A 144,179-nucleotide genomic window follows, 5' to 3' on the forward strand; every position below is an offset into this window, starting at 1 on the left:
GTCACAGCAACCACCATTGCCACATCATTTTCAAGAGTATCCGGCTGGAACACAACACCATCCACCAATTCATGCCCCTGAGTATCCTGCTTATACAGCACGCCCTCCATCCAATCCTCCCCATGCCCCTGAGTATCCTGCTTGTACAGCACGCCCTTCATCCAATCCTCTGAGTATCCTGCTGGTACAGCTCATCCAGCCAATCCTCGCCAGGCCCCTGAGTATTCTGCTGGTACAGCTCATCCAGCCAATCCTCGCCAGGCCCCTGAGTATTCTGCTGGTACAGCTCATCCAACCAATCCTCGCCAGTCCCCTGAGTATTCTGCTGGTACAGCTCATCCAGCCAATCCTCGCCAGGCCCCTGAGTATTCTGCTGGTACAGCTCATCCAGCCAATCCTCGCCAGGCCCCTGAGTATTCTGCTGGTACAGCTCATCCAACCAATCCTCGCCAGTCCCCTGAGTATTCTGCTGGTACAGCTCATCCAGCCAATCCTCGACGTGCACCTGAGTTTGCAGCTGCTCCACATACTAAACCGCAGCCTGCATCTGGCCAAAGCCTTTACTACCCCTATTACCAAGAGTTGTAAAACTGTTTAAGCTGGTTACAGATTTTTCTTTATATGTTTATTCAGCTGGTCTGTTCAGATGTAGGCATTATTTAAATGTCATATAGTTTTTTATTATTTACATATAGTTTGACATACCAATTGTTTATCTATGTACAACAGGGGTGGGGAACCTCAGGCCCGGGGGCCGTATGCGGCCCCCATAGCTGGTCTGAGTGGCCCTCCCGCCCACCCGGCGGCATTGCCGGAAGTCAAGTACAGGGGAATTCTCATGAGAGGTCATTAGTTCTTGCGAGATTCCTCAATCAACAGCAGCCGGAGACTGTCAGTCCTATTCAGCAGCAGCCGCCAGAGTGTTAGACGGCTGCAGCAGGACAATTTGTAAGAGAAATTTTTACATATGGCCCCCAAAGGAATTTTTCCCCATACAAATGGTCCTTGGCACAAAAAAGGTTCCCCACCCCTGATGTACAAGAACGTATATAGTCAAAACCATTAATGTACATATGAATAAATTATGTACATAAAAACATAAATGTGTTGGAGTTTTGATTCATATTTTTAATTTTTTTAGAATAGCCATGATAAAATGTATGCAGTGTGCTGGTGAAAATAGTCCTATTTAAAATGACATCATCTTTAGCCAGCAAATTATAGCATTTTAAAAAACAGCCAATCACAGCAATTTGTACAAATGTCCCAACAGCCAATCAAAGCTGCTATTACATTCCACACACTTGTTGGAAGGCAGAGCATGGAAAGTAGTGTGAAAGGGGCAGACCCGGGAAATTCCAGGGTCTGAGGTGCAGTGTGAAGGGGGTCTTTTGAGCTAAGAAGCTCAGTGCCCCCCCAAAAATCCGCAAGAAAAACCCAGGAATTTGCAGGGGCTGCAATGAGAACATGGTATAAGTAGATTTATGATGCACGGGGCCACGCAACGCTATCGTTATGGCCTACACACACTGAGTGATATAGGGGCATTTTCTTAAATGATCTAGTCAGATCGCTTAGAAAATGCCCTAAAAATTCCCCGTGTGTAGGCCCCATCGGACTCCATTAGAAAGTAAATCTCTTGGGCAGAAGCACAGTATAGTATATTGTAGTTTTAGGCTGATCTTATTTTTTGCGGTCATTTATTAAATGCCCTGAAGATTCCATTATGTAGCCCTGGAAAGCCGTGTCTGCTACATCACAGTCTTCATTCAAATGCTTTATTAACAATTCTTCACAACCATAAAATGTGACTGGGAAATGCAGTGAAATGACAAGCTATGTTTAGTCATATTATTAGGAAAAGTCATATTTTCATTGACAGCCCTGATGACAAAATGTATAGTTTAATTTGACCAGACAAGTTAAAATAATAGCCTGACAGATTCAATTAGGAGATGCAGCCAAATATAGAGGCTGATTTCATTCTACCCTCAGAGACAATAGCAGGGCTAATTGTACTGTTGTCTAAATGTTCCGTGCAATGGTAAAAGTGCTTTAAAGGCTGCAATATTTTCCCTTTAGCTGTACAACCCTTTGTTAAACATTGACACATTCATAAGAGCTAGAAAGTTACACTGTCCATTAGTGTCTAGGATTTTTCTAATCACGTCACCTCATAGGGTACTCCCTGAGGGCAGGTGCGTGCGTACGTGGCTGCTCAGCGTGACCTCTAACATGAGGCCACATAACCTGGTTCCTTGGCAGCATCTGAGCGAGCTCTGTTGATGCTCAGCACTGCCCGGCATAAATAATTCAAAGGCGCATGTGCAAAGTGACCCGGGATTCTCTGTAATTTTGTGGCCCTACACTAGGGCAATTTATCTGAGGCTTGAAATTGCATGAGATTTCCCTTGAACTCCCCGGCAGCTTCCCGGGAGACCTGCATGGCAGATTTTGGAATTGAGGGCTTATTTCACATCAGATAGATTGCATGCAATTTATCTTACTGCATACTCTTGTGCCATACAATTTATCTGATGGGCCTGTACTACAGGGTGCTAGGGGGGCAGGCCTAAATAGTGATATTTAAAGCTATGTAAAAGAGGCTAATAGCTACCCCTATGAGGCCCATTCAGACCTGGTCTGAAAATTCACAGTCAGACCAATTATCGGTCAGCTGCGCTTGCGCTGTCCGTCCGCACAAAGTCAGCGAAGACACAGGCATTGCCCGGGTGTTGAGGGGGGGATGCTGACGTCAGGGCCATCACAGCCCCCATAAATACGAACCTGGAGAATACAGCAGTTTAGTAAATATGCTGTATTCTCCATTTGTGGGCATGGCGAACTGCTTGGTCATCATCCCGTTCGTACCTGGCAGTGTGGGTGGAGGGCGGCGGTGAGGGGCTGCACCCATGGTAATGCCCAGCATTTCATGGACGTCTCCATGAAAACGGAAAAGGAAAAGAAGTTGACGGTGCTAGTATCCAATATTTAGCAAAATTAATACTTAGACATGTCAAGTACCACTAAAATGGTTTTTAATCTTTAAAAATTTCAATTATAAACAATATAAACTTCACAACATTATCGGTCAGATATTGGCCATTGAAAAACCTTAAAAATAAGGGGAAGGGGGCGGGGAGAGAAAATTTCAAGTTTCTGACTGAACTGACTGAACTGATGAATATTGTAAGTCCATTTTTGGTGAAACTGATGGATTTTTAGAGCTCTGTATGTGCAGATCTGGTGTCCTTGTTCTTGGATATCCTCACTTAATATTGTCGTGACTGGGACATAAGCAATAGAACCCCGCTGGCAGTTCCGTGTTGGGGATCCAAGTTCCTCCTATGTGTGTTTGCCAGGAAAGAATTAGGGGTTGCCTCTGGGTGATGGTGCGGCCCAGGATGGTGTCCACAATGGTGTAGATCTTCAGAGGATCGAGATAGGAGCACTCTGCTGTGTTTCAGGACTTTCTTTGAATTCAGTCAGTCAGTAGAACCACCAACGCGTTTCACTCCACTAGGGAGCTTTTTCAAGGTGCACACCATCCTGGAGGCAACCCCTAATTCTTTCCTGGCAAACACACATAGGAGGAACTTGGATCCCCAACACGGAACTGCCAGCGGGGTTCTATTGCTTATGTCCCAGTCACGACAATATTAAGTGAGGATATCCAAGAACAAGGACACCAGATCTGCACATACAGAGCTCTAAAAATCCACCTGTTTCACCAAAAATACGGTACCGTATGGACTTACAATATTCATCAGTTCAGTCAGAAACTTGAAATTTTCTCTCCCCGCCCCCTTCCCCCTCCCCTTATTTTTAAGATTTTCAATGGCCAATATCTGAGCTATAATGTTGTGAAGTTTATATTGTTTATAATTTTAATTTTTAAAGATTAAAAAAAACATTTTAGTGGTACTTGAAATGTCTAAGTATTAATTTTGCTAAATATTGGATACTAGCGCAGTCAACTTATTTTCCTTTTCCATATATATTTTGGGGATTGACATTCCCCACCATTGTACTGCAGCTTGACAAAGCCACCCACACCTCTGTGCCTCCCACAGGTAACGGAGTTACCTACATCTTTCTTTTGTCTCCATGAAAACGCTGTAAATTCGCCCATGATGCGGGTGCAGGGGGTGGGCAGCTGACTTCAGCAGATAAAAGCTACCCGCCCCCTTCCCATACAGGGTGCCCGCAGATGTATGACACCAGCAAATGATTTTGTTCCCGCACACAAGTATGAGAATGAATGTTTATGCTAAACATACATTTGCATGCGTTTGGGGATATTTGGCGTGAGGGGGGGCGTTCGTGTTGGCGACAGTAAAATGACACAAAAAGCTGCAAATTTCGTAGCTTTGCATGTCAACCAGAATGACCTCCCTGGTACGCTTAGGCTTTAGCATGTATCCTATGTGCACTAGGCTGATGTGGAGCCTGATTGAGTCCTACTGTAGTTTTTTTTTTATTTAGAAAAAAGCAACTCCGTGTGGTAGGCTGCCCAACTCACCGGATTCTGCTCGCATAAATTTCTGAACACAGTGAAGTGCTCCCATATTACCCGCTGCCCTCTTGATGCACAGCCTAGCTGCAAAGCCAGGCGCAGGCATGCCATCTTCTTGGTTCTAGAGCATGTTTTAGAGCATCACAGTGATAGCAATATATATAATAGAAAGCATTTTTGATCCTCATACAATAAAATGACCTCACATCAGTTAACCCCTTCTAAAAAATCAGTAACTACTCAACATAACAGGGGGGCACCATGGGAAAGGGGAGAGGGACAGGGGTGTTAGTGGTGGGAATGGGATTAAAAATAGGCCCTGGTGTTTAAAGTACAGAAGCCCACCTTGGCGAAGAAAGTGAAGGATGTAGTTGTGCGCGCGCCTAAGGCGCGCTCTGGAAAAGGGGGTGTGGCTACTCAAAAGACCCCATTATACTTGCCCCTTATTGAGCCAAAATTCACATAATGCTACACGGATTGAGCCAAAATGAACAGATTGCTACATGGATAGAGCATAAAAATTCACAATATGCTTATTAAACAGGGACATTGTGCGCAAAGGCGCGCATTACACCATAATGCCCATTACATGTTAAGCCACACTTCATAATGTCCATCACGTATTATGCCAAACACCATAATGCCTATTAAAAATATTGCTACATAAGTGCAGATTACCTACATGCTCATTGCCATGGGTTCCATGCTCATTGTCAGGGGTTCCATGCTCGTTGCCATGTGGGAATACATGCTCATTGCCAAGGGGGAATACTTGCTCACTTAATTGGGGGACAACCGCTGCCGGGCAAAAGTGACTGCCATTGACAGCCGGGCAGAGGGCAGGGGGCTGTCTGGCTGTATTCAGAGCACTGCAGGTCCCGGCTATTTGAAATAATACCCCTTTCACACCACAAAGGATCATGCAGGACATTCCTATTCCAGCCTAGTCCCTACATTTACTAGTGTGAGGAAGAGAGAAACCCCCCCCCCCCCCCCCCCTTAACCAGCTATATCGTTTAACCAACTAAATCTTCGGAACCAATTGACCTATAAGCTATGTCAGAAATTACAGGGGAGGCACGTGCCCGGGTGCCCCCCCCGTGCGAATCCACCCATGCTTCATAATATTGCTTGCCCTCAACTTTTAAGATTATTTCCTATAGCTTACTTACCTGATGAAAATCTAATTCATGTTGAATCCACACAGCAGCCCCTGCATCCTGAATCCCACCCAGGACCACAGCTAATCATGGCTCCAAGCAGGGATGAATTGTGCCTGTGATCCACTAAAACCATGCCTGAACCTCACTATTACAATGTCTTTGCTATGGCATCAGCCCTTGCCCATTGTACATTGTAAAAATACTTTTAGAAGTTATGCCATTTACCAAACACACATTATGTATGGTTACTGTATATATGGTATAGCCACATTCAGTACAATCATTGGGTTCCAACGCATCTTTCTCTGTGCTCAAGCTCAATCTGACATTATTGGTCAGCATCCCCATCTTCTCTCTCTAGCAATAAGATTCTGGGACTGAAAAGTTCATCTTTCCAAGGAGATAAGTCACAGACGATTCCCCTTGAGCTGCCCGAAAAGGTCCCGGACAGCAGATCACATGCAAAAGGACTGCATGCAATATATCCCATGTGAATCCCATTACCCGCTGTGGGATCGGATGGATCCTTGGTGCAACTCTGGCTACATTCCCATGCGCATGGGACCGCCGATCGGAATCCGAGGTACACATGTGATTTGGGCTTTGTGCATTTTATTCCTCAGCCTGATGCCTCAGAAACAAATGAAAAGGGCCTGAATTGCACTATTGGATGGGCGCCTTAAAGGGGCTTACTAGCAGGAGAACTTATACTGCTTTCAGACCGCAAATGCAGGGTCGAACAGGGACATTTAAACGGTTCAGTCCTGGTGCGACCCTGCATGTGTGGTCTGTTCAGATTGCATCTGTGAACCGACAATATTACAGGTTCATCACGTGGGGTCGCGTCAGCGCATCATCAGTGGCGGGGGGAGGAGGTAGTGCTTAGAGCTAGCGCTGCTCCAAGTGCTGCCTCCTTCAGGTGTGTAAACGGGAAACGGGTTGCTCGACCCGATTAACCACTTCACACTGCACAGCAACATGGCAACAATCTGGTAAGAACCCTTCTTCTTACCAGGTTTGAATTGCCATGTTGCTACCAGTTAGCTGGAAACGGTAACCCCTTTCACATCGCACCAATTACCGGGTCGAACCGGCAAGAAACCAGCATGAGCCGGATAATTTTGTGCGATGTGAAAGAGTCTCCGGCCCTGGAGGAGTCTTTCATAAATATAAAAGACCCCTCCAAAATTCCAAGGAAGCCATTTGCAAGGACAGTGGTTAACACTACTGCTATCCCTTTGAGCTATCTTTAGTACATAGCGAAGATATTCCATTCCAACTCTCCATTGTGATATTGATAATAATGGCGGCAGTTTCGCAGTTGCTAACACATATCTGGATTTTTTTAAAAATTTTGGGAAATATAAATTAAGTACAGACAAGAATTTAGGGAACTAAAATAATAAGACAGATACCTCCCAACATGACCCTCTCCTGGAGGGACACATTTCTCTGCTCCTGCACTTTCCTCTTAATGTATGATTGCCATCACCTGTGTTGCAGCACCTTTCTTACCAATTAACCTGTTCAACACAGGTGATGGCAATCATACATTTAAGGAGCCCATACAGGGTTCGTTGTGTATGGCTCCGTTCGGTACAAAAAGTATGTGCTGCACATACTTTTTGTACTAGGTACACATCGGATCGGATCGCAGTGCACGCACACTGCATGCACTAGGGATCCGATCCGATGTGTGCTAATTAAGTCCCAAACGGATCCGTTAAACGGACCGTGTATGGGCTGCTTAAGAGGGATGTGCAGAGCATTGTGTCCCTCCTGGAGAGGGTAATGTTGGGAGGTATGAAGACATACTAAAAATTCTGTGTACTTCTAGTTAACAAGTCGATAAGTAAATCTTCTTTTCTAATTGAACTGATCTCTAAATTGCATTGACGTGTCCCTAAACTGTTCTTAATAAATGAATGTAAAGGTACTTTATTCTTAAGGAGTGATCTTCTTACTCAGAGAAGACATTAGCCTTGTCATTAAGATTAAAGTTGGCCATTATTAAGCGATTCTAAGGTTTATTATCTTGTGATAATTATCAGGTTTTCAGAAGGCTGTGTGACTGCTTTGCTTAATTTAATCATAAATGCCTGTGAGTGGTTACAGCATCGGAATACTTTTGTCTTTTGTGTAGTTCTGTCACTACTAATTATAAGTTCCTTTGAAACGCAGATCACAAAAAAAGGTGACAGCTGAAGACAGTAATGACATAGTAAGCAAGTGTGTGGTGATTTGCCGATGTTACAAACCAGAGCTGCAGCATATGAATTTAGTTCTGTGGTACCCGATGAAAATAAATGTTAAGATACAAAGTAGAAAAAACCGACAGGTCATCAATGGCCATTGAATGTGTTTGTGGTATAAGTGTTGCTTAGCTGGGTGTGCCATGTTAATAGTGTGTGACAAGTATACAAACATCTATTTAGTCATTGGACCTTATTCTGGTCCATGCGCACCATTGCAAATTCGCAACGGTGCGCAGTGTTTTTGTACTGCGCACGTGCATACGCAGGGTGCGAGCAGCCATGGCGAACAGAGTGTTCCCCAGGCATTAGCACCCACCATTGCAGCCGGGGGGTGTGAAAACATTGGACGTTCCCATGGAAATCACCCTGTCACATAGGTGCCGGGGGCGGTCAGCTGACATCACTGGATGTCAGCTGGCAGCCATATTCCCCCTTGGAGTGTCTTAGTTTTGTGTGTCCCCTCCAAATCATTCCACGTGCTTTATTCCTACGTAATATACAAACCTATACATGTTGTAATCCTACGTTATATACACAACTATACCACCTGCTGTAATCCAACGTTACTGTATATATATAAAGCTATACCACCTTCTGTATTCCTATATAATATCACCTCTTTTCAATGCTTTAATTAATGTACCCCTATAGTTTTTAACAGATATTAGTACATTGTAGGCAAAAGATACTACAGGTACAGTATGTATTACTATGTTTCACTGACATTTAAATAATGTCTTAGCTCTCTATAGTCATTGCTTGCCCATTTTTAGCCTGACACTAGTGAATTAAGATTCTGCACCACAATGGATCTTATTCAGAAGGCAGAAACTAATGTGCCCCTGCAGCACTTTGCCCCAGTATTTACAGTAAGTGGCTAGTTGACCGGCTTACATACACATAAAGGCCTGTATTCAATGCAGCCGGCGTGGGGGTTAAACAGCAGGGATCGCCGAAAACAAGCGATCCTCGCTGTTTAACCCCCGCGCTGGCAGCTCACCCTATTCTACATTCCGGGGAGATCCTCGCTGTTAGAGGACAGAGAGGTTTCCCCCAAACAGCGAGGTTTGCGGCTAATGCAGGGAGCCCACTGCATTTAGCTGAGAGTCTCACTGTTTTAGCGGCCGCATATGCCGATTCCCCCTTGCTCCAAAAATGGAGCAAGGGGGAATCGGCGTATGCAGGGGGTCAGTTGAATACTGACCCTGCTCGCTGTCACAGCTCGCCCAAAGCATTGAATACTGGCCAATGTACTGTAGCTGCATCCCACACTATGGTTTTTAAATGGCCAATAGAAAATCTTTGCACTAGAGCTCCAAGTGTCTGTCAGATCAGTCAGAAATATGGGATCTGGGTGTACCTGTGGTCTCCTGTGAACTTTCCTCTACGGATGGGTTGAGATTTATAATGATCAGATTGGGTGTTGTAAGAAATGTCTGTTGGGGGCATGGGGCAATGGTACTGAGGACCCCCCCCCCCCCATGTGTGCGCCACTACATGGTGACACAGGTGATTCAATACGGTGTCCTAGGACTAAGCTCGGACCGGTAATGCAGCAGGTGGTGTTACCATAGTAGAGCTATCGCTGCTGCCTACAGCATCGGCTGTAATAACTCCAAGGTTCTAAATGTGGTGACTATTGTAACTTCGAAGAATAATATTGGTTCTTTCATGGACATTTCCAAAGTCTTGACAATAAAGATAATTCACTATTACAAAAAACAGGGAAAGTTATATTTGTAGCCAAAACAATTACATAATAATGTGTCATATATAGAAGAGAGAATAGTGATGGCTATTAACAAATGCCAGTCACAATGTCCACACAAAAGTAATGAAACACAAATGCCTCTACTTTCTTGTTTTCTCCCTTTAAAAATTCATTGTCGAGCCTCTTTCTTGCAGTAGCCTGAATGGAAATGACAAATAAGTAATGCAAACAGACGACTATGACCGGTATTATGTAGCAGTGATGCTAAAGAATGAGGTGCAATTAGCAAGCAAGGAATAAGACATACGCCTCCTCATATGCTTATCTGGGATTCTTCCAAGTCTAACATTGCATGCGTCTGACCAAACACTAACTGTATTTAGCATTTACGTACTTGCCTGTCCAATTACATTGCTCTAGGTTTAAGATAACTTTACAATACCCAAAAACTACATAAGGGATGCACAGAGCAGAGAGTATCTTACCAGAGGGGGAGGGGAACCCAGTGGGGACCCAGATCCACCTGCTCCCTCCATGGTCCCCCATCCACCAAATTTCCCCATAGCTGAGGGGAGCATGGCTATTACTTTTGGCCTTGGGCTTTCTGCCAATGAGCCCAATTCAGACCTGATCACGAGGCCACGAATTTGTAGCGGACAATGTTTAGTCGCCCGGCTCCATTGAAATCCCACCTTGCCAATTAATGTGCTCTCTGTGCAAATGGATGTTTACGGTTTCAGAACCATTCGCACCCATGTGAATATGTCCAAAATCCTTGGTAACAGGCTTACCATCAAATGATTTTACACTGGCCACAAGTCATCGCAGATGCCACGTACCGCAGAACTTATTAGGCGCTGTGAGGAAAAACAGGCACATCCGGGTTGCTGATGATGTCACAAACCCTCCCCTACCAGGCTTAGGCACATCTGCATTTTCCCTGTCACTCCTCGCGTTCTTTAGGCCCACCCAGCATTTTTCTTGGCACTCCCATGAAACTTCCGGTTCCCACCCATACACGCTCAATGTGTGTCCATCACTATGCGTACTGCCAGGGCTGCCGGGAGGTATGCTGGGCCCCGGTAAAAAAAATTGGGTGTGGTCTAATTGCGGGAGGCGTGGCCACCTCCTGCGATTAGGCCACGCTCTCAAAGTGTTTAGGGGGTGAAAACACACTTCAAAGTCAAGGGGGGTGTTATTGTCACACCCCCCTCAGCAGCACATGCTGTAGGTGTGTGTGCTGCCCGGGAGGGATAAAAGCGGTAGGGGAGTGGTCGGACCAGGGCCTCTGCTGGGCCCCTCCAGCAAGCCTGGGTAATTAGTACCTGCTCCCCCCCCCCCCTCTCAGCTGCCCTGCGTACAGCCAGCAAACAGAAAATATTGTAGGACTTGGTCGCAGCCAGGCGTCATGCAGGGCATTGCTGCCAATGCTCAGTTCATTGATAATCGGCCTCTTTGCGAATTGTCAATGTAAAAGGTCATCAACCTGTAGGTCTGTTGTACAAAGTGATGATGCTCTAGGGCACTGTGATTCATAAAGAACCATTGCTATAGAGCAGTGGTCCTCAGAGCACAAAGCACACTAGCTAAATGTATTCATCATTTAAAAAATATATATTTTATTCACAGTAAGCCAAGTAAAAGACTCTTACAAACTATGACCTGAATTTAGACTTCATTTCAGACTGTCAATGATATAAGACAATTAAACTTGTTGACTTGATTGAATGTAGTGAAATGTACCAATACCTACTTTAGATTATACAACATGTAATGTGCGTCTTTTGGCAGATTAGGCAAAAATCTGTAATACGATTGGGTATGGTTTTCACCCTTTTGCACTTTTCACTATCTTATATCTCATTTTTATTTCATTTCAAATAATTTGCAGTGAAGTTTTAGGTTACCCACTGGGAACCTAGGTCAGAAGTCATGGTAAAGTGAAGTTATTGTCAAATAGAAGTGGTGTTGTTCTGCTATAGCAGGGGGTTCTTAAACTCGGTCCTCAGGACTCCACACAGTTCCTGTTTTCCAGGTCACTCGGCAGGAGCTGCACAGGTGGATTCATTACTCATTGACACATTTTAAAAGATTCACAGGTGGAGCTAATTATTCACTTGTGATTCTGTGAGACCTGCAAAATAACGCGGGAACGTCCCAGTTTTTGGGGACGTTCCCGTGTCACTCCTGTGGCCGGCAGTGTCCCGCTGCGGGGGGGGCAGTTGGGAGTCCCCCCCCCTGTCACTCAGTGAAAACACATGCGCACAGCGTCTATTCCCGCAAGCACAAGGCTATTCCTTCGCTAGCACATCTATTCCTCCAGCGCACGAGGATGGCCCTCCCTCGCTGCACAAAAAGTTGGGAGGAATGGAAAAGGGATGGCGGGGCCGAGACTTTGGGACTGCGACCTTCACCGCTTCCTGAGTCTAGCAGAATCAAGCTCTGTGTTTGTTCTATACTAGATATGCATATGTTACATTTATACTGATGAGAGGACTAGACCTTTTAGGTATAATACATTTACTAAGCATTTATACTGCATTGTAGTTGGCACTGTTAAGAACAGCAAACAGATCATGTTCAGCAATAGTATATGCCTCCTGTTCACCTCTCCATAATATAATGCTGCCATCACAAATAATGGTTTCTACGCGATAACGACAGATTTGGTGAGACTGTGTAGTGATGACATAAAACAGCTGACGCGCCTAGTGTTTATTGCACACGACAGATGTTACTGTTGCAAGGTGTTAGCTTCCAACTACTCCCAACACTTCTCTTTGCAGCTAAACATTTCGCGGCTCATTTTATATAATGGTGCTCAACTCTTGTATACTGCAGCTGAAAATATATTTCCGACCACAGGATCACAATTTCCATAAACTTTTAAGCTTGCACATTGTAACAGCCTAAACATGGACACATTCATGTGTATTAAGGGATGTGAAAGACTTCTGGCAGAGGAAGATAAGACAGTCAATCTAAGCATTTTATGTCAGCCAGTTACATAAGTAGAAGCCATTTCAAATGTAGATTCAAATTAACCTCAAAGTGTTGAATTCACAGATTACGTTTCTTATACCGTACTAATTTCTCTGTCATCACAATAATGGATTTCTTATCTTCAGTTTATTTAAACACAATCCGTAATAGTCCTGAGAGCTAAAGATGGTATTTTCGGTTGTGACTGCAAAAGAATGGCTATCACGTGTAATTGATCTGTTTGTGAGGGCTGACGGAAATGGGCCTTTGTCTAAAGACATGGTTGAATATTTATAGGAGTAATGGTATCTGAGTAGTGCAAGCTGAATCAGTTGTTACCTGTAAATGGGCCACGCCTGTCCTTGTTCCTTAAGTTCTAAGGAAATATTCATGTGAAAATATTGCACATGACACTTAATATGGGGATCACCCTCCAGAACTGTGACCACTGAAGCCCATCAGCATAACAGCTATATATTATTAATATACCATAATAATGAGAATAGTGTCTATGGTTTAGTGATGGATGCAGGGCCGGATTATGGACATAATGGGACTAGAACTGGAAATCTTTGAAGGGGCCTAATATTATAATGGGATGAGCTGAGGCCAATGCCACTTGGCCATGCAGATCCCATACAGTATGGACCTTATTCAGATCCATTCGCAAAAGCCGCTCCTTCGCACGGCGACCAATGTTTTTTGATTGCGGATGCACATTTCTGCGCATGTGAATTCGCTTGTTGCGTGCGGCCACTGGAACTGATTGTTCGCCGGGCACACGCAAGCAGGGGCTGGCAAAGTTTAGCCTGGGGGGCATGCACAAAGGACAGGCCTATTCGTGGCAGTCCATCCGCAAAAGAAAAAACCTTGGGCAAAACCTAATTTGGTACTTCTGTACTTTCACGGCGCCACTAGAAATCGCGGGCATCGCGGCCATTGAATGCACTAAAAATCGGGTGCGACGCGATGCCCGCGATGCCCCATAGGGACCAATGTTAAATTTCTCAATTGACCCGATTTTACTGTTCAATGCCTCAATTGACACGATTTTTCCATAGGAAACAATGTTAAATGGCCCACAGAGGCCAAATAGCCACCCTGAAGTGTGAAATGGCCCCACAATTGTTAACGCCACCCCACGATCAACGTGAACCCGAAGCGTGGCGAGCGCAGCGAGCCCGCGAGGGGCGGCGGTACGCGTCCTCCGACCTTTTCATACCCCCAATATCCACGTCGGCGTGGAGTTGAGAATAGAATAGTGTGGCGAGCGCAGCGAGCCACCGAGCCCGAAGCATGGCGAGCGCAGCGAGCCCCGCGAGGGGACGCGGATACCTTCACAGGTAAACGCGTCCCTTCGCGGGCTTCACAGGTATCCTCGTCCCCTCGCAGGGCTCGCTGCGCTCGCCACGCTTCGGGCTCGGTGGCTCGCTGCGCTCGCCACACTATTCTATTCTCAACTCCACGCCGACGTGGATAGTGGGGGTATGAAAAGGTCGTAGGACGCGTACCGCCGCCCCTCGCGGGCTCGCTGCGCTCGCCACGCTTCGGGTTCACGTTGATCGTGGGGTGGCGTTAACAATTGTGGGGGCCATTTCACACTTCAGGGTGTCTATTTGGCCTCTGTGGGCCATTTAACATTGATTCCTATGGAAAAATCGTGTCAATTGAGCATTTAACAGAAAAATCGTGTCAATTGAGAAATTTAACATTGGTCCCTATGGGAAATCGCGGGCATCGCGTCGCACCCGATTTTTTAGTGCATTCAATGCCCGCGATGACCGCGATATCCTATCTGTCCTAATCTAGTGGCGCCGTGAAAGTAAAGAAGTACCCCTAATTTTAAACGACCAAGATGGTATTCTGTTTTCTGGTAATACCATCCCCAGATATATAATCAGAATTTAACATATAATAACACATATATAAACAATTATTTAAAATATTTCTTGAAAGAAAGCATTTGTTTAATGCAAAACCATTACTCCCAACATGATTATTCCGCTATTTACTAAATGTAACTTACAGAGATAAGAAAAATAAGGTCTTTGGCGCTAGGGGTCAGGTGCTGTATCTTGCTCCCCTGCAGCCACCGCAAAAGAGGATTGCCACCCTCTAAAAACAAAATACACAAGAAAAGAATTGCAGGGCGCTCAAGGGTGAACAAGAATTATACAATTTATTAAAAAAACAAAACACAATATTAAAACAATGAATACACAATCATACAATGCATTTAAAATCTCATAAATGGTGCACCATTATATCTAGCTCTGGGGATTATTCGTAGCCAGAGATTGGGGATTGATTCCTCAAATTAGAGGTGTTTGAGTCCCAGTATAATAACTGAATTTAGTGGCAAATGTCCAGATTTGCTTAAGGTTCTCAAATGAGGGCTAAAGAAACAATAAAGGACCAATGTCAAATGGCGCTGTTCTGTTAGTGCCCGTGCATGCGGAGGGCAAGGACTTCTGTCTGGTGACTGGGTGACAGTGTCCGTCCTGCCTCCACTTGGTGTTGGTTGCACGGCACAATATGATAAGCACAGTCAATACTGAAAGTTTAGTGCGCCGCAGCGCTATCTCACCCCTATCGTCCCGCTCGGCTGTCTCCACTGTGTTCGCACAGATAATGTTAGGGGATTACCCCGGCAGCAGCTGCTTCCTTTTGTTTGTAAGCGTCAGGTTAAATACCTTCCACGGCGCTCTGTCACTGCGTCCTTGCAGGTGATACAGGTCTGCGGCTGGTGAATCTGAAGAAGTCGGCTCTGCAGGAAGACATAAGCCGGCAGCAGGGGTGTGCTTCTTTAGTGTCCTTTGGGGTCCTTTGTGGAACGCGTTTCTCCGCTCACAGGGCGGCTTTCTCAACCAGAGTATGGAGGCATCCTCCCTGACCTGCCTTAAATGCTGGTCTCATTAGTTCACTTCAGGTGTTCCTCATTAATTGGACACCTGTATAGCCCTGTAGATCTCGCTTGTAATTTCTCCTTTAATAGGGATGTGAACCACTCTTATACTTCAGTTTATATTTCTTTGGGCATTGTATGTTTTAAAGATATAATAAGGAACAAAATGATGCATATGTTCAATTTTTTAAAAAGCACATAAATACTAAAAGAAAAAAATATATAAATAAATAATATATAATTAAATAATATTGCTATAGCGGATAGACTCACACAATAATTATCCATTAATTCATTAATAACCGATAAATAATAAATAATCAATAAATAATAAACATCCAAAAGAATTTTGGTAGTTAAATAAATAATCCAAATCAATAGATAAATACACATAACTAAGCTTGACCGATATTTATTTGTATGGTAGTAGGGCCATTTGGACCTCTATAAATCGGTAATAGGTTAACAGTAGTATCCTAAGTTCCCAACCAACAATTATTTCGCTGCAATATGTATATACTCAATCATTGATCTATAGTGGATGCTGGATAATATCCTTGCCTGAAATTAGGATCTTTAGTCGTGTCGCTGTACATCTATTCAAACATCGCATTGAACATTTGAGGATAGGTGGAACCTTCAGGAAAGGAAATTTTCTATTTTACTATAAATATGTATGCATATCTGCACATGAGGAACCTTACTTATAATCCCACATATAAGGAGATATTTGTGTCACACTGGGAATAAGGGTATAGTGGGGTTTTTTTATCATAGGAACATATCACATATATTGAAAGCTTCATTCGGTCTATTTTAGCCTAATGTTCACATGGGGATTTCCCCCATTAGAATCATACAATGAGGTAATGGGATAAAAAGCAAAATGAGAGAGAAAAAAAGAAAAAAGAAGAGAAAAGAAAAAAGAAAAAGAAGAAAAAAAAGAAAAAAGAAGAAGAGAGGAGAGGAGGGAAAAGAACTAAAGGGATACATCTAGACTGGACCAGCCCAGCTCCGAGTATACTCTGCAGTGTAGGGTGTGCAGCTGGGGGAAGGAAAAAGGGTTACTTTTACCTATTTCCTATCTTAAATAAATTCTAGGTCTATATTATCGTTCAGGCCCTGAGGTTTGAGTGACTGCAATTTGAGGATCCATGCTGCCTCTTGTCTGCACAGAGTCCTAAACCGGTCCCCACCCCGATTAGTTACTTTGACCTGCTCGAGTCCAATCACCTGCATTCCTTTAGGGTTACTATTATGCATTTCTAGGTAGTGTCTGGGCACACTATGGTTCATTTGTTTGTTAAGGATATTTCTCCTATGCTCTGTTACCCTATTTTTTAGTTGGCGTGTAGTCCGTCCAACGTAATACTTTTGGCATGGGCATATAAGAAGATACACCACATAGCTTGTAGCGCAGTTGATAAATGATTCTATAGAAAAAGATTTTCTTGAAACTGAGGCCTCAACAGTCTGTCTTTTGTTACAAACAAATTCACACGTGAGGCATCTGGCATGATTGCATCTAAAAGTACCCACCACTTCTGGTCCCACTAAAGTTCTTTGTTTGGATTTACCTTTATCCTGTTCCCTATTCTTAAGCATGCTTGGAGCTAGGATGTTTTTAAGGCTCCGAGCTTTTTTAAAAATAATCGGGGGTTGTATTTCAAGATTGGTTTTCAATATGGGATCAGTGCTGAGTAGTTTGTAATTCCTTTTGAGGATTGATGCAATTTTACCTGCTGCTACATTGTGTGTAGACACAAAAAAGGGGGTTTTATTTTCAAAGCTAGTTGGTACCTTCTTATTTTTATTTTTGGTCTTATTTTTATCCTTTTTGAGCATTTCTTCTCTTTTGAGGTTTCTAGAATAGACGGAGGCTTCTTCTAAAATTTCCTTTGGGTACCCTCGGTTTTTAAATTCACCCAGTAGAGTCGTAGCTTGCTCTACAAACTGAACATCTGAGGTACAATTCCTACGAATTCTGTGCAGTTGACTCTTTGGCACGTTGTTGAGCCAGCTTTTCTTGTGGTTGCTGGAGTAAGGAATAAAACTGCACACGTCTACAGGTTTTTTATAGCTGGCAACCGTAACTTCACCCTCCACCACCTCCACCAGAATATCAAGAAAATTAATTTGTGTTGGATGGTGTGTGCATGTGAAGGATAGGCCAAAATCATTAGTGTTTAAGTAGGAAACAAAATTAGAAATGGTTAAAGGGTCACCGTGCCAAATAAAGAACAGGTCGTCGATATAGCGACCATAGAGGACCAGGTTCGCCGCATAGTCACCCTCCCACACGAATTTTTCTTCAAATGCCCCCATGTATAAATTTGCAAAACTAGGGGCGAACCTGGTCCCCATCGCTGTACCGAGGACCTGTAGGTAGTGACAGTGCTCAAACAAAAAATAATTGTGAGTGAGAATAAAACTTATAGAATCTAGTATAAATTTACGCCTCTCCTCTGAGATATCCCTATCTGTAACAAGGAATTTAGACACTACCTCTACACCTTTTTGGTGTGGGATGTTGGTGTAAAGTGCCTGGACGTCACAGGTCACAAAATGATATCCAGGATCCCATTGGAGGCCTTCAACCAACTGGATAAATCCAGTGGTATCCCGTATATGGGATCTCAGAGAAGAGGCGTGTGACTGAAGAAAACTATCTACAAACTGTGACAAATTAGATGTTAACCCCCCAATCCCCGAAATAATAGGTCTCCCTGGTGGATCGTGCAGTGTTTTATGAATCTTGGGGAGGTGATAAAAAATAGGGGTGACTGGGTAAGGTGTGTGCAAAAAATCAAACTCATTTTTGTTTATAGCGTTTGCCTCTAGTGCTCCCTGTAAGAGCTCCAATAGTTCCCCTTTAAACATGGGTGTGGGGTCTTTTAGAAGGGTTTTATAGAAGGCCTCATCAGCCAACTGCCGCTTAGCCTCTTTAACATAATCCTCAAAGTCCTGAACTACAACTCCCCCACCCTTGTCAGCCGGCTTGATGACAAGGGTGGGGTCGCTGGATAATCTCTTGAGAGCTTGTCTCTCCTCTGTGCCCAGATTGAATTGCCGTGGATGTGTTTTAGTATCACATAAGTTTTTAAATTCATCCAGGGTGGTTTGGTAAAAAGTGTCTATAGCACTGGATTTATATTGGGTAGGAAAAAATTGAGATTTTTTCTTAAATATTTTCCTATTTGGATTATAAATTTGTGTCTCAGACATGACGTCTGCAGGGGTATTACCCAAACTCTCAGATAGTAGGTCTTTTAACATTTGGACCCCTATTTCGTCATTAATATCTAACTCAATTTCCCCCTCAGTGCTCTGATTATTCGGATTTGTATTTTTGTTAATGGCAAAATACCGAGTTCGGCAAAGTGCCCTCACAAAACGATTGAGTTCAATAAAAAGCTCAAAGTAGTTGGGTGCTGACGTTGGGGCAAATTTTATGCCTTTAGAAAGGATCCCCAGTTCTACATCTGACAGATCTTTTGAGGAGAGATTGAATACTCCTGTGGGTTCTACCGGAACCTTTGGTTTTTGCTGAGATTTCCTTTTTCCTCCCCGTTTGCCTCTTGGTCTAAATCCCTTGCCCTTTTTGGTGTTCTTGCAAGGGTTTCGTACCTGTTGGGGTGATGGTACTGATTGTACTGGGCATCTGGGGGTCTCTCTGTCATCCTCCCTCGTTCTAAAAAATGTCTATGTTGTTTGGGCTCATTATGATGATTATATCTGTTAGGACTCACTCTCCTATTTTTCTTATATGTAACTTGTTTCCAATTAGGGGGGGTCTCCTCCTGATTTCTCCTTGGGGAGTAGACTGAATCCTCCCTATTCCTATTCCTCTCATTGTAATGGTTCCTATTTCTAGAGGCAATGCAGGGTCTAGAGTGACCTCGCCTTGCATCTCGTGTGTCCCTCGAATTCCTCCATGGGACTCGAATTTGATCTCCCTCCCTTCTTTTTTTATTATTATAGTCTCTCACCTGATTGGTGCTATAATCATTAAGATCCCTATTGAATTTCCTCTCCTTTCTGTCCACTATCTCTTTTTCATATTGTTCTAACCTGTTATTAACAATCATCTCTTTTTCTTTAAAGTATGCTTCATCCTTAAATTTGGATATAACTTCCTGAGTGATTTTAATCTCCCTTTCAATTTCCTTTAGTTTAGTCTCTCTATAATCAACCAACAATTGCATTAGCGACAAAGAACAGTTGTCTAAAATCTCCTCCCATTTTTCCAGGAGTTTAGGGTCTTCCTGAAAAGATAATGTCTTGGAGATCCTCAGGCCGCGTGGAATTTTCCTATTTTCAATATACTTGGTTAGTGACATTTTGTCCCACCAATGTCTACATTCAGATTTTAGTAATTCTTCCAGGCGGCCTGAGTTCTCCAAAAATTCATCATGGGGAGTGTTTGCAGCGGTTTTACCGCTCTCATAATTCCGCAAAATATCCTGTCTCCTCTGTAGTCTATCCGCATAGCATGAAAAATTCATTTCTACAGCACAATGATCCCAGCTGCCAAGACCAAGGCAAAATCAAATATAGAAACAAGAAAAATAAGGTCTTTGGCGCTAGGGGTCAGGTGCTGTATCTTGCTCCCCTGCAGCCACCGCAAAAGAGGATTGCCACCCTCTAAAAACAAAATACACAAGAAAAGAATTGCAGGGCGCTCAAGGGTGAACAAGAATTATACAATTTATTAAAAAAACAAAACACAATATTAAAACAATGAATACACAATCATACAATGCATTTAAAATCTCATAAATGGTGCACCATTATATCTAGCTCTGGGGATTATTCGTAGCCAGAGATTGGGGATTGATTCCTCAAATTAGAGGTGTTTGAGTCCCAGTATAATAACTGAATTTAGTGGCAAATGTCCAGATTTGCTTAAGGTTCTCAAATGAGGGCTAAAGAAACAATAAAGGACCAATGTCAAATGGCGCTGTTCTGTTAGTGCCCGTGCATGCGGAGGGCAAGGACTTCTGTCTGGTGACTGGGTGACAGTGTCCGTCCTGCCTCCACTTGGTGTTGGTTGCACGGCACAATATGATAAGCACAGTCAATACTGAAAGTTTAGTGCGCCGCAGCGCTATCTCACCCCTATCGTCCCGCTCGGCTGTCTCCACTGTGTTCGCACAGATAATGTTAGGGGATTACCCCGGCAGCAGCTGCTTCCTTTTGTTTGTAAGCGTCAGGTTAAATACCTTCCACGGCGCTCTGTCACTGCGTCCTTGCAGGTGATACAGGTCTGCGGCTGGTGAATCTGAAGAAGTCGGCTCTGCAGGAAGACATAAGCCGGCAGCAGGGGTGTGCTTCTTTAGTGTCCTTTGGGGTCCTTTGTGGAACGCGTTTCTCCGCTCACAGGGCGGCTTTCTCAACCAGAGTATGGAGGCATCCTCCCTGACCTGCCTTAAATGCTGGTCTCATTAGTTCACTTCAGGTGTTCCTCATTAATTGGACACCTGTATAGCCCTGTAGATCTCGCTTGTAATTTCTCCTTTAATAGGGATGTGAACCACTCTTATACTTCAGTTTATATTTCTTTGGGCATTGTATGTTTTAAAGATATAATAAGGAACAAAATGATGCATATGTTCAATTTTTTAAAAAGCACATAAATACTAAAAGAAAAAAATATATAAATAAATAATATATAATTAAATAATATTGCTATAGCGGATAGACTCACACAATAATTATCCATTAATTCATTAATAACCGATAAATAATAAATAATCAATAAATAATAAACATCCAAAAGAATTTTGGTAGTTAAATAAATAATCCAAATCAATAGATAAATACACATAACTAAGCTTGACCGATATTTATTTGTATGGTAGTAGGGCCATTTGGACCTCTATAAATCGGTAATAGGTTAACAGTAGTATCCTAAGTTCCCAACCAACAATTATTTCGCTGCAAAATGTATATACTCAATCATTGATCTATAGTGGATGCTGGATAATATCCTTGCCTGAAATTAGGATCTTTAGTCGTGTCGCTGTACATCTATTCAAACATCGCATTGAACATTTGAGGATAGGTGGAACCTTCAGGAAAGGAAATTTTCTATTTTACTATAAATATGTATGCATATCTGCACATGAGGAACCTTACTTATAATCCCACATATAAGGAGATATTTGTGTCACACTGGGAATAAGGGTATAGTGGGGTTTTTTTATCATAGGAACATATCACATATATTGAAAGCTTCATTCGGTCTATTTTAGCCTAATGTTCACATGGGGATTTCCCCCATTAGAATCATACAATGAGGTAATGGGATAAAAAGCAAAATGAGAGAGAAAAAAAGAAAAAAGAAGAGAAAAGAAAAAAGAAAAAGAAGAAAAAAAAGAAAAAAGAAGAAGAGAGGAGAGGAGGGAAAAGAACTAAAGGGATACATCTAGACTGGACCAGCCCAGCTCCGAGTATACTCTGCAGTGTAGGGTGTGCAGCTGGGGGAAGGAAAAAGGGTTACTTTTACCTATTTCCTATCTTAAATAAATTCTAGGTCTATATTATCGTTCAGGCCCTGAGGTTTGAGTGACTGCAATTTGAGGATCCATGCTGCCTCTTGTCTGCACAGAGTCCTAAACCGGTCCCCACCCCGATTAGTTACTTTGACCTGCTCGAGTCCAATCACCTGCATTCCTTTAGGGTTACTATTATGCATTTCTAGGTAGTGTCTGGGCACACTATGGTTCATTTGTTTGTTAAGGATATTTCTCCTATGCTCTGTTACCCTATTTTTTAGTTGGCGTGTAGTCCGTCCAACGTAATACTTTTGGCATGGGCATATAAGAAGATACACCACATAGCTTGTAGCGCAGTTGATAAATGATTCTATAGAAAAAGATTTTCTTGAAACTGAGGCCTCAACAGTCTGTCTTTTGTTACAAACAAATTCACACGTGAGGCATCTGGCATGATTGCATCTAAAAGTACCCACCACTTCTGGTCCCACTAAAGTTCTTTGTTTGGATTTACCTTTATCCTGTTCCCTATTCTTAAGCATGCTTGGAGCTAGGATGTTTTTAAGGCTCCGAGCTTTTTTAAAAATAATCGGGGGTTGTATTTCAAGATTGGTTTTCAATATGGGATCAGTGCTGAGTAGTTTGTAATTCCTTTTGAGGATTGATGCAATTTTACCTGCTGCTACATTGTGTGTAGACACAAAAAAGGGGGTTTTATTTTCAAAGCTAGTTGGTACCTTCTTATTTTTATTTTTGGTCTTATTTTTATCCTTTTTGAGCATTTCTTCTCTTTTGAGGTTTCTAGAATAGACGGAGGCTTCTTCTAAAATTTCCTTTGGGTACCCTCGGTTTTTAAATTCACCCAGTAGAGTCGTAGCTTGCTCTACAAACTGAACATCTGAGGTACAATTCCTACGAATTCTGTGCAGTTGACTCTTTGGCACGTTGTTGAGCCAGCTTTTCTTGTGGTTGCTGGAGTAAGGAATAAAACTGCACACGTTTACAGGTTTTTTATAGCTGGCAACCGTAACTTCACCCTCCACCACCTCCACCAGAATATCAAGAAAATTAATTTGTGTTGGATGGTGTGTGCATGTGAAGGATAGGCCAAAATCATTAGTGTTTAAGTAGGAAACAAAATTAGAAATGGTTAAAGGGTCACCATGCCAAATAAAGAACAGGTCGTCGATATAGCGACCATAGAGGACCAGGTTCGCCGCATAGTCACCCTCCCACACGAATTTTTCTTCAAATGCCCCCATGTATAAATTTGCAAAACTAGGGGCGAACCTGGTCCCCATCGCTGTACCGAGGACCTGTAGGTAGTGACAGTGCTCAAACAAAAAATAATTGTGAGTGAGAATAAAACTTATAGAATCTAGTATAAATTTACGCCTCTCCTCTGAGATATCCCTATCTGTAACAAGGAATTTAGACACTACCTCTACACCTTTTTGGTGTGGGATGTTGGTGTAAAGTGCCTGGACGTCACAGGTCACAAAATGATATCCAGGATCCCATTGGAGGCCTTCAACCAACTGGATAAATCCAGTGGTATCCCGTATATGGGATCTCAGAGAAGAGGCGTGTGACTGAAGAAAACTATCTACAAACTGTGACAAATTAGATGTTAACCCCCCAATCCCCGAAATAATAGGTCTCCCTGGTGGATCGTGCAGTGTTTTATGAATCTTGGGGAGGTGATAAAAAATAGGGGTGACTGGGTAAGGTGTGTGCAAAAAATCAAACTCATTTTTGTTTATAGCGTTTGCCTCTAGTGCTCCCTGTAAGAGCTCCAATAGTTCCCCTTTAAACATGGGTGTGGGGTCTTTTAGAAGGGTTTTATAGAAGGCCTCATCAGCCAACTGCCGCTTAGCCTCTTTAACATAATCCTCAAAGTCCTGAACTACAACTCCCCCACCCTTGTCAGCCGGCTTGATGACAAGGGTGGGGTCGCTGGATAATCTCTTGAGAGCTTGTCTCTCCTCTGTGCCCAGATTGAATTGCCGTGGATGTGTTTTAGTATCACATAAGTTTTTAAATTCATCCAGGGTGGTTTGGTAAAAAGTGTCTATAGCACTGGATTTATATTGGGTAGGAAAAAATTGAGATTTTTTCTTAAATATTTTCCTATTTGGATTATAAATTTGTGTCTCAGACATGACGTCTGCAGGGGTATTACCCAAACTCTCAGATAGTAGGTCTTTTAACATTTGGACCCCTATTTCGTCATTAATATCTAACTCAATTTCCCCCTCAGTGCTCTGATTATTCGGATTTGTATTTTTGTTAATGGCAAAATACCGAGTTCGGCAAAGTGCCCTCACAAAACGATTGAGTTCAATAAAAAGCTCAAAGTAGTTGGGTGCTGACGTTGGGGCAAATTTCATGCCTTTAGAAAGGATCCCCAGTTCTACATCTGACAGATCTTTTGAGGAGAGATTGAATACTCCTGTGGGTTCTACCGGAACCTTTGGTTTTTGCTGAGATTTCCTTTTTCCTCCCCGTTTGCCTCTTGGTCTAAATCCCTTGCCCTTTTTGGTGTTCTTGCAAGGGTTTCGTACCTGTTGGGGTGATGGTACTGATTGTACTGGGCATCTGGGGGTCTCTCTGTCATCCTCCCTCGTTCTAAAAAATGTCTATGTTGTTTGGGCTCATTATGATGATTATATCTGTTAGGACTCACTCTCCTATTTTTCTTATATGTAACTTGTTTCCAATTAGGGGGGGTCCCCAATCTCTGGCTACGAATAATCCCCAGAGCTAGATATAATGGTGCACCATTTATGAGATTTTAAATGCATTGTATGATTGTGTATTCATTGTTTTAATATTGTGTTTTGTTTTTTTAATAAATTGTATAATTCTTGTTCACCCTTGAGCGCCCTGCAATTCTTTTCTTGTGTAACTTACAGAGATGGCAGTAATGATATCTGAATTACTTCCAAGGAACCTTTCGCATTTTTCCGCAAGTGGGATGGGCCAAACAACATGGCACTTTGTCCTGTCCCCTATCTACAATCTGCATCTATCTATCTATCTATCTATCTATCATATACAGTGCTCAAACTGGGGCTGTATAAACCAGTGAGCCATACCGCCATTTTATTCCCATTCTGCAGTCACATATACAGTAGGAGAGAGAGAACCACCCAGACCTGAGCAGGATAGGATAGGGAACCCAAGGGGAAATTCCACCTCTCCTCTGCTCTCATACATACATACATACATACATATATACATACATACAGTCCATACACTACTGCTCTCATTCATACATACATACATACAGATGGGTCTGTTCCCATCCTTGCAGGGGATGGCGCTGGCGTCGCCAGCCGCCATCCCCCGCCAGCGCCATGGCGATCGTGAGAAGGGGACGCGCGCGCACGAGAGGCGCGCGCGCCCCCTTCCGACGGCGCTTCCAAACGTTTCCCCGGGTCCCCGCCGGCTTGCCGGCGGTAACCCGGGGTCCCCCCTGCCTGCCCGCATCCCCCCTAACCCCCCCCTAACCCCGTCCGTCTCCCTGAGGCGGAGACGGACAGGGTTTCCGCCACGCTAGCGACGGAGACTGAGACGCGCGTGCGCGTGAGACGCACGCGCGTCTCAGTCTCCTCGCTGGCGAGGCTGCTGGCGGGTCGCCAGCGCATACGTTCTGGCGACCCGCCAGCAAGGATGGGACCTGCCCCATCTGTACATACATACAGTCCATACACTACTGCTCTCATTCATACATACATACATACATACAGTACATACACTACTGCTCTCATTCATACATACATACATACATACATACATACATACATATATACACTGCTGCTCTCATACATACATACGTACACTGCTGCTCTCATATTTACATACATGCACCCACCGCAACATATACATATACTGCCTCGCTTATATACATCCAATCATACTGTAAATAAATCAGCACACCTTCTGCAGCTCCATACACATATACAATACCCCCTCCCAAACAATACAACAAATGGCTCCCCATACACATTTACAAACACCCGCTCCCCCCATTACAAGCTTAGTGCCGCTCCATATTATACAACCGCCCTCCGCATTGTCACTTTCCCGCCCACTACTCTGGGGCCACTACTCAGATGCAAAAAAGGGCAGAGTCCTACTCCTTACCGCTGCCAGCCGGCCTGCTTATGGTGCCACCGCAGCTGCTGCATCTGCCGACGGAGCACTGCTCCGCAATCCTGACTGCAGCTGCTTCCGGCTCCATAATCCCGCTGGGCTGTTCGGTGGTCCTGCTGCAGGGGTAGGGCGGCAGCGGCACCTGGTAATTTTGCTGTACTGCAAACAGGAGGAACCCACGGCGCGGCCTGGTGTGCACTGTAACAGTATTCACAGTCCCAGGGCCGCGGGCGGCCGGAGAGAGGGGAGAGGCGGCGGGCGGACAGGGAGCCGGCGGGCAGGATGAGAGGCAGCGAGCGGGCGGGCGGGCGGAGAAAAGTATATAAAAACTGTGTTCAGAACACCTCCGTCGCCCAGCAAAGCTGCTGCCTGGCCGCGGTTACCTCAACCTCCGTCCTCCGACCACCGGCTCTTCCTCCCACGTGACGTCAGACACAGTGAGTGACAGTCACTGGAGCAGAACTTCATTTATAATGCGCAGCCCTCCCCTAGTTATGGCCCTGGACATGTCCTCAGTTAGGGAGGCCGACAGCCATGTTACTGTGGCCGCGGCCATGTTCTGACTAAAAGCCACAGCCGCTGCTGCAGCACTAACTGGACATAGACAATACACTGGATCACAGGCGGCCCCGCAGCAGTAACTTATACAGCGGCCCGGGGGGCACATGGCACCCTGCCCCCCGGCCCAGCCCGCCCCTGCACGCAAGCAACCTTGCGGGTGGAGGGGCGGAGAGGGGCAGCGGGCTGCCCCATTACCATATGGGAATGACCAGCGTTTTCTGGACATTACCATGAAAACGCTGGGCATTCTCATGGTAATGAGGTATGACGGACAAGCAGGGGGTGGGCAGCTAACATCAACGGATGTCAGCTGCCCCCCTACTTTCCCCCGGAGCAGACGCGCATCTGTAAGTTTGCTCAGAGGCAACCTTACATATACGTGAGCCTTCGCCATCATTCGATGGCCGGTGACCATCGAATGATGGGGGGCGGCTCCCAACAGGCTGCGAATGGATGTTACTGTATGACAGTGCCCCTGTAACGGTGTGGTGCAAGATGACATACCTGGATCTGGATCTGAAGACGGCAGCAGCTTCTGGATTCTTCACTGCTTCTTGGAGAACCTGTGGCAGGGAATGGCACCACCCAAGGAGACCCACAAAGGATAACTCTACCACAGTTAGCAGCAATGAATATTTGGTACTTGTGTAGTATCACGGCGCCCATCGCATCGCAGACCATAAGGCATGCGATGGTATGCGATGCGATATCACGCGATGTTCCCCAATGTCATACAATTTTAAATTGTATGGCATTGTATATGGCATACAATGCCATACAATGCGATGGGATGCGAATATAACTTGTATAAGCACCCTAATGGGTGCTTACAATGTTAAATGCACCCCCACGCCACCCCCCAGTATAAATGTGAACCCGAAGCGTGGCGAGCGCAGCGGTACGCATTCTCCGACCTTTTCATACCCCCACTATCCACGTCGGCGTGGAGTTGAATTTATAAAGTGTGGCAAGCGCAGCGAGCCACCGAGCCCGAAGCGTGGCGAGTGCAGCCCGCCCCGCGAGGGGACGCGCATAGCTTCACAGGTATACGCGTCCCCTCGCGGGGCACGCTGCGCTCGCCACGCTTCGGGCTCGGTGGCTCGCTGCGCTCGCCACACTTTATAAAATCAACTTCACACTGACATGGATAGTGGGGGTATGAAAAGGTCGGAGGACGCATACCGCCGCCTCTCGCGGGCTCGCTGCGCTCGCCACGCTTCGGGTTCACATTTGTACTGGGGGGTGGCGTGGGGGTGCATTTAACATTGTAAGCACCCATTAGGGTGCTTATACAATTTATCATCGCATAGGGGGCTAAAATCGCATCGCAGTGCATTGGGTGTATGGCATGCGATGCGGTATTATTCAAATATATGTGCAAACATCAAATAACAAAGTGACGTGTAAACATTCCTGAGAGAAATATATAGTCAATGACCACGTCAGTATGATTCAGTGGCCAGGCTGCAGCGGTCATTACCAACTCTAAAGACAATCAAAGACACCGTTTGCATACAAAATGACATCACAATAATGACAACCAAAAAGACATTGAATGATAACGCTATTAAAGAGAATGACTTCAAAGAAGATGATATTAATTCGAATATGATTGTCACTTAAATACTTCACTGCACCTGTAACGCTATGACACAGAATGTCCGCCGGGTGGCGCTACACACCCTATATACAAATGCGAAACTGTAGTCCCAGATGCAAAGACAGTTCTTGAGTTTGAATAAAGGTCCCACGACGGAAAATCCTCACAAGCAAAGAATTAGGCCCTAACTTAGTGTGCACACTGCTTTAAGGGATATCAATAAAACGGTCCTCAGGAGAGGGACAATCAGGTTCCCATACCTTAGGGTAACCTCCTGTTTTAAACGCAACACAGGCTGTAGAAGTAGCCTCAATAGATGGATGGCTTTGCAGGTATGTAAAAAAGGAAAGGGTCTTTTTCTGGCAGCATTGGCTGCAATTGTAAAATCCCTTTTGGGGGCACAGGGGCACCCCAGGGGCACCCCGGAGTGGGTTGCCACAACTGTGTAACAGCCATTTGCATGCCCTGTGTGCGAATTTGCCTTGCAAATGGGTGGAGCCCAGCCACCATTCACAAGGCGGGGTGTTGTGGACCTGAATAAGGTCCTATATGCCCCAATTTCTCCCTAAATATTGAAAAGTACAACATTTTTTATAATTGTGTGGAAGATAGGAATGAAGTTTTTATACTTATGATTTATGACCAACCATGTGGTCAGCATGCTGTCATGTAATGGGACTATTTTTATATGGAGGCCTGGACCTGCAGCTCCTATTGCCCCATTGTTAATCTGGCCCTAGATGGATGTCCTACACATCATCTGTCATGCTAAAGTGTCTGCATGCTAACATCTTCAAATAACCTATAGGAACACTTTGCTGTTAGATAATTTTGTCACGACAGAAGGGCTGGATGGAGTCGTGTGGTGCACAGAAGTTGGAGACGGACCAGGGCGAGGAGGATTGAAACGTGCAGGTTTAATAACTGATTTCATAAATAATAAGTTCACTTAAATACTTCTTTAAGTGGCAAAGAATAAATCAATAAGTCCAGCACAATATACTGCCAGTGGTAATTCTGGAACCAGTCTTTAGGTGAGCCAGAGTACATAGGAGAAGATGCAGGAAGAGGTTGATTTGGTGAGGGAAGAAATGGATCCGGAAGACTGGAAGAGGATGGAATGGATGGATGATGAAAAAAGGGAATTCTGGAACAAGCAGGGACCAGCACTAGATAGTGCTTGCAGCATTGGTGTCAGGAGAAAACCTTCCTTGGATAAGGTGCAGGGAGCAAGGCACCAGAGTCAGGAGAGAGAACCAGGATCCAGGAGTCAGCTCGGAGTTGTGAACGATTCAGAAGACTCATTGCACTGACACGGATCAGCCTGGGCAGCTCCACTAAATCCCCAGGGAGTGGCTGCCATTGGCTGTCCGTGCAGGATGAGGAGGAACTCTCTACTCTGGCCCAATCCGCTGCCTGCCCTTACTCAAGATGGCGCCGCCGGCCTCCCGGCGCCGCAATCGTCAAGGACGCTGCTACCTGATGCTCCGTCGCTGCCGCCTCTACCCAGCGCTGCCCCCACCTGCCCGCCTCAGAGTGGAGCCTGCACACGCTAGCCGGCGGCGGGCGCGGACGGGTGAGTACTGTACCCGCCGCGCTCCGTCGCGGCTGCGTGTGACAGTACCCCCCCTTTTCAGGGTGGCCCCAGGACGCCTATGGGCCTTGTGAGGATTTCGCTGCAAAAATTGCTTAATCAGCTTTGGAGCATGCAAATCAACGGAGTCCACCCAAGAGTTCTCTTCAGGACCAAAACCGACCCACTCCACCAGATACTGAGTACGAGCATTGCGGTGACGAGAGTCTATGATACGTCTTACCTCGAATTCGATCCCACTCTCGGAGTTAATCTTGGGTGGTTTGGGAACCTTCTTCTGATAAGAGTTCAATCTTAAAGGCTTGAGGAGGGACACATGAAAGGAATTCGAGATCCTTAGGGAAGGAGGAAGTTGAAGTCTATAAGCGACTGGATTAATGACTTGGGTGATAGCATATGGCCCAATGTACCGGGGAGCCAGTTTCATAGAAGGCAGACGGAGGCGTATATGACGGGTAGATAGCCATACCCGATCCCCGAGTTTTAATCTGGGTGCTGCTCTTCTTTTCCTGTCCGCCATTCTCTTGTATCGAGCAGAAGATTTAAGGAGAGCGGTGTGGACATCCGACCAAATCTTCGCAAAGCGTTGGAGGGAAGTGGTCGCTGCAGGAACTTCAGAAGAGGGTAATTCTGAGAAGTCTGGAGATCGTGGATGTTTACCAAATACGGTAAAGAAGGGCGTGGTTCCGGAGGAAGAGTGATAGGAGTTATTATGCATAAATTCTGCCCACGGGAGGAGATCTACCCAGTCATCTTGAGAGGACGAGATGAACAATCGAATAAAGGCCTCCAAGTCCTGATTCACCCGTTCCGTCTGGCCGTTGGTCTGGGGATGAAAGGCAGTAGAAAACTTGAGATTAACCTTTACCGTGGCACAGAGAGCTCTCCAGAATTTCGCCACGAACTGTACTCCGCGATCAGACACAATTTCTTTGGGCAGACCATGTAATTTAAAAATGGTGGAAATGAATAGCTGAGCCAGTACTGGAGCAGAGGGAAGACCTTTTAGTGGGACGAAATGGACCATTTTTGAGAATCGGTCAACCACTACCCAGATTGCTGTATGACCTTTGGAAGGAGGTAACTCGCAAATGAAGTCCATAGATAGATGAGTCCAGGGTTCTGTGGGAATGGCCAGAGGACGGAGGGGACCAACAGGAGTTGTTCTGGGCACCTTATGCTGAGCACATTTTACACAAGACGCGATGAAGTTGGTGACGTCGTGACGAATGGTTGGCCACCAATAAGAACGTGACAAGAACATCAAGGTTTTCTGTATTCCCGCGTGACCTGCGAAACGGGAGGAATGTGCCCATGATAATATTTTTTTTCGCAGTTCGAGAGGCACAAACGTCTTGCCTGGAGGAGGAATTGGCTGTACGGACACTTGAGCAAAAACCACTGGATCAAGGATTGGACGAGGAAGGATCTCTATCTCAGAAGTCGTTTCAAAGGAACGGGATAGGGCGTCAGCTTTAATATTAGTGGTGCCAGGTCGAAATTTAATTTGAAAATTAAAACGTTCGAAAAACATAGCCCATCGGGCTTGACGAGCCGTGAGGCATTGAACTTGTTTGAGGAAGGACAAATTCTTGTGATCTGAATACACGGTGATCTTATGCCGCGCACCCTCCAGAAGGTATCGCCACTCCTCTAACGCAGTTTTGACAGCAAGTAACTCTTGTTCCCCAATGGGGTAATTCTTCTCTGCCGGAAGGAATTTTTTGGAGAGGAAAGCACAAGGATGTAATTCTTGATCCTCTCCTTTCTGTGATAAGATGGCCCCAACCCCTTCCGAGGATGCGTCCACCTCGAGGATGAACGGCTTGTCGAGATCTGGTTGGAGGAGAATGGGTGCCGTCATAAACGCCCTCTTTAACTGTTGGAAGGCTGAGAATGCTTCTGGCGGCCATTGACTTGGATCAACTCCTTTGTGGGTAAGAGCTGTGAGGGGAGCAGCGATGGTAGAGAAGTTCCGGATGAATCGCCGGTAATAATTTGAGAATCCTAAAAATCTCTGAATTCCCTTGAGTGTCGTGGGAGGTGCCCAGTCTTGGATCGCTCTCACCTTCTCTGGATCCATCTCGATCCCAGTAGCAGAGAGAATGTGGCCTAAGAATGGAATGGAGGTGACTTCAAAAACGCATTTTTCCAACTTACAGAATAGTTGATTTTGACGAAGACGTCGTAGCACCTCGGACACGGTCTGTCTGTGATGTTGAAGATTGGAGGAGAAGATGAGTATATCGTCTAGATAGACTACAATGGAATGGTACAGCAAGTCCCGGAAGATATCGTTCACGAACTGTTGGAAGACGGCAGGGGCGTTGCAAAGGCCGAAGGGCATCACCAGATATTCATAGTGACCGTCTCTTGTATTAAAAGCCGTCTTCCACTCGTCACCGGAACGGATTCGTATCAAGTTGTAGGCCCCTCGTAGGTCCAATTTGGTGAAGACAGTCGCTCCTCTGATCTTATCAAACAGTTCTGTGATAAGGGGTAAGGGATAGCGATTCTTTATAGTGATGTCGTTCAGACCTCTATAGTCGATACAAGGCCGAAGACCGCCATCTTTCTTTTTCACAAAGAAAAACCCAGCCCCGGCCGGAGAGGTAGAAGGTCGGATGAACCCCTTGTTTAAGTTCTCTTGGATGTACAGGGACATGGCCTCAGTCTCGGGTAGCGACAGAGGATAGATGCGGCCACGAGGAGGAAATTTCCCAGCCATCAATTCTATTGGGCAGTCCCAAGGCCGGTGGGGAGGTAAAGTGTCAGCACCTCCTTTACTGAAGACATCTGTAAATGGACGATACGGTACGGGTATAGACAAGGGTGGAGCTGAAGAAGATGAAGAGCAGTTATCCTCACATTGTGGATAGATCTGGTAGACTGGAAGGATCTGAGGAATGCAAGTAGACTGGCAGACTGTTCCCCAGGCCTTGATCTCCATAGTGGTCCAATCAATTTGTGGATTATGTTTGGAGAGCCAGGGAAGACCCAGGACCATTTGATGAGAAGATTGTGGAAGAATGAAGAATTGAATGGTCTCTTGATGTAAGGCTCCGATGAGCAACTTCAGCGGAATGGTTTGATGAGTGATTGGTCCACTCCGAATTCGACTCCCATCCACAGCCGTGAGGACCAGCGAATGATCCAGAGGTTGCACAGGCAGGGCATGCTGGTTGACTAAAGAAGAAGAAAGGAAGTTCCCCGCTGCTCCAGAATCCAATAAGGCCTGAAGTCTTCTCTCGCCTTGGGGACACACAAGAGTCACTGGTATGGTAGAGTCAGTAGAAGAGGGAGATGAAAACAATACTCCTAATCGGACCTCCCTCGGGGGGATTAGGAGCGGTCGTTTCCCGGCCTCAGTGGGCAGGCAGCCAATAGGTGAGCAGATGAGCCACAGTACATACACAAATTCTCTCGCCGTCTTCGGAACTTCTCCTCGAGGGACAGGCGGGAACGATTGATTTGCATGGGTTCAGCAGCTGGTGCAGCAGGCGAAGGAATTGCCTTGGGGCCCGGAGCAACATTGGGAGAGAAACGAGGACGAAGGCGATCAGAATGATTCCTCTCAAGTTGGCGTTCTTGGAGTCGCAGGTCGACTTTGGTACATAGGGAGATGAGTTCTGCCAGGGTGGAAGGAGGATCGCGAGTTGCTAACTCGTCTTTGATGCGCCCAGCCAGACCGTTCCAGAAGGCAGATACGAGAGCCTCTTCGTTCCATCGAAGTTCGGACGCCATGGTTTGGAACTGTACGACATATTGTCCCACAGGGCGACTGCCTTGACGAATCCTCAGGATCTCCGTGGCTGCAGAGGACACTCTGCCGGGCTCGTCGAATATACGACGGAAGGAGGCCACAAACTCTTCATAATTATTGAGAAGAGGGTCCGCACGCTCCCAGAGGGGGGACACCCACTCCAGGGCTGGACCAGCCAGTAGGGATACGACGTAGGCCACCCGGGTTTTGGGCGAAGGGAAATTGGAAGGCTGGAGGGTAAAATGCACGTCACATTGATTTAGGAATCCTCGACATCCTCTCGGAGACCCGTCATATTTACTGGGTGTCGACAGCTGTAGATGGTGAGGAACAGATGGACTCGCAGGAGCAGGAGGGGCAGAGTCTCCAGCAGGGGGTACGGCCGAAGCTGAGGGAGCCGCCCGAGGTGGTGACAAGGACTGGAGGAAGTGAGCCACTTGACGCTGGGTGGTTTCTACTTGTTCCAGGCGAGCCATGATGCCTTGAAGAACATCCGTCATGGAAGCCTGTGCTTCACCCGATTCCATCGGGTCAGTGCAAACTGTCACGACAGAAGGGCTGGATGGAGTCGTGTGGTGCACAGAAGTTGGAGACGGACCAGGGCGAGGAGGATTGAAACGTGCAGGTTTAATAACTGATTTCATAAATAATAAGTTCACTTAAATACTTCTTTAAGTGGCAAAGAATAAATCAATAAGTCCAGCACAATATACTGCCAGTGGTAATTCTGGAACCAGTCTTTAGGTGAGCCAGAGTACATAGGAGAAGATGCAGGAAGAGGTTGATTTGGTGAGGGAAGAAATGGATCCGGAAGACTGGAAGAGGATGGAATGGATGGATGATGAAAAAAGGGAATTCTGGAACAAGCAGGGACCAGCACTAGATAGTGCTTGCAGCATTGGTGTCAGGAGAAAACCTTCCTTGGATAAGGTGCAGGGAGCAAGGCACCAGAGTCAGGAGAGAGAACCAGGATCCAGGAGTCAGCTCGGAGTTGTGAACGATTCAGAAGACTCATTGCACTGACACGGATCAGCCTGGGCAGCTCCACTAAATCCCCAGGGAGTGGCTGCCATTGGCTGTCCGTGCAGGATGAGGAGGAACTCTCTACTCTGGCCCAATCCGCTGCCTGCCCTTACTCAAGATGGCGCCGCCGGCCTCCCGGCGCCGCAATCGTCAAGGACGCTGCTACCTGATGCTCCGTCGCTGCCGCCTCTACCCAGCGCTGCCCCCACCTGCCCGCCTCAGAGTGGAGCCTGCACACGCTAGCCGGCGGCGGGCGCGGACGGGTGAGTACTGTACCCGCCGCGCTCCGTCGCGGCTGCGTGTGACAAATTTGCATACAGTATCTCACATTCAGTGTATTCTAGGCAGAACTAGCCACACTACAATGTTTTTATGGTACTTTGAACTTCCTTTATCTGGGACAGAGTAACAAAAAAACCCAATGTGTAGCGTATGAAAAGGCAACACTACCAAGAGATCTGTTGGGCCATGGCGTTGATGTGTGGATAGACCTCTGCAGAAAAAGGACTGGGGTTAGGAGTGGCTTGACCATGCCTTCTTATGGATGTGGCCCTTATATGTGTTACGTACAGCCCCCCAATGAGACCTAGGCATTGTCACGGTGTCTAGGAGGACTTGCCAAAAGGCTTGACCTGAGTGTAGAAGTGATGTCACAGTGATTTGTGACCTCTTCAAGTTTTTTTCCATATGTAAGAACAAAGAATTGCTGTGTATAAAGGAGATGTATGCTACGGCCCTTCTATATTGATTTATGGGATGTGTTGGTAAGGTCAAATTTTTGCTGATGATCCTGCACCTACAAATAACAGGAAGCTTTATAGATGGGATGTATCAACATCTCTCCAGAGGTCTCTCTCATATGTAGGACCGATAGCACATTGAGATTCTGCCCTTCATTGGGCTAGAGGGGGTCCTCCTATAAGACCATTAAGCTGTCCCAAACTAGTCAGCCCATTCTGGAATCAGAAAGTCTTTACACCCCAGACATATTACATCATTTTTATCCTCCTATTTTTCGATATACAGCAGGCTCCGAGGTCCTTGGCAGGTTATTGATTTTGGTGGGAGGGAATCACATTTTTTTCATAAATGCCATCATTTTTTCTGGCTCATGGAGATGTCTCAGATACCAGTTCTTAGTAGAAACTAATATGTCTTCCATCAGGTTCATTTTATTATGACTGTCAGCATTTTAGGTTTGTCTACCTTTTGAATGTCAACATTTTACTGTGTCTATATTTTATCTGTAAATATTTTGAGTCTGTCAACCTTATCTTAATGTCAACCTTTTAGTTTTGACCATCAGAGCCGACCCTAGGCATAGGCATACTAGGAAATTGCCTAGAGCAGTAACCTATGCGACCTAGGGGCCGCTGCTTTACTCGCACTGCAGCCGCGATTTTAACTTCCGCCTGGCTAGCCGTGGCGCCAGCCTATAATAGCGCACCTGCACCCACATGTGACATGACACACCAAGACACTGTTCCTCCTCTACCAGCCAATGCATCGCATGCTGGGAGAAGGGAAAGCAGTGTGTCATGTTCCCAGCCCCTCCTGCTCCAGCAATGCAGATGGCATTGCCTTGTGTGAACAGCCTCAACAGGACTAGGTGCAGTTTCTTTCACTGCACTGCAGTTTGCAGCAGCCAGTAAAAAATGGACAGTAACACTGACTGACAGCACCAGCAGGCCTAGCCAGCCAGACCAGGCCATTGCCACCTTGCCGGCCATCACCCGCGGAGGAGCCTGGCCCCTGCACGCACAGACAGTAAGTGAAGCGAGAGGCACATTTCATCTATTTTAACTACATTTCTTTTAATATATATTTCATCCACATATTATGCCTGGTATTCAATGCCCTGGTGCGTGGCCAACAAGGGGGTTTGGACGGCAAGGATAACTTCGCCATCCTCGCCATCCTGCACCCTCGCTGGCTGCTCGCCCTATTCTATGTTCCGGGTGAATCTTCGCCGTCAGAGGTGTGGCAAGGATTCCCCAGAACGGCGAGGCTCAATGAAAATGCAGTGAGCCCACTGCATATAGCGGCAAGCTATATGCAGTGCCGTTTTCACGCATGCACTCACCATTTTCACCTTGCTTGAAAAACCCAGCAAGGTGGAAACGGCGGGGTGGGGGTGGGGGGTGTTCAGTTGAATACTGCGAGCTGTGATGGTGAGCTGTTGGCACTGCTCATCATCACAGCTTGCTAAAAGCATTGGGGTATATTCAATGTTTTTTGCGAGCTGTGACGGCGAGCAGTGCTGACTGCTCGCCGTCACAGCTCGCACAGCCAGTATTCAACTGACCCCCCTGCACACAATGTTAACACCTTGCTCCATTTTTGGCGAGGTGGAAACGGCGTATGTGGTCACAAAAGCAGCGAGGCTCGCGGCTAAATGCAGCAGGCTCCCTGCATTAGCCGTGAGCCTCGCCATTTGGGGGAATTCTCGTCGTCTTTTGACCCCCAGAACATTGAATATGGTGAGCAGCCGGTGCAGGGATTAAACAGCGAGGGTCGCTTGTTTTCAGCGACCCTTGCAGTTTCACCCCCTCGTCGTCCGCAATGAATATGGCCCATTGAAATTTGGTGGTGGTATCATCTGCTAGGGGGCGCCAACAAAAATCTTGCCTAGGCTATCTAATTGGATAAGGCCGGCTCTGTTGACCATGTTGACATTTTGGTGTTGATATTTTTTGTTCGTCTAAGTTTTGACTACATCTCTGTTATGTGGAATAGACCAGGTCACCAGGCCAGGACTACAAAGAGCCTTCCTAAATAAACAAGCAGTGGGTCCAGTGATGAAGATGGTCATCGGCAGCACAGTGTAAGCCATGTGAATGCTTCTCAGAACCGGTTACCTCTCTTCTACCATCTTTATTATCGCTGGAACCTGATAAATGTGATGCAGTAATTTCTCTTATCCAGAAACCAACTCTGCTTTTACAGCAGTGGGTAGATCCTAAATAAAAATAACTGGCCGCTCCATTTTTAAGTGAAATCATAGGTTTAATAGGCCCATAAGATAATAAGCACTGATTTATGTCTTTCTTGTTACCTGCTGTAAATAAGGTAGCAAGAGATATGTTACATGCTGCTGCCCGGCCGCTACGCTGTTAACGTAGCTGTCAATAAGTAGCTTACAGCTAGAGCGGCACGAGCACAGTCAGGCAGAGCTAGAGCGGCACGCGCACAGACAAACAGAGCCTCTGGCAGGCTGCCAAGTTTCTGTAACAGACTGTGCGCGCGGCGGCGCCATGAAACTACACAAGTACCAGTTTATTTTTCCTGCTATACCATGCCGATTGGGTGATTCCACATTAAAAGATACCCTCCGTTACATGAGGGTTAGAAGTCATCTTTAAAGTGGATAAAGAAACTGTTATATGCACGTGAGGGTGAACTAATAAGTAAGTCTGGCTCCTTAAGGGTGCAGCTTGTTAGATCACCTGCTATCAATTCAAGCGCTGGGATTATCCAAAATCTTTTTTGTATACGGTAAACACAGATGGTTTGGACAGATTTAATGCATCCAGTGATCTATCAGAGGGATATTTCAGACTGAGTTAAACATAAGTTGGCTTCTTCCAGTCCCTTTAGGCTTTATTCTGCCCAAACTGTCATATAGGGGTTTATTCTAGTTCATTCTTTCTGACAAAATCCTTCTTAGATGGACAAAACCATGTGCACTGCAGGGGGGCAGATGTAACATGTGCAGAGAGAATTAGATTTAAGTGAGTTTTTTTTGTTTCTGTGCAGGGAAAATACTGACTGCATGATTTTACACTGCAATATAGATCTCACTTTGAAGAAAAACCCCACCCAAATCTAATTCTCTCTGCACAAGTTACATCTGCCCCACCCGCAGTGCACATGGTTTTGTCCATCTAAGAAGGATTTTGACAGAAAGAATGAACTAGAATAACCCCCATAGTCACATAAAACAATATATAAAAGCAATTTTCATTAGTTGACCACAATCTTTCATAAGGCTATGAATGCATGTGCAGTGCTTGGAGGATGCTTCTAGAGCTACTGTATCTGGGGGATCCGCACGCTAATAACAAAGTCCTGATAAACATTTTTGGGGGATTTGGTTTTGTTCATACACAACTACACAACCTTTCTGTATCTTCTCTATTCTCCGCCCCCACTACTGAGTGTACTAGATAGAACTAATTCACTTTGGCATTCCCATTTGCCATGTTGTGTCTTCTGCTGTAAGAAACAGGGAAGGAAAGGCATAGACTTCTGCCTACGGCTACAACTATCCTGTCATGACCTAAAAATACACAGGGCAACTTGTACAGAGGAAGTCAAGAAGGTTGCACTACCTGTCACATCAAGATAGACTGAGTCTGTGCTGGCCATAAAATCGTGACACTACCAGCAAAGAAGACGATCACAGGTAAGAAAGTGGAAATGCAACTAATATGTATTACACAATTTAAACCCCCATAGATAAAAATGCTGACCAAAAGCTACAATAATAAGAGTATTACTCTACTATTAATATATTTGTTATGAGAGAATATATACTGTCTGTAGATGCAATAAAATACAATAACTTAGTACATACAGCATGCTAGTTTGTTGAAATACGTCTCACAGTTCTATGCCAGATCAGTTACACATCATGATACACAGTAGTACCCCTTATACACATCATGCCACTCAGTAGTATCCCTTATACAAATTATGCTATGCAGTAGTACCCCTTATACACATCATGCCACACAGAAGTACCCCTTATACAAATTATGCTATGCAGTAATACCGGTTACACACACATTTTGCACCTTATTAACTATAAAAAATAACTCTAGTCCTGCATAAGGGGCAAAGTGGAGTCATTAGACTTTAAATTATTGTTCTTGAATGGTTAAATTCTAATATCACCCTTCTACCTATGTTTAATCTAACAGCACTGCAGCACTTCTGTTTTTATTGCTCCTTTTATAGCTGAACTATAATGTCAGTTGTCCCCCAGACCTCTGCCATCCCTCCATGGCAGGTTCTTACAGATTTTAGAGACCCATGGTTGGAGCTAGACCTACACAATGAACAGAGGAGAACATTGCTTCCTCCATACCTCACAGTGTGTTTGAAGCTAGAGAATTATGTGGTATAAAGAAAACTGACATAGGTTGTACTACCATAATGGCAACAATTAGAATGTCAACAGCTGAATTTAGGGTTAGGCTGTGGTTAGGTTTAAGGTTAGGGATACTTTCATCGCCATTGAAAACACGTATGTCGACTGTTAACATTCACAGTGTCAATGTAAAACCCCCTGGCATTGGGTGCAAATTGTGTGTAATTTCACAGTGTGTGGTGCACCACAATTACTCTGCTGCAGCTGGTTTGGTTGAAGCACATACCAGAAGGTTCCTGTACAATGTCCCATAAAAGATGGACTCACAGCCTCCACACTTGCTTCCAGGACTTCATAAAGCCCAAACTACATTGTCCATGTAACGACCAACCTCGCTATTGGAAATACTTGCCTACCCTCCCGTAATACCTGGGAGTCTCTTGAAAATTGGGTGGCCCTCCCAACCCCTTGGAAAAGTGGTCAAGCCTCCTGCATGCTCTTGGACCCTTACTCTGCGCTTACCCCTCTTTTGTCGGTCAAATAATGGCAATTGCGGCTCTATGGGGATGGGGTGGGGCTAGAATGACAACAATTGCATAATTTTACATAGTTTTAGCTTGCGAATCATGGCATTTGGGCAGGACATGATGCTACAGTAGGTTCTGTCGCCACCCCCTGAAATACAGATGAGCATATAGAGAAAAAAAGTAGGTAAGTATACTATGGGGGCACTTCTCATTGTGCTTCTACCAATATGAGAACTCCATCATGCTTGTGCTCTCTTAAAGTATGCCATGTTACCTTGAAGCTATTTAGCCATCGCCTCTATCACACCATCTTCTAACACGTCATACTCTTGAATCACTTCTGGCTGAATGTGAAGACCTCCCTACCTTCTATCTCTTTAATATGGTCTTCTTTTGTGGTTTACAACACCACCACCATCTCTCATCCCATGTTCCAGCATAATGGCACGCATTCTCACAGGTGCTGGAAATCTGAGTCATAGCTACAATTTCAGATGACACACGATTGCACCCACCTCCTGGCCATGTTCCCTTACAGCAATGCAGTTAGGGCCTGATTCAGACCTGATCGCTGCTGTGCGAAAATTCAGAGGTCTATGATCAGATATCCGCCACCCAGACAGATTGACATTTCATCCTGTGCAAGTCTGCAAATGTCTTGCGAATGGATCACTGATCTGCAAATCCATTCCCAACTCAGTCACCCACAAATGATTTCCCAGTCTTTGCAAGTGTCTGCAGCGCTGACCCTTCCACAACTCTGCAACAGACACAGGCTGATTGAGGCTGGAACTGAGGTCACACACCCTCCCTGAAAAGGTCTGGGCACGCCTGCATTTTTCCTGACGCTCCCAGAAAATGGCAGGTTACCAGTCAAGTCAAGGGGATTGTAAAAAAAATATATATTTTGTTTTGAGGTTTGGCCTCGCGAATGCATGCTATAATCTGTACGCAGGCGCAGTCTTTTGGAAATTGGTCGGCTTGCAAATTCACACAACATCGATCATATCTGAAAAAACCTTAGTCTGGATTAGCCTCTCCGTCTCCCTTGCCCTTCCCGGTGATTGACAGAGGATGTCACTGCGAGGTGGAGCTTAAGCTTGGTGGCAGGGTTTAAGTCTCGGGCTACCCATGTGGATATTTTGAATATTAACTTACATTACATGTATACATTATGGCAGGGGTCCTCAAACTATTTTGCTCTGGGACCCCATCAGTAAATAAAAATAATGACAGGACCCCAGCAAGTGACTGCAGAAGGCCATCACATCACATGTGTAGTCAGCAGACATCACATACATGGCAGCATTGTGGAGGCACACAATGATGGGAGGAGTCTAAAATAACAGACAACTCAACAGACTTATCAGACTCCTTGAATCACTGACTAAGATTAGAAAAGTCATCAGCCTGATGGTCAGCAACATGGAGTCGCGACCCCGTGCTGAGAAGGTCAGGACCCACTTTGAGGTCAGGACCCACAGTTTGAGAACCGCTGCATTATGGCATCAACATTCTGGATGAATGAAGTGCAAGAAAATAAACAATGCACCTCTACCACTTACGCACAGGTAGACACCCCCTCTTTCCACACTCACACTACATTTTCCATCTTAGAATCACTAAGGTATACAACCCCCCTCCACACCTACAATCTAACACAGAATCGAGAATAAGAACCATGTATCAGTGCTAACATCACATGCATAGCGTGTGTCTGCAGATGTTATACTCTTCAGCCAAAATAAACCTGCTTTCCACAGCCAACGCTCTGCTGCCCCCTTGCATATTGATGGATTATGACATCTGCCACCAGCAGCCAAGCTTGGACTGGTAAATGAATTTGAAAAGTAGGAAGGTGGTTCATTAAGTAAGGTAGCAACACCTCTCACATATGTAATGTTCTATATTTAATTCCCACCAAGCCGGAGCAGGTTGCCCACTGCTTCCCCTCACCACCATGGCCATTAGACTGTACCTCATATTAATCATACTGTCCCATCATTGGCTGTAAGGTGGTGGGGCTGACGGAGACATGGTCACACATTAATGTGTGTAGTGCAATCAGATTTCTATGTCTAAAGGGCATATCAGCAGCTGAAACTGAGGTGAGCAATGACTATGATACATGCAGGATCTGTCAATATTTACCCTGCATGCAATAGAGCAATAACAATAATAATTTGCACCACTTGCATTGTAACATGGTTTATTTGGCTGTAAAGTTTTAAGCCCCCTTTTTTATCTTTGCAGCAAACTCTGAATCAGCCTCACAGAGTGTAAAGCAGTGTTCCATGGCCAGTTGTCAAATGTGACGCCAGAGCCAGAGATGCCTGCACCAGTGTACCAGTGTCACCACCATCAGTTCAACTATTCATTTAGGGCAGTACTAGTCACTTCCTGCTCCAGTCCTGTATCTGTATCCTGGACATATGAGACTGCCCCTCTCTGATGTCAGTGGGTGCTGGGGGCCTCTTCTCTTGTTATCTGCTAATCATCATTGGTTGATAGCGGCTGCCAGTGTTGGACTGGCCCACAGGGGAACAGGGGAAATTCCCAGTAGTCCCTACTGTCTGGGGGCCTACCTCTTCCTCTAGGATCAGACTACGCACCTGAAGTACACATTATATATGTTACCTTATATTATTCTGGTACATTATTATGCAATATTTTCTATAATTTACCATACTCTAATGGTTAGCCAAATCTCTGTGAAAGCTGGCCACACCCCCTCTGAAGACTACAATGGACCACAATCACTGCATTCCCCGGTGGGCCCTTCACACCCCAGACCAACACTGGCGGCTGCTAATACTCTATCTCTCTCAACAATGGTGTCAGAATCCGGCCCGATGTCCTAGTTCAAGGATTCTTTACACGTGGCATTCTGACTCTGTGACAGAGTTTAGAGGAGACAGGTCACAGGGAGGAGCTGCTCCAGGGTGCTGCTGCTATACTGTCTGCACCAGCTCCAAAGTAGAAAATGATGGCAGCTGGCCAGTGACTCGTATGGTGATCACGTGAGGGCATATTTAAATCAACACCCTTGGGCACTACACATTGAAACAGTTGGCATTGATGTAAGGTCTTTTCTGTGTTGCAAGAGGTTGAGCCTTGCATAGACTGTACTGTACTGTACTGTACTGTACTGTACTTTACTGTGTTCAGCTGGGGTCCAATGCATCTTATTTATGTTTCTTGTGTGAGCCAGTGTGTTTTTTTCATGTGGGGGCCAATGGATTTGTTTTTCATGTGGGGACCAACATCTGTGTGTTTTTCCCCCCTTAGGTGACTGATGGCATGCCTTGGCAAATCTTGTTCAGTGTACAACTAGTTGAAAATGGTAAAAATTAAGTCTCAACTGGTCTAAAGCAAAATCTGAAAAATAAATTACAGACTACATACAAATGCTTATTTACTGATTTATTACACTGTTATGTTTTATTAAACACTTCCTAAATTAAATTATGAAATTATCTAAAATAATAGCACAATGCTACAGACCATGAAAACTTTATTGTTTTGAATATGTGACCCCCTAACATATGAATAACCTTGGACCAGAATAATAAACAACAAAAAATAATAAATGATTCCAGACAGATTATTTTATTATATGACAATTTACACAGTATTTTATATTTTCTGCCTTTATATTAAAAGTGGGTGAAATCTGGAATTGTCAATTTTCCAAACTGATTCAGAATTAAGTTGACCATAAAAAAGTAAGGTAATGAAATACACGTTTTAAGGTTTTGGAAAACTGAATATTTCATGATTAGGAATTTTTTTTGTTTAAAAGTAAATAAAAAAAATGGTACTTGTGTACTAGCACGGCGCCCATCGCATCGCAGACCATATCGCATGCGATGCGATATCGGCCGATGTTCTACAATGGCATACAATTTTAAAAATGTATGCCATTGTATATGGCATACAATGCCATACAATGCGATGGGATGTGATTATAAATTGTAAAAGGAACTTAATGGCTTAAAAGCACCCATTAGGGTACTTATACAATTTAATATCGTATATGGTTCAAAATCGCATCGCATCGCATGCCATCGGGTGTATGGCATGCGATGCGATAAAAAAATCGGGCAACTAATTATCGTGGGCGCCGTGCTAGTACACAAGTACCAAAAAAATACCTAATCCATGTAAGACTATGCGACAGACAGCATATCAACTATAACCCATTTAGCATTAGGTGAGGTCATTCAGACTGAAACTTAAATGAAGATAAAGTAAAATAGATTTAAAAAAAAAAAAAAGTGTTGATTGTAATTTTTTTTTTTTAATGATTAAGATGTCAAAAATTGTTAATGTTATCATGAGAGATCATAGAATGGCCAGAGTGGAGCAAACTGACTGGAACTTACATAGACATGTGTTAGCTCATTGTACAGAAGAGCATATGAGTCCACAGTATGTCCAACCGTGAAGTGAATGAACTACTGCTGCAGAAGATCACCCCAGGTTCCATGTCTGTCAGCTAAGAACAGGAATGTGAGATCTGTGCATAACAAGCTCACACACATATGTAGGCCCAGCCACCCATCCATCCATCATTTCAAAATCCATCGTCCTCCTTGCCGATACAAAAAACTAGTTTTGCCTCCTCTGATACTACATCCTCTGACTGTTCTGCTCCGGTCGCTTTCTTCTACAACAAAATAGTGAATTTTATCCTAGACAATGCGCCTCCAGGTGACACCTATTGTGTCTGATGGCCCAAATTGCAGAACTGCTACAGTACATACAAGAGAGCGCTACTGGAGGACTCCCCACTTAGAAAACTAGTTAACCGATCTACCCCAGTGCAGATTCTCTGCTGATGACAGTAAAATTTACGTCTCCTCCCCTGACCTCTTCCATTAATTGATTATTTAAAACCAATAAATCAACTAATTTAGGAGAGTATACAGCAATTGTTCTCAACCTCCGTCCCTCAAGGACCCCCCCCAAAGTGCACGTTTTCCAGGTCACCTGGCAGGTGCACTCATTAGTCACTGACACATTTTAAAAGATCAGAGGTGAAGCTAATTATTTCACCTTTGATTGTGTGTGGAGACCTGGAAAAAACGTGCAGTGTTGGGGGTCCTTGAGGATTGAGGTTGAGAACCACTGGTATACAGAATACTACCACCAACATAGGTATTATGCTTTTAAATCTTGTTGATATACTGTAATTGATTAAGCTGTTTACGTTGTTCGTGTTGTACAGTATATCAATTGAGTATTGTATATGGGTAAGGTACTAATCCTCCTCTTGAATAAAAGCCAAAGAGATATATACAGTAGTTTAGTGTTTTTACTTCAGCACATGAAAGTATTTATTTAATTTCTTATTTTTCCCTTATTACTGTCCTGTGTATCTTGCTTAACCAGTTTTCTCTCTGCCAGCCCCATTGTGGCCCCTGTGCCACATCTTCCCCTCCACATGAATGCATAACATCATAAAGCTACACACCAAGGGCCGGATGGGCAGAAGGTCCATGATCAGAACAATGGTGCATTGACAGGTTGTGTGGCCAGAGTCTCCTTCCAGAGATACTGGTTGCAGGGGGCCGTTGTAAGCACCCTACTAGCCAGGTGCATGGGCTGAGGATCTGAAACTGTGCTGCCCCACAGTGCATTCCACCCTGTGCGATTTCACGGTTTGGACAGCCCTACTTATGAGATTGTGGTTTCTACTACATTTACATGGACATTGCCTAAAATGGTACACTTCCAATGTCACCATCTCCACTAAAAATCTCGCTCACCCTCAATAACCCCACAATTTCCTCCTGTCTTGGTTTTATTTTTTTATCTGTATTTTAAAATGTGTGTATGTTGTTATCATTGGTTTGTTTAGTGTCTTTTCTTTTTCTTTCTTCTTTTTCTTCTTTGTCTGTTGATACTTTATAACATTGATGCCACTTTATTCTTTTTTTTTAAACTAAACTTTTTTAACTAAACTGGTGCAACCTTTATTCAAATATAAAGAAGTCGGAAATATGGAACATTCCAGAAGCCAGCAGCAGCAATTTGGTAAGAAGTCTGGGATAGAATATAAAGTGGATAAGTAGTTGTGTTTCAATATCTAATCATGGTTAAGCATCAAGGTTCTTGCGTCTAATAAATAATTTTATTTTGAATGCTGTTTTTGAAAAGGTTTTTAAAGGTTTTTATTCTGCTAAATTGATTTACATAATTACCAACATACAATATCTTACTTTTTCCACAAGAAAAGATACAGATGATGGAAGAGATCCAGTCATTGACGTAACATAAGTGGATTGAAATGAATGAGATTTTAACACAGATTTGTTAACCTTTTCACCACCAGAAGTGCTACAATAAATTGCACATTCTCCTGACAGGCGTATTTGATGCAGCCGCAAATAGCCGATATTCATCATTTCACATATTTTGTTGCACTTTCTAAGCACAAGTAATTTATTTGAACATTAATGTCTTTATACAAATGCAGTGGAAGAATAAAACAAATCTACAGAATTCAGCAAACGTCTGCATGCATTGGTGGTGTTTTTGGAGGGTCGATAAAAGTCTGATTTGTCATATAGCAATGAGTGATGGATCAAAAACTTTGAAAAAGACTCAAGGTGGGTTTCCATTTACATCACCACATGGGAGGGTCTTCAAACCTGCAACACACAAAAAACATCATTAATATAAAAAAAACTTCTAGATAGTAAATATATATAGTCTATTTTAAGGAGAGCTTAGAAAAAATAATTAATATTTCAAAATGTTTTAGAGATATTCTTGTACTAATTGTACAGTAGTCCCTGGCACTGGCAAGAACCTTTGATTAATCTCAATTTAAACCAATGGTTGGCAAAATAGCAAAAGATGAAAGCAGCCCTGTTTTCTTGCAAAATTAATGGAAATAGTGTGTGGTTGGTGCCAAGTACCCACTGAACACCAATTACACATAACACATGCGTATGTGCAGGATTAGGGCAATGTAAAGTCCAGTTGCCCAGAACCCCCTCCTCTTAGCCAGTGGCACAAATGATAACAATAGAAATAATATATAATACAAATACCAGCGCTGCCACCACAACATGCAGCTTAAGGTATAGAGCAGGTTCTGCACATGCATGGCGGGAGCAACTTCTACGTGCACGGGACCAGAGAGTAGCTAACAAGGAGAAGAGATAGGTGCCTTGCCATGAGGTGGGAGAATGTGTGCTAAGAACGTGCAGTTCTGTCTCCAGCAGGTTCTATTTATGTTTGTGTATTTATATATATTATGAGATGTTTAACCTTTTCCTTATCACTTATTTTATCTTAAATATGTTTGATACAGCCTATACAATATATCATCAGTATTTAAAAAGACCAACATATATATATATATATATATATATATATATATATATATATATATATATATATATATACATATATACCCAAAGTCAGAGTCCGCACTTGCTCCAATGTTCCGCAGATTGGTGGATTGTGGAATATGGCCCTCATTCTGATCCATATGCTCCCCTGCACTTTCGCACAGGGGAGCGATGGTTTGGGACTGCCCCCGCGCATATGCAGTTATGCGCATGTGCAGGCTCCATTGGCGTTTGGGCGGGGCGAATTGATTATTAACCGGCCCATTCACATGGAGCAGCGCGGGTGGGGAACATGGGGCGGCATGGATGGGCAGTGCCCATGGAAATGCCCAGTGTTCGTGAGCATCCCCATGCTAATGCAGCCGTGATCTGGGTGCGGGGGGAGGGCATCTGAAGTCAGCGGATGTCAGCTGCCCGACCTCTTCCTGTACAGTGATGCTGCAGATCTAAGACAATAAAGAGTGTATTAGATCTACGAGCGCTAGAGAAATCATTCGATTGTCGGCGACCTTCGTGCGGGCGGCGGGTGGCATTTACATGACCCGCAAAGCTGCTAGTTTCACGGCTTTGTGGGTCAATCAGAATGAGGACCTCCCTCTAGAAATCTACATTTGCCTCTGCTTCCACTTTGATTTATTCACTGTATGCTAATCAACAAGATCACAACCAATAATTCTCCTTTCCTAAGTACTTTGCATCTTTTTCTATTTTGCCACCTACTGGTGTAAACTGAGATTAAACAAAGGTTGTTCACAGTTCCAGACACTACTGTACTGTATGGTGCACATTATCTATCTGATAAGTGTGAAGCAGACACACCAGAGCAGTGATTTTTAACTTATTTACCTTGCGGCACACTAAATAAGATTTTAAAATTGCCAAAGCAATTGCCAAGAGATCCCCACAGGGCCAAACACATTGGCCCCCACAGGAAAAAAAAAAACCTATTGGCCCCCATATAAAACACAATCACACTGGTCCCAACAGATAACAAAAAAAAAATATATTGGCCCTTTACATGAAAAGAAGAGACCAGTAAATAACAGTTGAACTGGTGGTGGCTGTAAACTGGTTTGGGCATCACTAGATCTGGGGGCACACTTGAGAACATCTCAAAGCATACTAGCTTGCCACGGCACAGTGGTTGAAAAACACTGCACTAGAGGAAGAAGCAAAGGTCCTAGGCAGTAAGGTGTGTGAGCGGAGGCCAGGGTTGGCTTTGACCATACATTTAAACCCCAACAGTTGCATACTTTGAAGCTACTGAACATTTAAAATTTGTTCCCAACACAAAATCTCACACTATAAAGTACTAAAAGTACAGAAAGGCAAAATTAATGTGACAATGTGATAAAAAAAAGAAAGCATCCTAATGTTAATTAGGATATTACCTGTGTTGTGTGAAAAAGAAATGAGAGGGGAGAAACATGTCAATTAGTTACAAAAAAGGAGAAAGACGACGTAGACCATAAATTGAGAACAAGAAAGGTACAAGGGGAATAAAGAATAATTGATGGAAGAACAAATATGAAAGTAAGACCTATAATGCAAAATTATATAATGGAAAACATGCAACATATATAAATAAGGCTATAAAATGAGATCTGATCCATCATTTCTAAATAGGGATGTTATAGTACACTGATATGTCCAAATACCAACAATATATTAAGAGCATTTGTTGAGAATTCTAATAATTTGTCAATTTACTATAGTAGACTGAGCCAAAGATATAAAGAAAGGCATATAGAACCATAATAAAGATGTTATATAGACAGAACTGGTAACAGAAGAAGTTTGAATACAGAAGTTTGAATACTGATGTGGCAAAAATGAATAATAAAAAGGAATTGAAGCCAATTAAGTCAACAGCTGTAGGATGTATTAATTACTTTTAAGCAGAAAACATGATCCAAATATTAACTAACAAATACAGAACAATAGAACAGTTCATGGTAACATTTACTATAAACTAAAACAAAACAAATTTATTCTTGGAAATGCTTTTTCAAGACCTGGGTCGCTGAGATAGGGGAAAAGCAAGTACTATTTACTCAGGCTTGTTCAAGGGGCCTAGTGCGTTCCTGGGCTACCTGTTCGGGGTGACAAATCTGCAGGTGCAGATAGCATTTTCATTTATTTTTGCAAGGGGGCATGGCCATTTTTCTATTTTTTTTTCCCTTTTACCCACTGTAATGTATATTACCTAGGGTAGCAAAGATCATTTACAAATATATACAGATGTAGCCCCGCTCATCTTAACTGTTTTCCCGACATCGCTGTTGGGCCATGAGTAATGTTCTGTGATGGCCCACTATTGCGAAAGCATGTAACTGCACTACTTTGCAGCTTGGTGGCGATTGCTCCACTGATGAATAGTACAGTACAGTATCACGGATACATACTGTACAGTATATGAAGCATCATCGCTATTCGCCGGCCGCCACCGCTTCCAATTTTTAATTAATTATGCTACGTACTCGCTCAATCAGCCCCACGGACTCGGTGGGGAAAGGTATGCCGAGCTTAGCTCTGTAAGAGCACGCTTAAGCTCAACAATCATTTCCCCACTGGCTGAAAGTGCATCTATATAGCATAAAAATGAATAAAGAAAATAAAGAAAAAAATGGTGGTGGGCGAGACTACTAGACACTACTGTAGCAGCATTTACTGTACATTAGATAGAGCGGCAGAGTCAGTATTCCCCCACATGAAAGTAATGTGGAGGATCCAGACCAGGTTTTGTTAGCAGTAGCAGAATCCCATGTGGAATCAGCAGCACCTGGGATGTCCTAATAAAAGGCTTCCCGTGGCAGAGCCTCCTTGCTCTCAATGGTGGACTATCTACCCGAGTCATAGACCAGGGGTGTGGGTTAGAATAGGAACCATTGGAGCCTTATAAGAGTCTGCTATGCCTGTATGCTACTCAGGGATTAAAGTGTTCCAGGAGAGGTGGTGGAACTCCTTTCCCCTAACACCGAACCTACCCCCCCCCCCCCCACCACCACCAGTGGCATAAGGTCGTCCAAGTGACCCAGAGGCAATATATATATATATATATATATATATATATATATATGTGCCTCCCTTCTTTATATATGACTCAATAGCAAGAGAGAGAGAACAGATATATAAACAGATATATATTTAAAAACTCAGCCACAGACGTTAAATTGATGGCTTTGAACTCGCAGGGGATGAGAGGTGCCCCCTTGGGAGCTGGAGCCCGGCTGCAGATGACTACATTGCCTCCCAGAGTTCTGCCTCTGACCACCACCATTAGGCAGAGCCTAGACCAGTGCCAAGGAATTTGTGCCCTACACAATAGTATCTCCAATTAAAATTACAACACACAGTAGAACAATTATATAAACATTATACTGCATGTAGTGCCCCTGATTCATATTACACCACATACAGTAGTAGTGCCCCTTCTACACATAATGTCCACAGTAGTGCTGTTTATACACATCTGTGACTGTCACTCCAGTAGCTAACTGTCCATGTACCTCCGAAGCTCCATGCCCTGTGTCCTCCAGCAGCTTCCCCTCCTCTGATTCCCTCCAGCCCCCTCTCACCCTGTCTTCAGCAAGCAAAGAGCCTGCTCCTCTTAGTGGCTTTTCTTCACTTCAGCAGCAGTGATGGCATGACATCACATACACCGTGCCAGAAGAAGCTGCTGGGACAGGCTTTTCTGTTGGAATAACTGTTCAGGACTGTGGTAGAGGTGGTGGAACTCATTTCCACCCCGTTCCCCCTCACTTTAACCCCTCATGCTACTGCCTGTGAAACCAAGTGCACATGAATGTAACCTGCTATGTTGTAACTACAAAGCCATCATCTGAGGGCGTGTGTTTGTGATCCTTGTCACAATGCATAGTAACATAGTAATTAAGGTTGAAAAAAATATGTTAGTCCATCAAGTTCAACCTATTAGACTTGTAACTACAGACTTGAGTAAGTCATATCTATAGGATTCCCTTAGAGGACAAAAATGTATCCAGTTTTGATTTAAATTTATTAACAGTAGTAGCTGTAACCACCCCCACCAGCAATGAGTTCCAGAATTTTACTGCTCTAATGGTGAAGAATCCTCTTCTTAATTCAGTACGGAATTTATTTTCCTCAGTACATGCCCGCGTCTCCTAAGTATAGGCCTGTTAGTGAACAAGTCATCTCCCAGTTCCATATTATTCCCAATCCTGTATTTGAACATACTAATCATATCACCTCCATTTCTCCAGTGAAAACATATTCAGCCTGGTTAGCCTATCTTTGTATTCTAGTGATTCGCGACCTTTTGCTAGCTTAGTCGCCCTTCCCTGTACCTATTCCAATTAATTTATGTCCTTTTCAAGGTGTGTTGCCCAAAGCTGAACACAGTATTCCAAGTGTGCTCTCCCCAAAGCCTTGTAAAGAGGCACTATCACATTTTCATCCCTTGAATTCATTCCCCTTTTAATGCATGCCAGTGTCCTGTTTGCTTTTGCTACTGCATTTGAGCAGTATGCACTATTACTCAATTTATTATCTATGATGACCCCCAGCTAAATTCCCTATAATAACTACATTTAGCCTATTTATCGCTTGTTCCCATTTTTGTTCCCATAATGAATTACTTTACATTTATCAACGTTAAACTGCATTTTCCACTTTTCTGTTCACCTTTCCACACTTTGTAGTGTATCCACATCCTCTCCTGAGTTAATTTCCTTACTCAATGTCATGTCGTCCGCAAATATTGCAATTTTACTCACTATATCACTTCCTATATCATTAATGAATATATTAAACAAGGTGGGTCCCAATATTGAACTTGCGGGACTCCACTTTTGACCTTACCCCAGCTGGAATGTATGCCATTTACCACTACTCTCTGTCCCTGATTGTGCAACCAGTTTTTAATCCAATTACAAATTTTATCTCCTAACCCTAAATTACCTAGTTTCATTAATAAACTTTTATGAGGCACTGTGTCAAAAGCTTTAGCGAAATCAAGCAGTATTACATCAACAGATATCCCTATGTCCAGCCCCCTACTGACTTCCTCATAGAAGCTAATTAAATTAGTCTGATCTATTTTTCACTAACCCATGCTGAGCCTTACTTATCACCCTCTCCTGTTCTAAGAAATTTTGGATACTATCTCTTATTATTCCTTCTAATATTTTCCCCACAATGGATGTAAGGCTGGCCGGTCTATAATTTTCAGGGTTAGTTTTGCTACCTTTCTTCTATATTGGTACTATGTTAGCTATGCGCCAGTCCCTTACTACCCTCCCCGAGTTGATTGATTCCTCGAAAATCAGATATAATGGTAGTGCTATGACAGAACTCAATTATTTTAGTATCCTAGGGTGTATTCCATCCGGGCCAGGAGATTTGTTACGAATTAGGTTCTGTAAACTATTTTTGACTATTTCCTCATTCAAACGTACAGTTTGGGAGCAATCAAGAGTCAATCCGAGTTTTTAATACAATGCAAACTCACACACAGCAGCTCATTTGCATCAGGTGTCGATGAGGTGACCTGCTTGCCGTACAGAAGCCCTAAAGGCTGTGTGGTTAATTCCACTGTGTGCCAGGCGCAGAGACTAGAGTTTGATTCCCTGGTTGTTGTTTTTTTTTTTGTTATTCTACTGTTTTACTGTATTATATTTGAACATCCTGTATTGACAGTAGGCTGTGCTTCCACTTAACCTGTGCACATATTTTGGTTTGCGAGAAAAAAATGCCTGGTTAGTTTCTACCATACAGTAGCACTGATCCTGCCCCACAACTTTTAAACGGTTATGTTCATCTGACTGTTGTTATGAAACCTCATTTCAATGGAAGAGACACTACTGTATAGCGAAGCCGTTTACTCAGTGAGCTTAGTCCAGCGCATCATTGCCCCTTCCCCCTCAGTGTCGCATACTTCAACCCCCTACACTCTGTAAGCTCACCGCACCTCCCACCGTCCATCAGTCAGCCTCCGTCTCTTGCTGCTGACCTGCGTGCGGTACAGTTTCCCTAATGGCTAAGCGGTTAAGCCCACAGCATGCCACGCACAGCACCTGGGATTCGGATATATCAATACAAAACAGAACGAGTAAACATAACAATGACGTAGTGGGTCGAGGTCCATCACCAAGCCAACAGTCTCATCACACACAGGCCTTAAGGAGACAGTAGGTACTCACGGATAGGTAGTATCAAACAAAATGGGGGGATCTTGCATGCACGTTCGTGTTTCGTACCAAAGTGTATTCCTAAAGCACCTCCATATTGGCTCTTTCAGAGTGTGGGGCAGGGTATCAACATAACTCTCCAAGGTATTAAACTTTTTTAAGTGGAAATATATTTCCACAGAGATGCATCCAGCCGCTCCATTCTGAAAATGTGGGATCATTTATTTAAGAAAAGGGTGAATGGATGAGCTGTAGGGTGCAACCAAAACTGAAGGATACATTTTGTAGCAACCGCAGACACAATAATCAGAAGTTTGCAGACCCCTTGTTTCTTCATTGTGCCATCAGGCATAATATTGCCCATTCGGGAGTCCGTGACAATGCTGAGACCAAATATTGGGGCAGATGTATTAAGCCTTAACAAGAGATACATTCAAATGTGATAAGGAGAGATAAACGTCCAGCCAATCAGCTCCTTATTGACTTTTTTCAAACACAGGCTGTAACATGGCAGTTAGCAGGTGATTGGCTGGACGTTTATCTCTCCTTATCACACTTGCATTTATCTCTTTTTAAGGCTTAATACATCTGCCCCATTGCATGGTATATTTCCATACTTGAGTCCAGAAGCCCCGTATTCCCACAGACAATGCTAAATGAGTTACAGTAGTTTGACAAATCAAAGTATATTTTGCAATTTTAAGGTTAGAAATAATTTATAAAAGGTTTATTTAGTTCAAATCTGATCTAATTTTGTAAATGTATTTTAATGTATTGCTGATTATAACTAACCCAAACAAACCAGCTCTAATTATGTCTGAGCTGTTTCGTGTTAGATTTGCTAACTCTGCCCCCATTACCTCCTGGCCTCAACTGTCCCTTCATATACAATGAATCGATGGAGCCTGATGGAGGGGGAAGTGAAGAGCTTGGTAGCAGTGAGCTTCCAGGCTGTGTGGGGATTGAAGTCAGCGATGCTCGGGGGACACTGACCATGTGCTGGACTAAGCTCACTGTGGAAGCTGCTTTTGTTAGCTTCTCTTCTGCCAGTTTGCATCTTGCTACTGAACATTGCACACTACAAAGTCACCTAGCACAGCTACAGTATGGAAACTAGGAGCACAGATACAGTGTGGAAATGGACGAGCAGAGTCCACATGTATACAGCATAGTTGCCTCCCCTCCTGCATTCTGCAGGAGAATCCCTGAAATAGCAGCAATCTCCCTCTCTCCCTCATTAGTCTAGCAATCTCCCTCATTTCCCCTAGCCCACATAACACTCTTACATTTTTAGGGAAAAAGGAATGAGCGATAGATACATTTACATTGAATCATCAGCACCATTTCCCAGCACTTTACCAAGTACTGTATAGTATCTCTTAGTAACTGCTTTGGGGCTCATCTACATTTGTATATAAGTCATTTTGCAAGATTCCTCTCAGATGTAGCAGTACACACCCACGCTTGTAGGTGCCACATTCACAATATCTTTTTACAATGTCTCCATGTATGTAACTAGACATGCCCTTTGGGTGGAGCATGACACGCCCCCTTAATGGGGCACTGTTCAAAATTCTACCACCGACTATAATATCCCTGAAACTAGGTTTCAAAAGTAGGCAAGTATGGCATATAGTAGAACGTACTTGCACCCCAAATTATGTGCACAAAGCCTAAATAAAGTATATACACATTTTATTGAACAAATATTAAACAACAAAACAGGGGAATTAAACAAAAAAATTGGTTGTTGCTGACCGGAATCCGTACCCCGGGTGCCGGGTGATGCAGTGCGGGAGGGACCTAGGTTCGGCCGTGGCGCTCCACGTGGGGGGGGGGGTGATCGACGGGTGCCGGGTGATGTAGTGCGGGAGGGACCTGGGGATTCTCCTGCTCTACATGCGGACAAAGAGAGCTGCGGGAAACTTACCCCTGCTGCCAGTGTCCCTGTGCGGGTGAAGTCACTCCATGGGGGGAAGAGTTGCGGCCGCCGGTGGCGCTGACCTCCATCCAGAGGGGGGTCTGCTCCAAACTCCCGCCCTCCAGTGGCCGGTGCCCTAGGCAAATGCCTAAAGCTGCCTAGTGGTGGAGCCGGCCCTGGCGGTGGTGAGCTCCCTTGCGGCCGATAGTCTCGCGGCCCACCACTATGTTTACAGTAATTCATTCAGCCCCAGGGAGTTGGTGGGGAAATGTATGCTGAGCTTAGTCCACTCTTAAGGTGCCCATACACTTATCCGATTTAGGTCGATTTCATCCAAGCCCAACGGATCGGGCCGAGAAATCAGCCCAAATTGGATGTGTTTGACATCCCATCTGACCTGATGCACGGTCCCGTGCACATCAGGTCGGACCCTGAAGACTGAACATCCTGCACATAAAATCTATTAGATCGGACCCATCAGGGGCATATTTCAGGTGTTCTTTAGCAGGGACAGATTCAGTTTATTGTGTGCCAGTGGTGAAGCACCGCTGGCACACACCTATATACAGGTACGTCCAGCGGCGGGTGGAGTGGCAGTGACTTAGCAGCGGTGAGATGTGCAGCACCCGGGAAGCACTAAGTGATGGGTGCCGTGCGGCCAGTGGCGGGAGAATTTTTTTTTAAATTTCAAAAGACAGGCCGACCGTTGATTGGCTGAGAGTGCTCTACCACACCCCCCCAGGTGCTCAGCGCAGCCTGGCACCACCTCTGCTCAGGTTGTTTTTTTAACTCTCCTGCCCCGCAGCTCACTGGGAGTTTACGTATGTGATTTGTCCCATGTAAAAAATGCCAGATAGTGAGCTCTCGCGGGGAGATATAGGGAAATTGGGTCCGACTTGTCCTTATACTAGTGTATGGGGGCCCTTACAGAGCTTAACTCAGCATACATTCCCCACTGAGTCCTGGGGCTGAATGAGTGTCTACATAGCATTATTACTGTACAACATGGTGGTGAGTCGAGAATGAATGACTATATAGCATACTGTATATACAAAATGGTAAAGTAGTTCTTGGACTATATTACTGTACTGTATTTCATTGGAGACTTCACACATGCGCATTCATTGGTGATTTTCAAAAGTGACATCTGGTGGATGAACATAAGCATTACACTCACTGGCAATGCCATATGCCACGCAAGCCATGTTGCGACACGCTGCAGTGAGGATCGCATTGCAATCAGACCGAAATAGGTAGTCTAGATGAGCGCGGCTACATCTGTATACAGGGTAAAAAATTAATTACGTGTATCTAATATTAATATAAATGCCTAATAATCATCTTTATTATTATCATCATTCTCTATCAATTTGTAGATTAAACTATTGCGGAATGTCCCCAGGATACCAGTCTCATGGTGTTAATGCTAGAGAATAAATCTGATGGAATCCTGTAATCTAGGGTTCTCTGCAGCGGAATATCACATGGTGACTCATTATGAGCATATTACCACTGACTTCACATCGTGTTCATATTCACTCTTGCCCTATGATTGCAAACCTGCATAAGAGCATCTATTAAACTGTCTACATCCCAGTGATGAATATTAATTAAATCTACATTTGTGTAGCGTGAGTTTCACATATTATAATAGGCTAGAAAATGCAGGGAAACTTTTTTTTTTGTTTTTTTTACACAACTTTAAAAGGAAACCCAGTTAAACTTTGAAAACTTTTGTTTTCCATTATCGACTACATTTATTGTAATTGTTCTTCTGAGAAATCGTGGTGCTCTCTGACAACTACTGATATGTTAAGTTCTGCAAAGACACAGATTACAGTCTGCTGTGAGTGATAATAGCCTTTTAGTTATAACGAAATGACTTCTGCATAATAAGGAATAGAAAAATAATCATAAATTCTTTGTCATTTCATTTTATGTTCAGGAACTTTCTATGGGTTCCACCATAGACACCAAGAGCAACCAGAATGCCTGTGATTTATATCCAGATTAAGGCGGGGGACGACGCAAGGCATACTGTACCCTGGTCCCCCCTTTGCCAGGGGGCCCCCTGACTGGAGTGAACTGACTTCAATAGAGGGGGAGAGGAGGAGGTTGTCTATAATAACTTAGAGGGGGGGGGCACAAAGCAGCAGCAACCCGCTCCCCCCCCCCCCCCCGGCCTACACACCCCACCGTCCTGCACACCCACCCCTGGCGCACACACACCACCCCCACCCCCCCGCCTGCACACAGAAGCAGCAGCAATCCGCTTCCCCCCCCGGCCTGCACACCCCACCGTCCTGCACACACACACCCCCGCCTGCACACAGCAGCAAGGTCACTGGGCAGACACACACAGGTGTACTCATTACTCACTGACACACTTTCCAGGTCACCAGGCAAACACACAGGTGTACTCATTACTCACTGACACACTTCCCAGGTCACTGGGCAAACACACAGGTGTACTCATTACTCACTGACACACTTCCCAGGTCACTGCGAAGACACACAGGTGTACTCATTACTCACTAATATACTACCCAGGTCACAGTGCAGACACACAAGTGTACTCATTACTCACTGACCTACTTCCCAGGTCACCGGGCAGACACACAAGTGTACTCATTACTCACTGACCCACTTCCCAGGTCACAGCGCAGACACACAGGTGTACTCATTACTCACTGACACACTTCCCAGGTCACAGCGCAGACACACAGGTGTACTCATTACTCACTAACATACTTCCCAGGTCACCGCGCAGACACACAGGTGTACTCATTACTCACTAACATACTTCCCAGGTCACCGCGCAGACACACAAGTGTACTCATTACTCACTTACATACTTCCCAGGTCACCGCGCAGACACACAGGTGTACTCATTACTCACTGACACACTTCCCAGGTCACAGCGCAGACACACAGGTGTACTCATTACTCACTGACACACTTCCCAGGTCACAGCGCAGACACACAGGTGTAATTACTCACGGACACTTCCCAGGTTACAGCGCAGACACAGGTGTACTCATTAGTCACTAACATACTTTCCAGGTCACAGCGCAGACACACAGGTGTACTCAATACTCACTGACACACTTCCCAGATCACCTCGCAGACACACAGGTGTACTCATTACTCACTGACACATTTCCCTCATCACTGCGCAGACACACAGGCGTACTCATTTCTCACTGACACACTTCCCAGGTCATAGCGCAGACACACAGGTGTACTCATTACTCACTGACACACTTCCCAGGTCACAGCGCAGACACACAGGTGTACTCATTACTCACTGACACACTTCCCAGGTCACAGCGCAGACACACAGGTGTACTCATTACTCACTAACATACTTACCAGGTCACCGCGCAGACACACAGGTGTACTCATTACTCACTAACATACTTCCCAGGTCACCGCGCAGACACACAGGTGTACTCATTACTCACTGACACACTTCCCAGGTCACAGCGCAGACACATAGGTGTACTCTTTACTCACTGACACACTTCCCAGGTCACAGCGCAGACACACAGGTGTACTCATTACTCACTGACACACTTCCCAGGTCACAGCGCAGACACACAGGTGTAATTACTCACGGACACTTCCCAGGTTACAGCGCAGACACAGGTGTACTCATTAGTCACTAACATACTTTTCAGGTCACAGCGCAGACACACAGGTGTACTCAATACTCACTGACACACTTCCCAGATCACCTCGCAGACACACAGGTGTACTCATTACTCACTGACACACTTCCCTCATCACTGCGCAGACACACAGGTGTACTCATTACTCACTGACACACTTCCCTCATCACTGCGCAGACACACAGGTGTACTCATTACTCACTGACACTTCCCAGGTCACCCCGCAGACACACAGGTGTACTCTTTACTCACTGACACACTTCCCAGGTCACAGCGCAGACACACAGGTGTACTCATTACTCACTGACACACTTCCCAGGTCACAGCGCAGACACACAGGTGTACTCATTACTCACTAACATACTTCCCAGGTCACCGCGCAGACACACAGGTGTACTCATTACTCACTAACATACTTCCCAGGTCACCGCGCAGACACACAAGTGTACTCATTACTCACTTACATACTCCCCAGGTCACCGCGCAGACACACAGGTGTACTCATTACTCACTGACACACTTCCCAGGTCACAGCGCAGACACATAGGTGTACTCTTTACTCACTGACACACTTCCCAGGTCACAGCGCAGACACACAGGTGTACTCATTACTCACTGACACACTTCCTAGGTCACAGCGCAGACACACAGGTGTAATTACTCACGGACACTTCCCAGGTTACAGCGCAGACACAGGTGTACTCATTAGTCACTAACATACTTTTCAGGTCACAGCGCAGACACACAGGTGTACTCAATACTCACTGACACACTTCCCAGATCACCTCGCAGACACACAGGTGTACTCATTACTCACTGTCACTTCCCAGGTCACCGCGCAGACACACAGGTGTACTCATTACTCACTGACACACTTCCCACGTCAATAACAACCTGCGTTACATGCAGTGAGGCACAGGCCGAGGGGCGGCACCTATCATGGGCGGCAGGCTGTAACCAGCCAGCCGCCACCAGCCAGGCACTCTCTTAAGAATCCGATCTGCAGCGCTCCGCTCTCTGTTTCCTCCCCGTGCTGTGGTGATTGACAGCTGAGCCGTCGGCACCCTAGGTAAAGGGCGGCATTGCGATGGCTCAGCTCAGCTGTCCGATTGTGTAAGGAGCCTGCGCCTCAGTCACTGGCTGTGCGCGCAGGCTGTTCAGGGAGGCGGGATTCGGACACTTTGTGCTGTCTGCTGTGTAGACTGAAGAGGCAGACTCAGAAGATTGAAGACATAGCTGCTGACTGCTACTTCAAAATGAGTAAGGCAGTCAGCTCTTCAATATATTATCATATTTGGCAGGCTCTGAGTCATATCTATATATATACCTACGGGCGCTCTTCACGCCGTCGTAAGGGGCTACGCCCCATTAAAATTATAAATATATTTTAATGTGAATTATGTTTGTTATTTGTGGATGAATGTGTTTAATTTTGGGTGGGGCGGATGGTGTTGGCGGGAAGGGGTGTGTTGGGTTAGGGATTTTGGTGGTGTGTCTGCATGTTGACCTGAGAAGAGTGTCAGTGAGTAATGAGTACACCTGTGTGTCTGCACGCAGACACACCACCAAAATCACCAGCGTGTGAACATAAACAGGGCAGATGGAGTTTCACTCCGGGGACAGATCTGTACCCAGCAGGAAGGGGCGACATAGTAAAATTAAAACAGATGGTGCCCAGTTAACTCCCCTGCATTTACATGAACGAAGCAGGGGAGTTTGAAGAAAAAGAAAGTTTTACACTCAGCGGGCTGACAGCGGGGAAGACAGCGGGCGGGAGTGCACTCCAGGGCGGACAGCGAGCTGTACACTGGAGGCTGCAAGGAGGGATGGGGGATGCAGCCGTGCCAGCCAGTATGAATGAAAGGGGAGCAGGGGGGATGTCCAGCGCACTCCCCTGCTTCTTTAATCCACATGCAGGGGAGTGCGCTGGACATCCCCCCTGCTCCCCTTTCATACTGGCTGGCCCGGCACCTGCATCCCCCATCCCTCCTTGCAGCCTCCAGTGTACAGCTCGCTGTCCGCCCTGGAGTGCACTCCCGCCCGCTGTCAGTCCGCTGCCTCCCCCCGCTGTCAGTCCGCTGCCTTCCCCCCGCTGTCAGTCCGCAGCCTTCCCCCCGCTGTCAGTCCGCTGCCTCCCCCGCTGTCAGTCCGCTGCCAGCCCGCTGCCTCCCCCGCTGTCAGCCCACCTCCTTCCTACTTGCAGTCTCCGGGGTGCCGCCCGCTGTCAGCCCTGGATGCCGGAATCCCCGCAAGACGCCCTGGAGTGCACGCCTGGCCGCTGCCTGCCCCACTGTCAGGCCGCTGCCCACCCACTGTGATCGATAGCCAGGTAAGAATCCCCAGCAATTCGGCATGGAGCACACCAGCCGCCATTGTTCCACCCTCCTGCTGCCCACCTTCAGCCCCCCTGCTGCCCTACTTCTGCCCTTCCATACCCTCCTGCTGCCCACCCGTGCCCCTGAATCTAAAATCTGATGCCACCTGTGCCCCTCCTGCTGCCTTCTGCTGCCCATTTGTGCCCCCCTCCTGCTGCCCGCCTGCACCCTCCTGCTGCCCTCATTCACTCCCTGCTGCCCACCTGCGCCCCCGTGCTGCTGCCCACCTGCGCCCCCCTCCTGCTGCCCTCATTCACTCCCTGCTGCCCACCTGCGCCCCCGTGCTGCTGCCCACCTGCGCCCCCGTGCTGCCTCTGTCACCCTCCAGCTGCCCTCTTTCACCCACTTGCTGCCCTCCTTCACCCGCCTGCTGCACTACAGCACCCGCCTGCTGCACTACAGCACCCACCTGCTGCAGTACAGCACCCTCCTTCACCCCCCTGATGCCCACAGGCACCCTCCTTCACCCACCTGCTGCCCTCCTTCACCCGCCTGCTGCACTACAGCACGCTCCTTCACCCCCCTGATGCCCACAGGCACCCTCCTTCCCCCGCCTGCTGCCCTCCTTCACCCGCCTGCTGCACTACAGCACGCTCCTTCACCCCCCTGATGCCCACAGGCACCCTCCTTCACGTCCCTGCTGCCCTCCTTCACCCTCCGTCACCCGCCTGCTGCCCTGTCACCCGTCATGCTGTCCTGTCACCCTCCTTCACCCCCCTGTTGCCCTCCTTCACCTGCCTGCTGCCCACCGGCACCCGTTTTCACCCTCTGGCACCCTCCTGCCGCCCTCCTGCTGCCAAATAGCGCTATTGGCCGCCTAGCGGCCGTGCGACTTCTGATTGGCCGATAGGTGGACAATAGCGCAATTCGGGGTGAGGAGCCGCAGGATGTACACAGACATCCTCCGGCTCTCCTCAGTCCATGCCGGGATCAAGTACTGCGGTTTTTTTTATCTTGCAAAGTGCCGTGGATGCCTACTTTGCAACGAAGAAGTTTTGATTTATGCCAGAGGACCCAGGTGAGTATGGTTTCCCTCCACAGGTACCCATACTGGATTTCTACTGGACAAGGGGACTGAACTACTATCAAGATAGGTAAGTATTTGAATGAATGGGCTCTGTGTGCATTAAAGTTTTTTATTTTTCAAGTGTCTTTGTGTTTTTATTTAACTATTGGTTCTGCTGTGGAACGAAGAGTCCCAGCAAGCCCATTAATGGGCCGCATGCTGGGACTTGTGGTTCTCCAAGTCCCAGTATGCGGACCAAGCTTGCTGGGACTCATAGTTCCACAGCAGAACCCAATGGTTCTTTCTATTTTTTTACACAACATCAGCCCGGTGCCCACAGCCCAGGGGCACCGGGGACAGCACCAGGCTTCAGCCTGGGCAGGTAAGTTCTGGAGGGGGGGGGACCCCTTCATTGGGGGGGTCCCCACTTCTCCAGGACCCCTGCTCAGGCTGACCGGTCAGTAGTTTAATGCTTCGGCCGCGTGACTTTGTATAATAAGTGTCGCCCGGCTGTGACATTACCCTGCTGGTTGGTTGGGCCTGGTGCTGGTTCTTAAAATACGGGGGACCCCTATTCATTTTGTCCCCCGTATTTTGGGAACCAGGACCGGCCCTTTGCCCTGGTGCTGGTTTTAAAAAATACGGGGAACCCTATTTAATTTGGTCCCTGATTTTTTTAAAACCAGAACCCCACGCCATTTTTTTAAATTATTTATTAATTTTTCTCTCTTTTTTTTACACTGCAGCCTGCACGGATCTGACTGATTCGTGCAGGCTAAAGCCAAATACGTCTGGAAAATGAAGTGTATTTTCCAGGCATATTTGGCCAGCAATTAGCAGCCGTATCCCGCTAATTACCAGCCGTATTAGGAATCACCACTCTTTTGAATGGTGATTCCTATTCGTATTCTTTCAACGGTGTATACATTCGGAAATACTAATAAGAATGTGCCATGAATGCGAATACGATTTTCAGGATCGTAAATCCAGAAAATACGAATACGCATAGGTATCACATGGGTACAACACTGCATGCTGGTAAAACACAATGCGACATGGGGAGAGTAAAAAAAAAAATTATGAAAAAAATCTAAATATATTTATATAGGCAATAATAAACATACAAAATGTATTTATAAGCAAAATGACAATAAATTACATTGATTCATTTAAAAAACGACATAAATAAAATAATATTTTATGTTTTGTAGAGCAGTCCCGACAGAAGAAATTGTCTAGTTCATTTTGTCTAAAGCCTGCCTGAAAACTGTAGAATCCATTTAGACAATCAGATACTGAATAGGCTAAATCAGATTAATATGGCTGAGTTTAGACAAAGTGAAACAAAAAGTCCAAATGACTCATTTAGACAGGCGAGGCAAACGAAAAGAGTTGACAGGTGAAATGCTTTAGACTGTCTAGAAAAAATGATAGTGAATACTACAATTCATCTAGACTTTTTTTTCAGGCGTAAAATATGCTTTTAGACAGAATGGACCTAACGACCAACAGTGAATACACCCCTATAACTGAAAGCCTTCCTTAATATGGCTAAAAAATGTTGTGAATAAGTATCCCCACCAGGAGGATCAGTTGTTGTAATGGTTGCCCTGAACATTTGGATAAAGTAGAGCTTACAAAGTACTAGACCACCTTTATATTGCTTGGAATTGGACATTTTTGTGTAGCGTTAGTCCATCTGCAAACCTTGAGATGAGATAACATGTCACAGAAACATCAAGGGGTCTTGCTTCAAGCATCATTTCCCCAGTGGTATTTCTGAAGGCAAGCCAAGTCAATCTGGACTTCTCTATAATGTTCTGTAAGAAAGTGCTAATGTATCTGGTCTTGTATCTGCAGAACAAGCTAAGTTGGTAAGATTTCAGACTGGGCACATTAGTTTTTGGGCCAAGCTATTCCATAAGGTCCCTGGAATGTTACCTAGCGGATCCCAATAGCAGGCAGAGGCACACTGGCTGATAAGTAACCAGCTTCCTTATACCCCTTTCACACAGAAAATGAAATTACCGGGTGAAGCAGTTCTACCCGGTAATTTTGGTAATAACACGGGTCATTTTTTCTGTGGGAAAGGGTCAACCCAGGTCATAAATCCCAGGTCTCCGACCCTGGAATTTATCAGGGTCGATGACCCGGGATGTACGACCTAGGTTGACTCAAGGAAGAAATACCCGTGTTATTCAGCAAATTACCGGGTAGAAATTTGCAACCCAGTAATTTGTTCTTCTGTGTGAAGGGGGTCAGGCTGCTCCTGACAAAATGACCTGGCAGTGCAAATGCTGGGTAATTGCCGGGATTTTCAGACTTTTCTGTCTGAAAGTGGTATTACTAGTGTTTTCCATAAAAACAAAAACAAAGTAACATTGGAAATCAATTTTAGCAACCAAAAAGTCTTTGGGCTAGATTCTCTAAGTTTCAAAATTGATAAAATGGAAAGTGATAAACAGCCAGCCAATCAGCTCCTACCTGCCATGTCACAGACTGTGTTTGAAAAATGTCAGACAGGAGCTGATTGGCTGGCTGTTTATCACTCTCCATTTTATCACTTTTGAATCTTAGAGAATCTGGCCCTTTGAACCATTGTTACTTTAAAGTCCACAATAATCTGAGCCAGGTAATGGAAGCAGAAGACACAGATTCCAGTTCTAAAATGTTATGAGGCTTGTCACACAAAACCAAGCGGATACTCTGTGTACAGTAGGTAATTATTTGAGCTCAAATCTCAAAAATGTATTGTATATATTGTGTGATAACAAGTCTCAGGTGTTGGTAATTCACTGCCAGCACAAGTTAATTAAAACGTTCTGGTGTGTAGGGACTAAGGCTACTACTAAGGGGGCTGTTACTGTATATGGGACGACTGTGGGGGACATCTAAGGGGCTCTCTGAAAAAAAAAGTTTTTGGAAAATTGAAATAAAAAAAGTTTTTTTTTTAAGTGTGCCATATCAGTCCAGCTGCCCTGCCCAGTGTCCCGTATCAGTCCAGGGGTGCCTGCATGTGTGCCGTATAATTCCAGGGGTGCCCGCATGTGTCCCATATCAGTCCAGGGGTGCCCCCATGCGTGCCGCCGTATAATTATATGGGTGCCCCCATGTGTCCCGTATCAGTCCAGGGGTGCCTGCATGTGTGCCGTATAATTCCAGGGGTGCCCGCATGTGTCCCATATCAGTCCAGGGGTGCCCCCATGCGTGCCGCCGTATAATTATATGGGTGCCCCCATGTGTCCCGTATCAGTCCAGGGGTGCCCCCATGTGTCCTGTATCAGACCAGCGGAGCTGCCCTTTTTTTATGAAAAGGGCTGTTAAGTGTGCTGTATCAGTCAAGGGGTAAGCCAAGAGTGCCATATATTTCATGGGGTGTTGCTAAGTCTGCCGTATAATTCCAGGTATGCTGCTATTTTTTTAATTAAAAGAATAAAAGTTTTTCTTTTTTTTACTGCAGGAATGTTGCCATGTGTGCCGTATAATTCCATGCCTGCCGCCATGTGTGCCGTATCAGTCCAGGGGTGCCGCCATCTGTGCCGTATAATTCTATGTGTGCTGTATCAGGTCAGGGGTGCCCCCATGTGTGACGCATAATTCATGGATTGCTGCCAAGTCTTCTGTATAATTCATGGGGTGCTGCTAAGTGTGCTGTATTAGTCCAGGGGTGATGCTAAGTGTGTCGTATAATTCCAGGGGTGAGCCAAGTCTGCCATATAATTCATGGGGTGCTGCCAAGTGTGCCGTATCAGTCCAGGGGTGAGCCAAGTGTGCTGTATAATTCATGGGGTGCTGTTAAGTCTGCTGTATCAGTCCAGGGGTGCTGCCATTTTTTTATTCAAATAATAATAAAAAAAAAACGTCTTTTTACAGCAGGAGTGTCATCATGTGCCGTATAATTCCATGTATAATTCCATGTGTGCGGTTTCAGTCCAGGGGTTCCGCCATCTGTGCCGTATAATTCCATGTGTGCTGTATCAGGTCTGGGGTGCCTCCATCTGTGCCGTATTATTCCTGGGGTAAGCCAAGTCTGCTGCATAATTCATTGGGTGCTGTCAAGTGTGCTGTATTAGTCCAGGGGTGATGCTAAGTGTGCCATATCAGTACAGGGGTGATGCTAAGTGTGCCATATCAGTACAGGGGTGATGCTAAGTGTGCCATATCAGTACAGGGGTACTATTAAGTGTGCCATATTAGTCTAGTGTTTGTGCCGCCCACTTGTGTCGCTTATCATAGTTATCCAGCTACTTTGGTGCAACCTTTTTGGCCTAAAAACAATATTTTGAGGTTTGAGGTGTTCAGAATAGACTGGAAATGAGTGGAAATGAATGTTATTGAGGTTAATAATAGCGTAGGGGCAAAAAAAAAAAACGTTTAGGGGGTGTTTTGGCAAAACCCATTAGAACCCAAAACCTGAAGGTAATCAGAACCCAAAATGCGAAAAGTGGCCGGTGCACATCCCTACTTTTAACTGTTGACCTAACAACTCCCTTGTAAGGTCCAACATAATGTATGTGTGACCTGCGGGGACATTACAGCACTTAATGAGTGACATTATGTATTAGATGCCCCATGCCTTGGCACCTGTCTTTAGAAGACTCACACTTACTATTATCTTACTTAACAGTAATTATTAATTCGCTTATAAACTTACTATTACATATGGGGCTCGATTCAGACCGGTACACAAGGCTGAGAATTTGCAGCCCTTATGATTATCGAAAGACCACGCATGTGCACATTGTACCGTCCGCACGCGCAGTGTTTCGATAAGGCTAGCCTTCGCTGGTGGCTCGCAAGGTGATTGACAGGCGCCGGGTGATTGGGGGCATAATGCTGGTGTTTTCTGGGAGTGCCCTGGAAATCGCAGGCATAACCCGGCCTCCTGCTCCCCACACCCTTCTAGACATACTCAGCGCTGGGAGCAGGGGGAAAACTGTTGGATGGTGAGTGACTTTCCCCCTGTGTGCACGGCTGCGAATGCATTTGCAGCAGTGCACAGGGCCGTGGGGAGGGAGCTCGGCAGGGCGGAATTTACCTGCCCGCTGGGCTCCAAATATCAGCAGCATAGGCCCTTATTCAGATCTGATCGCAGTACAAATTTGTTCTCAAAATGGGCAAAACCATGTGCACTGCAGGTGGGGCAGATGTAACATGTGCAGGGAGAGTTCAATTTCGGTGAGGTGTGTTGAAACTAAAATCTAAATTGCAGTGTAAAAATCATGCAGCCAGTATTTACCCTGCACAGAAACAAAATAACTCACACAAATCTAACTCTCTCTGCACATGTAACATCTGCCCCACCTGCAGTGCAGCATGGTTTTGTCCATTTTGAGAACAAATTTGTACTGCGATGAGATCTGAATAAGGGCCATAGTGAGGAGGTCTGTGTGTTTGTCATTGTATGTCTACTAATGATTTCTAACTGGCACTCAAAGGGTTAAAAACACAAAAACAGACTGTTATGAAATGGAAACTAATATGACAAAGGAAATCACAATGCTCTTTGTTTAAAAAGATTGCACAATGACATGCACAAAATCCATTTCAAAACATCTTATATACTGTAATAAACCGTAATAGAAATGATTATATAATGCCCACATACTTACATATTTACTGATGAAGGCTAGATCCGTGTAAAAGTCTGAGCCAAAGAACTGAACATGTACAGTATACCCCTTTCTCATCACAAAAATAACCCTAGTCGATCCTGGGTCTCTGTCCAAAGTGAAAGGACCTTTTTTAAGTTTCCTGGGTCGAGGAACCCTGCATTTTGACCTGAGTTAAAAGAGGTCAGACTGGGGTTGCTGTGCAGTGCGAACAGGTAACCCGGGTCCAGCGACCCAGGTCCCGTACACACTATAGAGGAGGCAGCACTTGAAGACAGTGTCAGCTCCAAGAGCTGGTGTGCTCATTTCAAAATTAGAGATTCTGGCAAGGCCTGGCAACATATTGCTAATTTATGACACATTTGGAGACAGGGCCGGTGCAAGGCATCTAGGCGCCCTAGGCAAACCTACAGGATACCGCCCCCCCCCCCCACCACCACCACCCAAAACCCCCCCAAAAAAAATCTTACCCCACAACACTTCCCCTGCCACTGAGCAAACTGGGATGCTCTGTGTGACTAACCTTATATTTATAGACTGTTATCTTTAATTACACAAAAGTGTGTAAGAATCAGGACAATCCCCATAGCCTATATGATATATAGGGATTGTCCTGATTCTTACACACTTTTGTAGAATTAAAAATAACAGTCTATAAATATAAGGTTAGTATAGGCATTATATCCCAGTGTAACAATGTGACACAGTGACTAGGCTAATATGTTATCTTAAATTGCGTGTACAGTACAGCCAGGCAGCACTGACTGGAGTCTGGAGCAGGGCATCGGATTGCTGGGCGTGCGGGTGGTTTGGAGGGGGGCGGGCGGCCGGGCAGCGGTTCCTCCACCCGCCGGAGATTGCTGTATGTGTCTGGCTGTTGTCGGCTCAGTGCACCGGGGGGAGGGGGGGGTGCTGCGGATTGCAGCTGACTTGGCTGGCGGGGGATGGGGCGGCTGCCACCCGCCGCAGTAGATTGCCGCTGGCTGCTGGGATGGGGACTGTGATGTGACTGTCACACAGAGACAGCAAGTTTACAGGCGGGCTCCGGCGGAGAGGGGGAGGGGGATTTGGGATTTGGGAAACACTCACCACTTGTTGGTCGCTGCAGGCAGCTTCCAGTTCCAGTTCCTTCCTCCGCCTCTCCTCTGCTGTAGCTTTCTTCCTGCTGCTGGCCGGCTGCAGCTCACTACCGCCCTCCCTCTGCCTAAACCTGCCTAGTGGTGGCGCTGGCCCTGTTTGTAGATCACATAAGGAGTTGGACTGGCTGACCTAGAATTCCTTACCAGTCTGGGTATCCCAGGGCAATGTTTAATGGCACCCAGTTCTCTGCACTCACACCCACAATGGGCATCACTGACTAATTGTAATGTCAGCGATCCCAATTGTGCAGGAGCCTGTGCAGAGCCAGGTCCTCTAACACCACCAACGTGCTAGTGCTTACTAGTAATGCTGGTAGAGAGTGGGTGCAGAGTGTTACCTAGTGCTTCTCGGGGCTTATTTGTAGCTGTTCTGCATTTATAGTCTGTTACTGTGTTTTGGGTACAGAAATATTATTGCCCATTATACAGTGTGTTAGGTATCTGGGGTTGTATAGTACATTACCCAGCTACATAACACCGTGTGTTGTGCCTGTAATATTTCTACAAACTTGCAGACATATTAGTATCTGGGTTTTAGTACATCAGGGTTGCCAACCCTCCCAGAAAGGCCGGGAGGGTCCCGGAAATCGGGTCCCCCTCCTGGCCCTCCGGAAAGTGGGGCAACCCTCCCGCATTTCCATCCATCACCCGGGACCCCCCACCCGGCGGGGGGGCCTGCGGGTCAAATGACGCGATCGCAATGAGTGCAATGACTGAAATACCGACATTGCACTGCTGGGGGCAGGGCTAAAATGACGAGTTTGCTATAGCCACACTCCGCCCCCGGACCGCCCCTTTCCCCTCCCGGCGATGGCCACGCTCCCCCTACTTCAGTGAGCTGGCTGCCCTCTCCCGGAGAGGGCAGCACAGAAGTCGGCAAGTATGTAGTACATTATCCAGCAATATAAATTATATTTAATTGAATTACATTTCATTGCCTCATAGCCCTAAAAAATATTACATTGTCTAGTAGGGTAGTCAGCAATAGATGATCCTCCTATAGAGGACTTTATATCTCCAAGTGAAAAATATCTGACTGCTCCTGCAACACAGGGTCTCTTCTCCTGCTCTTCCTTTCTTGCTAATACAGACATCCCATTGTCATGGTAAGCTCCATAGGGTTTGCTATCATAAGCAAGGACAAACATCACAAATCAGCTTTTCCCACTATTTGACAGACAAAAGTGACACTGATACAATACAGTGTATCAGCACCTATTCCTGGCAAATAAAAAGTACAAGTAGGACTTTGCTTTCTCTAGCTACATGGACTTGGTGAGCTAACCTTAATACAGATAGCTTTCCTCATCTAACCATTATTGTCCGGAGCTGCAGCGGACCTGTGCACAAGACGGCACAAGAGTGGAGTATGGCATTACCGGTGAGTGTAATACCAGCGATCATCCGCCAGATGTCACTTTTTAAAATCATTACTGTGCATGCGTGAGATGTCCAATAGAATACTACAGATGTAGTGCTTCTCTTCATTGCGGGGGCTGGCGGTGGATTCGCCAACCGCCAGCCGCCGGAATGGGACGCGAGTGTCTCGTGCACGAGACGCGCGCGTCCCCATACAACGGGCACCCCCACCGCCTCGCTGCTGGTCCCCGCCACGTTCCCCCACCTCCCCGCTCCCCGCGTCGACAGGAAACAGGGACGCCCGTGTGGGACGCTTGCGCGTCCCAGTCAGATGTAGCGCCGCTCACCAGTGTGGGTGGTCTGGCGAGCCCCGGCGCTGGATGAGCAGCGCTTAATCTGTATAGCACAAGAATCACCATTGCACGTGTGTGAAGTGCACTATCACAAGAACTATTTTATTGTACAGTATTTAAATAGACATTTTTCTGCTGTACGTGCGTCTCATTACGCTATTTAGAACACATAGGAGCTATGAGGATAAAACGAGCATACAGTCACCATACTGTACATAGCAGGCCAGACTTCAGCACCGAGCCTGTTAAAAAAATGGTTACCGAGCGTGAACCAGGGCTTAATGGAAGCTCACATCTATGAAGCGATCAATGTAATAGGTTTTACATGTCTAAAATCACTGCTTCTCGTGCGTCTCCTTATGCTAGTTTGGGCAATGGGAATAAGCGAGCTACACTATGAGCAACACACGTAGCAGGTCAGACTTGAGCACCGAGCCGGTTTACCAAGTGATTGTTCCGCATGAACCAGCGCTTCATGGAAGCCCAGATCTATGCGACAGCATAGGTTTTACATAATGGCAGATGCTGCAATGATCAACCTCCAGCTCTGATCCCCTACCTGCACCTGCTGTGCAACAGGGGAGCTGAGCACCTGGCAGGAGCTGAGCCACCTGAGTGCAGAACTGCTCACCATCACCACCCCGCAGCACGGCGGTGGTGCCCTGGCTGCAGAGGAAGCCAGAAACCCCACACCCCATGCAAGCTGGGAGGACATTTGGGGCGGGATTCTCTAAAATCCGCAGCCCTCTTCGCCCGGCTTCGCATTTCTAATGACCACATATTCTCTAAAATATGCGGTCATTAACGCAAGGGACAGCTCTAGCGATAAGAGCTGTCCCTTGCGATGCGGCGCCATTGCTGGACTTCCGGGTCTATGACCCGGGAGTCCGTCTGCGCATGCGCAGACTGACGCGCCGGCCGCAGGGCATGCTGGGAGGGATCCGTGACGGATCCCTCACACACCGCTGCGGTAAGAAGCCCATAGGCTTCTGCAGGGAATCGCCAGCTTTTGCTGGCGATTCCCTCCGCAGCGGTGACACTGCGGAGGGAGGTTAGAGAATACAGAAATGCGGTAAAAACCCGATAACGGGGTTTTTACCGCATTTCTGTGATAGAGAATCTCGCCCTTGGAGAGAAACCGACTTGCAATTGCTTGCCGTTTCCCTTGGCAGTGTCACATATACTAGTAGTCAATCTGAAAGCCAAGAGTCTCCTCTTTCGTATGGTACCAGTCCCTGAGAAACCTAAAGCCGGAGATATCAGGGTGCAAAATAGACCCATATTCCCATAGACTATAATGGACCCGTTAATTCAGACCCACCATGAGTTCCAACCCTTGCCTTTAGCCTTGTGGGGGTCACAGTAACTTGGAGTGGATATCCTCTGGTAGATTCTGAGCTGATCGGACCCCTTAAACCAGAAAATTTTGCGTCATGAAAGCCCCGCCCCCTCTCTGCGGCCCGTGAATCACCAGGTTTTTCGGCATTGGGGGCAGGGCCAAGTGATGTCAGCCTTGCCCCCACCCCCCTGACGTGTTGCCTCTCTGGGCTTCTCCCGAAGAGGTCAAATCAAAAGTAGGCAAGAATGGCTTAGTGTCTCTATACTTTCTATTTGAGTAATAAGTAGCACAAACAGTGTGTAATGTGCTGTGCTGCTACAGCGGGAAGTGTTATCTCTATAGGTATAATAGGGAGAGATAAAAGCTCCTCCCCAAGTTCCTGGAAGACAAAACACAGTGCTTAGTGTCTAACTATTTGAGTAAGAAGTGAACAGCTTGTAAGATACTCTGCTCCCTCTGCAAGTTGGGCAGACAATTGGAGGGGTCCCGTCACGTTGTTGCTTGCCATTTCCCTTGGCATTGTCACATAAACTAATGGTTGCTATGCCCCAAAAGATAATAATTTTATTTATTTATTAACAGTTTCGGTACTTATGTAGTATCTGGGCTGCCGATTTCTAAATCGGGTACATCGCATCGCATTGCATGCGACCATCGGATGCGATGCGATGACCCGATTTTTTCATAGGAATCAATGTTAAAATGGACTGAGTCCATTTTAACATGGAATTCAATGGGAAAAAGGGGTCCTTTTCATACCCCTACTATCCAAGTGGGCATGGAGTTGGATATAAACCTGTGGCGAGCGTAGCGAGCCACCGAGCCCGAAGCGTGGCGAGCGTAGCGAGCCCCGCGAGGGGACACAGAATACCGTCCCCTCGCGGGGCACGCTTCGCTCGCCACGCTTCGGGCTCGGTGGCTCGCTACGCTCGCCACAGGTTTATATCCAACTCCATGCCCACTTGGATAGTAGGGGTATGAAAAGGACCCCTTTTTCCCATTGAATTCCATGTTAAAATGGACTCAGTCCATTTTAACATTGATTCCTATGGAAAAATCGGGTCTTCGCATCCGATGGTCGCATCTGATTGTATGCCTTAACTTAAGGCATACAATCAAAAAATCGGCAGCCCAGATACTACATAAGTACCACAGTTTCTTATATAGTGCACACATATTCTGCAGTGCTTTGAAAAAAAAACATTTGAACATTTACATCAGTCCCTGCCCCAGTGGAGCTTACAATCTATATTCCCTACCACATGTACACGCACACACACATTCATTGTAGGGTTAATTTTGTTGGGAGCCAATTAGCCTACCAGTATATTTTTGGATTGTGGGAAGAAATTGGAGTACCCAGAAGAAACCCACGCAAGCACATGGAGAATATACAAACTCTGCACATGACCTCAGTGCTGTGAGGCAGTAATGCTAACCATTAGACCATTCGTGCTGCCCTACCATGCGAAAGTCAAGAGTCTCCTCTTTTCTATGGTTTTGTCTCTGGGACAACCAGAACCGGAATATCAGGGCACAAAGTAAATCCATTTTCCTATACACTATAATGGGCTAGTTTATTCAGACCCACCAGGGGTACCGACGCTTGTCGTTAGCCTTGTGGGGGTCACAGAATCTTGGGGTTGATATTCTCTGAAAGCCAATCATCTCTCCTTCCATACAGATCCAGTTCAGATTCGATTGGACCCCTAAAGTCAGAGAAATTCTATAGCAGTGCGCCTTCACACCAGTGCAGCTGACACTGTAATGCATGCTACACTATATAACATGGGGATGCAGTTAAAATCCAGGCGTTCGGGATCCTGGCGTTCAGAATCCCGACGCCAGAATCCCGACCGCCGAAATCCCGACACTTTCTCCCTCCGTGGGTGTCCATGACACCCCTGGAGGGAGAATAAATTAGCGTGCCGAGCGTAGCGAGGCACCGGGCCCGCTGCGTGGTGAGCGCAGCGAGCCCGCAAGGGGGGGCCATCCACGTCCCCCCCCCTTGTCGGGATTTCGGCAGTCGGGATTCCGGCGTCGGGATTTCATACTGAATCTATAACATGACCTACTGTGTGTGTCGACCAATAGTGGCCTAACTAATGACTGTCTACCTAATGATCACATACAGTACCAATCAGGTTGGTGGAGATCTGCATACGGTTCCAAGAAGTCTTTTTGTCCTGTAGTCCATGGGTTAATCACCACTCCCACAGATTGTAAGGCAGGCGGAACGGTCTGAAGTTTTATCCAAACACTTGCACATGAGTGATGTGTGGGTGACAAAGAGTTAATTAAAACCAAACCACTTGGGGCCAGATGCACTAAGCTTCAAAAGTGATAGAAGCCACCAGCCAATAAGCTCCTGCGTGACATTTTTTTAAACACAGTCTGTGACGTGTCAAGTAGGAGCTGATTGGCTGGCTGTTTATCACTCTCCATTTTATTACTTTTGAAGCTTTTGAAGCTTAGTGCATCTGGCCCATAGTCTTTCAAAAAGTGGTTAAACGCTCATAAAATATAACTTACTTTAACATGCATTGGTATAAAAATGTAAAATCATCCTCTGCTGTATATATATATATATATATATATATATATATATATATATATATATATATATATATACAGTATATCATACTTGACTACTTTTGAAAACGAGTTTCAGTTAGATTATAGTTGGTAGCAGAATTTTGCACAGGGTCTTGTTATGCTCCACCCAAAGGGTGTGTCTAGTTCCATATATGGAGAGATTGCGAAAAGAGATTGTCAACGAGGCATCTAGAATCGTTGGTGTATACTGCTATATGTAAGTGGAATCTTTTAAAATGACTTCTATCCAAATGTAGATGAGCCCCAAAGCAGTTAGTAAGAGATACTATACTTGGTAAAGTACTGTGAAATGGTGCTGATGATTCAATGTAAATGTATCTGTCTCTCATTCCTTTTTCCCCCAAAAAAGTAACAGTGTAATGTGGGCTAGGTGAAATGAGGGAGATTGCTAGACTAATGAGGGAGAGAGGGAGATTGCTGCTATTTCAGGGAGTCTCCTGCAGAATGCAGGAGGGTAGGCAACTATGCAGTATATCTGCTGTTGCTCGGGAAAGGATATAAAATCTCTACAAAATGTAATTTTTCCCAATCTTGTTACCTTTTTCATGGATGTGGATCATAAGGTCAACAGTAATTAGGTTAATGGTGTCTAGGTGAACCCAAAAATGTTGACATGCCCACAGTAGACATGGGGGAAAGATTGACACAAGTAAAAGGTTGACACGTACACAGTCGACATTAGTTTGACATGTTTATCAGTGTCCATTTGTAGATTTGAGCATGTGATCCCCCAATAAGTGTACGTGGCTGGTGCATGAGAAATCTAGTGTGGGTAGGGGTGTGATCACCCCCTTCGCCTCCCCCTGTATCCTTCCCTGTATAAACTAGGGGATATAACTAGGTCCAGGAGGGAAACATTCTTCAAATAAAGAGAAGTATTAGATTACGAGGACATGCACTGACACTGGAGGGAGTTCAGGGGAAATCTGAGGAAAAATGACTTCACAGAAAGGGTAGTGGATAAGTGGAATAGCCTCCCATCAGAGGTGGTAGAGGCTAAGACAGTAGAGCAATTTAAACATGAATGGACATAATGATCGCCTTACACAGAAATAAGTATCAAATAGGTGAATTCTATAACTGGGATATGTGTTTTGGGAACATGCTAGAGATATAATAATAAAGCCCCCTACGCGTTCCATGCTGATGGCGATATTTGCGATGGTGGGAAACCAGCAGAGTGCCGGAATCTGCGGGTATGGGAGCAATGGTGGGGGTCGATGAGGGGAGCGTAGGCCATGCTTAATAAGGACCTCCTTATTGGCCATAGTTAATGATGACCTCCCTGTTCAAAACATGCAGGACGAGGGTGGGGATCATTAATGATGCTTGGGAGGGCGCATGGTTAACAATAATCAGTGTACACACTAGGCAATATACTGTAGTCAAATATATCACTCAGAAGGGCTGGGAAGAGAAGAGCTGCCAAGCATCAAGTAATAGGCCCCTCCATCAGATTTAGGCCTGGGTAATTAGTACCCCCTCCCCCGCTCTAGGCGCCACTGTCTACCAAGCTGAGACTTGTAATGTATTACCATGCAAGAATAACACAATGCAGGTGCACACTCTAAGCACTGAAAATGCTGATTAAAATAATGTTGTAAATCTATACAAGTAACCCTTTGAGTGCCGACAACTCTGTGAGAGATGTTCAACATATCCGCTAAAAATGCCAGCGTCGCTCACATTTGTTATATGAATTCAAATAAAAAATGTGTTAAAAAAAGATTATATTTCTTATATAAGGTAAACATTACATCTGATGAATATGAATGTTTGCTTGGCAATGTTCACACATATTTTGACAAATTCACTTGGCACTCAAAGGGTTAATATAGAGTATAAGTGAGGTTCTTAGCACATTTGGCCAAAAATATGGGCACATCCACCATGACAAGATAAGATCGGTATTGAACACAGACAAATAAATTATGTTTCAGAGAGGCAAATACATTGGATTAATGTGCATTTAATTGGCCTTTACGACATCCTGACACACTATGCTATCCCTTCCGGAACCCGCCTTATTAGTCGTAGTTTCACACGGGTATGGGTCATTAGGTCGACCATTTGAAGGACGGCATACTGTACATTGGGGTGACCACTGAAGTTCCACAGGCCTTAGGTTGACACAGATAAAAGGTCAACATGCCTAAGGTAGACAGGCTCATTAGGTCGACACATGCATTAAGTCGACATTGGGAAGGTCGACAGTCAAAAGTTCTACATGGGTTTTTCACATTATTTATCACAAATGTTGACATAGTGTGCTCACTGGAATCCAAAAGCTGAATCGGATTCAGCTTTTGGATTCCAGTGAGCAGACATCCGGTTGTCCTGATTCATATGGGCCAATATTGTTGTGAAAAAGAATCTCTCTGAGGTCTTATTTGGTTTTGGGGCAGATATTAACCCCCACTTATCGGGTCCTAAAGATCAATTGTGGTCCGATTATTACTGTCGGTTCTAATAAACTTTTTGGCAGTATATATTTGTTTTAATGATATGTATTGTTGACGCCATCCGGACAGTGTGTATGAAATTTTATCTCATACAAAGTGCCATTTGGTTGTCAGAAAAAAAACTTTGCTTGTAAGACCCTGATGAAGTCACCTTTCTGACGAAACGCATTGGGCCTGCTTCACCAATGGAATAACAAAAATCTGGAGAATTAACAAATACATGCTGTAATAATAAAAAAGCTTTTGTGTTTTATATGCTGCCCATGGGGCACCTTTTACATTAAATCATATTGTGTTTTACAAATTGTGTATTAATTCTTGGTAGCGCACTCTGAACCTCTATATTCCTTATCTCTAACCTAACCTGGGTCCTGTCTAACAGGGGATCCTCAGAGTTGCTGCAACTTAACTGTTGTGTGCGGTTTGGGTTTCCTTCGTCATATATATATATATATATATATATATATTTATATATATTTATATATATATATATATATATATAGTCCAATCCAAAGAATAATGGCACTCACCAGGGCTTGAGTTATAAACTTTCAGCAGGAGTTTTATTCCATAACACAAAAAGGAATCACATGTAGACAGTCAGGTCGACGTTTCGGCCACGGAGCGTGGCCTTAATCATGACCTCCTCTTACAAGACACACAGACAAATCCCTGATGGCATGTGCCGGCATTTATGAGCCCAGTAATCCCTCCCACCAGGGAACAACCTATCCGCAAAAAGTCACCCTTAAACACCACCTCCGCTCCATTGCTCACCCATAACAAAAGATCGCCGACTGGCACAATATTAAATACATTACATTTAGTTGAAGAGCAAACAACATCCATTGCTCCATTCGCGGATACAGCATCGCCATCCTGGCGTGCGTTCCACTGCGGCGGAAGTCACCTGTCCTGCGGTCCAGCAGGCAGCCGGATCTTCCGTTTCTGTACAACAGCCGCTGTGCGTTCCACTCACTCTCACTGGTGGAACGCACGGCCATTACTATCCTCATTGTGTTTATTAAACCTACAGCGCCTTCTGTCAGAGTAAAACAACTGAAGCGGAGATGGTCAACACTACCACGTCCATATGCTAACCACATCATTAGGGCAATTTGAACTCTCTAATACCGGCGCATACCATATCATTAAAAAACATGAAAATGTAACACTAACTTATCACAAACACACATATAACAATCATCACATGAGACAACACCATTATTCAGTATTGTAAAACAATTACATTAACACAATGGGCCTCCAGTCTCAATTACCCCTCCCTGTATGAAAAAATAATTCAAGAAAAATTCAGAAAAAAAATTTCTTTTAGAGAAAAAAAAAAAAAAATTTTTTTTAGAGAAAAATTTTTCAAAAAAATCTCAGAAAAAACTCCAAAACAGGAAGCCACAAAGAAATCATAAGGAAAATCCATAGTATTAGTTACTGAAGAAAAATTCCTAAATGGTTATATTCATTCAGCCCTTTTGGGGCAATAGTGTCCAGATCATGTATCCAGCGGCACTCTCTTTTCAATAACAATAGGTCCCTGTCACCACCCCGACGTAGCGGAGGCACCCAATCGATGATCATACATTTCAACATCGATATTTGATGTCCTTTCAAGGCAAAATGTGCAGCTACTGGCTTATCCGTATTGCCCCTTTCAAGGGCCAAGCGTATGTCGGAACGATGCTGTGCCATTCTTTCTCGGAATGTTCTCCTCGTTTTGCCGACATATATTAAGCTGCAGGGGCACTGAAGGATATAAACTACAAAGTCAAGCTGGCAATGCATTTTATGTCGCAAATGAATCCTTCTTCCCGTTTGTGGATGTGGGAAAGAGCTACCGACCATCAGGGACCGACACGTCGTGCAACCTAGGCACCGATAGCATCCATTCTTCCGTGTCAGCCAGGTCTTACCGTCATCTTTTTTGACATCATCTGAATTGGCATTGGTACGGTATAGTAAATCTTTGAGATTTGACCCTCTCCTTATGCCTAGCAAAGGCGGCCCATTTCTAGCCTTACTGAGATCTGGGTCAGTTTTTACTATCTCCCATTTTTTCTTAATGGAGCGCTGTACCGCACGCAGTTTAGTATCACATTTGACACTGAAGAGCAACCTATCGGCATCCTGCCGCTTCTCTCTCAGAGTGTCCTTGTGGAATAAAGACTGTGCCCTGGTGAGGCAGTTCTCAATAGATGTCATCTTATAGCCTCGTTCATGAAACCTCTGTTTGGTTTCCTCTATTTGAGCAGCTGCCAGTTCTTCTTCCGAGTTGTTGCGTAGAACTCGCATAAATTGCGATACTGGCAAGCTGTTCTTGAGGGCCTCAGGGTGGTGACTAGTTGCTGACAGCAGAGTGTTCCTGTCAGTCAATTTTCGGAACAGGGTATGGGCGAGTCTTCCATCTTTTCTGAATATAAGCACATCCAGAAAACTCATCTTTTCACGATTAATCTCAGCCGTAAATTTCACCGGAGTACTGAGAGAATTTAAGCTCTCTATCATTGCCAAAAAGGATTGCTCACTGCTTTGCCAAATAATAAAAATATCATCGATAAATCTTCGATAATAACGTATATGGGACCCGAACACTGGCATAATATGGTTCCGCTCATATTCATCCATGTAAATATTAGCGTACCCAGGAGCCAGGTTCGAGCCCATAGCAGTCCCAGACCGCTGAAAGAAAAATTCTTTGTTATACATAAAATGATTTCTCTCCAGTACAACCTTCAATAATGACAGGACAAATTCAATCGGTGGTCCTGAATATGGACCTTTACAGAGACATTTTCTAACCGCCTCCACACCGTCACCATGTGGGATGACGGTGTAGAGGGAGCTAACATCCATGGTCGCTAGGAAACAACCATCTGGTATCTCACCCAGGGCCTTCAAACCCTCCAAAAAGTGACTTGTGTCACGTATGTAGCTGTCGATCCTGCTGACACATTCTTGCAGATAAAAATCCACAAGCTGTGCCAACGGTTGTAACACCGAGTCACGTGCCGAAATTATCGGCCTGCCCGGTGGTTCAATACAAGATTTATGGACCTTGGGCAGTGTATATAGAATTGGACAGACTGGGTGCTCTACAGATAAAAAACCTGCCAGCACTTCATCTATCCATCCACTGCCCAAGGCCATAGCAATCAAACTGTCAACCTCTTTTTTTACTCTCATCATTGGGTTGTAGGACAGCCTTTCATACGTGACACTGTCACTTAACTGCCTCCTGATTTCTCGATCATAGTTGGCCAAATCCTGAAGGACCACAGCCCCTCCTTTATCGGCCTTCCTTATGACTATATTGAAGTCCGATCTCAAAGTCTTCAAGGCCTCCCTCTCAGCTCCCGTCAAATTATCAAATGGCACTTTGTCAACACATCCTAATGTCACATCTTCGTTAACCAATCTAAGAAAGGTCTTAATATTAGGATTATTCGACATAGGGTCAAAGGTACTTGGGGATTTAAATCTCACATTCTCAACCTCAGTTGGTACTCTATTGCCTTTGTCCCTGTCTTTATCCTTTGTAAAAAACTCATTGAGTCTCAGCTTCCTACCCATTTTGTAATGGTCTACAGACCAATTAAAGCTGTCAAATTTACACGTGGGTACGAAGCTGAGGCCCTTTGAGAGCAATGATGTTTCTGCACTGGTCAAGTGATGTTTTGACAAGTTAAATATCAATTCCTGTTGCCCCTTCTCCGCCCCTTTTGGGCAGCTTTTTTTGCGGCCCCTCCGCGGATGCGGTCTGCTTTTTCTGGGTCTAATTTCTGAGCTCTGGTCTCCACCCCTAAAAAAGCACCTGTCGGCGGTCTAGATCCGGCTGCTTCTGAATCAGATGCTGAATTAGAGGTGGTTGTGTCAAAATTGTACTCCCTCTGGGGTCTCCTCTGGCGAAATCTAACTGGGCCCCTCCTTTGGTCACCGTCACCGGATAACCATTTATAAACTGTATGATTTTTATAATCTTGTTCGACTATGTCGAGTTTCTTCCTCTTAAAGAGGACCAGTTCTGATTGATATTTCTCAATCTGTGCGCCCAGTTTTATCAGCCAGGGTTCAGTTTTATCAGAGACTAACGTAGGTGTGTGTTCTGCATCGAACTTGGAAATCTCTTCCCTGACCTTAACAAGCTCAACTCCTACTTCCTCAACCACGAGGAGTAGTAGGTCTAAGGAACATTTATTCAAAATACTACACCACCTACTGCAAAAACTGGGGTTTCTGCGGCCAATGGTGGGACAGGTGACTTCCGCCGCAGTGGAACGCACGCCAGGATGGCGATGCTGTATCCGCGAATGGAGCAATGGATGTTGTTTGCTCTTCAACTAAATGTAATGTATTTAATATTGTGCCAGTCGGCGATCTTTTGTTATGGGTGAGCAATGGAGCGGAGGTGGTGTTTAAGGGTGACTTTTTGCGGATAGGTTGTTCCCTGGTGGGAGGGATTACTGGGCTCATAAATGCCGGCACATGCCATCAGGGATTTGTCTGTGTGTCTTGTAAGAGGAGGTCATGATTAAGGCCACGCTCCGTGGCCGAAACGTCGACCTGACTGTCTACATGTGATTCCTTTTTGTGTTATGGAATAAAACTCCTGCTGAAAGTTTATAACTCAAGCCCTGGTGAGTGCCATTATTCTTTGGATTGGACTGTATTTGTGGCCTGCATAAGGACCCACTGATGTGCGACCCCAGGCGGATGCTGGATTGTGAAAGTGAGTGCCGACCTAAACCAGGATTTATATATATATATATATATATATATATATATATATATATATATATATATGGATTCCCCAACCTGCGCACAAAGAGGAAAGGAGCAGCACCTCTGAAGGATCCTCTGTTAGGTAGAATCCGGAAATAGGTATGAAAAGAAAGGAAGGTTTCAGAGGGCGGAGGGATCCAACTGAGACACATCATTTATGTATGGTTGTTGGCTGGACTAAAGGCCATATATTTTGAGCTCATTTTGAGCTAACTATCTTGATAGAAGTACTCTATTTCACGAACAAGCCATGTTTCAGCATACTGTAGCTTGCATGTAAACCTAAATACTTAGCATTCGCAGTGCCATGTAATCAGGAGAGACGCACTTCTTCCATCACATAGGTTATGCTGAAAATCGGCTTGTTCACTGACTTCTGGGTAATGGTTTATTAAATACCTTGGGAATAACACTGGTGTGCTGGTCCCTCCCTCCTTCTGAGCCCCTGGCGACTTAAGGATGGATGGTATTATTGAATTCCTTCGTGACTCTGTACCCAGCAATATATATTGAAGGCAGCGTGTACAATTTCTTTCACGTTTTAAACTATTGATCTATCTATTTATCTATAGGTATTTTCATGCTCATTGCTGCTGTGCCATGGCCATTCGTGACTTTCTGGCGTGCCAATGTCACCTGTACCGCGGAATCACTACGCCATGCCATTAGATGCGCGCGCATGGTGACGGGATCTCAACAATTGCCACAAATGTTGCACATGCCAATTATCTTGGCAACGATGAGCATTGCTATATCTGAATCTATCTGTGTGTCTGTCTGTCTATCTATCTAAAGGTGCCCACACACTAGAACGATTTTTGGGCCGATTGGCCGATTTTCGATAAATCGGCCGATATATCGGCCGATATTTACCGATAATCGGTCGAAAATCGGTCGAAAATCGGCCGATGCTCGCTCCCGTGGATCTTTTGCTAAATCTTCTGATCTTACGTGCTGCACAAAAGATCAGAAGATTTAACAAAAGATCCATAGGAACGCACACGGGATCTTAAGAAAAATCTTTGGTAAAGATGTGCACTTGCCTGAAATCTTCTGTCCAGATCGGACAAAAGATTTGAAGGTTAATTTATGCGCACATCTTATGATCGCAGATCTTTCTAGTGTGTGGGCACCTTAACGCTCTTTCTATCTACAAAAAAGTTTGCACTGACATCTTCAAAAAAGTCCATCATTAGAGATGTTCCTAGCTGAAAGTCCCAGTATCACTCACATATAGAAAAGAGTGGGCACTCTCCAGTGCAAAAGCAGTGACAATTTACACATCAAGTTACATATATGATCCAAAGAGAACCATAACTTCTGCTTCATCACTGAATATGTGTTTCTACTACGCTGCTTTTGGTCTTGACAAAGGTCTGTCTTGACTGAAGCATCGACATGGTTCTCTTAAGGCCCCCATACACTAGCCGATTTTGGTCAGATTTCAGCCAGATCAGTCGGATCTGGCCGAAATCGGACCAAAATCGGCTAGTTTTGATGTCCCCTCAGATCCGATGCGCGGTCCCGTGCGCATCGGATCTGCGTCGGGTGGTCGGACCTGCTGCACGTCCGACCACCCGACTTGGGACCTAGTGGGGCGGCGCGGCGGTGGAGGGAGCAGGGGGGGCTGGGGACGCTGCGGGGGACACAGGCGGCATAGAGCCGGGCAGGGGGAGCCGTCCGGGAGCTGTCATTAATGAATAAAAAAAAAAAGCCCATACAATGAATGGGCGGCCTGTGATTGGCTGAGCGCTCTCTCAGCCAGTCAGCAATTGGCTGAGAGAGCGCTCAGCAGCCAATCACAGGCTGCCCATTCATTGTATGGGCTTTTTTTTTTATTCATTACTGACAGCTCCCGGCCGGCTCCCCCTGCCCGGCTCTATGCCGCCTGTGTCCCCCGCAGCGTCCCCAGCCCCCCCTGCTCCCTCTACCGCCTCGCCGCACAGACGCTGTCCCCCGCAGCGTCCCCAGCAGCGGGGGACACAGACGTGTCCCCCGCAGCGTCCCCAGCCCCCCTGCTCCCACCTCTGTAGCCCCCCCCTGCTCCCCGGGTTTTTTACATGTGATAAATCGAGACGATTTATCACATGTAAAAAATGGCACATCAAGTGCCAATCTAATCAAGCTCCCCCGGGGAGCAGCCGGGGAAGCTCAGGGGGAAGTCGGGGGCGACTTGTCCTAAGGACAAGTCGCCCTAGTGTATGGGGGCCTTTAGGAATACATCACTGTCACTTTCATGTTGTGACCAGTCGTAATAGACCAATAGACCACCAAATCAACCCCAAACTCATTCCCCCACACTTAAACTTGCTGCCCATTGCCCCCCCCCCCCCCCCCCCGGCACACACACATACACACCACCACCACCTATACCAGCAGCTAGATAATAAAATAAGTTGGAATGACAATGACAAATAAGAATCACCAGTGGCTAGTAGGTCTCTCATGCAGGGGAGTCTGCTGTGCCGCCCCGCAGCAATTGGTGCCTATGGAAAATCCGCCAACATGCTGATGCAGAGTTGCGGACAAGTCTGTATGGTGGATGGATCTTGCAATTTGTAGCAATTCAGATACTGCATAGGCAACCGCATCTACAGGATGCAACTCCATTTGTTGCCAAATGGGGGTAACAAGAAGGTGAAACCCCATACTAAGCTAAAGAGACTGGAAGCATAGCCTACAGCATATCAGTGCTACAATCACAGCCTTTATTAACAATGACTAACAAGATTATGCTGGAAAAATAGACAGTAGAATGATGCCAGATAAAAGGGATGTTATAGTATAGATGCTTATTAGCAAGTAATCTGTGTAGAGCTTTGTACGCAGTGCGGTTGGGAGGGTAAGGGTTGGGCTGCAGGGGAAGAGGGTTAGGTTTAGGCTCTACGGTTAGGCATCGGGGGAGGTTATAGTTAGGCATCTGGTAGGGATGGTTAGGGGGGTTGGGATAGAGAGTGCGTATACTTACCGAGTCCTGTCGGGACTTTGGTTTGCTAAATTATGCGGTATATCTATAGTGCAATGGATTAAACTGCAATTACTTGGGTCATTTATTAATTATTATGTTCCAGATCATATAATTATAATTTCCTGTTATCTCTTATAGTAGAATTATTGTGGATTGTTAGAATGTATTAAAAAACACCTGCAAGGTCAGGGGCTCTGAAGCTTCTTCGGGAACCGCGGTACGTCTGCACATGCCCGGTCTGCTGATCATGCTTGCACCAGTGCTCCCTGTCCCAGTAAATGCAGCGTAGTGTAGTGGTATATAGACAACAATGGCTAATGCTATATAGAGATGGTGTGGCCAAGCTTAGCATAGCTTTTGCAGTGAAAAACAGTAGACTCATATTTACCAACGTCTCTGGGAGAGGGAAGCCTGGTGAATAGAGAGTGTGGCTGGCACATGGGTAAGCTGCCAGGGGGTCCTAGTGGCACGATATCGTCATTATGGCATTGACCCAGCTCTACATTGCAGAGAAAACAGACACTGTTTAGCAGGGGGCGAGGTGACATAATTTGTGCCCTCAGTCTACCCACTTGTGCTCTATTGTGGGAGGCATAGGTTGGGTGTGAGGGGCTGGAGGGGGATGCAGGAAACCTTTCTACTTTTCCAGGGGCCAGGGGAACCACATAAATTTTGGGAGCCTTCCGAATGTTCTGGAAAAGTAGGCAAGTATGGGTAGATCTGATGTCTGCTGTGGTCTCCCACATGAACATTTGTATAAATAATAAATATTATTTGCAGGTGTTTTGGGGCGTTATCTTACATATATTACTTGATAAATAGGCCCTATTAAATATATTCAGCACAAACACAGTTTGAATACCTCCCAATGGGATTGTCTTTACTGCGAATGTCTGGCAGGTAGGACTCCTAACAGGAAGTCACTGGCAGTCTCACGGACTGCATCTGGCTTCACTAATGTTGAGCACAGTGGCCAATTTTACATGTGTGGGGGAGGGCATAGGTAAAATCCGCTACTGCTCCCAACTGTCCCTATTTTTGTCGGACAGACCTGTTTTTTGGACACTGGCCCTATGTTCCATCTTTTGGCCCCTTTCACTCACTGATCTAAGGTGAGTGCATGCACACAGCATCTATTCATGGGGGACAGACGGGCTGGGGCATGGCCACTAGCTACTGGAGCATTGGGCAAGTCATAGTTACATATAGTTACATAGTAGTTAAGGCTGAATAAAGACTTGCATCCATCAAGTTCAACCTTGGTTAGAGTGAGTATGATTTATTAGCTTCATCATCCCTTGTTATACGTGGTGTATTCTGATATCTTTAAAGACAGATTATGATTATTGTTTGTACCCCTGGATGTTTTCCACCAATAGATGTTTGTCCAACCTTATTTTAAACATATTTATTGTGTCTGCCGACACCACCTCACCAGGAAGAGAGTTCCACAATTTGGTTGCCCTGACCGTAAAAAAAAAGTTTCCTTCTAAGGGAACGAAATCTTCTTTCCTAAACTCTAAATGCATATGTGTCCTAGAGTCCATCCTTACAGAAAAAAGCCTGACAGTTCCTTATATTGGCCCCTGATATATTTGTACATGTTGAGCATGTCCCCCCTTAAACGTCTCTTTTCTAGTGTAAACAATCCTAAATGGTTCAATCTATCTTCATAGCTTAAATTCTCCATTCCCATTATTAGCTTTGTTGCTCTTCTTTGGATTTTTTCTAGTTCTATGATGTCCTTTTTGTAGTGCGGAGCCCAGAATTGTACTCTATATTCTATGTGCGGTCAAACCAATGCTTTGCGCAGTGGCATAATTACTTTTAAGTCCCGAGTCTCCATACCCTTTTTATACATGCTAATATCCCGTTGGTCTTATTTGTTGCTATATGACATTAAGCAACCATAATGTCCCCATGGTGACAGAAAATGGGAGCTGTGGCTAGCTGGCACAGCATTTCCACAAAGCCGCTTGCTTTTGCTAGGTCATGTCCCCTTAATAAATGCACACACCGAATGTACAGTATATGCAGGAGTCTTGAGTTCGGTTTACAAAATGTTGGGAAGTATTTAAGTAATATTGTTTAGCTTTGTTTCTCTATCTTACTTTGCATTCCACTTTGTGTTAAAGTCTGTGCAGGTGCCAGTTTTATGCAATATACAAATGCTACCGTAGGTTATGAGAAAAGATTACAGGCAGCTCAGGTATAAGGTCAAAGGTCAGAGATAGATAGAGGCTGATGCCGAGAGGCCTGGCCCCAGGTAACTGTGCACAAGAGTATGGGTTACAGGATACCCAGGAATAGGCTTGCTTGGGGCACTGGAGGTCTTCCAGAACTACCATAGCTATAACCACACTCCCTTGAAAGCGCAACCATATTCCCTAATTTCACAACCTCAGGGGGCCTGGTACTTACAACAAGGTGCTTCTCACATTGGGCCACTTCCCCTATATTACCAGAGTCTGACTAATCTCTTGGTATGGTAAGTTCTGAGGCCTTAGTGATAGCAGGTGAGATGTTTTCTAGCCACATAACTTGATTTATAAATAAATGGGGCTGTTATACCTTCAACTCTGTGACAATTGCATATCTGTATAAAACTACAGTTAAAATGAGTAAATCATGCTTGCCTTAGGGATGGCCATCGACCATCGATGATTCAAATCATCAATGGTTTATGCCAATTTAGAATAGTTTTGCCATCAATAGGGGAGAATCAGATGGTTTCCCTCTATCGATGGCATAGCATAACCGTTTTTTTACCCTCAAGGTGCCAGGACATGGAGCATAGCTCCGCTCCAGACACACCTAAAGCCCCGCCCCCACAATCTAACTGGCCCACAGGTCAGTAGGTCATAGAAAAAGTATGACTAACGATAGGTGAAACCAGCGATGGCCATATTTTACATTGTAAGCGACCGTCGATGTCCATTTGCATTATCGCCATTGATGGCAATCACTCAGATGGCCATAGCAAATCCCCCAGTATCCCTGGCGCCATCTACATGAAGACATATTATCACTCTGCATAATCGATAGTACAGTATAATCCCTTTAGCATAAGATAGTAAGCAGACTGCCATGGCTATATACCAGGCATTCCCAACCACGGCCCTCAATGCGCACCAACAGTGCAGGTTTTGTAGATATCCAGGCTTGAGCACAGGTGACTTAATTAGTACCTGAGTGATTCTGATTAAACCATCTGTGCTGAAGCCTGGATATCACTAAAACCTGCACTGTTGGTGTGCCTTGAGGACCGTGGTTGGGAATGCCTGCTATATACAGTAAAGTAGCTGCAGGCAATTCCGGCTCAGATTCAGGCTCTTGATGTTCCACTTTGCTCATTCCAAAAGTTCTTAGGATAGTGGGACTGAGATTTAGAGCTTCTGAACCAGACCTACAGCATGCATGGAAAAATGCTACATTCTTCAATTCACTTGTTATAACAATACAAATACATACAGTAATAGCCACCTTATCGGTCTTTGCTACAACATGCAGCACAAAGATAATGAGGACACAAAAGAGATACTATCATTATAGCAATATTTGGTAGATTACACTTCTTAGATAATGGAAACTCATTGGAACTGCCATTGGGACAAACGCTCCCTAAACTGACAGGTTGACTGCATTGTCTCAAACCTATAGCAATATCCATTGAGGAGTGTGACAAGCGGAACAATAATCTGTCAACCCAAAAATGGCAGACAGAACTCTGTAAGATAACACATGAAAACGTTATTCTCCAGATTGTGTTCTTTATTCGTTTTCCTAGATTTCATGTGTTTTATTACTAAGACATTCTACAGCATTCTGCCGATTGAAGAATCGTGCCCAACAAATGATATATTTTATAGAAGATACTCAACTGTTCTTGCTGTGAAGAATGAACAACACAAGTTAGGGGATATGGTCATTGGGCCATCAGCAACTAGGTCAACAAGCATTAGGTCGAGACCACACGGTCGACATGCAGGAAGGTTGACATGACTTACGGTCGACATGCAGGAAGGTTGACATGACTGAAGGTCAACATGGGTTAGGTCGACAGGATCATTAGGTTGACAGGGTCAGTAGGTCGACCTAGGGAAGGTCGACAGTCAAAATGTGGACATGGGGTGTTTCACTGTTTATTGAGCCGACATGTGCCGACAGGAGGTATTTCATGCCCTACCATCCACTAGGGCGGGGTAGGAGAACAAAATTGTGTGCCCGAAGCATGGGGATGCGAGGGGACGCGGTGCAACATTTCAGTGTCCATGTCGATTGTCGACATTCGGGTCAAAAAACTGTGAAAAACCCCATGTCGACCTTTTGACTGTAGACCTTTCCCCCGTCACGTAACAATCCTGCGATACCTACGCCGCGTTATTTCCTCTCATAGATGAGACAGGAAACATTGCGGCTTTGTTATGCTCTAAGAGCAGCCGCTGCATTCTAACCAGAGATGAGTGGTTTGGAATCCCTGGTATCACCACACGCAATGATACTAATCACATATCACATGTGATTAGTAGCACTAAGGGCTCCCCCCCACCCCTGCTGTGCCCGGAAGCCCCCTGCTCATACGTCTGCAGGGGCTGACAGGCTCCGCCTCCTCCCACCCAAAAGAGGAGCATGGAGGAGGAGGTCACTGATCTGGGCAGCACAGCATAGATGTTGCCTGGACAGAGATGAGGGGGGGGGGGGGGGGCGGCGCAGATCGGCAGGGGTCATGCAGGGCGGTGGTGGACGCAAAAGGAACCCCATAGGCTCCCCCTCCCTATTACTGCAGGACTGCAGAAACAGAGTTAAGTACTGTACCCACATCCAGTTTTTAGGACCTGACCTTATGTTGGTTAATTTGCTATATATCTGTTTCAATTTACGGAGACTCTCCTGTAGCTAAACTTCTACAGATAGCTCAGCGAAACGAGCGGTAGTGTACCATGAGATAAAGAGATCAACGCTTTTAAAAACAGCATAAAGATTATATGCTTCTAAATTTCATGCTTCGCCTTCTAGGCATTATTGGTAGATAAGTGCAAGAGAACATTGTGTCAATCCCTGACATCTTGATTTAACTGCCCATGGTGTCTGCAATCCATATAATATGCTTAAGTACTAAGACATTGGCATTTCAAAGCTAAAACTTTATCTGTCACTAGAGTAGTGGTTGCCTGAGTAGACAGTGCAGCATCAGCTAGTACATAGACCATGCTGGCCTATGAGGCGAGCTGTGTTAAGTGGTACTGTATTCAGCATCACTTAATGATACCATCATTATGTCATTTGCACCAAGTGGGTGAGCAGTGCATTTTATTATGCTAATTGTACCAGTCAATGATGTGTGGGGTGCTCGTTGACGTGATTTGTGGCCTGATCCTGCCATCTTCCCTATCCGGTAAATGCCCCTATGGGTGAAATATTGCACGTGTTCTCTCTGCAATCTAGACGCAGGAGTCTCCTGGATGTTACTGGAGAATGGGATAACCATATAGTGTAAAACTAAAAAGTACTATAGGATTCTTTATGATCCAAAATAAGGATCAATACATTCATTTTGATTCAGATATGTGTGTATCCCAGTCAGGGCATAAAGTGGTCATGCAGAGGTGGGGGAACTCATTTCTCTATGCCACCTATTTACACCCCTCACCTACCGCCATTAGGCAGAGACAGGGCTAGTGGTAGGGTTTTTGGCATCCCCCTGTAGACTAGAATGCTTTTCCATGAGAATTACTGTGCAGGACCAATGTGGAGGTGAAAAATGTTCCACCTCACCATTAGAGGTGGTGGAACTCAGTTCCACCCCGTTCCCCCTCACTTTAACCCCTCATCCCAGTAAATATGGCAGTTTACATGGTATTTAGGGGCAGATGTATTAAGACTTAACAAGAGATAAATTCAAGTGTGATAAGGAGAGATAAACGTCCAGCCAATCAGCTCCTTACTGACTTTTTTCAAATGCTGCCTGTAACATGGCAGTTGGCAGGTGATTGGCTGGATGTTTATCTCTCCTTATCAAACTTGCATTTATCTCTTGTTAAGGCTTAATACATCTGCCCCATTATGCCTTATTCAGAATTTATTGCAGGAGTGGGACAGCCCACAGATTCACGATTAATGGGAATCTACAGCCAGCAGAGAGGCGGTGGCCTGGAGGGAGGTTGCTGCATGTGGGCCTCCTCATTTCTTAAAGTGTCCCTGCTCCACCTGATTTGCAGACAGTGGCATTGAGTAGGTGTGAAGGGGCAGGTGCAGGCCTGCATTCCTGGACATGGTGGACAGAGGTTGCCCTCATTTTATGGGGTGGTATATAGCGCACCGACAGTCAGGATACCGATAGTCATTAGTCTGACATCAAAATCCTGAATGCCGGGGATGAGTACAACAAAGCCCCTTGCAGGCTCTCTGCACTCGCCATTTATTCTATTGTGCCTCTATGGGGGTCGCCCACGTGGGAGGAGCCCCTGTCCCTTCAGAGCGGACAGAAATGTAAAACGTCTTACAAGCAGCATTGAATTTCCATCCATTTCCCAATCAGGCCCTGTGCGATTTATTACTAAGATGGGAGTTCTATTGGAGGTGGAATGTTGCTATGGGCAACCAATCAGATTCTGGGCCAGATGCACTAAGCATCAAAAGTGATTAAATAGAGAGTGATAAACAACCAACCAAACAGCTCCTGCCTGACATTTTTCAAACTGAGGGCCACTAAGCTTCGAAAAGTGATACAATGGAGAGTTATAAACAGCCAGCCAATCAGCTCTTATCTGTCATGTCACATACTGTGTTTGAAAAATGGCAGGCAGGAGCTGATTGGCTGGCTGTTTGTCACTTTCCATTTGATCACTTATGAAGCTTAGTGCATCTGGCCCTCAGATCTATGATCTTCTAGAAGGTGCTAAATAAATGAGAAGTAGATACTGATTGGTTGTTATTGTCAACATCCCATCTTCAAAAGAATTACCTTTTTGGTAAATAAACCCCTTAGTGTGTAAGAGAATGGGCATTATATATATATTTACGTTTGAGATGATCAGAGGAATAGATATACTAGTTTTATATAAAACCAATCATTAATACTATAACACAAATATTGGAGTAAATTAACATGGTGTAAAAATGAGCATGTATTCAGGAATCTAATAAATCAAACATATCATATGCTAGAATAAAATTGAAACATTTATCTCCATTTAAATCGTTTTTTCCCCAAATTCGATTAGCATTGATTTTTTTTTTTTCATCTTGTGCTGGTACGAAAAAAATAGTATTTTGGACACCATAAATAAGATGTTTTTACTATAAAAAACACATTATCTATGATTTTTTTTCCTCTTATGGCATATTGGTTATCTCTGTTTGCAGCCTTGAAGAAATGAATGCGTGTAAAAAAGGTAAATGAAGTGACTGCACAATCCATTAACATTCAGCATGTCTGTAACCTGCAGCGCTCATTCCTTGTGGTAATAGCGGTTTTCATCTTATTCTGATCCCATTTCAGAGTCCATCTTATTTGCTGACCATGGCTAACTGAGTTTATATGCCAGAATACATGCATTCCATTTGATTTTCTCTCTTAAGTACAAGAATATTATGTATAGGATGCAGTGGCGGCTCCTACCTTCTTGGGGGAGGGGGACTGCCTCTGGCCGCAGCGGTACCGCGATGCAGGCACCCCCTCTCCCTGTCGCCACCGCTCTCCTCCCAGTCCACGGCACATGTTCTATGATGACAGACGCCAGGACTGGCGCATGTGCAGTACAAACATATGTACTGCGCATGCGGCCAACTTCTATGGGCTGCCTTGGTGACTGGCAGGTCGGACTTCCAATAGGAAGTCACTGCCAGTCACAGTGCAGCCAGTGCAGTCTCACAGACTGCATCTGGCTTTACTACAGTGGCAGTAAAAACCACCACTGATAGGATGTCATAAACCAGTTAAAATTTACAAAATCTAGTGTACATCCTGTGGCATACATACAGATGGAGCAGATCTCGATGGAGCAGCTCCTGGAGATAGAATCACTAACCACCACCTTGCACCAGCTGACAGAAGGGCGCGCGCACACGAGACGTGCCCACACCCCGTTCCGTCTGAGTCACCTGCCCGCACTGGCTACCCCCACTCCCTGCCCATCTCCCTGAAGCGGAGAAAGGCAGGAAAGCCGTTCCCTACTGCCTTGCTGACTTGAACGAGGGAGTGTCTCACACGCGTGTGAGATGCTCACGCGTCCCCGTCAGTTGGAGATCCTGTCCGCCAGCCTGCGCCAGCTCATCTGTAGCATTGCAGGTGACAGCCGACAAAATGAAAAAATCCTAATTTTTCCATGCTTGTTAGCTATCACCCATTCCAATGTACTGTAAGGGGTGAAGTTCTTACGGTGACTGCCAGATGGCTTTGCCAATGTAACTTACTAATGGAACCATTACTTTATGTACATTGTGCTACAGCGCCAGCCGGGCAGCCTATAGCCAATGTTTCCTTCACACACCACAAGCATTAGATCCTACAGTTGTATAACCTGCACATGGGCAGTATGACTGGCGAGTCCCTGAGTGCCTATACACTTGTGTATAGCAGCATTACAAGGGGAGCTACATGTGTATTAGCCTAGGGTACCTGGAAGCTTTTAATCAGGCCCTGGGAACTTGCATACATAAAAACATCAACCCCGAAGTGCACCCAAATTAGACCTTTACATGATATTTGTCCATATCAGTGCTAATATCTTATATTTTGCTGTAGTAGATGTAGGAAGCAGTGACAAGAGTTGTGGCATGCACCAGTGGAGAGGTTGACCGTGGCAACCAATGAGCTTTGAGGTATCATTTTCCAAGTACATTCTAAAAAAAATGTACGTAGCAGCTGATTGGTTGCCATGTGCAAGTTTTCCCCTCGCTCACTTCACTCTTTTCACTGCTTCATACATCTCACCCACAGTATGCTGGTAAGAACACCACTGAAAATGATTTCTTTCGAAATGCTTGACAATAAGGTACTGTACGTAATTTCAGGCATTTCATATTACATTCAGAACACCAACTAACAGAATCATTATTAATATAAATACTTGGATGTTTCTCCAGGATGTTCATATGCATTGGTCTATCTAAATACTGTAGGTAACTAATGGTGATCATCTATCCTGGCGTTGCTATGAACATTTGACATATGGGTAGATTGCAGTATTAACCCTTTAGAGTTCCAACATCTCTGCGAGAGAAGTTCGAAATATCCGCTAAAATTGCCAACGTCGCTCACATTTGTTATATAAATTATATATTTCAACAAATTCACTTGGCACTCAAAGGGTTAAGGAAACATTTTATCTCAAAATGACAACTATAATTAAGTTTTCTAAGTGAATTTCTTAAACAGATCTTTGCTGCTGTCCTCCAAAGTCTGGTCCTAAACTGGGTGTTCCACTATGGAAGAAATTGCTTATCCAACTAGTGAGACACCCACATTTAACTTATACCAAATCTCACTTTGGGCGGTATTCAATGTGAATACCGGCGACGTGCAGCGAATCCTGTTTAGGATTCGCTGCACATTCGCCACTGCTCGCTGCATTCCGGAGCCTTGCCGGCTCCGGTATTCAACGAGTCAGGGGTTTGCTGCCCCTGACCGGCGAATTTGAGCTCCTGCGGCGGACGCCGCAGGGAGCCTGAGGTCGGTGGCAGGCAGGGAAATGGAAGTCTCCCTGCTTGCCACAGAACGTTTGTGGGGGGGAGGTGGGCTCCCCGGGTGCCAGGCAGCACAGGCTGCCCCCCGGGGGTGCCAGCAGGGGATCGGGTATATTCACTACACTCGATCATGCATATGTAATGATCGGGTGAAGTGAATATATGAATATCTAATGAGCGGCTCGGCTCCGGCCCCCTGCTGGCTGGTCTGTGTAAAAATATTTTTTTTTTAATTAAATATATATTCATGTGCTTACAGCACATGAATAAAAATAGCATGCCCCTCCTCAGAATAAAATTCCAGATTTTTTGACACCAATTGTAAAAAACAAAACACTTTATTTTAAAAGTTCACCTTCCACTTCACCATAAAAAGATAGCGATTGCTACTCGGTGAATCATGGCGAAAAAAACCTTGAAATGTATTCGCCATCTGGTCATTGAATAGGGTGATTCACCGTTTTAGTCAGAAATTCGCCTTACAGCACAAAATCGCCATAAAAACCTGGCGAATCAGCCTCATTGAATACCGCCCTTTATGTTAGCACTGTGGTTGAAGACATCTGGATTTTTAAAAGCAATTACAATTATTTCCATTGATTTTCAGTATATAAATATATAACAACAAATGGCCAATGAAAACACTGCGTACCTAGATCGAGGAATGTTTTCCGTGCTTTCTCTCCACCAAAGGTCTGAAAGCATTGCTTCAGGGTTTGACCTCTTTCCATATCTGCCAAATAGAAATGAGAATTAAAATATGTCGGCAGTATATTATTATACTGTATTATTATCATTAATGTTAGTTTGTATGATCTGCAGAAATACGAAACCGAGCAGACCGTGCAACAAAATGTCTCTCCACAACTCATGTATAATGTTACTCACGTGATAAAATAATGGATTTGTGCCATTGGTTATCACACATTGAATTTAATCAACATAAGAATAATCTTGGGGCAAGATACAATTTTTTAATTAGAATTTTTAGCACCAAAGGAAGGATAATATGTAAAATGGGATAATGAAGAACTTGTTCAAAATATTCAAAAATAAGACAAACATTATCATCACATTATTCTGTTTTAATTGGTTCAATTAACTTATTCAATTTGTTTTCGCATAGGAGAAACATCAGCTGCCAGTGTAATAAGAAGACCAGTTAAGCCCTACAGTGTGTCATAACGATTGTGCTGTGTACAGTATTACGTGGATATACTGTGTACCACTCGCTACAGTATATTCTATTTCATTTTCCAGCATTTTTTATATTAATATTTCCTAAATAATATATAATTTTTCTTATGCCATTTTTGCAAAGCTATTATTTCGTCTGTTTCTAATGTATTCATAACATATTATCACGTACTAAATAATAATAATAATAATAACAATATAAATGTATAAAGCATTGTCATACATTATTGCATTCTTTGTAATGACTTATCAATTTGTCAATGAGATGACAATTCATTAGTAACAGTCTGCATCACTGCAGCGACATTGCTGAGTAGTTTACATTGCTGAGTAGTTTACATTGCTGAGTAGTTTAAATAAGTAAAGTGTACTGTAGCATGAATAAATGGCAATGTGAACAAATACACTAGCAATAACTATATCGGTATATTAGTTGTATGTTCTGTGTGCAGGATTGTATAGTTTAGTGTCTAGTATGAAGTAGATCTATCTAACCATCCATTCATCATAAAAAAATATATGTACCATTTGGCCATTCTTTTCGGGATGTTAAACTCCATAGTACAACATATTAATTTAGATACAAATGGGTCCTCGCTCAATTGCCCAGAGAGTGCGTCAAGGCGACCCACTGGCCGGGATGGGGACGAGCAAGCGTCTCACTCACTCACTCATGCGTCCATTGCTGCAAGTGGGATGTACAAGCGTCTCATGTGCGCCTCAATCGCGATGTCGTGCGCTGAATCTAATGAGCGTGAATCTATCTGTATCTATACTAATGTGTGTGTGTGTGTGAGAGAGTGTGTGCGTGTGTGTGCGTGGGGCAATTGTAAATCACCTTTAATAACTACTGTATATGCACTCACATCCAAACATAACCAATTATACAACCGAAGGTACTTGTGTAGTTTCACGGCGCCCTATATATCGGATGCGATATCGGTCAATATATTGGATGCGATATCAGCCGATATATCGATGCGATCCGAGGCGATTTTTTTTACCTGTTCATAACCCCACTATATATAAAGCATGGTGAACGCAGCAATCACAGCGCAGTAAAAACTGCGAGCGCAGTAATCGCTGCGCTCGCCACACTATATAAAATCGACTCCATGCGTAGTGGATAGTGGAGTTACGAACAGGTAAAAAAATCGACTCGGATCGCATCAATATATCGGGCGCCATGAAACTACACAAGTACCCAACCGAATATAATAGAAATATAAAAGGCGTTTCAATACAGCTGCCCTCTAAGTAAAGTTTAAAGGTATAAGCTCGGAGTGATGCAATAAGGTACAAAGATGTCTCTGTGGTCTCTCAAACAAAGACCCGTTTTATAATCATTTATACATCGTTACTATTTGGTATCTTTATTCATTTGTTAGCTTCTTACTAGCTATTGTTTTAGGAGACATAAGGGTAAATATACTAAAGATTATAAAAAAAGAAAATAGGTGACAACACATATAGCATCCAATCAGATTCTGTCCATCATTTTCTAGGATGCAATAGAGAAATGATAGACAGAATCTGGTTGCTATGGTTACCGTCACCCCTTTTCATTTTTAGAAACTTTAGTAAATGTATCCCATATTGTATCATTTACGAACACGTGTAATTTTTATATGACATGTTATTATTCAGTGGTAGCTGCATATAACCTGAGTCATTCTTTATTTTTTTTAATGCCCCCTCCATATTTGTCTGTGATGCCACCTCTTTGATGTTTGTATGTGTTTAATCTACAGGATTATATTATACTGTAGCCCACATCTGCCATTGGTTGCCAAATATCTAGCTGAGAAGATCTGTCACTGGTATTTTACAACAAGGGTTTGATCTATGGTAAAAAGTTTAACCATCAAGGTAAATATATTATAGAGTTTTCACCTATCTGATTAAAATGCATAATCTCAAATATATACGTAACGTTGGGCCAGATGTATTAAGCCTATCTAAGAGATAAACTGGAGATAAAGTGAAAGGAGGTAATGCACCAGCCAATCAGCAGTGTTTGAAATATGACAGTTGGGAGTTGATTGGCTGGTGCTTTATCTCTTTCCACTTTATCTCCAGTTTATCTCTTCGCCAGGCTTAATACATTTGCCCCGAAGTAGCTTATACTGCAGTACATGCAGTGTGTTCCCAAGACATATTGTAATATGGTAATTATATAAAAGATAATTATAGTCATAGGCTTCGTTTTCTCCCAGCTGCAAAATAAAACTATTTGAGAGCTACTGTAATATGTTAATTAAGTATGTAAATGAATTATTTTCAACACTAAGAAATATATTGCAGCAAAAGAAATGTCTTAACGCAATTATTGTTAATTCACGTGACCGATTTTTAGTTTGATGCAATCCATATAACAATGCAATATCAGTGGTTATATAATACATCTAGGAGATAGTCTGATTTTCCCTGGGGTTAGAACATGTGCAAATGACAAACAAGTGAAAACATTTATCACGTCGTTTCAGCAAATACTCAAATATGTTACTTAGATACAAAGATTTGGAGTCTGTTCATGTATGCTGGTACTTTGCATGTCACTGGACTTCACATTGATAACATTTACGTATTTACCTGTACAATTAATGCCATTCCACTGGTTTGAACACTAAACTGGTTTAATTTAACTACGCCACTCAACTCCACTCACACTGTGTGTGTGTGTGTGTGTGTGTATGTGTGTGTGTGTGTCTTCTGAGTTTTTGGCTGGCTATTCTGCTTGGTGTTAAATGCCCTAAGGAACTATTAGCATCTAGTGGGTTACTCTGTCATCTCTTGCAGATTTTGGGTGAAAAAAGGCTTAGTTTAGAGCCGGAGATGAATTCTTTATATGTTCTGTGCTCTCGGGCAGTTCGGATTTCCCAGTACGTGCCATTTTGTAAGTTTATAATCAACGCATAGCAGTGTTTCGTGGGCAGTGTGTCACAATACATAAATCTCTTGCTTCGCCTCATCACTTTCCACTAATCATTTTGGATTCCTAACCAATTCTTAGCAAGACTCGTTTTACTCAGATGAATTATTCCGAAATCAAAATAATGAAATCAGAAAGTTTTTGAAAGACGTTAGACGCAAAAAGGCAAAGAGAACTGCGTATAAAATGACATAATAGTCATAAAATATATATTTTGGGGGAAGCATTTATCAAAGCTTGAACAGAGCGTGAGAGGTAAAGTACGAACCAATCCGCTTCTAATTTACATTGTACAGACTGTGCTTATAAAATGACAGTTAGGAGCTGATTATTTGGTAGTTTATCTGTGAAAATGTTATCTCTTGACAAGCTTTTGTCAAAGAAGATTTTAATTGTAGCTGAAACAAGCTTACCCTAACACATGTTTTGAGGTGAAAATAACTATTGTAATGTATCTACCACACCTAACACTTAGATCACTGCTAGTTATGTTACCTTATTTAGTTGTTTTCTATTTTTAGTATGCTTTCTGAGTAAACAGATGAAGCAGACTTTATTGCACCCTGGCTAGGCTAGTCTGCAATCTATTAACCCTTTGGGTGCCAAGTGAATTTGTAAAAAAAAAGTGTGAAAATTGACAATCAAACATTTTAATTCATCAGAATGACCTGAATAATTTACCTTATATAGGAAAAATAATCTTTTTTTGGACATTTTTTTATTTGAATTTATATAACAAATGTGAGTGACGCTGGAATTTTTATCAGATATTTTGTGCATCTCTCACAGAGGTGTTGGCACTGAAAGGGTTATCTCTTATAAGCTTACGTCTAAATTTGGAGAATGTGTGTATTACAGAAACACTTTGTGCTGTGACAATCAATAATGTGCAATCAATTATCATTCAACTAAGTCCTCAGAAATGTCTGTGTAGAAGTATGATAATGTATGACACTGTACCCTTTGGTGCCAACACATTTTCTTCTTATAAAATGCACTTTCTTACGTTGCTGTTATACAAGCAATAGGTTTTAAATCCCCATTGTATCCATGCTGATGTGAGAAACTAATTAAACACATTTAAAAATTGTTGTTTTTTTTTGCAACTGAACTGCTGCAATAAAATTGGACCTCATGGTGATTTTAATTAATGTGCTGCACAATTAACTAATGAGCCAATTACATTGCTGATCTCTTGTAGGAAATTGTTTTCAATGCTCTATTAAATCCCTTAATGTCACTGTTCACACTAATACCGTATACCGCAAAACAATTGACTTCAGTGTATAATGAACCCCACAGGTCCAACACGGAATGAGCTTGTCTTACCTTTGTCTTGTTATGAGGTTTATATAGTGCCTCAGTGCTGAGTAATATTTGGCCATATCCTCTGCAGGTGCATCGTCTCCGGGGTTATCTGGTTTTGATGGATAAGCCTCTGCAAATGTCCCCAAGCAGATCAGCAAGGACAGACATATAGTCAGCACTGACATCCACAACCTCATACTTCCCTGCATCTGAAAATATTGACACGCAAACCATTAAGACCTGAAAACATGGCATGTTGTATAATGAAAAGCAATAATAATAGCGATTAGGTAAAAACAGTATAAGCATGCTCTGAAAAAAAGTCTAAAATTAAATATATGTTGTTTAACGCTTTGAGTGCCAACATCTCTAGGAGATGTGTGCAAAATACCCATTAAATATGCCAGCGTCGCTCACATTTGTTATATAAATTCAAATAAAACACTTTGTGTAAAAAAGATCATATTTTCTGTATAAGGTAAACATGACAGGTCGTTGTGATGAATAAAAAGGTCTGCCTGGCAGTTTTCACACCAATTTTGACAAATTCACTTGGCACTCAAAGGGTTAAGTACACCCTCACTTTATTTAGCACTTTATAGGTGTCTGACTATAGAGGTACAACTTTATCTATGACTCTTGTGAAAAAAAAATCATTTCAAATTGCTACATCTAAAGCATCAATATGGGCCAGATGTACTAAGCTGTGTTAGACTAATCACTCATTTTTTTTGCATGTAAGCATAAGGCAGTGGTGGACACAGAACCAAGCCCCAAAGCATTTGCAAAAGAATTAAACAGGAGCAGTCAGTTTGCATTTTAAGTTCCGCAATATAAGTCTACAGTTCTGTGTTTAATGATTCCACACACAACCATACAGAAAAGAATGAGGATATAGCAAAAATATAAGCCCTCAACGAACTTAGCAGTAACTGACCATCACAACTGAGTATAACAGGATTCAGCACCAAGGACAGCTCAGTCCTGAAAGTTGTATAGCAGCACTGAGGAAAAAGTACTTACATTGTCTGTGGATTGGAGTTCCTGTACACTATCTTCTCTCTTCTCCCCTCTTCCTTCCCGTTGTCTTAGTAATTCTGCTCTGTAATTAGTCTGGTTTTACTTGTTCTCCCTGATCCCCAGCTTGTGTGGGTTCTCTGCCATGCTGTGCCTTTTATATTCTCCATTCTGCAGGAGGGGGCTGGGGGGGCTAATTTTGTGTGAGCGACTACAAACTGCTCTCTCCTCCTTCCTGTGAGCATCAGCCTCATCACCAATAAGAGAGACCTGAGAGACATGGGTCATGAAGAATAGGGAGAGAGCAATAAGCCTGCTTTATTGTCTGATCTGTCAGAAGGAGTTATGTTTGAAGGCTGAAACTATGTGTTCTAACTGCCAAAATGTGAGGAATAATACAAGACGTTTCAGAATATTGGTGACTCTGAAACACATAACAGAAGCATACCTTTTGTAGTGATTATATATATATATATATATATATATATATATACTTATTTATGGAATATGAGATTTTTGTGCACTTGGAAGGTATTGGAATGTTGTAGACACCCCCCCCCCCCCACACACACACACACCACCACCCCCCTCTTTCCTGTTACTAGTCATTAGCATATCGTGCAGCTGCAGCAGTTGAAAAACCTATTACTATTGCAAATCTCACCCAAACTTACACATCTACACTATGACGAGTCTCTGACTCATCACACTCTTACTGGAAGATTTTGACTGGGAAAAGGATTAATTTTGAACTCTGTGGCGGAGCAGGGGTAAGACTGTCTAAACCATTTATAGATTATATCTATAAAGCAATTTCTTATGTGGAGGTGTGAGCCAAGCAGGCAGATGGGGTAAAGGCTATGTTCCACAAATAAACTTGCCTCGTAGAGTTCTGTATGTCTAAATGCAAATGTTGTCCCTGACAAACATTTCTTTGTGCATGTTATCTTAAACAGATGCATTTAATGTTCTGCCCCTGTGGTTAGATGCTTGTCTCTGTAGGCGCATCCAGAACTGTACATACTGTATGCACATATTTGGAAGCCTAAGCAATCTATCTGATAAGAAACATAGAAATCAACAATTTCAAAATTGACATTGGGAAAAATAACATACACCTGTCTCTTTTAAGTATAGCTGTAGTGTGCCAGCATACTGTATTTCCCTACTTCCAGAGGCGGAACTCTGGGAGACAATGTAGTCATCCGCCGCCGGGCTCCTGCTCCCAAGGGGGCACCTTTCCTACACTGCAAGTTTAAATCCAATAATTGAAAGCCATCTATATCACTTCTGTCTCTCTCTCTTGCTCTCTCTCTCTCTGTCTCTCTCTCTGTCTCTCTCTCTCTCTCTCTCTCTCTCTATATATATATATATATATATATATATATAGAGAGAGAGGTGGGGACGGCGGCACTCACAGGACGTATAACAAGAAATAAGTTCCACACAGGGTATCTCGTTCAACGTTTCAGTCTCATCGACTTTTCTCAAGAACAGTGGCATACAATGGGCTTGTGATACAGGTCCTGCATAAATACATAGTGAGGAGATTAAAGACACTTACCAGCCGTGCTCCGGTGCAGCCCGCTGGGACGGCTTTGCGCTCATTAGTAACGTCACTTACTTCCCGCTGTGTCACCTGCATGATCGGCGGTAGCGGCTGTTTGATGGAATACCACCCATTGGGGGGCGCGTCTGGTACATCAGCCCCTAGACGCGCCTCTAAGTGCTGAAGTACCAGACGCGCCCCCCAATGGGTGGGATTCCATCAAACAGCCGCTACCGCCAATCATGCAGGTGTCTGGGTGGCGGCTATCTACTCCCTGTTATCTGCAACTTTGCAGGTGAATCAGGACCAATGTCCTTGGGAGTGTAAAATCCTGTATTGGTGCTGCTGATTGTTATGGCAATAGGGGTCACTGACATTTCCTGTCCTGGCACAGTCCTTATTAATGTTCCAGAGAAATCGCTGCTTTTTTTTTAACAATAGCTCTTTGCATTGGAAATAGCCTGCTTACCCCATCCAGTTCTAGACTGGGATGTGGAGGGCTCAATGGGGGCAGAGGAGTAGCTAGGTGACATGGTGCCCGGAGCAGAGGTATGTTTCGGCGCCCCCCCCCCCCCACTGTCATTTTTTCTTCGTATAGTAATGATGGTTTAATGCCCATTACAGAATTTTCCCAAATCGTAGGGCTCATGACATATTATGACCCACACGATAATGTCTAGTAGACATTATGCCACACATCATAATGCTTAAGTAACTTCATGCCACACACCGTAATGCCTGTTGCACATGCTACACAGCATAATGCTTTAGGGTAATGCTATACATGCAATGGCGTAATTATACATTTTGCACACTCCCATGGTATTTTAGTGCCACTTACACATAATGCACCCTGTAGCGCTACTTACATTGCATATTACCCCCTGTAGTGTCGCACACACATATAATGCCCAGGGTTCAAGGTTTCTTGTCACCCTAGGCAAAAATTCTGCCCATCACCCCCACCCTTAGGCAATAGTATGGAGGTGGTGAAGAGAAAGAGACAGACATTTTGAGAGTGTGATAGTGGGAGTGAGAGGATTGAGAGAGAAAAAAGGACAGGGTGAGAAAGCATGGGATAGAAAGAGGGGGTGGAGGAGCATTGGAGGGAGAAAAAGAGAGGAGGGAGTGCAAGGGAGCAAGAGAGTGGGAGCACAAGAGGGAGAAAAAGAGAAAAGAGAGTGAGGTAGAGAGGGAGGGAAAAAAGAGGAGAGCGATGAAGCGCAGGGGAGAGAGGAAGGTAAAAAAAAAGAAAGGACAGCAAGGGAGAGCAGGGGATAGAGAGCAAGGTAGCACAAGAGAGAGAGGAGGGAGAGGATCAGGAGAGGAGAAAGAGGGGGTGGGTTGGGGGGGCATGGGGGTGGAGGAGCTTTGGGGAGAAGGAGAGAGAGCAGAGGAGCGCAGGAAAGGGAGGGGGACCATGGGGGGGATGGATGACTGGAGAGACAGGTAGGAGAGGGAAAAAAAATAGAGTCAAAAGGGAAAGCCAGGCTGTACAGATGGAGTTTCTACTGCCATCCACGCAGACGGCCAAGTCCCGCAACGGAGCTCGGCGGGGATCACCGATGCCTCCCCCGCTATCTCCACCGGTCCCCCTCGCCACCCCTCCCCCCAAACTTGGCAGCGTCTGGGCAGCGGAGACAAGCCGCGATTCTGGGATGCGCACATGCGCGTGAGACGCACGCGCGTCCCAGTCTCTATCGCCGGCGCCATCAGCGCAAGGGATCTGGCGAGTGCCGGGGATAGAAGAGGCCAGCTCCATCTGTACTTCCTAATTTTCCATCTCTGCACCAATCCATCCGCCTGAAAGTATAAGTTATTCACCAAGGGATGTTCTTACCAGCGCCAGAGAAGTCCCACTCCTTGCTGCCGCTGCCATGTCTCCTGCTCTCACACTGCTGGGCCTCTGTTCTCCCTTGTACAGGAGCCGTCACCGGGCCTACTCTCCCACACACATGCAGCGCTGCCGGGACTCCTGCTCCTCCTGTACATAGATGCAGCTTCCGTGCATCAGTTCCTCTGCATACAGGTGCCGCCACTGGTCCTTCTTCTCTGCACACAGGAGCCACTTGTCCTTCCAGTGGCAAACGCAGGATTTTGAAAGTGGGTTCCAAATAGGTGGTTATAGAACCAATAATAACTGCCCCCCACCCTCATAGATAGCTAGAATAACCCCTCATAGAATGCACAGCCCCACATAGTCAGCAGAGCCCCTCCAAAGTTAGACAGCATAGCCCCCCATAGTCAGCATAGCCCCACATAGTCAACACAACCCCCCTAGGAACAGCACAGCCCCCCATACACACCATAGCCCCACATAGTCATCATAGCCTCACCAAAGTTAGACAGAAGAACCCCCCCATAGTCAGAACAGTCCCCAATATAGACAGCACAGCCTCCCCATACACTGCACAGCCCCCCATACACACCATAGCCCCTCCATAGTTAGATAGCAGAACCCCCATAGTCAGAACAGCTCCCCCATATAGACAGCACAGCCCCCCATATACACACCATAGCCCCACATAGTCATCATAGCCCCACCATAGTTAGACAGCAGAGCCCCCCCATAGTCAGAACAGCCCTCCCATAGATAGACAGCAGAACCCCCCATAGACAGCATAGCCCCACATAGACAGCAGAGCCCCCTCCATAGTCAGAACAGCCCCCCATTGACAGCACATCCCCCCATAGACAGCATAGCCCCCCATAGACAGCACAGCCTCCCCATACACAGCACAGCCTCACATAGTCATCATAACCCCACCTTAGTTAGACAGCAGAGCCCCCCATAGTCAGCACAGCACAGCCCCCCCCCCCAATATAATCAACATAGCCCCTCATAGACAGAACAACACACAATCTGAGACCCCCTCAAGCACAGTCCCCCCTCCCCCCTAGGCAGCAATCATTACATTCAGAGATCCCCTCCAGCCTTCCACACACACATAGTCTGCAGACATCGCAGATTTGCAGGCACAAGCCCAGCCAGTGTGCAGATACAATTATGCCAGAACTGCTGGCAGCCCCTGCCCCCACTACTCACTTTGTAGTTAGCCGCAGCGCCGATTTGCTCCTCCATCGGTCTCTCCCTCTGAGGCTGTATGTTATGACATCAACCTGAGAGGAGCTGCTCCCCCTGCCTGCCAGAGGCTGCTTCTACATGTCACAAAGAGACAGCAGCCGCAGCAGGGAGGAGGGAGGCATAGGGAGCACTCAGAAGCTGACCCGCCACACGGGTAAAAAACAACATTGGCGCACTCCGCACATAGGAGGTTATTCTGATCGGAGCGGCCAAACGTGCGTACGGTCACTATTAGCGTACGCTCTCCGTACGCGGCCGTTGGGGTTAAGTCCACCCACAACTCAGCCGCATACGTACGGGCAGAAACAACGTCGAAGGGGAGTGGCGTACAATTGAGCGTACGCCAACGTACACGGACGGACCAGCCCTTACACTCCGACAACTGGCGTACAACTGAGCGTACGCCACCGTTTACGGACGTCTCTCGTCCGTCTTCCCACCGACTTCTTGCGGCTATCTGAGCGTACGCCAGCTTGCACGGACGGGTCCCTATTGTTTTCAATAGAAAACTCAGCTTATGTCACCGTTCGTGAGAGTGAGAGTACGTCCGTGTACGCTGGCATACTCTTCACATATATGGACCTGCAAATCTTGCCTTTCAACTATAATTATGTAAATTAATTAATTGATTGATTTAATTAATGTGCAAAATAGTGGGCATGGGCTTAAAACATTGCTGAAACATCCTTTGTAGGTGTTAGATGTGGTTTATGTTATTGTATCATAAATACAAAACCTGTGTTTGTATTAGAGTGAACACGTTGACACATGTCGACTTGTGTAGATTGAGTGTGCTACTGTGTAAAGTCTATGAAAGCACGTAGTGAATGTGTATAACTGTTTAACAAATACCTACCTTAGCATATATAAGCAGGTCTTAAAAAGATTCTTACCTTAAATTAAACAAACCTTTAAATGTCGAGAAGTATAGAAAGATAAGCTTCCAATGTGTTTGAGTGCTGTGTGTGGCTTGCAGGTAGTGAAATCATGGTTTGGACTTAATAGACTGCAGCATTGGTTATTATTCAGGTGTATGTGTTTGAGTAGTAATCAGCGTAAATTAGCAAACCCAGGCGCACGCTGGCATGCGGTATCTTTAGGGGTGGTCTGAGGTGGCGGTTGGCGGCCGCCTGTTTTGTGTCCGAAATGAACGGTGCTTTAGTCGATCGTGCGGTAGTAGCACCGTTCATTTTTGGTGCACACCCCCGTGTACGCCCATGTTTACGCCCATTTTCCCTCATTATTTCGGCCGCTCCCCTCAACACGCCCCTATGCCGCCCCCAATGCCCGTACTCTCGCGTACAGGTTTTTTCGCACGGAGAGACCCGTCCGTAAGCGTTGTGGAGTGTTCGCGCCTGCGCATTAGCGAATGTGCGCATGCACAGATCATGAAAAACCCCGGAACGTACGCGTACGGCCCGGCCGCACCAACCAGAATAAGGCCCATAGGCCCCGCTGCTGGGCAATCTCCTTCACTCACAGGCGACGCTGCTGATCCTCCTGCTGCACCGAGACAGAGGCTTTTTGCTGGTGGGTTCTCAAGCCTGTTGAAAAGCTCAACAAGCAAATACAGTGGCCCAGCATTGGGCCACGTGGGTGCTCAATAATTCCTGTGGGTGCTCGGGCCCTTGAGCACCCACAGAATCGGCACCTATGCTTTCACCACCAGGTAACTGACACTCTAATAGAGTTGCAATCAGTAGTGGTTGCTCCCTGGGAGCTGCAGCGCGCAATACAAATAGCAAAGGGGGGCAAATTAATAGATAACCATAACAGGGTATTCAATTATCTGTGGGGTTAACCATGTGGCTAATTGCCAGCTAGAGTACAATGCCTATGGCACAGGGAAAGGCTATTCAATTAAATGGCCTTTTTCACATGCCTAAAAATCAGGATTAAGACACAGAAAGCTACTGACTCAGTGTAAACTGCTGAAGCAAGCATTTTATCCCATGTGTGAACGCCCATTTTTTGGCATTTTTACAAGGACATTCATGCCCGGGATAATCCCACTAATTGGATTGCTCTGTCATGACAATAAGACCCCTACAAATGATAAAAACAAGATTAAATGTACACTTGTAATTATCCTTTAACAAGATCTGATTGGTTGCCCATAGCAACATCACATGTGAAGTAGAATACACATCTTAGAAAATTTCCCCCAATACTGTATTGGATGCACAATTAATTATTTCTGTAACATGGACAATGTTCATTAACTTTTTCAGTCTAAGTGGGCACTATTAAATGTTTGGGTACTTGTGTAGTTTGGCGGAGCCCATCGCATCGCATACCATAAGGCATACGATGGTATGCGATGCGACCAGGGCCGGATTTGTGCCTAGGCCCGTGAGGCACCGGCCTCAGGGCGGCACCAATTAAGGGCGGCAGGCAGGCTGACATTCTGTTAAATAGGAGCATGGCAGAACAGGTGGGCAGCGGCAAGTGACGAGCGCTGCCGCCCCAGTCATGAATTATCATATGTCGGCGGCAGCGCCGCTCGTGACCCGCCGCTGCCCACCCACTCTGCCATGCACATTACATCACCGCTTAGTGGCTGGGTCCGACGGTCCCCCTCCGCGTCCAGAAATAGCTCAGGCTCACTGCTGATGGTGCCCGCCCATTGGCTACTCTACACACACACACAGTCTATTGGCTGCTGTGTATCCAGCAGCTGAGCTGAGCGCCGCACAGATCCTCCCTGCGCTCAGTCACAGTGTGTGAGCCGGAGAGAGACTGATGGAGACACTGTGCTAATCACTGTACTAATAAGTGCCTCCCTCCCTCCGGGTCCTCCGTGCAGTGAGCAGTCCGCAGTGCTTAAAAAAATATTAAGGTGGGCTACAGTAAAATTTTTATGAAATATATAAATAACAATGTATACATATATGATTACATTAAAATAGGGGGGAGGCACAAAAATGTTGTGCCTAGGGGCGGCCTGACCCCTAAATTTGCCCATGGATGCGACGCGATATCGCGCGATATTGTACAATGCCATACAATTTAAAAATTGTATGACATTGTATATGGCATACAATGCCATACAATGCGATGCGATTAAACATTGTATAAGCACCCTAATGGGTGCTTACAATGTTAAATGCACCCCCCCCCCGCCACCCCCCCACTATAAACGTGAACCCGAAGTGTGGCGAGTGCAGCGAGCCCGCGAGGGGCGGCGGTACGCGTCCTCCGACCTTTTCATACCCCCACTATCCACGTCGGCGTGGAGTTGAGAATAGAAAGTGTGGCGAGCGCAGCGAGCCACCGAGCCCGAAGCGTGGTGAGCGCAGCAAGCCCCGCGAGGGGACGCGGATACCTGTGAAGGCCACGAGGGGACTCCGATACCTGTGAAGGTATCCGCGTCCCCTCGCGGGGCACGCTGCGCTCACCACGCTTCGGGCTCGGTGGCTCGCTGCACTCGCCACACTTTCTATTCTCAACTCCACGCCGACGTGGATAGTGGGGGTATGAAAAGGTCGGAGGACGCGTACCGACGCCCGTCGCGGGCTCGCTGCGCTCGCCACGCTTCGGGTTCACGTTTATAGTGGGGGGGTGGCGTGGGGGTGCATTTAACATTGTAAGCACCCATTAGGGTGCTTAAAAGCACCCTTTAGGGTGCTTATACAATCTTTCATTGCATAGGGGGCAAAAATCGCATCGCATCGCATGCCATCGGGTGCACGGCATGCAATGCGATGCGATTAAAACATTGCGCGATGGAGATCGGGGGCCCTGCCAAAATACACCAATGTTTGCTCTTTTAAAAGGTACAACATTAATTTATTGAATTATTTCACACCAGAAGCATATTCCCGGGCTAAAGATTTTTCAACCCGTGAATTTACTGAAAGGCCAGGGTTTTTATTTGGTGTGAAAGAGTCAACACGGGTCTTAAATCCCGGCAGTCCGACCCTGCTCTTGACCAGGGTTGGAGTGCCGGGATTTAAGACCCATGTTGGCCCTGTCACATCAAAGAAAAATCAGGGATTTTCAGCAAATTCCCAGGTGGAAAAGCTTTAATTCGTGAATTTGCTTCTTGTGTGAATTTGGAGCCAGGCTTCACCCGGCAAAATGACCCGGCACTCAAAAAGGCTGGGTAATTGCCAGTTGGCCGGTGTGAAAGGGGCATTAGTGTGACATGATCACAGAAATGGTATTTAGGGTATATTTGTCTCTGGTTTCTGACCTCCATATACATGTTTCTTGTTGATTTGCGAAGAGCTTTTGTGCTGTGGTAAAACCTGGCTAAGGGTTCCAAGGATTCTTGAGGACGAGTGAGAGGGCTCCATCCATTGGGCCTGCTCAGCATCTTCTGGGCTTCTGGTCCAAAACTAAGCTAGTTATTATTGTGTGACTGTTATAACATGCAGGCTGGCTATTCATTCTCTCACTGCCCTGGGAGAGAGACTGCAGATTCTCAAGGGTTTATTTACTAAGATGGCAGTTCTTTTGACGATGGGATGTTGCCATGGGCAACCAATCCAATTCTATCTATTATCTTTTAGAAGGTGCTAAATAAAATATATTATGATTGGTTGCCATCTTCAATAGAACTCCCATTTTAGAATATAAACCCTTCTGAGAGAGAAAACTTACTCCTTGGTACAAGTGAGCTATAATTACTGAAACCTTCAATGTTTTTGTAGTTGACAATGATGTCTTCTGTTTAGTTAGTGACAGATAGGCAATGTGTTTATTTCTTGGTTTTATATTTTTCCCCATTAATAAAAGTGTTTGAGCCCAGGTGCACCAGAAACCCTTGACTTGGGTGATCTCTTGGCTGCTGTACTCTACCATCTATCCAATGACATGGTATCTGTTCCCCTGACATTGTTTCATGTACTGTAGATAAAGGGATCATGTTGATTTTTCTACATTTATTAGGATGTTAATGCACTTTGGTCCATACAATATGCTGGAATTTGTAGCCCTACAAGTAGAAACATGCAAGGACCTTTATCAACTATCAGTGCAGTTAAAGCCCATACACACGGGGCTCAAAAGCTGCCCAGTATGTATGTCCCAGCGATGAGCGATGATGTGCTCTTTTGCATCAGCGCTGTCCACTGCTGCTCATCTGCTAGTATTACCAGCAGATGAGCCACGGGATGGACAGCTTTCCATAGCGTCCTGCTATGGAAAGTCATCCACTCCTGGGAAAATCGCTCAGTATATATATGCACTGAGCGGTTTTCAGCCCAGTGATTTTCCCCATCATCTCTGTAAATATACACTGGGCAAAATCACCCAGTATGTATGGGCTTTTAGTGCAGGAAGAGCCTCATGCCTGTCTGCACCCTAATCCCTCCTCCCAAGGATTTGACTTGATTTTGATTATCAATGGAAACTTCTAAAATGTAATGGATGGTGGGTGGTTTTGATCCCCTTCCCCTCTCCATGAGTGCGTCTGCCCCCCCCCCCCCCGTCCACAAATGTGCCTCTGCCCTTGCCTCCTCGTATCCTCCTATAATTTCATGTCTCCATAAGTACCTCTAACCCTTGCCTTACCAAGCATTTCTCTGACTCCCTCCCCATGAGTGCCTCTGCCTCCTATCTCTCCATGTTCACCGATAATTAGGGTTGCTACCTCTCCCGGATTTCCGGGATTCTCCCGTTATTTGGTGGCAACCCTCCAGGAGGCTTTTCCAGTCTCCCGGAATCCAGGTGTCTAAAAAAGCCTCCTGCCCTCCATTGTCTTTCCCCAGTGTCCAGGGCCGTCTGTGGTGCCGCTGCGCCTGCCAGGCCTGCCTCCACAGCCTGACAGACACGCTCGCGAGATGATGTCATCATTTCATGAGTATTTGTCCTTCAGGCCCGCCACCGCCCACCCACCCCTAGTCTGGAGACTCAGTGCATTATTCTAGTTCACTCTTTCTGACAAAATCCTTTTTAGATGGACAAAACCATGTGCACTGCAGGTGGGGCAGATGTTACTGGCTACGATGCATCAGAAACTGGGATTATGGAGTCTCAGAGACCTTACCATCGAAGGGAAAACACTTGTGCTGCGGAATGAGATTCTTCCTGTTCTTCAGTACACTGCCCAGGCCTGGCCACCTCTGGCCACGATCTGCAAGGCCATCACACGGGCCATTTTCCACTTCATCTGGGGCTCCAAAATGGACAGAGTGAAGTGGATTGTTATGTACAAAGATCCCCTCAAAGGTGGCAAAGGCATTCCAGACATTCCAACCATGCTGAGAGCCTTCTTTACATGTAATTGTATCCGCAGAACTTTGATTGACAATTGTGCCGGCTCTGCGGGGAACTCCATGTCCCGCTTCTTCCTCCTACCAATGTGGAGGATCCTTAAATGGGACAAGTGGGACATCTCCATCCCTTACAACTGGACTACTCTATGGTTCTACCTGGACGTGTCCAAGTTTGTGAGGGAACACCAACTGGAGGGATTGAAACCTGACTCGTGGAAACATAAAACTGTCCACAAGCTCATCAGAGCCAAAGACGTTATAGAACCGATTTCTGGGCTCCCTTTTAGCAACTGTCAAGTTTGTCTGGGAGTATGTGGCCTCCAAAAGGCTCACAAATAGACATAAGGACATGTCATGGATGGCCATCCAGGGGGGCTTGCCTCACCGGTCATTCATGCTCTCCTGAAACTTGTGTAGGTATAGACATTGTCCCTGGTGCTTTGTGCATGAAGAAACCTCCATGCACATCTTCTGGGACTGCGGCTATGCACAGTTGTTGTTGGATGCCCTAGAGACTGAATTCAAGGACTCCGTGCCCAGGAACTGTCTTTCATACCTTTCGGTACTGTATGGACTATTCCCAGGCACCCACACATATGGGGCGACCCAGGAAGCCTGGAGCCTTATAAACTGTGTTAAGGACGCTTTGTGGTTTGCCAGAAATCGTCTCATACTGCGGAGGGAGAGAATGTCCGTTCAGGACTGCCGCAGGCTGGTTCACAGCCTGCTCAGAGACTATTCCATCTGGGATAGCCCTGAGGAAGAAGAGGACTAAACCCCTTTTCTTCTGGTCTTTTTCCCGTGTTTGAACTGTTTTATAAGACTTTGGGACCGTGGCCCCTTCCCCCTCACTTCACAATGTCTGTTGTTTTGTTGATGTCTTTCTATTTATTGCCCTCCCCTTATATGTGTCTGTCTGGTCAATAAAGCTTCAGGCATGTGATTCCCCCTCCATCACCCCCTATCCTCCACACCCATAGTCTTGTATACTGTTGTGTAAATGTTACCGTTAGAATGCATAGTACATAGTATAGTCTATAGTGTGAGTATATCTTGTGCAGTATTTTATAATATGTACTACTGTTTGCATGTGTACTGTGTTTTGGCTGTGCTGCGACACGGTATATGTGTGATATTTGTTATCGTCTGTTTTTTTGCATTCTTTATGTACAATAAAGACCTGCTTTTTCAATTAAAAAAAAGATGTTACTTGAGCAGAGAGAATTAGATTTGGGTGGGGTTTTACTTCAAAGTGAGATCTATATTGGAGTGTAAAATTAAAGCAGCCAGTATTTACCCTGCATAGAAACAAAATAACTCACCCAAATCTAATTCTCTATGCACATGTTACATCTGCCCCCCTGCAGTGCACATGGTTTTGTCCATCTAAGAAGGAATTTGTCAGAAAGAGTGAACCAAAATAACCCTCTCAGTCCAGCCTCCCTGCCTCCGCTGCTGTGCTGCCACCTGTGCCTACAACAGATCTGACAGGCAAAGCTGCGAAACTGCGTGCGGGCATCCTGGGTGGCCTACTCTCTGCTGCTCCCGGTGGGGCAAATCGCCAAACACTCCTCCTCCTCCTCCTGCCGCTGCCAGCTGCCCAGGCCCCAGCCCTGCCCAGCCAGCCATTATTAGGTAAATAAAGTTAAGCTTATATACTGTATATATACAGTATATGTGTGTGTGTGTGTGTGTGTGTGTATATATATATATATGTATATATATATATATGTGTGTATGTATATATATATATATGTATGTATAGGAGTATAATATGTATGTATATATGTATATATATGTATATGTATATATTTGTATGTATATGTGTATGTGTCATGTTTGTAACAAGTATTTATATTATATAATGCTGTCATGTGATGGTAACAGTGGTTCCTAGATCAGTATGCTTTACTAGAACATGCCCTGAATTATCAGTTTACCTGCATGCACAAAGTTAATGGGTCCCATGGCAAATCATTTTTAAAGCTTATTTCTTAACCACGCCCACTTTTTTAATAGACCACGTCCAGTTTATGAGGCCACACCCACTTTTCCGGGAGAGCGCGCCTTCGGTAGTGGGGAAGGAGGGGGAGCGGGGGGGGGGGGGGATCTCCAGGAATCGATGATGAGTGAGGTGGAAACCCTACCGATAATTAGAGACGTGCACCGGCCACTTTTCGGGTTTTGGGTTTTACGTTCTGATTACCTTGAGGTTTTGGCTTCTAATGGGTTTTGGCAAAACACCTCCTAAGTGTTTTGTGTTTGGATTTTTTGGGTTTTGGGTTCTGATTTTTTTGTTAAAAAAGCATAAAAACTGTTAAAATCGCAGAATTCGGGTGGTTTTTTGCTCCTACGCTATATTACCCTCAATAACATTCATTTACACTCATTTCCAGTCTATTCTGAACACCTCACACCTCACAATATTGTTTTTAGGGCAAAAGGTTGCACCGAGGTAGCTGGATAACTATGCTAAGCCACACAAGTGTGCGGCACAAACACGTGGCTCATGTAAGAGTGGCACTGCAGCGGTAGATACGGCAGTATTAGGCACCAGACAGGTAGATACGGCAGTACTAGGCACCAGACAGGTAGATACGGCAGTACTAGGCACCAGACAGGTAGATACGGCAGTACTAGGCAGTGGGCCCCAGACCAGACAGGTAGATACGGCAGTATTAGGCAGTGAGCCCCAGACCAGACAGGTAGATACGGCAGTATTAGGCAGTGGGCGCCAGACCAGACAGGTAGATACGGCAGTACTAGGCACCAGACAGGTAGATAAGACAGTACTAGGCACAAGACAGGTAGATATGTCAGCAATACTAGTATTGTGCACCAGCAGAATTTATAATAATTAATTTTATTATTAGTTATTATTAATAATATAGCAGCCTAGTAGGTAGAGAAAATAAACTACTAGGTAGGTAGGCAGGCAGGCAGTAGCACTGCCAGTGGTCACCACAAAAGGTAGTTATATTACACACCACCAGTAGCTTTATGCAGTGCACCAGCAGAATTTATAATAATTAATTTTATTATTAGGTACTGCTTGGTAGTGGCACTCAGTGGCACAAGTCAGTGCGCCAGCAGCATGGAATTATTTTTTACAGTCCCACACAGCACAAGCCCCTCTGGCCGCCGGAGCTATAGTGAGTATTAGGCACAAAGACTATATAGTGCAGATCTGCACTATATAGTCTTGCCTGCCCTCACTATGGCCCTTATTCTGATTGATGCGGACTTTACCGCGTTCTTACGGATCGCGTCTTTACGGCGTCTGCGCATGCGTGGAGAACGCTACGCGCATGTGCCACGCCTTGACTCGGTACCAGTTCGGACAAAGCCCGTCCAAAACTGGTCACCGCAATCAGTCGGGAAATAGGGGCGTATTATGGGCGTCATGCGGAATGACACATGGGCGTAGTTTCAAAGTGGGCAAAACGGGGCGGAAACATGGGCGGACACGGGGGAGTACACTTATGTTGGGGGGCGTACATTCGGAAACCACTCCGAATGCACGCGATCAAAAAGGGCAGAAATGTGCGGTGTCCACAAGTGTACTATTGCTTTGCGGACACCACTCGTTCATGCGGTAGGCGAACGTACGCCTAATGACTACAACCATTAACACCTGAACCCAATAGAATCTACTCCTTTACTCATTACTCACTAATAGGCCGCTTGTCAGTGCTTTAATAGAAACCATTGCACTTACATTGCTGTAAGGGTTAATGTGTGCTATGCATGTGTTAGGCATGCTTGTAAGGATATATTGGAATCTAATTGATTCCAATTCCAAATAAGCAGTTTTTTATGAGGATAGGTAATTGAATAAGTGGGTCATGTGATGTCTTGCAGAAGATACTTCATAGTGGGTTGTTTGGCGTAAATCCTCCGCTTACGTGCGGTAGCACCGCTTGGCTCCCGTTCGGATGCGGTATTCCCGAGCATACTCTGTAATACTCTGTAATACCGTGCCGAATCGGAGTGTTTCTCCCGCACACGCATGGTTTGTATGTCGTCCGTAAACACGCCCTGTTCTTAAAGAGTGAGTCCGTCCGAATGCGGAGGACACGTGGGCGTTTCTACGGACGATGGCCGCATGCGGCAAAACACCGTGGCGTGCGGACCGCTCCGTAAGAATGCGGGAATATCCGCACAGATCAGAATAAGGGCCTATGTCGCTGCCGATTTGCGCTCACTCGGGAGCGTGCATCGGCAGCGCATCGGGCTCGCAAGCCCTCAAAAGTACACAATCGGTATGCGATATGGCTTCCGATGTGCACTATATTGGCAACATCGGAAGCCATATCGCCCCCGTGTGTACACATCATCAGAGTAAAGCTGAGCTACAGTAAACTAAAATTAGTTCATGCACAAAAGAGCATTTGCAGATTTGTGCTATGGGACACATATCCATACTGCAATTAGAAGTATGTGAAGTGTAGTTTTGTGCTAAGGGAATGTTACCATAGATCACATGGTCACCAAAAGTAACAGATCTTAGAAACTTTGAGCTTTTTTCAGATGCAGCAATTGTTTTAAAGACGCTGTCACTGCGCCTCACCCGACTGATTTCATTACCTGCAAAGCTGAATGTGTTCTTCATGCAATGTCCTCGCAGGAGATTTTATATTGGCAGAAGGATGAGTCAATGTACGAGAGTTGTCTGCGAGTGCAATATACAGTAGATGAAGTGTAAGCACTGATATCTGTCAATTTAAAAATGAACATGATGAAATGATTAAGAGCTGTGAAAAGGCTTGTACAGTGTAATAAACTGGAATTTTATTCTAATGTTTCTCTGCCTTTCTATTTTGCAGGATACTTCTTCTTTCCTCTTCCACTTCCAGGATTATTCCATTGTCGGTAAGTATAAACAGGTTTTTAGTTTATAATGAAGTATTTATTTATGAATAAATTTATATATTTGCGAAGTATATAATAGTTCCACTTCAACAGGTTATGCAACAAGAAATTGCAACATAAAACAAATTAAATTAAATTTACCATTTTCTAGCAATACATTAGAATTTTTATAGATCAAATAGCTAATAACAATAGTTAACCCACAGTGAATATGACAAAAATTCACTTGCATACATCTAACGTCTCAATTACAATACACATTTACAACTAATATACTGTAGTCGGCATTGCCACTTTAAAACGCATATTTCACTCTTCTGCTAACAGCATAAATTGAGTCCCAAAAGATTTTGTAACAGTCTATCCTATTAACTCGCAAAGTTCTGAGTATACACTGTGCACTGCTCCTCACAACGATTCTCTCCTTAAGGTAGAACTACTCTTGCAACAATGGATTATCTTATCCTATAATATGTCGAGTTCCTAGTCTTTGTTGGTTACAACAGAAGGAATATTAACCTATTGTTTCCAGCTTGTAATCTCACACTTTGAACAAGACTTTGCTTTACTTTGCCTGACTTTTATTTGCAGAAGCTGAGAAGACCCTGAAGTATAAAACCCTTTTCCTTGCAGGCAAGTGTTTTGTCAATCATCACTAAATGCTTTCCTTTTTAGGTAGAATAAATATCTAACTGTATAACATCCTTAGCAAAGTTCTTCTTTCTTTATTCCACTGCTTCATCACTTTATCTCTATCTATTTCGCCTCTTTGCAATATTTATGGAACTGTGAACTGTATAAAGGTGCTCCTCTCTAGGACTCCAGCCTCTCAACTGTTTAGTGTGACACTTGTAGTTCTGCGACTGGCAATTTATACTTTGCTATCTCCTTATGCAGGGTCTCAAGACTATACGTTTTGCACTATAAATCTTTGGCTACTTTATTTGGAATAGTACTTATACTCCGGCTCTTCTTATGCTGGGCAAATCTCACCAACACCTCACTGTATTGCAATTGCTAACTTCTATAGACAGCTCACTAGCCAGGGGGATGGAGGCAGGGGTAGGGGTACAACTGCTCACCGCTGGGTTAACTGATGCTGCTATTCGTCAGCACACCTCCTGCTGTAATGTTTACTCTTGCGCCCCTCAGTGTCACTCCTTACTTTAATGATTCTGGCCGCGATTCCGGGTCCGCCCAGCGAGCGGTGTCACGCCTCCTGGCGGACCAGAGTGCGATAGGCCCCGGCACCCGGTCACCGGATTTCGGGCAGATAAGTATCACCTCTCCAAGTTCTCCCCGGCCTTCCTGTCCCAGCAGCCGCTCTCCGCTTCCTCTATACTGCGTTACTCTGCTTTACACAGCAGCTCTCCATTTCAGCTATATTGTGCTGCTCTGCAGTCTCTCTCCTCTCTAACTGGTCAACTGTCACCTCCAAACGGCCCCCTGCCTTTTTTTTATGCCTCTGCATGCGGATTTGTGGCATGAGCTCCCCAACTTTATTAGTACTTCACAGTGGCTGTTCTCAGAGATTTTCTCCCCTATGTGGCAGGAGAAATAGTTCAGTCCATGATTCCTTCGCATGGACTAAGCAAACAGACTAGTCCAATATGCCTAAAGTGAGTGGCATTTCAGTTCACCTAACAGTCTCTGATGACACTCACATACTTTTCTGTAAAAAGGTCTCTGGTTTCTAATATTTTATTCCCTCTATGAGGGACCATAGTTCATTAACTTACGGTATTTACTATATATACATGTATAACATTACCACATGTGCTGGTTATTACATACAACCCCCCTAGAAATTTGCGTGTCCCCACGCACTCTTACATAAAATATTACAACTTATCAAACAGATACATATCAATTTTATACAAAGCTACTCTCTATATCGTAAAGGTAAATTACCCTTACTACTTCTCTCTGACCTTCTTAACTCTGGTACAGACATGTCTATCTTTGACAAAGCAGTGCTATTCATATCATCACTTACAATTTCATGACGACCATAACATGAACTTTGTAAGCTTGGGCAACTAGTCCCCGTAATAACGGGCCCAGTCATAAGCATTAACATTGCCATGGGGTCAGTAAGAGGATCACCCCACAACATTAAAATTGTTTCATTACAATATTTACATTTTCATCTTCACAATTTCCGCTAAACTAATATTCTGGACCAACAATATATCAGATAACAAATGATATACTACATCATGGCTAATATCTACGCTGCCTACGTGAGGTACTTTGGTTATATACCTTAGACCTCTTCAAAGCCTGCTGGCACATAAGTTTTATCTCCTCAGAGGTTATAGTGGTGAACTCGAGGTCTGAGTGATAAAAGTCTGGAAGAAAATTTTTCTCTGAATCTTTAGCTATGCCAAGGGATTCTTCAGGAACCTTAGATTTAGAGTTTGACACAACAGAATCTGGGGAATTTGGTCTAAGGGTTCCCAATCCCCCAGCCTCAGCCACACAAATCACTTCTGTGTCTTTTGCTTGATCAGATGTGCTTGAATCTGCTCGACTTGGGTTGACCATACTGAAATCGATGTCTTCAACTTTTAATTTACTGTCACAAACCATCTCTGGAGGCGGTTGCTGTTTGACCACATTCTGCAGACTTTGCTGCACTGTCTCATTCTGTTTCTGCACAGTTTGTTTGTCCGTTCTTTCCACCAATTCACTTTGCTCAGGAAAATCATGTTGTTGCTGTCCAGATTCTTCTGTTCTCATGTGGCAATAAGGGCGATGAGAATTAGTACTTTCAACCGCACTGTGACCTTCTCCTGGTTCCTCTCCACCTCCATTGTGTCGAATATCCTGTTGACAGGTGCGTGGAGAATCTCTACAGCGTGGACAGGGCCAGTATTGGCTGCGATTTGTGACATATTTGTTGCCTTGCACCGGAACACCATTAGGACCTGTTACATTAATCGCTTTGATGCCCTTCTTTCCATTTGCCAAATCAAACTCAACTATTTCTCCAGTTACCAGACTCTTGAAGCACTCTTCAGGGTTGGTCTTTTCAATGGCAGTGTAATGCACATAGACTCTTCTTTTGGTGTCAGTTCGCTTTATAAATCCAAACCCACGTGGTACACTAAACCACACAACATGACCTGAAATCTTTCTTGGGCTGAATTGCTGAATATTGCTTACAGATGTTGCCCCAGATATGCTAATCTGGTTCTGAACTACTGTATTTGAGCCTATATCTCTGGGTCCTCTCTGGGTCCCCTGCCTCGGGACCTCCGCGTTTAAAGCTTCCTGTTGACAGTTACGAGCAATATGTCCGCTCCTCTGGCACTTCCTGCAAATGGGCCTACCTTGAGAGTCAAACTGATCCGTAAGTAGTCTTCCCGTGAATCTTGGAACATCCCATCTTCGAGGTGGCATTCTTTGATCTGAACGCCACTCTTGCGGTTTGTTAGGTATCTGGTGTTCCTTAAGTTCTCTCAGTTCTTGACAGACCAGGTCAAGGCTCCTGGTAAGCTGTATCATCTGTCCCTCTAAGACCCCGACTCTGTCAGGTTGAACAGGGGCTTGCACTTGTTGGAGGACAGGAAACTCTTTGGCCTTTTGCAAGTCGGTTTTATATACTGTGTGTTTCTTTTGTGGAACATCTGACTCATACATATCGTCTGACTCGGAACTCTCATCCTCATCCGGCTGTTCGTCCTCCAAAATTTTCAGTACCGCCTCCTTAAACTCTAAAAACGGAGCACCTGGATTCTGGGATCGATACATCCGGAGTTGTTTTCTCACATCTTTACACCTGGCCCCTTCTACGAATACATTTGTCAATGTCTCATTCTCCTGTTGTTTTTCACGAGGGTCCAAAGCCTGTAATGTCTTGAGTGACTCTTGGAGACTCAACGCAAAGTCTCTTAATGTTTCATTGGGTAGTTGCTGTCTTACGTAAAGCCGTTTCTTCAATGCCGCCACGGTTCGAGATTCAAACATGGCGACTAATTTTTCGAAGATCCCATCGACGGTCTTGATTTGTTGGTCTGGCCATGACTTGACTTCCCTCTTAGCAGCACCCCTTAACTGTCCAATAAGCATTTGGACCTTCTGCTCCTCCTTCAATGGGTGGATGGTAAACATCGCTTGTAACTGGGATTTGAAGTCCTTAAAGGTGGTGGTGCCAGATAGTCGCACTTTGCCTGAATATGTGGGCATCCACGGAGCTCCATAATAGTAAGGCATTGTGATGGGTGAAGTTATTATTGTTGGGCCAGCAACATTCTCGTTGAGTATGCCTTCCCCTTGGGCTCCAGAAGCTGCCGCTTGTTCCTGAGACATTTTTTTTTTTTTTTAGTTTTCCCCTTGCGCACAATTACTTATCCGTATCCTGTTCGTGACGCCACGAAAATTCCTTGTAATAAACTGGAATTTTATTCTAATGTTTCTCTGCCTTTCTATTTTGCAGGATACTTCTTCTTTCCTCTTCCACTTCCAGGATTATTCCATTGTCGGTAAGTATAAACAGGTTTTTAGTTTATAATGAAGTATTTATTTATGAATAAATTTATATATTTGCGAAGTATATAATAGTTCCACTTCAACAGGTTATGCAACAAGAAATTGCAACATAAAACAAATTAAATTAAATTTACCATTTTCTAGCAATACATTAGAATTTTTATAGATCAAATAGCTAATAACAATAGTTAACCCACAGTGAATATGACAAAAATTCACTTGCATACATCTAACGTCTCAATTACAATACACATTTACAACTAATATACTGTAGTCGGCATTGCCACTTTAAAACGCATATTTCACTCTTCTGCTAACAGCATAAATTGAGTCCCAAAAGATTTTGTAACAGTCTATCCTATTAACTCGCAAAGTTCTGAGTATACACTGTGCACTGCTCCTCACAACGATTCTCTCCTTAAGGTAGAACTACTCTTGCAACAATGGATTATCTTATCCTATAATATGTCGAGTTCCTAGTCTTTGTTGGTTACAACAGAAGGAATATTAACCTATTGTTTCCAGCTTGTAATCTCACACTTTGAACAAGACTTTGCTTTACTTTGCCTGACTTTTATTTGCAGAAGCTGAGAAGACCCTGAAGTATAAAACCCTTTTCCTTGCAGGCAAGTGTTTTGTCAATCATCACTAAATGCTTTCCTTTTTAGGTAGAATAAATATCTAACTGTATAACATCCTTAGCAAAGTTCTTCTTTCTTTATTCCACTGCTTCATCACTTTATCTCTATCTATTTCGCCTCTTTGCAATATTTATGGAACTGTGAACTGTATAAAGGTGCTCCTCTCTAGGACTCCAGCCTCTCAACTGTTTAGTGTGACACTTGTAGTTCTGCGACTGGCAATTTATACTTTGCTATCTCCTTATGCAGGGTCTCAAGACTATACGTTTTGCACTATAAATCTTTGGCTACTTTATTTGGAATAGTACTTATACTCCGGCTCTTCTTATGCTGGGCAAATCTCACCAACACCTCACTGTATTGCAATTGCTAACTTCTATAGACAGCTCACTAGCCAGGGGGATGGAGGCAGGGGTAGGGGTACAACTGCTCACCGCTGGGTTAACTGATGCTGCTATTCGTCAGCACACCTCCTGCTGTAATGTTTACTCTTGCGCCCCTCAGTGTCACTCCTTACTTTAATGATTCTGGCCGCGATTCCGGGTCCGCCCAGCGAGCGGTGTCACGCCTCCTGGCGGACCAGAGTGCGATAGGCCCCGGCACCCGGTCACCGGATTTCGGGCAGATAAGTATCACCTCTCCAAGTTCTCCCCGGCCTTCCTGTCCCAGCAGCCGCTCTCCGCTTCCTCTATACTGCGTTACTCTGCTTTACACAGCAGCTCTCCATTTCAGCTATATTGTGCTGCTCTGCAGTCTCTCTCCTCTCTAACTGGTCAACTGTCACCTCCAAACGGCCCCCTGCCTTTTTTTTATGCCTCTGCATGCGGATTTGTGGCATGAGCTCCCCAACTTTATTAGTACTTCACAGTGGCTGTTCTCAGAGATTTTCTCCCCTATGTGGCAGGAGAAATAGTTCAGTCCATGATTCCTTCGCATGGACTAAGCAAACAGACTAGTCCAATATGCCTAAAGTGAGTGGCATTTCAGTTCACCTAACAGTCTCTGATGACACTCACATACTTTTCTGTAAAAAGGTCTCTGGTTTCTAATATTTTATTCCCTCTATGAGGGACCATAGTTCATTAACTTACGGTATTTACTATATATACATGTATAACATTACCACATGTGCTGGTTATTACACAGTAGGTGATGTTCTACAAGGGGTGGAGATGGTGGGATTCTGTTCACACTGCTAGGTTAGAGATTTCTCAGCTACAGTTAGTTTTATGCTTCATTAGATGTCCGGTAACATCTTCCACCGGGTATGGATCATTGGATAGACATTAATTAGGTCAACAAGCATCAGGTCGACATCACAAGGTCGACATGCATCAAGTTCGACATGACAGAAGGTCGACATGGGGTTAGGTCAACAGATCGACATGGGGAAATTCGACAGTTAAAAGGCTGACATGGGGTTTTTCACTTTTTAGTCCCACATTGCAACACAGGACACAGTCGACATGGACACCAAAATGTAGTACCTCGCATGGCTCGCTGTGCTCGCCATGCTTTGGGCACGGTAGACATTAGGGGGTGCATGGGCAGCCCCGGTACCCCCCCGTGTGCACGCCTATCAGAGGCAGAACTCTGGGAGGTAATGGAGTCATCTGCCGCTGGGCTCCTGCTCCCAAGGGGGCACCTTTCCTCCACTGTGAGTTTGAATCAGTTAATTGAAAGCAGTTGATATAGCTTCTGTGGCTGACTCCTCCTCCTAGCAGGACCATAGATGTCACACACTCTTTATTCTAAACATAATATCCATAACATGCATATATATATTTATATGAGATGGTGTGTGTGTTGGGGGCACCAATATTTATCTCGCCTCCGGGCAACTGGGACGAACTTACGCCACTGACGCCTATGATGAACATTTCGGCAATCTCTGAATCAGGCCCTGAGCACTATTGATCTTACATACATTAGATTTATCCTATAAACATTAGATCATATAATTTTTGTATAATATTTAAATGTTTCACTATATTTAAATCTCCTTTGTAGAAGAAATGAAGATTTTTGATTTTAATATGACATTTATTTATAGATTTCTTTTGCTGGAGGCAATCTGATTGAAATGGTTTCTGAAGGGAATATCACATTATGTCATAAACTGAAACAAATGTATTCATTAGAGCTTCTGATCTGCATAGAAAATATAACACACGGATGTCACATTGCCCCCAGTAAGATGCAATATTTTACATACTGACAAATTAGATCCAATTATTTATTGTATTCTATAGAAAGCTGGATTTAGTTCTATAGATTTATGACCAGCGTCTATTCCCCACACTGTCAGGGGCACTCCCAACTGCCCACTCCCACTCCCCTCTCCACCATGGGACACTGCCAACCCCAGGTGAAATGTGGGACCGTCCCAAAAATATGGACTGTACCGCCAAAATCTGGACAGTTGGGAGGTATGCTGCTCAGCAGGGCTGTAGCTCCCACATTGCTCTGCACAGTGCGAAGCTGTGGTGCTTGGGCAGGCTGGCACAGACCAGTGAGTGACTCAGCTTAGCAGGCAGTGGCATCAGAATGGAGTCAGGGCTGTGGACAGTCACTCCAGTCAGACAGCTGGTGACTGTGCCCCTTCCTGTCCTCAGTTACAGGGATTGTGGGAGAGGAATGGCTGACAAAGAATGTCATATTATATAAAAATATATTACAACAAGTGCATTGATATAATTGGGGGGTGGGGGGTAGAATTACCAAGAAAAGTTAGGTTATAAATTAAATTAAATAAAGTGGCATAGGGAGGAAATTTGGGGTGGGGCTGCTGGTGTGTGTTGTAATGTGAATAACAAACTACTATATGGTCAGGTGTAATGTGTATAAGGGGCTATACTGTGCTATAGTGTGCTGTGTAATGTGAATAACAGACTACTATGTGGTCAGGTGTAATGTGTATAAGTAGCTACAGTATACTGTGCTATAGTGTGCTGTGTAATGTGAATAACAGACTCTACTATGTGGTCAGGTGTAATGTGTATAAGGGGCTATACTGTGCTATAGTGTGCTGTGTAATGTGAATAACAGATTACTATGTGGTCAGGTGTAATGTGTATAAGGGGCTATAGTGTGCTGTGTAATGTGAATAACAGACTCTACTATGTGGTCAGGTGTAATGTGTATAAGGGGCTATACTGTGCTATAGTGTGCTGTGTAATGTGAATAACAGACTCTACTATGTGGTCAGGTGTAATGTGTATAAGGGGCTATACTGTGCTATAGTGTGCTGTGTAATGTGAATAACAGACTACTATGTGGTCAGGTGTAATGTGTATAAGGGGCTATAGTGTGCTGTGTAATGTGAATAACAGACTCTACTATGTGGTCAGGTGTAATTTGTATAAGGGGCTATACTGTGCTATAGTGTGCTGTGTAATGTGAATAACAGACTCTACTATGTGGTCAGGTGTAATGTGTATAAGGGGCTATAGTGTGCTGTGTAATGTGAATAATGTACTATTAGCACTATTAAGTGGCCCTGCCACTTTCCCACACAGCCTCCTTGGCACTATCCCTGTTTAGAATATTGGTGGTGATGGGTATTAAGGGCACCAATTCTCATTTTTGTACGGGACACCAAAACATCTATGTACAGTACATCCTTTATCTGGAACATTCAGCATTTGGATAAATGCAATGCTCTGCCAGACATAGTGAAAGAGCAAAAGGGAGGAACGTTTCAAATAAAGTGCAAATAATTACTGAAAACGGCTTTTATGTTACTCATATACAGTAGAACAGATCTGAAACAATTGCATATACTTTTTTGTCTAAGTTTAAGGCTTCAAAAATGACAAAACTGAAATGATTGCACAGAGTTGTAACTCCATCTCCACATTTTCGTTGTTATAAAAAAAAATAAAAAAATATTATAAATATTATATATTCCAGGTTTGCTATTTTGTTCTGTTTTTTTTTCAGGGGGTGGTAATATATCTGAAGGTGTTATTTGTAGTCCACTTTAGAGATCCTCTACCTTCACCTTCGCACTTGTACAGAACTTCTTGTCCCACAGGTGGGCAGTATGTTTTGACACCCCTCACCTCCCACCGTAACGCATGCTGCAGTGTGGCCATAACTTGGGCATATGAATTAGGAGGAAAAACATAGGAAATTAGTCAGAATTAGCATATGTTCATGCAGGAAAGGGTAATATTATGTGTCCAGTGCCAGATTAACAATGGCATGGATGGAGCCCTGGTCCTCCACATAAATGTAGACCCATCTTCATGATGGCAGAAAGATGTTCAGCCACATTACACAATATCGTTACAGATTTCCCATTGAACTGACTGTACTCTTAGACCAGCTGTTCTCAAACTGTGAGTCCTGACCCCAAAGTTGGTCCCGACCTTCTCAGCATGGGGCCGCAACTCCATGTTGCTGACCATCAGGCTTATGACTTTTCTAATCTCAGTCAGTGATTCAAGGAGTCTGATAAATCTTTTGAATTGTCTGTTATTTTAGACTCCTCCTATCATTGTGTGCCTCCACAATGCTGCCATGTACAGTATGTGCTGTCTGCTGACTATACATGTGATGGCCTTCTGCAGTAACTTGCTGGGGTCCTGTCATTATTTTATTGTCTGATGGGGTCCCAGAGCAAAATAGTTTGAGGACCCCTGTCCTAGACAAATGATAATGAGGCTTATTAACCTTGGATCACATATGATAAACTTTTTGCAGCAGCTTATCATATGTGATTCTTAAGCAGTGCAAATGGAGGAGGTGCATACACATATTGTACCTCCCAACTTTTTCATTTTCTTGTGATCGCAGTTAAGAGGAACATCGCTACTATCGGTCAAAGTGTTACTCTGCGACTGCAGTATGAGTAATGCTGTGTACACATGGAACCATGATTCTGGTGGGATCGGTCCCCCGCTCATTCGCACAGGGGACCGATGTTTTACAAGTGCGCATGTGCATTTCTGCGCATGTGCATGCGCTGTGTGCGAACAAGCATGGCGGACAGCTAGTTTGCTGTCCTGTTCACACCCACCAGTGCGGGCAGGGGACGTGGGGCAGCGGCGACTGGAAGTTTGGCAGTGACGCAGCTTACCGGAAGTCATCTGCCCGCCCTGTTCCCGTACAAGGCGCAAGCAAAACGAAGGCACCTGAGAGTGTCTTAGATTTGCGCGTATGTACCAAATCATTTGATGGTCGGCGACCATCGGATGATTTGGTCCCTGCACCCAAGGCGTAATTCGCAGCGCTGCGTGTGGACCAGAATAAGGTCTATGGTACGATTCATGGTCCCTTAGAAAGTGAGTCTGAATCGCACATGTACAGAATTTGATGCTGATTCAATATATCATGACGTGCGTCCCTGCTAGATTAGGATTGAATAGGCAAATAGACTGTGCAGGCAAGAATATATAGAAGATCAATAAACAGTGGCACCTAATTGGGAATACGCACTTACACATTGACAAATTTAAGTCCTGAAATATATGTACATAATGTCCTTTGTGAGATTGTTCTTGAATCCAGAGAAATCCATGGCAAGACTATGTCATCACTCAAACGTTTCCACCGGAGTTCATTTTTGTCCTCAAAAACAAAAGAATCAAACAACTCTCATGGTGCGTATCAAATAAAGTCACTTTACTGGAATGAGAGAATTAGCGTACCCAGTGTCGGACTGTGGCATGAAGGGCCCACCATGGAAATGCACTCATATTGGCCCACCAAGGGGCATGGTCTTTTTGAAGGGGAGTGGCCACCTGACCAGAGAGGAGTGGCTATACACTATGCGATTTTGGGCTAATTTCTTCCGATTTCGGCACTTTGGGTAAATAATCGGGCGAAATCGGCCCAAAATCGCAGGTGTGTGACATCTGATCCATAAATCCCCCACCCTGATAATAATGCACATAGGTCCCACAGATAATAATAATACAGCAAATAGCCCCCCCAGATAATACAGCACATAGGTCCTCCACACAGGTAATAGTACAGCACATAGGTCCCCCACATATAATACAGCACATGGGCCCTCCCCACACAGATAATAGTACAGCACATTGCGCCCCCCCCCCATATAATACAGCACATTGGTCCTCCCCACCCATATAATAGTACAGCACATAGGCCCCCCACATAAAAAAAACAGCACATAGGTCTTCCCCACCCAGATAATACAGCACATATGTACCCCCATATATAATACAGCACATATAATACAGCACATAGGTCCTCCCCACCCAGATAATAGTACAGCACATAGGCCCCCCATATAATACATTACATAGGTCCCCCCCCACTCAGATAACAGTACAGCACATAGGCAACCCCATATAATACATTACATAGGTCACCCCACTCAGATAATAGTACAGCACATATACCCTCCCATATAATACAGCACATAGTAGGTCCCCCCACTCAGATAATAGTACAGCACATAGCTCCCCCCACTCAAATAATACCGCACATAGGTCCTCCACACACAGATAATAGTACAGCACATAGGTCCTCCCAACCCAGATAATATGACACATAGGTTCCCCCCCACACACACACACACACACACAATACAGCACATACACCCCCCTCAAAAAAAAAAAAAAAAGAATCTAAAAAAGTTAATACAGCACATGGTTAGTTACCTACCAGTTTGCAGAGTGGTCCAAAAGCACCTCACTCTCCAACAGCCGGGAGGAGACCTCCTGGGACTTTTTCTCCCTCTGTAGCCAGGCGATGACCGTGCGGGCGGGGACCTGTGGCTGGGGCCCTGGCGGCGGCTGCTCCTGTCGAGTGCAACTGCAGACTCCCATGTGCTGCACCCGCGGGCCCACTGCGCAACATCATGATGCGTCTGATGTCATGACCTCTGTCTGTAGGGCTCCTCTGCCTACTAGCTTGCAGCTGGCGGGACAGCCAATAACTATTACTATTGTGGCGGCGGCGGGGATAATGAGCGATAGCCTGCAAAGGCCCCGCCCCCTAAACAAGAGGCGGGGTCAGAAATCACCGGGGCCCCCAAGTGATTTTGAGTCTGAGCCTGAGCGTACCAGAAATGGGCCTCTCCTAGGCCTGAGTAAATTGCGTCCCTGTTCTCTGCAACATTCTTTTCTGTGACACTCCAGACGGGATGCGGTCATTTGGTCTACTGCATTATGGTCGACAGTCATTAGGTCGAATCCATTAGGTCGACATGCTAAAAGGTCGACATGACTCTAGGTCGACATGGGAAAAGGTCGACATGATTCTAGTTCGACAGGTCATTAGTTCGACATTGTCTATGTCGACATTCACAAGGTCGACATGGAGTTTTTCACAGTTTTTTGAGCCAACATGTGCCGACAGGCGGTATTTCATGCCCTACCATCCACTAGGGCGTGGTGGGAGAATAAAATAGTGTGCCGAGCGTAGCGAGGCACCGTGCCCGACGCATAGCGAGCGCAGCGAGCGATGCGAGGGGATGCAGTGCACTTTAAACTGTGTCCATGTCGACTGTGTTGACATTCAGGTAAAAAAACAGTGAAAAACCCCATGTCGACCTTGTGAATGTCGACATAGACAATGTTGAACTAATGACCTTGTCGAACTAATGACCTGTCGAACTAATGACCTTTCGACCTAGAATCATGTCGACCTTTTCCCATGTCGACCTAGAGTCATGTCGACCTTTTAGCATGTCGACCTAATGGATTCGACCTAATGACTTTCTACCATAATGCAATAGACCAAATGATCCCAACCCCTGCAGACTACCACTATTGGTGCATGTGCATTATACTTTCACCAGGTACTGAGCACCAAATCCTGTAAGCCTACATTGAAGCTGGAAAGGCTTTGCTGTTCCCCAGTGTCAGCAATGGAGAATTACTGTAACTGCTATCACCATCTATAGATGGTATAAGCAGGGCAGTCATAGGGCTTGTTTCATAATAATGTAATACAGTATGTAGCATGCCTTCCAAATGTCACAATGTCCTACCATGGTGAGAGGCTCCCTGCCACTCGAATTTGCTATTCACAAGAGACAGAGGGGCTGCAGGAATGTTCAGCAGCTCATAGAGGTGTGGCTAGCGATTAAGGCATTCCCATGAAGACACGCCCTTTTTGAGGCCACACCCCTTTTTAGACAGGAGTCCCGAATTGTCCACTGACAATATTGGGAGGTATGTGGTGCTGTGTAATCCCATGCCAGCTGTGAGTTTTTGGCAGGACGCTGACATGTCGGCCGCACCCCGGTAAAATAAAGGCATGAAAAAAAAGTGTAATTTGTGCGGGGTGGCTGGTGGGAGCCTCCTTGCACACACAGATGGGAGTGTGATGACAGGCTGCCACTGCAGCTGTCTATCTCCCTAGCTCAGCACACCACACCAACCAGCATGTGCTGAGCTAAGGAGATAGGCTGTGCTGCGGTGGAATTCTGTCTTCTCTCTCCCCATTCCCTGGATCCCTGTAAGGAGGGACCAGGACCTGGGCCCCCTTCAGCAGACCTGGGCTCCGGGTAAAAAGTACCTGGTGCTGGTATTTGGAGGAAGATCACACATGTCTTCAATAAATCTTTCCTCACCACAGAAAAGGTTATCAGTGTTTATCATCAATAGTAACTAGTTTTATTACTTTCAGTTAACTTGGCTTTATGTAATTACTCTAAAGTAGTAGAAAAGATCAGTGCCTCAGGGTATATGTAAGGATATGGCGTATCATGAAGGATTCTTTAAGATAACCTTCAATCAATTTACAAACAACTGAGTTTTTAATTAAATTGTAATAATATGAGAAGAAAATGTCCATTTATTTCTGTCAACTGGTTTCCTTTCGGCTACAGTAAATTGTGCATCTCTGTCTAAATCACCCTTAAATTATTTACTGCAAAACACATGTATTTTATCAAGAAGATTCCGTTATATGTTAATCTTCTGTTGTGAAATTATGTTGTTTTAAACAGCATTTAACTAGTCAGGATTAGTGTTATTGTTTCCTCTGCTTTGTAGAAATATATTAAATAATGTAAAATTCAAATGTGTATACATAATCTATACATTATTAGTAAATAAGATGAAGGCAGAAAGCAAAAATCTCCACTAAAAAGATATTTAAGTAAAATAGAGGCAAAAAAAATTATAAATTAATTTCCAATTGATTTTATTGAATTTATTGCTCATCTGAGCCATTTGTAATACTTATGCATTCAAATCTATATGGTGCTATGCTAAACGTAAGCATGGTTTTTGCCTAACTACCATGTGAGTTACTCTGTGTGGCAGGGGTGGGGAACCTTTTTTGTGCCAAGGGCCGTTTGTATGGGGAAAAAAATCCTTCAAAATGTCTCTTACAAATTGTCCTGCTGCAGTCGTCCCACGCTCCGGCGGTTGCCGCTGAATAGGACTGACAGTCTCCGGTTGCTGTTGATTAAGAGGAATCTCGCAAGAACTACCGACCTCTCGCGAGAATTCCCCTGTACTTGACTCCCAGCAAAGCCGCCAAGCGGGTGGGTGGGCCACTCAGAACGGCTACGGGGCTGCATACGGCCCCCGGGGCTGAGGTTCCCCACCCCTGCTGTATGGCATTAATACTCTCTCTCTCTCTCTCAATGTAGGTTCACGACTGTCAGGCTGGCCCAATAGCCGTGACCCTGTCCCATTCTCGGTCTGCTCGACAGAGATTTTGCAGGCGGGATTCAATGTCCCGCTTGCCGAGCGCCGAGAAGGGGGCGTGGCCACAAGAAGCGGCCGGGAATAGGCGAGCTGCGGCCAGAAGCTCGTCAATTCCTGGCCGTTCTCGGCAGAACATGCCTGACTGCTTGTGAAGTTGGGCACGTTCTGCCGAGATCCCTGTTCAATGCTGTCATGGAAGATAGCATTGAATAGGGCCCCACCACCATTTCCCCCGTCGGGAATGGCAGGAGGAGATTGACTATCCCCCTTTATCTGATTGGTTGCTTTGGACCATATCTCAAGTAAATATACATCTATTTATCTATCTATCCAGGCAAGGGAGATATAACATGCACTAGTAATTGCCATTTGCTAGTAGTTGGAAACCACTGTTGTTTTCGTCCCAATATCGATGGCTTTTCAATACAATGAGGGAAATATTTTATTTGGTTATGTCACTCCTGTTCCACATACACCTGAAGTAGACACTCTGGGATGTACAGTATTTACTAATGTAAGAGTTTTTAGTGTCACGACCACCATGTCTGCTACCCGTTTCTTCTGTGCTGTCCCTAGCCCCAAGACCTCTGACAGTTCATCTCCTGCCCTGGCACTTACCTCCGCTGCTGGTTCCCATGCTGGTGGAGTGCATGCTGTCGCGCTTTCATCTCGGGGTGACAGCGGTGGTGTGTGTCCCTGTGCCAGGCGGGCTCTGGCTAGCATGAGACATGAACCGCCATGATGGATCTGTGTCAGGTTAGGCCTCTGGCTGAACACGCCAGCTGCTGCGCATCCACGCAAATCACCACCAGGTGGTTTCCGTCGTCATCACTGGCGGCGGCCATCTTTTGGGATCCTTTAACCTATGCTGCGCGGCTCCCAGTGAGGTTAAGTGGCAAACAATCACCGCGCAGCTCACTCTTCAAATACTGACTTGCCGGGCTGGACCGGCAGTCAGTACAATGTCTACCCACATGCATCATTGATCCTCCCTGGCTGTCTGTAGTTGCTGCTACAGTTCCTGCGCCTTTGGTGAAGTCTTCCTCAAGTCCTGCTGATCGTTCCACTGCTTGCACCATATCATCACGGAACCCTCTGCCGCCGATACGGATAAGACAAGGTTAACACTCCAAAGGGGTAATACCTTCTTCTGCATTCCTGACGGTTAATCTCTGTGGTCATCCCTGGTTCTGCAGCCACGATCCTACTCAGCACATTCCTTTGGACTTTATCATCCAATCCAATCTTCCAATTCTTCAACCAATCATCCAATCCTCATCCAATCATCCAATTCTTCAACCAATCATCCAATCCTCATCCAATCATCCAATTCTTCTTCCAATCATTCAATCCTTATCCAATCATCCAATTCTTCAACCAATCATCCAATCCTCATCCACTCATCCAATTCTTCTTCCAATCATCCAATTCCTATCCAATCATCCAATTCTTCAACCAATCCTTCAACCCTCATCCAATCATCCAATTCTTCAACTAATCATCCAATCTTGCCGTTGTTTAATTATTCAATTACTAATCATCTTCAAAGTTCTTCCATAAAGCATTGTATATTATTGACTTTATCATTTATCAGAAACTACAGTTTATTATTGTGTCATCATTCATATCCTGTACCGCAGTATCTTCATTAAATAAGGTTTATTTTATTCAATTGCTTCACTCCCTTCTGTCGTTAATGCAACAACCTTATATCAAAACACCCAGCAAAACACTCCATGGATCCAGCATCAGGTCAGGAGCGAGTGACTGCTCCAGTACAACAGCTGGCGGCTCGCCTGGATCAACAGGAGGCCGCTCAGGAGCAAGTTATTCATGCCCTCCAAGGTCTGTCCAAAAGACTGGATACTATTCAAACAACATTGCAAAAGGGCCAAGGGTCAACAGCTACACCGGCGCCACCGCCAAGACCCATATCCCCAATGACAGGAGTCACAGCCCATCTACAACTTCCTACTCCAACCAAGTTTGATGGCAATCCAAAAAATTGTAGAGACTTCATTAACCAATGTGAAATTCACTTTGAACTTCAATCCTCATATTTCCTTATGGATCGAACCAAAGTAGCCTATGTAATATCCCTCCTTACCGGCTCTGCTCTCAATTGGGCTTCTCCCCTGTGGGAAAAAGCAGATCCACTTCTAGCTGACTATGCTCGTTTTATTTCCACCTTCAAAATCATCTTTGATGAACCAGGTCGACTCAGTTCAGCCACAACTGAAATGCTGCACCTACGTCAAGGTTCTAGAACAGTGGGACAGTATCTAATCCAATTTAAGATATTGGCAGCTGAATTGGCTTGTAATGAAGAGTCCTTTCTTGCGGCCTTCATGAATGGGCTCTCAGATAAAATCAAAGATGAGCTTGTGGCAAGAGATTTGCCTTCCAGATTAGAGGACCTGATATCTCTCTGTACAAAAATTGATCTGAGACTCAAAGAGAGAAATCAAGAAAGGAACCGAGCTACTCCTAGTCCAGCTCTTCATGTGTCCAAACCGTTATCACTACCAGTGGAGGAACCTATGCAGGTTAACCGCTTCAAATTGACTCCAGCTAAACGTAAACGTCGTCATGAACAATGTCTTTGTCTCTATTGTGCCGATCCTCAGCACGCCGTCGATTCCTGTTATAAGAGGCCGGGAAACGCCAGAACCTAACCTGTAAGAGAGAGGGCAGGTTAGAGGTTGTCATTACCTCTCCAAATAACAAAGGCTTTATCCTTCAAGTTTCATTACAAGTTAAACATCAGTTCAGACAGTTGCCAGCTCTTCTTGACTCAGGAGCAGCAGAGAGTTTCATCACCACTGATGCTGTCAAACGTTGACATCTACCTACCATCCCCCTCCAGCGTCCAGTATATCTTACCGCTGTGGACGGGAGTCGAATATTAGGAGACACTGTCACTCTGAACTCAACCACTAACTTTACAAGTTGGACTGCTACACATTGAAAAAATACAGTTCTTCGTCATTCCCAAATCCTCCTACCCAATTGTTTTGGGTCTCCCCTGGTTACGTGCCCATAATCCCAGTATCAATTGGGTAACGTCCCAGGTCCAAGCCTGGGGTGCCACTTGTACCAAATCATGTCTCAAATTAGTGACACCTACACGCCAATTCTCCCTTCAAATTCCAGAAGGGTTACCTACCCCATATCAAGACTTCTCTGATGTTTTCTGCAAAAAAGCTACTGATAAATTACCTCCTCATCGTCCATGGGACTGTTCAATCGAGCTGATACCAGGAAAGAACCCTCCTCGGGGTCGCACTTACCCTTTGTCCTTGCCTGAGACACAGGCTATATCCGAGTATATAGAGGAAAACCTAGCCAAAGGGTTTATCCATCCCTCCTCTTCTCCTGCTGGAGCCGGTTCCTTTTCTGTTAAGAAAAAGGATGGAGGGTTACGCCCTTGACACGATTATCGAGGATTAAATGAAATTACCATCAAAAAACGCTATCCATTACCACTTATCACAAAACTTTTTGACAGAATCAAAGGAGCGACCATCTTTTCAAAATTAGATCTCCGTGGAGCCTACAATCTCATTCGCATTCGTGAGGGAGTTGAGTGGAAGAACGCTTTTAATACCATAGATGGACATTATGAATACCTTGTCATGCCTTTTGGTCTGAGTAATGCACCAGCGGTTTTTCAGTCTTACATGAATGAACTTTTTCGTGATCTTCTGTACAAACATGTTGTGGTCTATCTTGACGATATCCTGATATTTGCCAATAGTCTTCAGAAACATCGAGAAGTTGTCAGAGAAGTGCTCTCTCGCCTCAGAAAGAATCTCCTTTTCTGCAAATTGGAAAAGTGCATTTTTTAGGTCCCCTCTATACCCTTCTTAGGGTACATTGTATCTGGTTACGGTCTGGAAATGGATCCAACCAAAGTGGAAGCAATCCAGTCGTGGCCTCGTCCTCACACCCTCCGAGGGGTCCAAAGATTCCTTCGATTTGCGAACTACTATAGAAAGTTCATCAAAGGCTTTTCTACTAATATAGCTCCAATAACTGCTCTTACCCGCAAAGGTGCCAAGCCCTCCAAATGGGATCCCGAGGCTTCTAATGCCTTTACACTGCTCAAAGAAAAGTTAATTTCAGCACCAGTTCTGGCTCAACCAGATGTCAGTTTACCTTTTACTCTAGAAGTCGACGCCTCTGCCATTGGCGCAGGCGCTGTGCTTTCCCAGACTAATACTGACGGACAGTTGCATTCATGTGGTTTCTTCTCTAAGAAATTTTCCCCGGAGGAACAGAACTACGCTATAGGGGACCAAGAACTGTTAGCTATCAAAATAGCCTTGGAGGAGTAGTGGTATCTACTCAAGGGGCAGTTCATGTTCTTAATATTATTACTGATCATAAAAATTAGCTTTATTTGAAAAATGCTCAATGTCTCAATCCTCGACAGGCCAGATGGGCATTGTTCTTTTCTAGATTTAATTTTAAATTGTCTTTTTCTCCTGGAGCAAAAAATCGCAAGGCAGATGCTCTGTCTAGGTCATGGGAGACTAAAGAGGAGTCTAAATCCTACGAAGGAAGTCCAATTATTGATCCTCTCGCTTTCGCTGCAACAACCGTACAAGTGTCAGTTCCTCCAGGTGAAATCTTCTTTAAGCTTAGCTCAAGGAAGCAAATTCTCTGGTGGGCTCATGATTCCAAGTTCTCCGGTCATCCAGGGATTCAGAAGACCTATGAATTCCTTTCTCGAAGGTACTGGTGGCCTGCTCTAAAGAAAGATGTTCAGGAATATATTGCTTCTTGTCCTCATTGTGCCCAACATAAATCCTCCAATTTAGCTCCAGTAGGTCCATTGATGCCCTTTCCATTCCACAGCAGCCATGGACTCACTTGTCAATGGACTTCATTACCGACCTTCCATCATGTGATGGATATACCACCATATGGGTCGTCATTGACCGATTTTCTAAAATGGCTCATTTCAGACCACTTCGGGGGTTGCCTTCCGCTCCGAAGTTAGCGAACCTTTTTATCAAAGAGATCTTCAGAACCCACGGGCTAACTGAGGAAATCATCTCGGATCGGGGGTACAGTTCATCGCAAAATTCTGGTGAGCATTATGCAAAGTTCTCACGATCCAACTCAATTTCAGTACAGCTTACCATCCGCAATATAACGGCCAGACGGAGAGAGTCAATCAGGATGTCAAGACTTTTCTACATTTGCATGTTTCCTCCTCCCAGGATAACTGGGTCGAGGTGTTGCCATGGGCCGAATTTGGTCATATCAACAACCAGTACCATTCATCTTCTTCTTCTACACCTTTCTTAATTAATTATGGATTCCATCCTAGGGTTCCTGACTTCCAGCGGCTATCTTCAACATCTGTGCCAGCGGTAGCGTTAACTCTCCAGCAGCTTCGCCAACATTGGAGAAAAGTCAGGAAATCATTGACCAAAGCGTCACATAAATATAAGAAATTTGCTGATAGAAGCAGAAGAGCTGTTCCCACTTTGAGGGTAGGTGACAAGGTATGGCTGTCCACTCATAACCTTCGTCTTCGTGTACCCTCGATGAAATTTGCACCTCGTTTTATCGGTCCTTTTCCGAGAACTCAGATCATCAATCCATTTGCCTATAAGTTAAAATTACCACATTGTTTAAGGGTCCCGAATTCTTTTCATATCTCATTGCTTAAACCGTTAGTGCTAAACAAATTTCATGCTGCTCTTCCTAAATCTTCCAAAGTTTTTACTCACAGGGGCATAGAATATGAAGTGGCCCGCATTCTGGACTCTCGTATCAGGTACAAACAACTACAGTACTTAATCGACTGGAAAGGCTATGGGCCTGAGGAGAGGTCCTGGACCAATGCTTCTGAGGTACATGCTCCTAAAATGATGCGAGATTTTCATAGGAAATTCCCAATCAAGCCTAAGGAGTGTCCTGGGGCCACTCGTAAAGGAGGGGGTGCTGTCACGACCACCATGTCTGCTACCCGTTTCCTCTGTGCTGGCCCTAGTCCCAAGACCTCTGACAGTTCATCTCCTGCCCTGGCGCTCACCTCCGCTGCTGGTTCCCATGCTGGTGGAGTGCATGCTGTCGCGCTGTCATCTCCGGGTGACTGCGGTGGTGTGTGTCCCTGTGCCAGGCGGGCACTGGGTAGCGTGAGACATGAACCACCATGATGGATCTGTGTCATGTCATAGACAGCCTTCATTTTGTGACTTGGAGATGCCCCCCCACCCCCACTCCTGATATTGCTGCTCTAGGAAGCTGCCTGATGGTAGAGTCGACCCTGGCAACAGAATCCGAGTTGCTCTTCCTATGGAGTTTTGCGGCACACCCATTGTGGCTGCATGGTTAATTGGCACTATCCTGGGAGCCCTGCTAACACCTGCAGTAGAGCACATGACAGCTCCCACTCTCTTCTTTTCATGTAAAGGGCCAATGTATTTTATTTCTGTTACCTGTGGGGACCAGTGTGATTGCTTTTTATATGGAGGCCAATAGGTTTGTTTTTTTTCCTGTGGGGCCAATGTGTTTTTTCCTGTGGGGATCTCATGGTGTGCCTTGGCAATTTTAAAATCGTATTTAGTGTGCCGCAAGGTGAAAAGGTTGAAGATCACTGCTCTAGACATACAGACCATATTTGTTTTCTTTTTCTTTTAAGGACATCAAATTACACGTCGCCTCTGGGCAACTGGGATGAACTTACCACCCTGTCCCCATAACAGGGCCGAAACTAGGGTTTCCGGCGCCCGGGGCAAGGCAGTCATTGGCTGAATTCAGCCAATCAGCATCCGGCAAGGCTTTTCAAAGTCACCAGCGCTTCCCGCCGCCGCACTAGTAGGAGACGGACGGAGTCAAAGTAAACTGCCGCTACAGCAGCTACACCAGTCCCCGGAACCCCGCTGCCTGTCACCGGACCTCCGCTGGCTGTCCTCGGACCTGCCAACGCCCCCCCCCCCCTCCAGCGCCCGGTGCGCATGACCCCCCAGACCCCCCCCCCAGTTACGGCCCTGCCCATAATATATTTAAAATGATTTTGAACTATGAATGAATCATCACTGACCTTTATGGAATAGGAATAAAACAGGGTGTATATGACATATTAAAATATGAGTTATAATTGTGGAGAGTTTATGACAAAGGAAAGATGTATCCATACTATGGGACATACAACTGTAAGATTAAACAGGCACCTTCAAAGCAGAACGATGTGTTCCTATAGTACATACAGTAGTACAGGGTTGCCGACTTTTTAAATCCGGAGAGGAGACTTTCAGCTGGAGTTCAGGGGCGGGGCTTGAGCGTTGTGCCATTAAGCCTGGCCCCCATGATAAAAAACGATCCAATTTTCCGATCGCCGTCGAGGGGGCAGGGCTAAAATGATGCGATTCTGACACTTTAGCCCCGCCCCCTCATCGGAGATCGGCCAATCCAGTTATTTAAACGGCACGGGCAGGGGTGAGGTAGCTGGGAACAGGGGGGGAGTGGGGGTCCCCCAGAAACCGGGAGGGTTTCCCACCTTTCCGGGAGGCCGGGAGGGGACCCGATTTTCGGGACCCTCCTGGCCATTCTGGGAGGGTAGGCAACCCTGACATAGTATATTTTATAATATTTATTGGGTGGGGCAGCTTTGATGTTTGCACTGTGCCCCATCTAATATCCTAACTGTGAGTATACCCTCTTGTCACTTGGTGGGTATTCAGACCCTCTTATCACAGACAATGCTGCCACTTTACTTTACTGTCTTCGTGGGCCAGTCATCTCAGGATGTCCCTGACACTGAGGGCCAGCTCAGCATGGGCGTCACCATCTTGTCTGAGGTCAGCTGACACTATTGTGGCCATTCACAGTGACTATAATTGTCACATGACAAATGCCTAGTTCTGATGTAGAGCATCCTGTGTGTTATACAAGCACTTATACTGTATGTCCTAGGCTTTAGTAGTATAGTTTCTTAGCCTAGTATTATTGTGTTGTTTCTGATGAATGTCCTAGACTACAGTGATCCTGTATGAATGAGGAGAAACATCATTCTTCCTTCCTTCTAGTGCCCTACCCTCCAATATAAGCCCATCCCACCCTGCAGCACAAGTACAGAGAACAAAACAAAATGACAACCTGACATCTCTGCAGTTTTTATATTTCCATATAATGTAAATATAATAATTGAATCATGTGTTATATATTTATTTAATATGTCTGACTTTGAGCAGTTTTCACAAACCAAATATCTTTTAAAGGGATGTTGGCTGAGTACCATTTATTTTTCCAATGTACAAGTACCTTTAAATGACATCACCTCTGAGAGAAATAAGAAACAGTTGGACCACAAACAGAATGAGCAGCAGATAAATTGAATCAGACAGCTGATAATAGGAAGTTATCAAGAGACATCAATGGAGCCTTCATTGGTTTGATTGTGGTTTGAATCTGACCATGAAAACCCAGCTCGCCTCTTTCCCTCTGATACAGTTTTCCAATATATTTAAAGTTGTTCTAAACATTCTGTAGACAACTTTCAGTGACTACTATTGAGTGTGTGTGTGTGTGTATGTATATATATATATATATATATATATATATAGAGAGAGAGAGAGAGAGAGGGGGGGGGGGGGGGGGCAGCACTCGTTCAAAAAGACACCAGACATGGAGTATAAGTGAATGTTTCAGAGCCAAGTGGCCATTTTATCGGTGCAGAGAAGATTCTCTCCGCACCTTGATAAAAGGAAAAGGGCCACTTGGCTCTCAAACGTGTGCTTATACTTCATGTCTGCCCCAATGTTTTCTGGACTTCTAGAGTTATAGCTTTTTGAATGTACATATGTAGTGAATATAGGTGTAAAGATTTCGCACTGGATTTTTGCCAAGTAGTATATTTTACGTGATAATATTTTATTGGCAGCGTTTGCTCCAATACCCAAGAATAATAGCTATTAGTCACTTAATTCAGTATATTGGGTTGTAAGTGCTCCCCTAAGTCAGTGAAAACATGAAGATATACATCTGTATATCTGAATGTACATATGCCCAGCTCACTTTCAGAATCACTACTCCCCAGTAGTCCAGAACGGGATGACGTTTAAATCCCTGTCTCCGTGTCCCTGCTGTCAGTCTCCCTCCCAGTCCCTATGTCCCTGTTTTCACTCTCCCTCTCTCCATGTCCTCTCTGTCACTCTCCCTGTTTCCCACAGTCACTCTCCCTGTCCACATGTCCCCACTGTCACTCTCCCTGTCTCCATGTCCCCACTGTCACTCTCCCCGTCTCTGTGTCCCCACTGTCACTCTCCCTGTCCCTGTTGTTTTTCTCCCTGTCCCTATGTACCTGCTGTCACTTTCCAGTGTGTCCCCGCTATCACTCTCCTTGTGTCCCCATTGTCACTCTCCCTGTGTACCTACGTCTCTGCTGTCCCTCTCTCTGTCCCTATGCCCTGCATCTCACTACGCCCTCCCTAGTGCCTTGCATTGTACCATGCCCTCCCTAGCCCCCTGCATCTCACTACGCCATTCCTAGCTCCCTGTGTTTCACTGTGCCCTCCCTAGCGCCTCATGTCCCACTACACTATTCCTAGCACCCTGCTTCTCACTCTGCCATACCTAGCACTCTTCATCTCACTATGCCATCCCTAGAACTCTGCATTTCACTATGCCATATCTAGCACCCAGCATTTCACTATGCCATATCTAACACCCTGTATCTCCTTACGCCATCCCTAACACTCTACTTATCTCCTTCCATTCCTAGTATCTCACTACATTCTCCCTATCACCTTGCTTCTCACTTCTCCCTCCCTACCAACTCCAGCTTCATCCTCCCTAGAGCCCTTCTTCTCCCTACTTGTGTGTACACAACTCGACATTGTAGCAGCGGTGCTAGGGGCACCAGCCAAAATCTTGCCTAGGGCATGAAATTGGCTAGGGCCGGATCTGAGCAGAGGCTCTGTGTTTCTGGATAGAATCTCTGAAGCAGATGATGTAAGTGATCAAACACCAGAACTGCTGAACCTAAGCTATTATTGTATAAATAAGACAGCCTATGACATTTGCTAAAACTTATACTGCAAAAAGGATTGTATTCTCAGAGAAATCCTACTCTTTATAAATGTTTGCTTTAAAAAGTTCAGCAGGCTCCTCTTACATGCCTTATGCCTGTGTATACGGTAGTTGCAAAGTGATGCTTTCTAATACCATATAAAGCCCTAATGAAATGTAACCTTAGTTTTATAATCTTAGAAAACTTAAAGAAATGTTTGCATTCACGTGCTGCATGCAGTTTGCTACAAATCACTAGATATGGCCATATTGGATCTTTTGTGTGGCTCAGAATCACACCCATAGGTGTGCGCACATTGAGTGTTAGCGGTGCACAGGCACCAGGGCCGGCGCCTTCTACTAGGCAGCTTTAGGCATTTGCCTAGGGTCCCGGCCACTGGAGGGCGGTACTGAGCTGCAGAAAGCAGCCGTCAGTAGCAGGAGGAAGCAGGAAGAAGGTATTATTACCCATCCCAGCGGGGTAGGGAGCAGGTGAGCCATGGTCCCCACTTGAGCTTGACAGCGCACCCCCTGCCCCCCTGGTGCTATCGGCGGGTGGCACCCGCACCCCCCCCCCCTCCCCTGGACTTTAACTGTTAGCCGCAAACGGCGGAAGACTCCCGCACCCCCCCTGGAGCCGCACTCCCCCGCCCGCAATGGGTGGCGATTTTATCAGTGGGTGGTGCCCGCTACCCCCCTCCTGAACGGTAATCCATGGATGGCACCCCATAGCCCACCCCGTGGAGTGACTCTTAATATATAGATGCAGGGCCAGTGAAAGACATCTCATCCCCTCCCCCCCCCCCTTGAGCCAAAGACTTTTGGCTATTAGAACTGTGTTCCATTAAAAGAAGAGCCCATGAATCAATTATATGTGTTTTTCATTGTTAATTGTACTAGACAATTGTCATCTCAATAAATAGCTGTGTCATCCATATATATTTTTGTACAGCATATCGGAAAGGGGGCCACATGTATCAATTTTCAAAAAGTGATAAAGTAAAGAGTGATAAACAACCAGCCAATCAGCTCCTACGTGTCATTTTTCAAACTCAGCCTGCAACAAGGCAGTAAGGAGCTGATTGGCTGACTGTTTATCACTCTCCATTTGATCACTTTTTGAAGCTTGATACAGATGGAGCCCCTCTCAACTATCTTCCTTAGGTCGTGGCACACCATGGCTAGCCATGGCTATCCTATTGTTCTCAGCAGCAATACAATACATAGAACAATGCAGTAGGGGATTAGCAGAGTAATACAATTACTCACTTAATCCTATTAAAGGGCTAGATGGGGCTCCATCTGGCCCATAGTGTGCACCAACCATCTGAGAAGCACCGCTTACTAAATACAGCCCAAAGTCTTCTGGAGAGGAAAACAAACCATTATTTAATTACGCTATAACTATTCTAGCACATTCGTATCCAGAAAAAAAAGAATGAAAATAATAAAAGTGACATTATAGGCATTGCTAGTGTAGTTAATATCGTTTTATGATTGTTATTTATGTTGCCAAAATCAAATCTCGGAAAAAGTACATTCATTGTGAAGTGCCTTGTACTGTAGAAGCAAGTGCTCTGAGAAGGGTTAGAACCATGTGCTGTCACACATCATTACTGTGCCCAGGTACTTGCTGGATTTTGACACAAAGAAGATGAACATGATGATCATAGAATTCTTTTAACGGTCTGTAAGGCAGAGGTGATCATGTAAGGGCTAGTAAGAGAGATGTCTTCTGTCCTGCTTGCTGGGTTTAATTGAGCAGCTCTCCTCTCCGGAGGGAATAAATGTATTTTCTTAATTAATATAATTTGGTTGAAAACAATGGTTATTTATGAATGCTTCATTACTGGTTCTCCCTATCACAGATACACGTGTAAAACGTATAAAGCTGTAATTAAAATGCCACAATGCACAATATAATATATTTCATGTTATATATGATTTTGAGAAATAATTACTGTAGCCCTTGTTACATTAAAAGCCTAATATGTTGGATACAACTAATAGTTGATT

At 44.9% G+C, this 144,179-nt stretch overlaps 1 protein-coding gene across 1 annotated transcript; it reads right to left on the reverse strand.

The window, feature by feature from the left end:
• Positions 1 to 46,498: 46,498 nt before the first annotated feature.
• Positions 46,499 to 101,801, reverse strand: NPY (neuropeptide Y). Its single transcript, XM_083189200.1, has 4 exons — positions 101,644 to 101,801; positions 100,642 to 100,829; positions 95,836 to 95,916; positions 46,499 to 47,003 (listed from the first exon to the last, which is right to left on the reverse strand). The coding sequence occupies exons 2-4, from the start codon at positions 100,827 to 100,829 to the stop codon at positions 46,979 to 46,981; spliced, it is 294 nt and encodes a 97-aa protein (XP_083045326.1). The 5' UTR covers positions 101,644 to 101,801; the 3' UTR covers positions 46,499 to 46,978.
• Positions 101,802 to 144,179: the final 42,378 nt, after the last annotated feature.

This window comes from Crinia signifera, chromosome 5 (genome assembly GCF_055691185.1).
Source record: "Crinia signifera chromosome 5, ASM5569118v1, whole genome shotgun sequence".
Classification (NCBI taxonomy): domain Eukaryota; kingdom Metazoa; phylum Chordata; class Amphibia; order Anura; family Myobatrachidae; genus Crinia; species Crinia signifera.

What these genes read in the sequence shown, in the direction of transcription:
- NPY (XM_083189200.1), bottom strand. Translation starts at nt 100,829, where the DNA reads ATGCAGGGAAGTATGAGGTTGTGGATGTCAGTGCTGACTATATGTCTG. An exon ending in AACCTCATAACAAGACAAAG is followed by an intron (nt 95,917 to 100,641) that starts GTAAGACAAGCT and finishes TCTATTTGGCAG; the next exon opens with ATATGGAAAGAGGTCAAACC. An exon ending in GAAAACATTCCTCGATCTAG is followed by an intron (nt 47,004 to 95,835) that starts GTACGCAGTGTT and finishes TGTGTGTTGCAG; the next exon opens with GTTTGAAGACCCTCCCATGT.